This window comes from Haliotis cracherodii, unplaced genomic scaffold (assembly GCF_022045235.1).
Source record: "Haliotis cracherodii isolate W230 unplaced genomic scaffold, xgHalCrac1.p SCAF_6, whole genome shotgun sequence".
Classification (NCBI taxonomy): Eukaryota; Metazoa; Mollusca; class Gastropoda; order Lepetellida; family Haliotidae; genus Haliotis; species Haliotis cracherodii.
The window spans coordinates 36,129,241-36,273,419 of record NW_027266319.1 but is presented as its reverse complement, the minus strand read 5'-3'; the positions used below and the strand labels follow the sequence as shown (position 1 = coordinate 36,273,419).

Genomic DNA, 144,179 nt, shown 5'->3' with positions numbered 1-144,179 from the left:
TCACGCACACTGACGACGGTATTGGTCTGCCTTTCCATATAGTATCAAGGCGAGAATGGAAACATAAAAACAAACAGAACTTGTTGATTTCAGATTGATTACTTAACTTACATGACTCATTTATGTATGTATGCGATCCCAGCATCACGGTAAAACCTGCTCCAAACATTCCGCGTACTGCTATCAGTGAACTCGCTACGACGGGAGGTTACCGGTAGTGATGTCATATTAGTATACGTCAACATCAACATCGTTGTACATATTTGTTATTTCCTTTGAGGTGCGGGTGAACTAGTACACAACGCATTCAGTTCATGAAGTAGTTTACTGTTTCAATCTTCAATTATAATTTGAATATCTCTTCAATATCTTTTCACCCAGTAAAATATTGCACTGCTGCAAAATGGGTACATGTATGTAGTACTGTTACTAATATAATCTAAAATGCCATAGAATTTATGAAACTCATACTAATCAGCTGTTTTTTTATCACAGAAATTGAGATTCATCGTGTTATTCTTCCTATAAGATGCTTTGTGAATTTACCACACTGCAGCATATACATATTTCCTTTGGAGAATTGTGAAATATTCCTTGTGGCAAATTTATAAAGATAGGTTAAATAAAACATGCCCTTCATTTCTTAATTAAAGTAAATGTACACCTGAAGGAAATTCGTCACGTTATATTTTTATTAATGTATCACTCATGAGTGGACAACTATTTGTTTTACATTTGGATTTTATCGTCTAATTGGCGGAACATTGACAGCTAAGGCTTTTTTGTCAGAGATCTCGCGAGACCCGAGTTGTATGCAACTCACCGCCGTGTGAATGCCGAGTTGTATACAACTTCAGTTTGTGCAACTAATTGCATACAACAAGTTGTATACAACTAGTTGTACCGTGTCAGAGCTCCAGATAAGCTTTTGGTGTTGTGGGTATTTTACCCATACATTTTAAAATCATTGGGTATCAGTAATTCTACCTGCGTATTCAAATTTCTGTTACCCACTAGTTTTTACACATGTGGGTATTTAAGTTAAATATTTAAAAACACTATTCATGTAGTCCCTGCAAACTGGTGTCGTGTGGATTCGAGAGCTTTATAGGACTCAAAAATACCACGATACTTCCACAAGAAAGTGTGATGGCAAATGATCATGATGTGACTGTCATCGTGGAGTTTGGCAAGGTTGACAGAATGCTCGTTTATAATTTCAAAAATAAGTTGCTGATTTGCTAATCGAAAACGCAGGGTTACTTTACAATATTTTGATGATACGCACAAGTTTTATTTTTGTAGCGTATCTGTAATGTTCGTTGCGTATTTGATACGCTTGGATTATATTTTACTGTGTATTTCTGCATTTCTGATGCGTATTTCACGCAGATACGCAGCTTATCTGGAGCTCTGCGTGTGAATGCCCCTTTAGGGCTAACGGAGCCATGGCCGAATGTGCACAACTATCCTCCGGACAACTAGTTACAGTGCACGTAAAACAACGCTACACTGCAGAGGGTGGGGATGGGTCCAGAGGGTCTGGATCCCCCTTTTACCAATTGTTGTATGTTGTAGGCAGTAAAGCTAACTGAAAGGTCATTTTCATATTTTGGACCCCTCCCTTTTAACCACTTGCATTGATTATAATATCTGGCCCAACGCACACAAGATAATAAATATGCACATCGTTCTGTACTTATCTACGTGACCTGACATGGAGCGGCTCGCGACATGTGCGGGTTCTCATTCCACTGATAGTCTTGTACCCGACTGAACATGGCTGGTAAGTAAAAACACGACAACACCACCGCTGTTATTTATGCCGATCAACAAGCTCATATATAATAGTTTTCCTTTATATTTTATGTTTCAGTCCTTCCAAAAGACTTCATCAGTAGGTAGCCTATAGTAACCATCATTATCGTTTCCTCGAATTGCTTGATTCCACAGGCGTTATATGGCTGGTATATTTCCAAACAAAGGCATAAAACCAAATCCGCTCACCTGTAGACGAAGAATATAACAGAATCCATTTCTGCAGTATTACCTCTCCATGAAGACAAACTAGCAATACTCACTGAATGATGACATGCCCGTAAAAAAACCCCGATTAACCATAAGAATGGATTTAAAGCGATACATCCTCTGCCTGGTGAGGAGTGAGGTGAAATGGGGTTTAACGTCGCGTCCAAGATTATTGCACTTATATGGCGACGTGCATGCACGCATTTGGGTGTGGCTGCTTATACTAGTCCGGACTAATGCCGATTGTAAAGTGCTAGCCCACTGAGATACTATGCCCCAGTTTAACATGAATACCCCCCACTCATACACAGTAAACTGACTCCGAGCCGACCCGTCCTTCTTTTAGCCCCTCAATGCCGAGCACCAGGCAGGGTAACAACAAGTATCACGCATGGTGAGATGCTGTACATCCACAGATGGCGGACATATTCTGTACCTGCCCCCTTCCTTTGTGTTGCAGATCAGCTGAGACGACGTTTCCTTCTGTTGACAGTGGCGAGTGTTGTATCGATAGTAGTCCTACACTATCTAATGAACGCCCATCGTCGAGATAGCCTTCCCGATAATGGTTGGGATCAACTGTTTGAAAGGTACCTAAGTCTGACACCTGTCATGAAACTGTCCTACCTTTGTCATATGACCTTTGTACTGATGTGTTGATAGGTTGACAGCTGGGAAGTACATCTCTAGTAGGGTACACTTGTATTAATTATTAAACGCTTCGACGGATAGGAAGGAGCCTTGGGCGATCCAGGTTTATCTGAAATATTAGATAAATGACCCCCCCCCCCCCCCCCCCCTACACACACACACACACACACACACACACACACACACACACACACACACACACACACACACACACACACTCCACACACACACACACCGATCGACCGGTACGCACGCACGCACACACGCACACAAACACACACACCGACCGACCTACCGACTCACACACACAAACACACAAACACAGAGTGACACGCATACTATGGCACGGAGACACGGAGACCCAAGGGAATTGTCAGGCTTCCATATACATTGTTTGTGTGGTTTAAATTCATATTATCAGATTCGATTATTAACAGACCGTCGTTATATAGTGGGCATATTGCTGAGTTCGTCGTTAAACAACAAACAAAACCAAAAATCATATTGATACTTTCACAAACCTCTTCTTTAGGAGCCTCGCCAATACGTGGTTGGTACTGGTCGGCCGGACAGGGAACGCGACCAGGCCACTGAAACAACCGGGTGTTCACATCGTGTTTGTCGGCAGTGTGGAACTGTCTGGAGACATACCTTGGTGCCGGTGAGTCAAGGTCACCGTACCCACCACAATGTGACCCCTTAGTACCCACCTCAATGTGACCCCATCGTACCCACCACAATGTGACCATTCGTATTCACCACAATGTGACCCCTTCGCATCTACCACAATGTGACCTCTTCGTACCCATCAAATTGTGACCATTCGTATTCACCACAATGTGACCATTCGTACCCATCACAATGTGACCATTCGTACCCACCACAATGTGACCATTCGTACCCACCACAATGTGACCATTCGTACCCACCTCAATGTGACCATTCGTATTCACCACAATGTGACCATTCGTACCCACCTCAATGTGACCTCTTCGTACCAACCACAATGTGACCTCCTCGTACCCACCACAATGTGACCATTCGTACCCACCACAATGTGACCATTCGTACCCACCACAATGTGACCATTCGTATTCACCACAATGTGACCATTCGTACCAACCACAATGTGACCTCCTCGTACCCACCACAATGTGACCATTCGTACCCACCTCAATGTGACCACTTCGTACCCACCACAATGTGAACTCTTCGTACCCACCACAATGTGACCTCCTCGTTCCAACCACAATGTGACCTCCTCGTACCCACCACAATGTGACCATTCGTACCCACCACAATGTGACCATTCGTATTCACAACAATGTGACCATTCGTACCCACCACAATGTGACCGTTCGTATTCACCACAATGTGACCCCTTCGTACCCACCTCAATGTGACCTCTTCGTACCCACCACAATGTGACCATTCGTACCCACCTCAATGTGACCCCTTCGTACCCACAACTATGTGACCATTCGTATTCACCACAATGTGACCGTTCGTACCCACCACAATGTGACCTCTTCGTACCCACCTCAATGTGACCATTTGTACCCACCACAATGTGACCATTCGTACCACCACAATGTGATCGTTCGTATTCACCACAATGTGACCATTCGTACCCACCACAATGTGACCGTTTGCATTCACCACAATGTGACCATTCGTAACAACCATAATGTGACCGTTCCTATTCACCACAAGGTGACAACTTCGTGCCCACTACAATGTGACCTCTTCGGAACCATTCGTACCCATCACAATGCGACCCCATCTTACCCACCATAAGGTAACCCGCCTCCACCTACTTCGTACCCTCCACAATGTGACGTCTACCAACTAAATGAACGCCCTTCACAGAGGCGCACCCGTGTCACTTCAAGGCCAGTAACATATACATCCTTCTCGGTCATTAGTCAACGCCAGTGTAGCGTTAATCCAAACGAATGCCAAACCCGTTTGTTGAACTCGACGTCTGTACGCCATTGTGCCTATTCGGATCTTGCTGACACTGTAGGTCTAATCTTCACCATAAAAATATAGCAGATGTTTGCCAATGTCCAGATAGGACCTTCATATCAGGAAAACCGAATTCATGAAACATGACTGAACTGGTCATATATTTTGTAAAGGACGGAGCAATTGAACACTTCAGGTTTGTTTATAAGCCAGAAAAAACACTTCTCGGTTTTGAAAGACAAGTTATACAATCGGGGTCAGGAAAAGACCTGGGTCCTTGGGCCTTTATTATTACCCGTCGCCCTCGCGTTTACATTTTCAACCAAAATCTGGGAATCAGATTGGGTACCTCTTATCACACTACAAAACAGTCAAAAAGCGCTTCCCCTGCGTGGAAGATTATAAGGACGTTGTGTGAAACTGGAGTAATTAATTATACATGCATGCAATGATAGACAGCTGGCATCCTATCACAGCATAACCAGGGATGATTATGCTATTGCTATCTGTCCCCGTCCCTTAAATGTCCTGGCCCTGAAATGCATTGAACTTTAAGCAGAATTTCATTATCCTCTTTTTCGCAAGTTGGGCACAGGTACACAGGTATAATCTTAAATAACCATCACTGCCTGTAGGGTAGCCTCACGTCACGTCCAGATCAAGATGCAGGTCTGATTGCCCACATGATGTGTCGCCAATCCTTGGTGTCCCCCGCCGTGCTGTGGCTGGAATACTGCCGAAAGCTGCGTAAATCCAACTTCACTCATATCACGCACTTACCCCTAGACACGGCGCGCTTCCACAACGAAGGATGACGTTGCTGTTCTTTAGGGTATGGAGTTAAGGCTGACTAGCCTCCGGGAAAAAAAGGTGAGGTAATGTTGTATAGACACTAAGAAATATGATATTTCCGCCTAAACTTTACTATTGCATAGAATCCTGCTCACCAGTGCACTCAGGGTATAATTTACAATGTTCGTCCCATGTGTGAGTCTATCTCTACCTAAAATCGTTTCAGACCACCTGACTGCATTTACCTTGGAATCAGAAATAAAAGCACCTTCGCAAACAAGATAACCAGTCACCTTACACCCAGCACCTATTCAAAGAGACTACTCGGCTATCTTTATGCAGTTTCTAAAGGAGCAAATGTAATCTACACAAAGTACATTTACAACCGGAAGGAACACACCCCAAACCGCACTCTGACCACAGGAAACACGTACACCGTTATGGAGGTGATCTTGGATAGAGAAGTAACAAGCGACATGAAGCAGGTCTGGACAAAAGGGCGGTCTGACCTCGTGCCTTGGTTTATGTACGACAAATACACTCTACTGTGTCCCGACAGTTGTGTTAACGCGTCCTCGCTCAACACAGGCGGCAAGCGGACACAAAATCCTATTGGGTTCACGATGTTGTACTCGTCTATTGCTTCCTACAAATACTCAATGTTCTGGGGACTATTATTTCACAGTCTATACGGCGCCTTGGGCAAGATATTAATACAAAGGCTTTTATCAGAAATTAGGGGAGGAGATTCTATTCCGAGAGATTACACCGATCTGTTGTTCACAGAAGCCCCGTGGAAACATGAAGAAAATATGAAGGCGCGGAATTATTCGTGGGAAGATCTGACAAATTTACGTGATACACTATTGAAGTGGAAATGTGATAATACGAAGTCGTTTTTCGGCTGTGTGAGAGATATTGTCAATACATTGGTACATGGCCCATTATGGGCTCTGTCTGATGTGGAACTTGTACACGCATGGCTGAGTGATTTGGAAAGTGTTGGCTACAGTGAGCCTCACAGAAGCCTGCCAGCAGAGGGGATAAATACTGCGGGGTCCAATCTGACACAACGTACATACTCATCACGAAGACCTGGACAGAAATCCTTTTCTGAACAGTGCCCTGATGTTGTTCTTACAAACGCCGATCCGATAATTAAAGATATAGGTCTGATCATAGCTTTCAACAAGGCAACGTTTTACAATAATATACCTCTTCTTGAATCAATGTATAGAGGTTATTTCAAACACATTGTATACTGCGGGCCTGAAATTGGTTCATTCACATATCACGCAAGTCGCGGTTCGGATATCGTCCATCTTGTGTTTATTGAGGCTTATAGCAAGGGATGGTATTTCTTTTATGAGTGCTTAATGCTGGCGATGCAACTCAATTTAGATGTGAATGGATTTATACAGATTGGCGATGATACATTATTGAACCCATGGAATGTTGTTGATCTTCCTCGGAACACGATATGGCTTCATAAAGGAATGGACAAACTGAACTTGTCGCTTGATGAGATCGAACCGGAGTGGCAATGGTGGACCGATGAATACGGCAAACCTGCTATCTTGGAAACGTTCAATGATATCAATAACATGGGCGCTTCCGGTGAAGCAGACGACATTTTTCTTTCCTATATACAGACATTTGAAAGAAACTCAGAGAATTATAAGTACGTGTTTCGTCAAGGATGTGATTTCATTTATCTGCCCATGATCTTCAAGAGGCAGTATATACAGATTGCATCTGTGTTCCTGAAGTACGAGGTCATGGTCGAGTTGGCCCATGCCAATATTGTCATGGGCCTTCAGCCATCGGCTGACATCTTGAAGGTCGAAGATGGCAGTTTGTGGATGAGTGACCAAAGAACATTCTCCGTATTTTTCTACGACAAGACTAAATTATTTCTACACCCATTCAAACTAGGAACGGTTAAGAAAAATACAACGGCTTATTTTTTCTGTAATGTCTATTTTAGAGAGAGTGAAGGGTATCTGAGACACAGCATCGGATTACAATAGCAATTTAGAAATATAATGTTCGATGTTTTATGTTCCATGATCGATGCTGGCGTCACCACGTCATGGATACTGAGTGAGTGAGTGAGTGAGTGAGTGAGTGAGTTGGGTTTAAAGCCCCTTTTAACATTATTCCAGTTATATTACGGCGTGTCAGCTTAATGTTGGAGGAAAGCCCGAAGTGATGCAGGTCTCGGACGTTTACCACTTCGGTGAAACCCATGAGCACGGGTATGGTGCTGACAAACCTAGAAACATAATCGGGGCGAACCGGGATTCGAACCCACAATCACAGGTTTCTGGTGTGTCCAGGGGACGCAACTCTGCACAGCGAATCGTGGCGTCTTAGACGACTGGGCCACCCGTGCCCACCATGGATACTGAGATGCGACGACGACGAGCTTCGCGAAAATACGACATTGAAATACGACACGCTGTAACGGTGTAACGGTGTAACACGTCCCATTTTAATTCTGGAAACCCAATAGTCCAGAAACTCTACGGCCTTTGCCCAGTCTCGGTCAATGGTATTTACAAAACATGCTGTTAAACATGCTGTTTTCATGGGAACATACCAAGGAAGAAAACATGGGCGAAATATTTCAATATCGCTACAAAATAGTTGAATTAAGTAAAACTGAGTTACATTATGTGCCATGAAAATGGTAAGAACACCTGCATATATTTGCGAAACAAAAACATGAGTTTTGAGCGAAGGAAAATATTCTCGCCCATGGGCAAAACCTTTTTCTCGCCCATGGGCGAAACATTTCAATAACGCTATAAAATCGTTGAATTAAGTTAAAATGAGTTAAAGTTTGTGTCATGATACTTGAAAAAAAAATACATTTATGTATTTGCGAAACAAAAACATGAGTTTTAAGTAAAGGAACATATTCTCGCCCATGGGCCACTCTTCGGACATGGGCAGGCCATGGGCGACATAGTGTAAATATTGAGTTTTTGAAAAAAAAATCTTTTTTCATTTTGTCTTCCTTGGTAATTTTATGTTGCCATGAAAACAGCAGTGGTATGAAGGCGGTTGTATTTCTGTTTGTAGCAAATGTAGTGACCACTCCGAACAGTGACTGTTTTATAAGCCAATGAAACCACTTCAGACAACCGTCATATAGCTGGAATATTTCTGATTGCGGCGTTAAACAATAAATAAACAAATAGTGTCAGCTTGATGTGGGAGAAAAGATCGAAGTGATGCAGACGTTTAAAACATCAGCAACAAAACAGGCCATCTACTTCTATCCGTTACACGAGGGTTAACATTTCGGTAGTTTCTCAGTGAGAAAGTTAACTTTCTAGCAATGTGATTAATTCAGTAATAAATTACGAAATCTGATTAGTTGAGAAGTTAAGTTAACATCACTACTTACCATTCATTCACAAATGTACAACCAGGCACACAATCCCCCTAGCCCAGTTATGACCAGAGTAACGTACTGACACAAAAGACACACTCGCTTATTGTAACTGGTCAGTTTAAGTTTTACCGATAAATTGCCTGTAAGGGTGATTTATTCCTTATAGTTGATGATCAAACAGTTCTTCCCTTTGATCATTTGCTATTACATACTAGTTATTTAGAGGACTATTTGCTCATCAGCAAAAACGTAAGTGAGAAGGCATTGCATGCATAAATGATGACTTTTTACAAGCGGATGGATACCTGTAATGGCGATACATGGGATGGTATCTTCAACAGTTGATGAAATCTGATACGATTTATAAATAAAAGCGACAAAGTCCATTCCACCATCCTATGGACTCTCAGGTAAAAGCTTGATCACACAAGTTCCTGTAGACACAACATCAATTTGGCAAGCATTTTATTTTAATTTTGATTTAAAATTGAGTTTAATGAATGGGATTTAGTTATATGCACTCTGCATGCATATAAATAAAATAATCTTGATAATCTTGAACGTGACGTTTTAACCCCACTTGATCTCACCTCACATGGTAGCTTTATTTTGTAGTAATTCTCAGAGAGATTCTGGGATTTGAATCCCAATCAGAGAAATGTTATACGCTTGTGGGATGCATTTCTTCACAGCCAATTGAAACGCCCTGAGCCACTTTTAACTCCCTATCCCTTATGTGTATGAATAAGTCCTGAAATATATGGCAACAGAATAGAGGCTGGACCCCATAATGCCCCCATAATGCTCCCATAATGCCCCATCTGATCCTTGCACTGTGGCCACTGATACCCTGTGTTTACACTTGGCGAAATGGTCCAATTAAGGTACCCAAATAGAACAATTACTCTGAATATGTTTGACGGAGATTACAAGGGCAAAGAAATATCGGGAGATTCAACTAATGGAAATATCTTATTAGTAGCTATAACGAAAACGTCACAGATACAACATCTTTACCAGCCTCGTTCTCATGCTCGGCAACCATACGTATCCGAGCTTTAACGTGGTGGTCCCACCTTCTGGTAATTGAACAACCCTTGGTCTTGGGATTTGACTGATTGAAAACAACACGTATTTCATTATAACCAGGAGCCAGGAAATTGCTTTATCATAGTGTTTCCTGGAGACAACATAATCATGTTGGCAGTCAAATTGTTGCAATTTGTATTTCAAGTTGAATTAACACATTTGCAACTGTCAAAGGTACAGAACGTAGTGCATGATACATAACGTAGTGCATGATACAGATTGTAGTGCATGATACATAACGTAGTGCGTGATACAGAACGTAGTGCATGATACAGGACAACGTGCATGATACATAACGTAGTGCGTGATACAGAACGTAGTGCATGATACAGAACAAAGTGCATGATACATAACGTAGTGCGTGATACAGAACGTAGTGCATGATACATAACCTAGTGCATGATACAGATCGTAGTGCATGATACATAACGTAGTGCATGATACAGATCGAAGTGCATGATATATAACGTAGTGCGTGATACAGAACGTACTGCATGATACATATCGTAGTGCATGATACATAACGTAGTGCATGATACAGAACGTAGTGCATGATACAGAACAAAGTGCATGATACATAACGCAGTGCGTGATACAGAACGTAGTGCAAGAGACAGATTGTAGTGCATGATACATAACGTAGTGCGTGATACAGAACGTAGTGCATGATACAGAACAAAGTGCATGATACATAACGTAGTGCATGATACAGATCGTAGTGCATGATACATAACGTAGTGCATGATATATAACGTAGTGCATGATACAGATCGTAGTGCATGATACATAACGTAGTGCATGATACATAACGTAGTGCATGATACATAACGTAGTGCGTGATACAGAACGTAGTGCATGATACATAACGTAGTGGATGATACAGATCGTAGTTCGTGATACAGATCGTAGTGAATGATACATAACGTAGTGCGTGATACAGAACGTAGTGCATGATACAGAACAAAGTGCTTGATACATATCGTAGTGCGTGATACATAACGTAGTGGATGATACAGATCGTAGTTCGTGATACAGATTGTAGTGAATGATACATAACGTAGTGCGTGATACAGAACGTAGTGCATGATAAAGAACAAAGTGCTCGATACATATCGTAGTGCATGATACATAACGTAGTGGATGATACAGATCGTAGTTCGTGATACAGATCGTAGTGCATGATACATAACGTAGTGCGTGATACATAACGTAGTGCGTGATACATAACGTAGCACATGATACAGAACAAAGTGCATGATACATAGCGTAGTGCGTGATACAGATCGTAGTGCATGATGCAGATCGTAGTGCATGATACATAATGTAGTGCGTGATACATAACGTAGTGCGTGATACATAACGTGGTGCATGATTCATAACGTAGTGCGTGATACATAACGTAATGCGTGATACAGATCGTAGCGCATGATACATAACGTAGTGCGTGATACAGATCGTAGCGCATGATATAGAAGACAGTGCATGATACATAACGCAGTGCGTGACACATAATAGCAAGTATAGGTTGCTGAAGGAGTATTCTACTCCGGATCTTCACGGGTCCCATAATAACGTAGTGCATGATACAGAAAGCAGCACATGATACAAAAGCCTTTGTAGAAACTGTAACCCTTTGAAGAGACTTTCTGGTATCTGAATGTCATAACAGTTGTCACTTCATATGTGTTCACATACTAATATCCTAGATGGCTTTAGTGAGGGATGTTTTTCCGAACTAGGGCTTCACCTCGTGTGTCTTTTGTCTTATCCTATCTTTTTCACCAAACGGTTTGATTTTCGTTCCTAGAACGATTATATTGCCTGCTCTCTTCTTAGTTTCAATGTGAGTTCTCCTGTTTCTACTTGTAGTGCTTCTAGAGAAGTAGCTGTTGTTGACTGGAGTGTATTTTTTATTTGTGAAATATCTCTGTGTTTTACCCATATTGCTCCGATATCAGCGAATTTAGAAGGTTTTTTTGTTGGAGAGTTGACGTGATGTACAACCCATGCTGGCCGTGTGTATGTGTGTGTGTGTGTGTGTGTGTGTGTGTGTGTGTGTGTGTGTGTGTGTGTGTGTGTGTGTGTGTGTGTGTGTGTGTGTGTGTGTGTGTGTGTTCATTAGTAGCATGTTATTATCTCTCATAAAATCGTCGGTTGGGCATGATCAACCTGAAATTATAGATCTTTTACTTTTTATTATATACCTGTTGTATCGTCAGTGAGACGATAATAAACGTCTGTGTGTCAGTCTTATCTACACACCCCTTGTACCTGTTGTTACCCTGTCTGACGTTCGGCATTAAGGGGCTAAAACGGTATACTGTGTCTGAGTGGGGTATTCGTGTTAAACTGCGGCATGGTATCTCAGTGTGCTAGCACTATAAATCGGCATCAGTCCGGACTAGTACAAGCAGCCACAACACGTGCATGCACGTCTCTTTATAAGTGGAATAACCTTGGACGCGAAGTTAAACCCCATTCCACCTTGTAAGGAAGGTGTGGGCGAAGCTCATGTAAATATTTTAATGAAAGGATTATGTTTTATGAAGAAAAGTGAGAAAATAAGACATCCTAACGTTGTTATTTAAAAACCTTATTGACTTGTTTACACTAAAAATACCCTGCGAGACGCATGCACCAAATTGATCATACGGTACACGTGGTTCGTATCAAGTTAATCACAGTTCTTTGGGTTTAATTTGCTATGTAGTATCTCTCACTTTTGAACATCCTATCCACAAGGATCGATAAAACGGAAGTGTTACATCTTCCCAGTTAACGACCGATACCCATAACGCTGCAGGAATATTAGCTACGCTTTGAAATCACGATAATCAAGATGAGTATTAGCATTACTTTCCTATGCTTTGAAAGTACCTTTAAGTACCTGTAATGGCTACGTGGTGGTGTTGTGAGTATGGTTTAACACCGCTTTTAGCAATATTCCAGCGGCGGGGGGCACCAAAAGTGAGCTTCACAAATTGTACCCCTGTCGGGAATCGAACCCGGTTCTTCGGCGTGACGTGCGAACGCTTGAACCACTAGGCTACCTGACCGCCCTTTACAATGCATGGATAATACTATACTCGTTCTCGTTAGATACCATTTTCACGAAACTTGTAGACTGTCTGTGGCGTCTGACCTCTCTTTCACTCGGTCAGATACATGTACCATACAACGTCCACTCTTGTTGTGTGGTGATATCTAACGAAACTAAGTATGGCATTTGTTTTATTTGTTTGTTGTTTAACGCCGCGCTCAGCAATATTCCAGCTATATGATGACGGACTGTAAATAATCGAGTCTGGACCAGACAATCCTATGATTGAAATCATGAGCATCGATCCACGCAATTGGGATCGATGACATGTATCAACCAAGTTAGGGAGCCTGACCACCCGATCCCGCTAGTCGCCTCTTACGACAAGCATAGTCGCCTTAGTCGCAATATTCCAGCTACATGACGGCGGTCTGGACATAATCGAGTCTGATGATATGATTTTAAACCACACAAACAATGTATATGGAAGCCTGACACCTTCCCTTGGGTCTCCGTGTCTCCGATGCCATAGTATGCGTGTCACTCTGTGTTTGTGTGTGTCGGTGTGTGTGTGTTTGCGTGTGTGAGTCGGTAGGTCGGTCGGTGTGTGTGTTTGGGTGGACCAGACAATCCACTGGGATACGACTACCATGTCAGCGAATCCGACCATCCGATCCTGTTAGTCGCCTCTTACGACAAGCATAGTCGCCTTTTACGGCAAGCATAGGCTGCTGAAGACCTATCAACACGGAATGTTATTGTTCGCGGGTGTTTTGTATGGCACACCAAACACGTAATTATGAAGCTCGCTAGATATTTTTAAGTTCGCAAAATCTTTTTAACCTTCGCAAGACATGAAATGTTTATACTTCGCAAGAGATGTTCAAATTTCGTAAGATCTTTATTGAATTTGAATAATTCGAATTTTGAAATTCGCTAGATGTGTCTAAACTGTGCATTATAGTTTTCAACGTTGCAAGATAGTTCTAAATATCTAAATTTTAGATAAAACTTCTCAAGCTAATGGTGTACTTATCGGTAATTAAAAATTTTGCAATATATTATGTATTTCACACGAAACTATTAAATCTCTGAATGTTTTTTTTTTTAAATTTGCAGATGTTTATAAGTTTTGCAAGATCTTTTTAAACATGGAAAGAGATATTCAAATTTCTCAATTCTTTTAAATTTTGCAACACTTATCTTGAATTCACAGGAACCACAGGTCGGTCGAATAACGACATAACATTCGACCAGATTGATATTTCACGTGAAACTGGCACGTCATCGCAACGAAAGGCTATGTTTCCTGGAGAAAGAATTTCTACATCATATAGGAGACGACGTGATCGCCATCGCAACGAAAGGCTATGTTTCCTGGAGAAAGAATTTCTACATCATATAGGAGACGACGTGATCGCCATGTGCCTGCTGGGTTTTTAGATATAAACGATGCCTACTGCGCCATCCAAGATATATGTAATAACGCCATGGCGCTGGTGAAACGTACGCCCTAGGAGGCCTAAGGAGCGGAGGTCTGCACATTCCGAGGGGACGTGTCCGGGAACACCTGAATGGACCCTGTAAATAGAAACTTGCGGCCACGAACATGCATTCGGCGCAGTGTATACAACGTGCAAGGATCCAATCAGTTGTGGCATGTGGACATTAACCACAAGTGGATCCACGGACCATAGTTTTGCATGGATATGTTGATGGTTACAGTAGGCTTGTTACACATTTGAACGTTGTTACCGGCAACAAATTTATCAACTTCGTGGAGTCGGTAAGAATCCTAGCAAGTCCTGTGCGAGGTGACAGACGTGTCGAAAACTACGACAGTGTCCGATTTATTGCCAGATTTAGGATACGACACATTAATCCTGAAATAGAAGCGACAAAAGCCAAAATAGGGAATTGCATCGGACATCATTTTTGTCACTAAATATACTCAGCAAAAAAACCCGGCAAAAGTGATTTTAGACATACATTTTATATATCATATAAATAATCAACAGTTGGTAATCGATTGATAAAAATTGGCACACATCATTTTCTTTAACCCAGTCTCACACACATGGAACAGTAGTTTTCAAGATGAAGGTCATCTGTTCTCAATATCTTGTATGGTCACCATTAGAGTCCTAAACTGACTGGTATCGTCGTCCCATGGAAGCAAATCAATGTGGCCTGGGGAATGTTCACCCACTCTACCTACAGTGCTTGTGCCAACTGTCGGGGGTTCTGTTGTTGTTGCAGACGTCATCGCAATCATTGATCTAGTGCCGTTCATAAATATTCGATTGGGTTTTGAATCTTAAGACCTGGGAGACATGGCAGAATCTGGATGTTGTGATTCCTGAAAAAGGCTGTTGTCAGTCTTACCGCGTTGTCTTGTTGGAAAATGACGGTCGTGTGCTGCATAATGGAAGGACGACGAATCTCATCCGTGTAACGTTGTACCGTGACAGTCCCCAGAATCTGCACCAAGTCTGTTCTACCAGTGTAGGAGATGGCTGCCCACATCATCACTCTACCACCACCAAAGCTGTAAACTTCCTGTATGCAGTTTTATGCATAACGTTCCCTGCGACGCCTGTAAACAGGACGTCTACCATCTGCACGACAAAGTCTATAACGTGACTCGTCACAAGAACAAACTTGTCTCCATCGCAGTTGTGGTCATAATCTATGATCTAGACACCATACAGTCACCATTTGGGATGCACATGTATACCTTGTCTTCCAACACCACACTTGTGCCGAGGCCCGGGGTCATAAAACTAATCGGTCCCATAAAAGGAGCAACTAGTTTCGCAGATATTCCGCTGTACTTGCTATGGTTCACTCCCGATTGCCAGATGACCTAATCATCAGACAGACCAGTCAAGTGTGACCAGTACTAGTGTACCTGCCTGGTCTTATCAGCTAATTATCGAGGTGCCCAATACTGTCATACTGTGGGCAGAATAAGCTACTCCAACTCGTTGAGTGATACAGATAAACCAGATTATGATTGTGTTTGTAAGTTGCATTTGATCTTTGTCGGGTTGCAGGTGTTTTATTAGGCAAGACCAGGAGTTGTTTTTTCAATAAAACCTTTTACCCGTTGAGTTTGTTTTGTATTAAATACATTGTTAGGTAGAATAATAACACAAATCTCCCTTACCTGAGTATAATCTCATATGTACTCTAAGTACCGTACTATATTACTTTGAGGAGACATTGAGTATCATTTTTGAGTTGACATTGTTAGACAGAACAGATCTTCAGCAACCCATTCATGGCGTAAAAGGGCGACTGCGCTTGTCGTAAGAGGCGATTAACGGGATCGGGTGGTCAGACTCGCTGAGTTGGTTGATGCATGTCATCGTATCCCAATTGCGTGCATCGATGCTCATGATGTCAATCACTGAATTGTCTGGTCAAGACTCGATTATTTACAGACCACCCTACGCGTCATATAGCTGGAATGTTGCTGAGTGCGGCGTTAAACAACTAACAAACAAACAAAACTTGGAGGAATTCACAACAATCACTATTACGCGGTATACCTATCTTCCAATCAACGTGATTCCAGTTACTGGAATGTCAAGCCCGGGCTTGGTTAAAACAAGAATTGCAGTTATATCCGCTATCTGTTGTAGATCTCCTGTAGTCAAGAGATGCAATAGCGAGGCAGAACTATATCAATTTATGAGGGACAGACAGCTACTCGAACATATATAAACAGAGCAGCCAAACATAAAAATAAAGTCATATCATGTACGAAAATAGAAATCATATCAACGCAAAAAGAGAAAGTGCACGAATACTAAAACTCGCAATAGATAGTGTACCCTACGCACACACATGTGTCCCATTCGACAGTCTACAACACACTTAAACTTTCAAACAAGTTTGGGTATCGCTTGTGGTTAGGCAAGCTGTTTAGTTCAATAATTTTGTATTAAAATCCTTTTCAATATGTTTTCACCATTTTCCCTATTCCATTCCATACATGTTTATGTTGCTACAACTTATTGTTCATGTTCCCAAGTATTATAAAACACTTTAATGTTTCTTCTTCTTAATCTAACGTTATAACATTTCAGATCATTACAATCATCTAATACACGAGAGATGATACCAAGACATATTTTATTCGTTTTTATGGTCTATGCGGTCTTAAAATTGATTTTAGTAGTCTTTCAATTTCAAATGTCTAGTGCATATTTTCACAAACAGGGCCGTTAGCTGATATAAGGAATGTAACATCAAGTTGAGGACTGTATACGACATACGTTAGTCTGTTAAAGAACTTTTTACAATTAATATTTTGAATAAGCAGTTTATACGCCAATTGGGACAGGGATGATGGTATGGTAGCTGTAGCAAGCAGATTGACGGTCGTTGTTACGTGCGTCACGGGGTTATTAGTACGGCATTGACCTTGTTGATTGTTACTATACTTTGAGGCTTTCCGTGGCCAGTGGCGGAAGGAATTCAAACTCCTTCCACACTGACACCGCATCAAAGATAATTGTGTACCGATTACATAAGTCTTACTGACAGGGATGGGTGGTAGTTCACGCGAAACGGACGACACCGTGTATATTAGGCGCCTTAGGTATCGCCTCACAACATACTTTTAATGAATGACTAATTAAACGATGACACACATCAGGATCGCGGAGAAAATACAAGATGTATCCACAATATATATATATATAAGCAAGGTATTTGCCAACAGCAACACCTGCATAACTGTTTATTCACGCGTGGTGTGCTAGATTGTAATTGACCGAGAGCAGGTATTGTAGAATCACCTGTAAATAAGTCCGACACTGTAATTAGATACAACGTACTAATGAGAATATGAGAATTATCATAAGAAGGCTGTCTTTTTCTGAACTGTTCCCATTTTCATACCAATGCATTTAAGAGTTGCTTTAGTGTCATAATATTCACTCAAGTTTTACAAAATTCCCATTTATCAGTTCGACACCGTATATAATTAAATAATTATTTCGAGATTTCGTTAGAATGTGAGATATTCAACCAGACGTTATGCAATGAAAGACGGATCGTTTTTTCCCATTACAATACGCGCGCGTGTACCTGTATATTGCATACCTAGTGTCACTTACTTTCCCAGTGTTATGTAACCAAGAGACATAACATGGGAAATGAAAAGGAAATAAACTAATTTTTAATGTTGTGGAAAATAACACGCATGAATTCGTATGATATATTATCAAAACGATTTGAGAGGTAAGGCCGGAATCATTAAAGATCGTTACAATAGGTAAAAAAGGTGAAATTTGTTAAACTTCTATAAAAAAAACCAACCAACCAAAGGCCCTATTTAAATAGTAATGTAATGATATAATGTTAAGTATATTTCACATGATACAATACACTTTGCACACAATTAGTTAATGCTTTAAAGGGACTGACGAACACATGGGCGAGCTATTTTAATGACACCACAAATTAGTTGAATTAAGTTAAAATTAGTTGAATCATGTGTCATGCTTGTAGACACACCTTTATGTAATTTCGAAACTAAAACTCTTGAGCATAGGAAAATATTCTCGCCCATGGGTCAAACTTTCTCGTATTTCAATAACGCTATAAAATAGTTGAATTAAGTTAAAATGAGTACCGAAAGGTGACATGAAACTTCTCACCTTTATGTATTTGCGACACTACACCACGAGTTTTGAGCAAAGGAAAATATTCTCGCTCATGGGCCTGCCCATGGGCCAGACCTTTTCTCGCCCATAGGCGAAATATTTCAGTAACGCTGTAAAATGGTTGAATTAAGTTGAAATGAGTTATATTTTGTATCATGAAATTTGTAAGAACACCTGTATGTATTTGCGAAACAAAACCACTAGTTTTGACCAAAGGAAAATATTCTCGCCCATGGGCGAAATATTTCAATAACGCTATAAAATAGTTGAATTGAGTTAAAATGAGTTACATTATGTGTCATGAAACTTGTAAGAACACCTGTGTGTATTTGCGAGACAAAAACATGAGTTTTGAGCAAAGGAAAATATTCTCGCCCATGGGCGAAATATGTCAATATCACTATAAAATCATTGAATTAAGTTAAAATGAGTTGAATTTTGTGTCATGATACTTGAAAGAAATACATTTTACATGAGTAACATGAGTTTTAAGTAAAGGAACACATTCTCGCCCATGGGCTTGCTCATTGGCCTTCCCATGGGTCCCTCTTCGCCCAAAATGAAAATATTGAGTTTTTGAACATTTTTTTTCATTTTTCCTTGCTTAGTATGTTCCCATGAAAGCAGCATGTTTAATTTTGTACACACTTTTGACCGAGACTAGGCAAAGACCGTAGAGTTTCTGGACTATTTGGTTTCCAGAATTAAAATGGGACGTGTTGTATTGAATGATCTACTAATTCTGGCTCTAGCTTCGTTACTTTATACGGTATTATATTGAGTTGACTGTTATTCCGTGACCTGATAGGCAAGTCCAAGTGTAGGTGCAGATCGTTAAGTAGCCTCATCAGACCGCCCTGATTCCACGATCCCGATGGTGTTTGTCGTCCCTGAGTTCGCCCCAGGGAGATCACTGGCTACCACCGGAAGTGCTTCCGCTCTACGCACCGCATGGCATTATTGGTAAATTTCATGGAACTTCAGAAGCTTCTAATCTTTATGGATAAATTCTTGTAGTGTTTCCCCTTCCTGTAATCCGGGCCGCACATTCGATTCATGTAAGATACAATTTCCTCTCTGATCTATTCGGTACTTCCATTGCTGGCTTGGTTTGGCTTCGCTTGATGTAACACTGTGCTTCTAATTCGTCAACTGCACTGAGACAGCTACTTGGACATACTTTCTATGATCGGAAGAGATTAGCCCCGCTCTGTCGCCACGAGCGAGGGAACCTTATCCTTAAAACCATACACAGAAACGTTGTCAATGAATACGTGTGGTAACAGCAGCTATTCACGAATACAATATTCGATGTCAGTTATGGTATGCTTATAGTCTAGACAGTGAGACCTAATTTAGAATACAGTCTGATACTTTAAATGAAGTACTCTTTTCTGTGTTATCTGGATAGAAGGTGGGGTGAAATTGGGTTTAACGTCGCGTCCAAGATTATTGCAGTTATTTATACCCCTTTCACATACACGGACTTTCTTACGAGTCCTTACGGATCGCCAACTCGTAGTCAATCGCAAGCATCCGTAAATAACTCGCTGATATCCGCAAATAACTCGTCACTACTCGCAACAACTCGCAGACACTCTTAACGATTAGTGGAAGGAGAGGCAATGTTTTTGACATGTCAAATATCATCTTACGATTGTCTACGGATTGATTTTTTCGTAAATAACTCGTAACAATCCGTAAGTATCGTAAACCGCTCGCAACAACACGTAACCATCCGTAAACTGCTCGCAAGAATCCGTAAAAATGACTCGTAACAATTGTTTTTACGATTTGTTACGATTAGTTTAGTATTTGTTTACGGATTATTTACGGATTATTACGCGTGCTTACGTGTTGTTTACGATTTCATTCGGGTCGTGTTACGATGGCTTTACGGATTATTACGAGTTATTACGAGCACTTTACATGTAGTTACGAGTACTTTACGAATAGATACGTATACTTTATGTATTCTTACGTATTGTTTACAATTTGGGGAAAGGTATAAAAGCTGCAAAATTGAACCCTTCATTTCCAGTTGTTATTAAGAAGTCATAGATGTCACATTTCTGCATATCTGCTCTACAATATCTACAAGCATTGCTCCAAAGAAGAAGCAGTCAACAAGAAGTCTCCTGCTCTTCGAAAATCTCCGCGGAAGAAGAGGACACGCTCGCCTTCCACAGAACCACCACCGCAGCTAGACCCTGTTGATGTAGAAGACACTGAAGACACTGAAATTGTCTCTCTGGATGTCAGTTGTCGAATGATGATACATTGAGAATTGCAGGATTCATACATTTTTTTGGCAAAACATCGACCGTAAGGACTCGTAAATACTCGTTACTAACTCGTAACTATTCGTAACAACACGTAAACAGGTCGTAACTAACACGTAAAAGCTTCGATGAATAGTAACATTCCGTAATATACTCGTAACAATCCGTAAAAAGCTCGTAAAATGCACGTAAGTTGCTCGTAGTTATCCGTGATAACTCGTAACAAATCGTGGAATTTTGCCGTAAATACATCGTAATAACTCGTAATAATCCGTAGTAACCCGTAAATAGCTCGTAATAACTCGTAACAACTCTTAAATCGGTCGTAAAAGTGGCCAAACGTTAAGGATTCGTGATTTTGGGCCATCCGTAAGGACTCATAAGAAAAATCCGTGTATGTGGAGGGGGCATTACAGACATGCTTCCCACTCGCTCGCCCGTCCAACCGCCCGACCGCCCACCTACCAACTCACTCACCCACTTACTCACTCACTCAGCCACTCACTCTACCAGTTAATCATTCTTCTCAGAACAACGCATGGTACTTGTCACCTCGACCTGCACGTCGTGACTCCGAGTAGTGTTAGAAGTATCTCTTGGAGTAATACATAAATATGGTTTGTTTGTTTCTTGTTTAACGCCGCACTCAGCAATATTCCAGCTATATGGCGGCGGACTGTAAATAATCGAGTCTGGACCAGACAGTCCAGTGATTGACCTCATGAGCATCGATCCACACAATTGGGGTACGATGACGTGCATCAGCTAAGTCAGCAAGCCTGACCACCCGATCGAGTTAGTCGCCTCTTGCGACAAAAATAGTCGCCTGTTAGGGGGTTGCTGAAGACCTATTCTAAAGGGCGGTCGGGTAGCCTAGTGGTTAAAGCGTTTGCTCTTCACGCCAAAGACCCGGGTTCGATTCCCGACATGGGTACAATGTGTGAAGTCCATTTCTGGTGTCCCCCGCCGTGATATTGCTGGAATATTGCTAAAAGCGGCGTAAAACCATACTCACTCACTCATAGTAAACAATGACACAGTTGCACAGCTAGTTTAGAATTGCTCAAAGAGATTCTATATAGAGTCGTACACACGAGGACTAACAGTTAAACGGACAAGACAGTGGCAGTTACGTCAATAAATCGTAGCTTAGATTCTACATGGCATGGTTATAGGAAAATTTAACCTTTTGGATTAAAAGTCCGATTAGACATAACGAATATTACACGAAGGTAGCGATGGCTTTACTCGTTGGTATTACGTTATAGTTAAAACACGACACCCAGGTTGAAAATGTAAAACTTCAATCCAGGAAAGGGTCCGAGGGTCAAAGTTCGATTCACGTCATAAAATATTCATACAAATAAATGATGACTTTTAAGCTTTCAAACATCAACAATGGTGCATATTAAAAGGAAGTTTATAAATGTTTGGTGATGTAACACTCTTCAGTGAAGTTTGTAAGTCGAGGCATTCTCAAGGAATGGGGCGGTCGGGTAGCCTAGTGGGTTAAGCGTTCGTTCGTCACGCCGAAGACCCGGGGTCGATTTCCCACATGGGTACAAACCAATTTCTGGTGTCCCGCGGCGTGATTTTGCTGGAATACTGCTAAGAGCGGCGTAATCCATACTCACTCACTCACTCACTCACTCACTCGGAATGTCCTGCACAAATCCCTGCAAGACCAGTAGGACCAGTACGTATATAGAAAAGGCAAGGCTCGCAGTATCTGTGTTGTTGACGGGAACCTATCTCTTTCGCGACCTGTCGCCACCAGAGAGCGACTACTGCTCACGTTACACCTGCCCTAAATGCTCTGATTTCCCAACGGGCTGCAGTATTTGCTCTACGAGGAATTTAAAATAGTAGAGCTACAAACTGAGGACAACGAAATTGTAATTTGGTGTTAGATTTGAATTATATAAGTGATTACACTCACAAAGTATCTGTAATAACGTTCCTTCTCTGAATATGTTCCGTGGATTAAAGATGTTTGCCCTTTGTAAAATTCATTTAAAGACAAATAACGTAAGCAATTCAAGCGAAATAGACTCTTTATTAACCAGTTACTCCTCGGGAGACAATGAATACAAGTATAACGTCTTTATCCGTTCAAAGACATTTAAAGTTGGAGAACCTAATCTACTGGTTGTGCTCGTATAACCGGTAACTTATTTGCTGCACTGAATCAGAATAGCCTAATGTAATTAGAAATATTGGAAATGCAATACGCCGAAACAAAGTTTGACGTTATAAATATTTTAGGGTCTGTTTGCATATTCCCTGAAAAAAACTTACAACGAATGTTGCCTCCACTTTTTCAAATAAAACAAAGCCGTGATATTGACGATGCCTTATAAAGGGGACTGTCCATAATTGCATGACTATTAGCTGTTATGATTCGAACGACAAAATCGTACATTATCTCCCTTTGGTATAACCAATTGGTCCTCTATATGTATGGTTATGTATGCTAAATTATACAAAACAAAATATAATCATAAGAATGATAGTTACAGATCTGATAAAGATTTACTCTCCATCAAAGGACCTAAAGCACGCAGATTGCAATTGCTTGTTTTCTAGGTAGTGTTCTTCAAAGGACGTACATCACGTAAGTTGCTTGTTTACTAGGTAGTGTTCTTCAAAGGACGTAAATCACGTAAGTTGCTTGTTTGCTAGGTAGTGTTCTTCAAAGGACGTACATCACGTAAGTTGCTTGTTTACTAGGTAGTGTTCTTCAAAGGACGTACATCACGTAAGTTGCTTGTTTTCTAGGTGGTGTTCTAGTGGTGGCCCGTGAAGATTCTTTAGGTCTTCAGCAACCCATGCTTGCCGTAAAAGGCGACTATGCTTGTCGTAAAAGGCGACTAACGTGATCGGGTGGTTAGGCTCGCTGACTTGGTTGATGCTCATGTTGTCATTCACTGGACTGACTGGTCCAGACTCGATTTTTTACAGAGCCCCGTCATATAGCTGGAATATTGCTGAGTGCGGCGTTAAACAACAAACCAAAGTTGAAACCAAACCAAAAGCCAATGGTGGTCAAACCCGATACTGACTTGTGAACTGACAATTGACCCCCCACCCCACCCCACCCCACCCCACCCCACCCCCGCGCCACTTTCAGCCAGGGATGAGGTTTACAGAGGACAATGTCATGATATTTCATGTTTCATGGACATCAATATATTGTTCTGTGCAAAGTCGTACTTATTTTTTATTTTATTTATTTATCAGTTTCCATGATACCCAGGGATGTACAGAAACCTTTCCCGCTGTTATATGAATGTACGTTGTAATTATCATATTGGAAAAGACAGTTCAAGTTGTAATAGCTTAACCTGATCCATGTTACATTGAACTAAATTGATAAAACAACAACAACAACAACAACAACAACAACAACAACAACAACATCTACAATAACGCCACCATCAAAAACAACAATAACAATAAATGCATGGCTGTAGTGGAGGTTCTGTGATATTCTGTCGCCTCAAAACGTTTTGTATGAATTTGAAATGACCGTGTATTGCGACCTCTTAAACACCCCGAAATAAATGTTATGGTAATGTTGTCATTTATACCTGCCCCATATACCCGAATGAACATTACGGCAAGAACGAATAAATCAACATGTCAAACAAAACCAACATCGGTGTCTAATCTCGGTGATCAGTGAAAAAACGTGTATGTTTCTTAACGTTTCAACGATCAATTCATTACATAATTTATCAAAAGGCGCCGTTTCCTGGATTAGGATGACAGTTCCGGCGTCTCGTTGCCCGGATATTAGAATAACTGTCATATTTAATTCGTCATGTTTAAAATGCATAAGTAAAAAGTTGCACATGTTTTATTGTGTATTGTGATAAATTTGAATAAATTCCAGGCAGAGTCTCTGTTGTCTGTAGAATACTCAGTGTAGCGGCATTACATACATGTATGAACGTGTAGGACAACACAATCCCACAATCACAAAGTATTATCCCATGGCCATGATGCCTTTGTCGTTGCCTGCGTGCATATATAATATAAAACGTCCACATCAGAGAATGACCCATCAGATGCTGAAACAGATTCCACTAGGCCTAAAAGGCAAAATTGTATGAATGGATCACTGAAAATCGTTGAAGACGCCAGGTGTTCGCAAAAAAGGGCAAGCATGTCCTGTCCAAAGGTAGCACCCACCACTTTCACACAAATTGGATAAAGGAGCGGCCTTTAAACAATCGAATCTTCGCCATGTAATCCTGTGACAGACACTCCAGTGACACGATAGCGTTTACCGACTTTGTTGAAACCAGAAACGATATGTTAACTTTGACATCCTTCTGCTGCCCACAAGTGCAGAGACCCCACTGGCCACAAGTGAAGAGAAACACCCCCATGAACATGCTGGTATATAATGCATGTGAGAATATTTATCATACATGAGGCTACAACTAAGTTGACGTCATCAGCACGCCAGAACTCATTTCGACTCGAACGATGCCGTAAAAGCAGCGACGGAGATCTTTTTGAACAACAGGATGTGAGTGAGTATGGTTTTACACCGTCTAGCAATATTCCAACAATATCACGGCGGGGACACCAGTAATGGGCTTCACACATTGTACCCATGTCGTAATCGAACCCGGGTCTTCGGCGTGATGAGCGAACGCTTAAACCACTAGGCTATCCGACCGCCCCTTTTGAACAACAAACAGAAAGACTTCTACTAAACTGGAATAAAATCCCTCCAACATCTTTGGCAAAAGTGTATCAATATGGAAGAATGATGCTGGAAAATATATCCTTTGAATGTGTTTCGGTCAAGTCTTTCTATGTAGGACACATGTGTTATGAATCATCCTTGCACACAGAGAGTGTCGTTTCCATAGCTTGCTTCAGACCTACACTCATGTATAACATATATATTCGAGATTATCAATTTGGAAAGGAAAGCTGTCCTGTTGATCCTGTAGATTGATATGCTCGGATGTGTAATCAGGTTTATTCTATTTAGGACATTGTCACTTTAGGTATATAGAAAAGGCAAGGCTCGCAGTATCTGTGTTGATGCTCGGTGATACACAAGACGGATATCATGACGGGAACCTATCTCTTTCGCGACCTGTCGCCACCAGAGAGCGACTACTGCTCACGTTACACCTGCCCTAAATGCTCTGATTTCCCAACGGGCTGCAGTATTTGCTCTACGAGGAATTTAAAATAGTAGAGCTACATACTGAGGACAACGAAATTGTAATTTGGTGTTAGATTTGAATTATATAAGTGATTACACTCACAAAGTATCTGTAATAACGTTCCTTCTCTGAATATGTTCCGTGGATTAAAGATGTTTGCCCTTTGTAAAATTCATTTAAAGACAAATAACGTAAGCAATTCAAGCGAAATAGACTCTTCATTAGCCAGTTACTCCTCGGGAGACAATGAATACAAGTATAACGTCTTTATCCGTTCAAAGACATTTAAAGTTGGAGAACCTAATCTACTGGTTGTGCTCGTATAACCGGTAACTTATTTGCTGCACTGAATCAGAAGAGCCTAATGTAATCAGAAATATTGGAAATGCCATTCGCCGAAACAAAGTTTGACGTTATAAATATTTTAGGGTCTGTTTGCATATTCCCTGAAAAAAACTTACAACGAATGTTGCCTCCACTTTTTCAAATAAAACAAAGCCGTGATATTGACGATGCCTTATAAAGGGGACTGTCCATAATTGCATGACTATTAGCTGTTATGATTCGAACGACAAAATCGTACATTATCTCCCTTTGGTTATAATCAATTGGTCCTCTGTATGTATGGTTATGAAATGACCCTGTATTGCGACCTCTTAAACACCCCGAAATAAATGTTATGGTAATGTTGTCATTTATACCTGCCCCATATACCCGAATGAACATTACGGCAAGAACGAATAAATCAACATGTCAAACAAAACCAACATCGGTGTCTAATCTCGGTGATCAGTGAAAAAACGTGTATGTTTCTTAACGTTTCAACGATCAATTCATTACATAATTTATCAAAAGGCGCCGTTTCCTGGATTAGGATGACAGTTCCGGCGTCTCGTTGCCCGGATATTAGAATAACTGTCATATTTAATTCGTCATGTTTAAAATGCATAAGTAAAAAGTTGCACATGTTTTATTGTGTATTGTGATAAATTTGAATAAATTCCAGGCAGAGTCTCTGTTGTCTGTAGAATACTCAGTGTAGCGGCATTACATACATGTATGAACGTGTAGGACAACACAATCCCACAATCACAAAGTATTATCCCATGGCCATGATGCCTTTGTCGTTGCCTGCGTGCATATATAATATAAAACGTTCACATCAGAGAATGACCCATCAGATGCTGAAACAGATTCCACTAGGCCTAAAAGGCAAAATTGTATGAATGGATCACTGAAAATCGTTGAAGACGCCCGGTGTTCGCAAAAAGGGCAAGCATATCCTGTCCAAAGGTAGCACCCACCACTTTCACACAATTTGCATAAAGGAGCGGCCTTTAAACAATCGAATCTTCGCCATATAATCCTGTGACAGACACTCCAGTGACACGATAGCATTTACCGACTTTGTTGAAACCACAAACGATATGTTAACTTTGACATCCTTCTGCTGCCCACAAGTGCAGAGACCCCACTGGCCACAAGTGAAGAGAAACACCCCCATGAACATGCTGGTATATAATGCATGTGAGAATATTTATCATACATGAGGCTACAACTAAGTTGACGTCATCAGCACGCCAGAACTCATTTCGACTCGAACGATGCCGTAAAAGCAGCGACGGAGATCCTTTTGAACAACAGGATGTGAGTGAGTATGGTTTTACACCGTCTAGCAATTTGTATTCCAACAATATCACGGCGGGGACACCAGTAATGGGCTTCACACATTGTACCCATGTCGGGAATCGAACCCGGGTCTTCGGCGTGATGAGCGAACGCTTAAACCACTAGGCTATCCGACCGTCCCTTTTGAACAACAAACAGAAAGACTTCTACTAAACTGGAATAAAATCTCTCTAACATCTTTGGCAAAAGTGTATCAATATGGAAGAATGATGCTGGAAAATATATCCTTTGAATGTGTTTCGATCAAGTCTTTCTATGTAGGACACATGTGTTATGAATCATCCTTGCACACAGAGAGTGTCGTTTCCATAGCTTGCTTCAGACCTACGCTCGTGTATAACATATATATTCGAGATTATCAATTTGGAAAGGAAAGCTGTTCTGTTGATCCTGTAGATTGATATGCTCGGATGTGTAATCAGGTTTATTCTATTTGCCCAGACAAGAAACACGATTCCACCAGTAATCATATCCTCTCTGTAGGTGTCAATTACTTTTCCTGATTCCACTTAAGTGGTTTCCCCTGCTACTTGGGCTGTCGCTGTGAGACAATCACGGCGACCATTATGTGAACAATATCGACTACCTGTTGTCTCACTCATGTCGTGATGTCATCTCCTTATCTCTATCTCAGACAGGAACACAGTGGTGGAGTGGGTGTATTATTGCGGTGTTTCACAGTGTTTAAGCTGTATCAGCGCTTGTCGGCTTTAGACCGCCACCGTGGTCTAGTGGTAGAGCGTCTGCCCGGAGAGCGGAAGGTCCGGGGTTCGATTAAGGGGCTAAAACAAGGATTGTGTCTGAGTGGGGTATTCATGTTAAACCGCGGCATGGTATCTCAGTGAGCTGGCATTATAAATCGGCATCAGTCCGGACTATTACAAGCAGCCACTCTCACACACGTGCATGCACACAGTACACTGTCTCCAATCCGACCAGTCCTTGTTTTAGCCCCTTAATGCTGAGCGCCAGACGTCTTATTGTATGACGCTCTCCGGGCGGACGCTCTACCACAAGACCACGGAGGCGGTCCTGTAGGCAAGGCAAGGAACTGGCGTGGGAATCGAAATCGAACCCACTATACATGATCGCACCTTAAAGCATTCCTACCCGACGAGGTTGAATACGTTAGTCCATGGGTATGGTTATGTGTTAAATGGGCGGTCAAGGATAGTAGTGTGTGAGTATGGTTTTACGCCGCTTTTAGCAATATTCCAGCAATATCACGGCGGTGCGAAGATAGTAGTGAGGAGACAAACATACTGAGTTTTTAATGCAGAGGTAGCTTACCGGTAGTTTTAACCGAGCTAAATTGAATTTGGAAACGCACGTCATAAAACTAAACGCGAACGAGATGATACCGAGTGACACGGTATCATTGAGTTCAGCGTTTTGAGTGGGATTTCGATCTGAATGAAAGAAACACCGATACTAGCCATTAAACTAAATATGACCTTGTATGCGCTCAGTTTTACAGCATTATGACACACATACGAGGGCCATTCAACATATAACCAGCCTAACCTATTTGCTACTGCTCCTCACTTGTTCTTTTTCCACATAATCACCATTGAGGTCTATACACTTTGTCCAGCGATGTGTGAGAGCTAAAAGCCCGTTGTGATAGAAACCATGGGGTTGTTCGTGTAACCACCCCTCCATTGCTGTCGTGCGTTCATCATCGGACCGGAAATGACGTCCACGCAGTTCTTTCTTCAAGTTTGGGAAGAGAAAGTAGTCGCTTGGTGCCAGGTCTGGTGAGTAAGGTGGATGAGGCAATACTTTGAGCCCGTTCCGCTTCACTGCGGCAACCGCAAGTCGACAGGTGTGCACTCTGGCATTATCATGTTGGAGCAGCACACCTTTTGTCATCTTTCCACGACGTTTGGCAAGAATAGCAGTCCGCAAACGGTCCAGGAGATCGGAGTAGTACTCTCCAGTAAAAGTCCGGCCCTGTGGCAAGTAGTCAATGAGCAAGACCCCTTTGGTATCCCAAAAGATGGTTGCCATGACTTTGTCAGCCGATGGTTGAGTCTTAAACTTTTTGGGACGGGGTGAAGCAAAGTCAGTCCACTGCTTACTCTATTTCTGGGTCATAGTGGTGTACCCAGGTTTCATCACCAGTAACAATTCTCTCCATAAAGATGTCTGCATCCCGACTGCATTGCGTCAAAAGTGCCTGACACATTGACGCACGTACAGCCTTCTGATCATCACTCAGACATTTCGGGACCCATCGGGCAGACAGCTACCTCATACCCGGACGATCATGCAAAATGGTATGGACACTTCCCTCTGAAATGTCCAAGGCCTTGGCCATTTCTGACACCTTCATTCGCCTGTCTTTGACAACCAGTTAGTCTCACAGCTTCACTGGTTTGGTCATTGGTCACCTCTACAGGCCTTCCAGGGCGTGGCTCATCTTCCAGGTTCACCCGACCCCTCTTAAATTCTGCAACCCAGAATTTGACCTGTGCATACGATGGTGCACTGTCACCATAAACATCTGACAATTCATCATGTATCTCCTTTCCCGGTTTCCCTTTTAAGTAGAGGTACCTAATAACAGCCCTGTATTCAACCTTTGGCGAAAATTTGGCAGAATCTACCCTTGCCATCTTTATAGATCACGTGTGTGACTTCAAATACAATTTCCTCAGTGAAACTTTGTCTATGCACGTGACATACATCGGTGCACAGCACGTGACAAACATGCAACCGTTAAGATCTGATAAATAGCTTAGGCTGGTTATATATTGAATGGCCCTCGTACCACGTATCTCTTCTGGCATATGGTGCAAGTGTGTGGCATGGATACTTGGTAAGCTAACATATAGTTGGCACGCCAATGAAGCAAGCCTAGAAACGTTTAGTTCTACGCCGGATTTCACTATTATGACGTCATACCGTTCATTGTGATGCATAGAAGATGACGTCATAGTCTGATATAGAATCGCGCTCACTAAGGCGACTTATATCGTGTTTCCCTTCCAATCGATATTGTCACAAATACTTTGAATATTGTAGTGAGAGAAACCCTGCATTTTGTAACCTATAATTGCCTGTCGATAACGATTGAGAAAGAAATCTGCTGTTTCAATCACAAGTGGTTATTGCCATTTGAAACCCCCGACTGCCCAATCAGTATCTCGTACTTAAATTAAATGAAGGAAAACCAAGCATTGCTTGTTCAGAATGGTGCAAATCGATATCGTCTTCTGGAGACAAGCATCTAAATTAATATTTCAAGCATCCCATTCTCCAGCAGTGTCAATAACGTAGGATCGCAGCAAGTCTCAGAGTTGACAATGTGCAGTGATGTCAGATCCACCTGTAAGACATGTAACTTCCACCTCGGGAACGTCAAAAACATTCGCAACTCCCCTGCAACAATGCAACTCATGTGCTATTAGATTGGTGCTGTCAGAGCTTGACCATTGCAACGGAGTTCGGTTAGTCAGAAACACTCCCTATCCAAACTCCATGTCTTCAGAACGCTGCAGCTCGTAGTATTGTGCCAAAGTCACATTCCTCCTCACCTCCAAGTCCTGCATCGGTTGCCTGTTAGAACAAGGGCAGACAATAATGTCGGACGTTTGGCTTACTTGTGTTATCACCAGACTACGCTTAAGCTACTGCCAAGACACTCTCCATCTGGTGCCTTAAGTTTATGATCTACTGACTAATATCGTCTAACCATTCCAAGGCGAAACCTGAAATCTAATGGACAAAGATCCCTCAGCTATGGTGCTGTGTTTCTTTGGAACCGTTTGCCACACAACATGAGATTCTCTACTTCCATGAAGTCCCTGGTTCAGCTGAAGTCCTTTCTGTTCACAATCTACTTCTGCCTAAAATCTTATTGCAAACCCTTGATCTGTATACTTGTATATATCTTTGTCTATTGTAGCGCTTTGGGGAAGAAAAACTGTATGGAATTTATCGCGGCACAAACACACTTGGAAATGGTGTACAAAGATCAGGTTTATCCAACTTATTTATCAACGTCAGAAACTATTTAATGTCGTATCGGCCCCAACTAATGCAAAATAATTCTAAACTGGTTTATATTGTATACAAAATGTTATTGTCAGACAATGAATCTGAACATTACAAACATGAATGGATTAACTTTGTAGATTATTTGGGTTTCAGTTATGTATGACAATCCTAAAATGGTTTTACTACCTTCTCGCCAAGAAACGTTATTTCCACAACATAGCCTGATCAATGTGAGATTATGGAGAAATGAAATAGAAAATACAAATACATATAAGATATTTAAATCTGATTTATGTTTTGAAACATATCAAACTTTTGGATGATAAAATCAGAATATCAATATGTCATTTTCGGACTTCAAATCATCGACTTCCAGTTGAAAAACACAGATGGAACAAAGTACCATTAACGCATGGACTACGTCCATAATGTGATACGAGTGACTTCGGGGATGAGTTTTATTATCTGTTAATCTGTTCATTAACAGAGACATATTTGTAGCCCTTATATGTTCTCGTAAATATCTCAACATTCCGAAGTCTGTCTTGTTTTTTTCCAATAGAAAATAGCATTGTTAAAAACATTAAATAACCTTTGGAAAGTTTTTATGCAAACCTGCAGATGACACGTTAACTTCATATATTGTATGAACTATTATTTGCAAAGTTGCAAAACTGCCTGTCCTCAGAACGACATCGCACGTTGTCAATGTAGTGTATGTGTATGCGTTCTTTTAATGCCGTGGACCAGGACCTGACACTACTAAAGTTCAGGTCAGTACAAATGTGTGGAATCGAACCTGGGTCTTCGACGTGGCGAGCGAACGCATTAATCACTAGGCTAACCCGCCACCCTATCCCATATAAGTGAGTGAGTGAGTTGGGTTTAATGCCGCTTTTAACAGTATTCCAGTTATATCGCGGCGTGTCAGCTTAATGCGGGAGGAAAGCCCGAAGTGATGAAGGCCTCAGACGTTTACCACTTCGGTTAAACCCACGAGCACGGGTATGGTGCTGACAAACTTAGAAACATAATTGGGGCGAACCGGGATTCGAACCCACAATCATAGGATTCTGGCATGCCCAAAGGACGCAGCTCTGCACAGCGTTGGAGCAGTTACATTACAACGTATCAGCTTAATGTGGTTTGTTTGTTGTTTAACGCCGCACTCAGCAATATTCCAGCTATATGACAGCGGACTGTAAATAATCGAGTCTGCACCAGACAATCCAGTGATTGACAACATGAGCATCGATCCACCCAATAAGGATACGAAGACATGCATCAACCAAGTCAGCAAGCCTGACCACCCGATCCCGTTAGTCGCCTCTTACGACAAGCATGGTCGCCTTTTACGGCAAGCATGGGTTGGTTAAGGCCTATTAGACCCCGGATCTTCAGGGGTCCAGTTTAATGTGGGAGGAATGTGGAACGTGATGCCGTTGTGGGGGGTTACCGGCGACCTTGAGCACCATACTTATATACCAATATGAATATGAAATTGACCCCCCACCCCTCTCCAATGCCAATAATTTTCACATTACACAGATTCAACTCATGTGGCACCTTGATCATTGACCATTAATCTTGGCTACATCAACACTTGTCAAAAGAATAGGGATTTCAATAATTGTAGGTTACAGTAATAGTATTCGTTATTTGCAAGCATGGGGTATTGATTTTTGTTCAAATCATTTTATTCATTTGACACAGCGACGAAATTGCGGTCTTTTTTAACGATTCCGACATTTTGTCTGTATACGTCACAATACAGTATCAATTACATTTGATTAACATCTTAATCCTATACATTATGAACAGAAAAACGTCATTTTCGTCGTGATGTTTGACAGACATTCTACCTATCAATATTTGCGAATTCAATTAAAATAACCATTATCTCATTTCGCGCCAGAAGAGACAGAACGGAGATTCGAGACAAACATTACAAATAGATTAATAATTCATCAAATGTGAAACAAACATTGATTTAAGCATCAAGAAACTCCATTTAGAATTTCGAAACGTTTAATCATGCAGATTTATTAAAAGCCTGTCTGCGTTGTATGTGAATTACAAAGCCTTGAGGTTGCGTGGGACGTACGAGGTCGACATCAGTGTTTCACCCAAGTGATGCCCTGTCGTATACGTAATGCATGGCTCCATTAGGGCTAACACAAGATTGTAGCTGGCGTTGGTGCATCTCTTTCCCCAATGTTGAGCTTGCGATATTCTTTAAATCATTTCTTTTGATACTGCAACATTTGCCTGATAGTTATTCTGGTCGTATATAATTAGCTTACATTCACCCAAAGTGTAAAATAGAAAAAAGTATCTTATTTTAACTAAGTGATTAATGGCTTTCTTACCCCTGGACTAGATAGCCTTTCCCCCACTCCCATGGTAACCAAGATTAGGGTCCAGTCCAGCCTCACCGTGTATACTGTTGTACCTGGGGTTAAAACAGGAAGCGTGTGTGCAAATGGGGCAACGTGTTTTTTTCAATCGTTTTTGAAGCCGTTTTGGTAAAATTTGATTGTCCCTATTACAAACCATAATTTGTGAAGCGATAGCTAACACCATGCCAAGCTTCGTGCTTTTAACAAAGTGCCAAATACATCCAATCTTGTCAGGAAACAGTTGAACTTGTCATCACGGGCGAGAGGACGTGATGAGTGTTTTTGCCCATCAGTCGTCACATGAGAAATGATGAGATACACGTACTATTTGTTTGCTTGTTGTTTAGACCCGTGAAGATCCGCGAAGATCCGGGGTGGAATAGGTCTTCAGCAACCCTTGCTTGCCGTAAAAGGCGACCCGTGAAGACCCGGGGTAGAATAGGTCTTCAGCAACCCATGCTTGCCGTAAAAGGTGACTATGCTTGTCGTAAAAGGCGACTATGCTTGTCGTAAAAGGTGACTATGCTTGTCGTAAAAGGCGAATATGCTTGTCGTAAAAGGCGACTATGCTTGTCGAAAAAAGGCGACTATGGTTGTCGTAAAAGGTGACTGTGCTTGTCGTAAAAGGCGACTATGCTTGTCGTAAAAGGTGACTATGCTTGTCGTAAAAGGCGACTATGGTTGTCGTAAAAGGTGACTATGCTTGTCGTAAAAGGTGACTATGCTTGTCGTAAAAGGTGACTATGCTTGTCATAAAAGACGACTATGGTTGTCGTAAAAGGTGACTATGCTTGTCGTAAAAGGTGACTATGCTTGTCGTAAAAGGTGACTATGCTTGTCGTAAAAGACGACTATGGTTGTCGTAAAAGGTGACTATGCTTGTCGTGAAAGGCGACTAACGGGATCGGGTGGTCAGGCTCGCTGACTTGGTTGATGCATGTCATCGATCCCTAATGCGTGGATCGATGCTCATGACATTAATCACTGGATTGTCTGGTCCAGACTCGATTATTTACAGACCGCCGTCATATAGCTGGAATAATACTGAGTGCGGCGTTAAACAACAAACCAACCAACCAAGCTTGTTGTTTAACGCAATATTCCAACTATGTGACGGCGGTCTGTTAATAATCGAGTCTGGACCAGACAATGTAGTGATTGGCATCATGAGCGTCGATCTACGCAGGGTACGATAACATGCACCAACCAAGTCAGCGAGCCTGACCACCTGATCCCGTTAGTCGCCTTTTACGACAAGCATGGATTGCTGAAGATCAAACCCGGAATCTTCACGTGACAGATACACGTACTAAAACCAGTGCCATCTTTGTATCTTTTACTGACGTACGTATATAACGACACGTTTAACACTGATCACACAATCAGCTTTAATGTCTCGGCATCAGTTTTCTGATATATGTGCAAAAAAACACATAAACTGATGACCGTTTATTTTTATTTTATGCTGTGAATACACAAACAATTAAACAGATGCATGGTTCATATAAACTGAAACACGGACATACTGATTAATGCCACACATAAACATAAATTCAATGTACATGATCATACACTTTAATCGACGCAAGTGAATAAAACACACCTGAACTGATGGTCACATTTTAATTGATGCTAGCGTCAAAATAACACTTAACATGATCTACGTAATTTTATACTGAGATTGGGGCCCATCAACACAATTCATTTACCGTGTATGACAAGAAGTAGAGAGTGCAGGGTAAACTTGATCCTGTTCGTTCCAGATCGTTCCAATGGCTAAACTTCCTTTCTGTCTTGCATTGATTGCTTGATGATTAGGAGCGTCTGTTGAGCCAGTCTCCATCTGCAATCAATATGCCTGACACCTGAAAGTCGACCCACCGCTAATTGCCATGTCACCGGTACCACGGTCGTGTGATCTAGTCTCTCACCCCCTGGCGCTGACTTTTACACGTGTTACAACTTTTCTTGTTGAAACAATTGGACTGCTGTGTTTTCTTTTTGTTTTGTTGTTGTATTTTCTGATTTTTTAATATATTTTTTTTATTGTTTTTTTTGGGTTTTTTTTGGGGTGGGTGGGGGTGGGGGGATCTTACTCCAAAGCCATTCGACATAAACGTATGTGATTATTTGATTAACCGTCAGATGAACACACACTCCATAAGATCTATAGGTGTTCAACAAACTCATACTGCGAGTATTTGTACCACGTGGACCAGGTACTGCTGCTCCATACACGCTGCAAAAGAGTCTCTTAAAGCGAAGAGCCTGTCACCCATTGACGGAAATGAACTCAAACTGTCCGCTTTATTGGCTGAACAAGTTGTACATATTCATTACTGTCCAAATCAAACAATAGATTCATGGTGAGAAGACATAGACGTGCCGGCCGGAAGTACCTGTCTGGGAGCCAAGACTACCTCCACGACGCAGTCTGTCACTACAGGGCGTTAATACACCTGCATTGGGAAACATATCACAGGAAGAGAAGCGAGGTTACCTGTGTCATTAGTCCGGGTCTGGTTTCCAGCGTCAATGTACTTTGCACGCCCAGCTGCGTGGCGGAGAACTTAAAGCGACAAGGGGCGGTCGGGTAGCCTAGTGGTTAAAGCGTTCGCTCGTCACGCCGAAGAACCGGGTTCGATTCCCGACATGGGTATTATGTGTGAGGCCCATTCCTGGTGTCCCCCGCCGTGATATTGCTGGAATATTGCTACAAACTCACTTACTCGCTTAAAGCGACAAAACCCTAAAAAAACCATAAAAGCAGAGTCCAATATAGATTACGACTACATGATAAGCATGTGCTTATGAATCACTATCATATAGTGATGATACCAGGAGTGCAAAGACACGCCAATAATTCACCTAAAAAAACCAGGAACATATGGTCCTCGGCAAAAACGGCATTAAAGAACTTTACAAGACTCCTTGTTATGAAAATGTCATTCTGTATTACGCCAATAGTTCACCTCAAAACCCCAGAACATATGGTCCTCGGCAAAAACGGCATTAAACAACTTTACAAGACTCCTTGTTTTGAAAATGTCATTCTGTATTACAAGAAACTCTGGTAAATACTGACTGTAGAAATCATCTGGCATATATTATTAGGCGGTATAACGATGGAATGTTGGATAACTTGGAAATTGTGTCCAAGCTTTACATTCAGTGGGAACACAGCGGGAACTAGTAACCTGCAATATGTCCATGTGTTCACGGAGCACGGAGGGGCGGTCGGGTAGCCTTGTGGTAAAAGCGTTTGCTCGTCACGTCGAAGACCCGGGTTCGATTCCCGACATGGGTACAATGTGTGAAGTCCATTTCTGGTGATATTGCTGGAATATTGCTAAAAGCGGCGTAAAACCAAACTCACTCACTCACTCACTCACGGAGCACGGGTGGTCCTGATCAAGTTGTTTAAGGTGCCACAGTTCGATGTGCTGAATGATTCTTGGCTTGTCAGCACAATGTCTACAAAACTACACCAACATTAAGCTGACACACTGTGATGTAAGGATGACTCTGAGTGTGTATGTGGTACATCTCACCCAAAAGAAAAGTATTTGTGCTTTTCAAGAGGCTAATTCTGTGACTAACAACAACAGAGTTCATCAACCTGTTACGGATAAATCTTTGCATGTGCCTGTTGCATCCCTGCCCTATCTGAAGCATGGTCGTCGGAAAGCCAAGTACCGCCTGTGTCTTCAGTTACCCTGAATGGCTACACGACACCTCCTTCCCCATGGAACCAAGAAGCCAGCGGAAGTCTCCTTATAAAGTGGAAGCCCATTCTTCTTGAAGAGCTTGGTGTAATTACTGCATACTCTGTGGCCCTAGTTGACGCGAATATCTCACAGTTGCTCAATTGGGTTGAGATCCGGTGACCTTGACGGCCAGGGTATTACGCTTATATTCCAAGCTCTCGGGAAATCATTACAGACCCGTGCTGTGTCCTCGAGGACGAGCATTGACATGCTGGAAACATGGCGTATTGTGTCTACAGAGCCGGGCATCGCGAGGATTACATTACGTGTGTTATGTTGCCCAGGATATGAATCAGATCTGTTCTCGCCCATTAGATATGGTTCCAACAAAATGACACTTCCTCTACCGAAATTGTCGAGTTCCTGTCCTCAATGTCCGGTACAACTAATTCTATGGCAGATACACACGGATCGTCCACCTTTACTTTAAAGAAGGAAACGGGATTCGTCACAAAACCTAACGGAACTTCAACGTTGGGAAAGTCACTGATGATGCAATCGACACCACTGCAGTTGAAGACGATTGCGTTGAGGTATGTTCAAGCCAACGCATAGCCTTCACACTCAGAGTCTGGTACCCCGTAAACTGTTACGGACAGTCTGTGCAGATATAGGAGGTAGAGTGAGTGAGTATGGTTTTACGCAGCTTTAAGCAATATTCCAGCAATATCATGGCGGCGGACAACACAAATGGACTTCACACAGTGCATCCATGTCAGGAATCGAACCCGGGTCTTCGGCGTGACGAGCAAACGCTTTAACCACTAGGCTACCCGACTGCCCCTATAGGAGTTTGTGTTCCAGCGTTCCTTGCAGTGAGTGTCCTGATTCGAAGGCGAAGGCCCCGGGTGCACCGAACCTTGGCGGCGTGGTGGAACGAGGTCTCCCTAAACCTGGACGATCTCAGATTGTGTCATCTGGCCGATATCGTGCCCAAAGACGAGATATTGTGAGCCACGTTGAAATGCCTTGCCACTGATGTATGTGATTTAACAGCTATAGGTCTACCAACAGAGTTATTTCTCGCATTAGAACTGAGTCTTGGCATGACAAGTTTTAAAATACTTTTCTATAACCGAAAGACGTGTCAAAACGAGATTTTCGTGACAACTTGCATGACTTGCATGCAAAAACGGTTCTTAATTTCCAAAAATACGAATCATGTCAATGGCAAATGTCATCGGTATTAACACTAGCAAAGATAATACATCCGTTTTGTGACACTTTATCAATACAAAACAGGAAGACCTTATTTGCAAGTGGCAGTGCAACATACAAGGGCGAACATGCAAGGATGGATATCAAGGGTCCAAAATATCGAAATCCTCTCTCAGATTATTTTACTGCCTACAACACACCGAGGGGTTCGGACGCACTTGACCACACACACACACGCACATACACACGCACGCAAGCACGCACGCACGCACGCACAAACACACACACACTTGGTTCATGTGCTTGAAATTCAACCACTAATTTGCAGAAGGATATATTCAACAAGAACACTCTCTGTAAGCGTTATATCGTGCTCTGATCATTTTCATCTAAAATAAGGGGCGGTCGGGTAGCCTAGTGGTTAAAGCGTTCGCTCGTCACGCCGAAGACCCGGGTTCGATTCCCGACATGGGTACAATGTGTGAAGCCCATTTCTGGTGTCCCCCGTCGTGATATTGCTGGAATATTGCTAAAAGCGGCGTAAAAAACCCCTCACTCACACTCGTCTAAAATAATGATGCCTCTGGACCAATTAATGAACATTAATATCTTAAACTGATACCCAACATTTGACTTATGAATGATAATTTCTACACATCCGTGAAGATCCGGGGTAGAATAGGTCTTCAGCAAATCATGCTTGCCGAAAAGGCGAATCTGCTTGTCGTAAGGGGCGACTAACAGGTTCGGGTGGTCAGGCTCGCTGACTTCGTTGATGCATGTCATCGTCTCCCAATTTACGTGGAGCGATGCTCATGATGTCACTCAATAGATTGTCTGGTCCAGACTCGATTTTTTACCGACTGCCGTCGAACAGCTGGAATATTATTGAGTGTGGCGTTAAACAACAAACAAACAAATAAACTACCTCCAAAGCTAACACTCATTCGCATTTACAATCTGTTTAATGCAACCTTTAGAACTCAAGATACATTTTGTCTCAGACGGTGTCAACAATTGTTTAAGTGACCTCACACTTGAATCTTGACGTGTAGGATGTATTGGTTCATACGAGACCGAGTTTATTTTCAAAGTATAGTATTTACTCCCACGGTGATCTGTACCACACGCAGTCGTATGGTACGTGGGTGGTACGTGTTAACATTAAAAGGGTATAGAGCCTAGCACTTAGATACATTACCAGGACATCCCCATAGCACATCATCACTCCAGAACATCCCTTAATGCTACAACAGAGTGTGCAGGTCAGATTTAATGATGTTCTGGACATTCCCTGACACAATTAAATTATATGTTGTCGCTAAGACACAGCGAAAGTGCTTAAATATGGCCGCTGTGAATTTACGATCCAATTCATTGTCACTCGCAGGACAATTTTATGCGGCATTTCATGGTTTTCACGATGTTTTTGGTGGCAAGGCAAATGAATATATTAAATATGACACGTCGCTTATCAAGATGATGCACCATGCCATGGTTCTGTACATATTTCACTTGCACTTTCTTAATGAAAATTGTGCCAGTGACATGCTCTCGTAGAGAAAGACTTCATATAAGCTGAATTCCCACTGCGACCAACTTCATGCGTTGCGTAACAGGTGACGTGAAATTGGCTTTGAAGTCGCGTTCAAGATTATGGCGAGTAATCGAGTCTGCACCAGACAATCCAGTGATTGACAACATGAGCATCGATCCACACAATTTGGATCGATGACATGCATCAATTAAATCAGCGAGCCTGACCACCCGATCCCGTTAGTCGCCTCTTACGACAAGCAGATTCGCCTTTTACGTCAAGCATGGGTTGCTGAAGACCTATTTTAACCCGGATCTTCACGGGCTCTATCTATGTAGGTATATTTACGGTTCTGCATAATATAGATAGCTGTTAATTTTGATTGATTCCATTGATAATTACGCTGTGCATGTATTTTTCTCGTGCACACAGTCTTAATGTCATGCCATTCTTGATATATTATTCGTCTGAACATGTATTTATTGTTTTAAGACCAACATATTGTTGTTTCCGTATGGCTGTTTTTTCATCGCATATTTTCAGTAATCTATTCATATAATTTTCATCACAATTGTGACTCTTATGCCCAACGATACCTGTCTCGGCGGATAATCGAGACGAATTATTGTTTGGCGTCGACGTTTTGTATATGGTTTGTTTCGATTATTAAATTTATTGAAACATTTTTAAGTATCGTATTCTAGTTCAGTTTAGTTTCCTGGTATACGAAATATTTCTGTTCCTGGGTTATAGGAGCAGGAAATGTTATTTCACATGAATAGAAATATTTGTTACATTCTCATAAACTCCATTATGACAAAAACTATATTAAGGATGCATCGATGTGTTGGTGCTTTAACATGTCTATCGAGGTAACGATAAAAATTCATTTTTTATTTTATTTTATGAATGTTAATTCGTTTTAGCGTTGATGAAAGAGTTTACAACTATCTCCAGTTACGTTTGTACAATACTTCCGTGACAAGACAGACACAATTTTATGGATAACAACTTCTTTAATACTGTGAAAAGCGACGTTTCGGTATCGATCCTTATACCGTTGTCAAGCAAGACTGAATGAGGAACATAGTACAGAATATATATAGTAGGTGGAGGATTAACAGTAGAGGATTAACAGTAACTACAATTGCATATATGAGTGGGATAACATTTTAACATTGGTAGGGAAGGGGGAAAAAATAATTCCGTGCTGATTTAGTTATTCCGTTTAATTTTACACATCGCCCTTACATCTCAAGTACCTATCTCTTTGTGTGGCAGTATGTTTATGATACGTAGCGTACTGTTACCGTGTGTACGTTTACGGGACGAGAAATAACGTTATTGATCAACGTATTTCCAGAGTGCATCCTGCAATAACACAAGGGTTTCCTACTCAAAGCCATCCGAGATGACAGTGCTGATTGAGCATCTAGTCCTTAAGAGAACGCCCTTGCCATAACACCCCAGTCGTTAGCTGCGGGCGGCGACAAACTCTACACTGACCCGTCGTCACTGTCATTGATCGTCTCTTCCTCCACCACGTAGGACTCGCTACTACCAGACTACGACAGCACGGCGACAACACACGACTTTGAACCCTCATGTATGAGGTGGACTTGGTGCGGTGTAGCTGTGACGGGTGAGCTAGGGTGTGAAGAAATGTAGAGGGGTGCGGACAGACACGCCCTCAAGTAACTCGGTCCGGGACAAACAAGATTCAACCGCCAAGGGGTGGAACTTTCTCACAGGTCGGTCGTTTTATTTCAAATAAATTTTCAAATAAATAAGTTTTGCATGTAATTGTGATAGAAACAGTGTTCTAAGTTCTTTTTATGGACGTCTGAGTGAAGTAGAAAACTTCTCAGCTGGATGTCGCATTGTATCATTCTGTTAACTATTTGTTTTGTAGTTGATTTTTCTGGTTGGTAGGTTTCTTACGGCAAGCGCATGTGTCATTGTGTTAATTTTAAAATCAGATGTTAAGGTTTGAAGCATCTTAAACAAGCGTGGGTGCAGCGTTTACGCAAAGGGAGTGGTACCTGTTGTGATGTTGTTTCTAAATGATTGCAAAGCATCCGCGAAGCCGTTTCTGTTTATCCCGCGATATGCCAAGAGAGGCACGGGCCACCGAGCCGTGGATGCCCGTGCCTATAATAAAAACAGAAGATGAGATTGGGTTAAATGGCCGAGGGTGTGCAGGTACCAGTGGGCTACTAAGCTGGTAGTTGTGTAAATTGTTGAAACCATGTAAGCAAATAGTTCCCTCCAGAGTTGTAAGATGTTCATCTTGTGTGTGTTCCACTGTTGATTGGGTGGATGTGGTGTGTGTGTGTGTGTGTGTGTGTGTGTGTGTGTGTGTGTGTGTGTGTGTGTGTGTGTGTGTGTGTGTGTGTGATGTTTAACCTGGGCATCTCTCTTGCCAGAAATTCCTATCCTTCGAAGACAGACGCGTGTCGTTACGTACATACCCAAACTACATTTTTAGGACATGCAAGTATGTCAGGATCTTATGAGACCAAGATGAGGTTCGTGTTTTGGTGTTAAACAATCAATGTTCCGAACCGACCTTAACAAATATATAATGGTACGGCGATGGTATTGTTGATTGGATGCTCGTGTACACACGGTGTTCGACAACCGTGAATACATCTTGTATATCCTCCATTCATATGACCGTGAATACACTATGTATCCCACATTCATACCACCTTTAATGCATCATGTATCCTCCACTCACACTACCTTGAATACATTATATACCCCACATTCATACCACCACGAATACATCATGTATCCTTCATTCATACCAACTTGAATACATCATGTATCTCACATTCATACCATCTTGAATACATCATGTATCTCACATTCATACCATCTTGAATACATCATGTATCTCACATTCATACCATCTTGAATACATTGTATATACCACATTCATACCACCTTGAATACATTAACATCCTCCATTCATACCACCTTGAATACATCATGTATCTCACATTCATACCATCTTGAATACATTATGCATCTCACGTCCATACCATCTTGAATACATCATGTATCTCACATTCATGCCATCTAGAATACATTATATATACCACATTCACACCACCTTGAATACATTAAAATCCTCCATTCATACCACCTTGAATACATCATGTATCTCGCATTCATACCATCTTGAATACATTATGTATCTCACATTCATACCATCTTGAATACATGATGTATCTCATATTCATACCACCTTGAATACATTATGTATCTCACATTCATACCATCTTGAATACATCATGTATCTCACATTCATTCCACCTTGGATACATCATGTATCTCACATTCATACCATCTTGAATACATCATGTATCTCGCATTCATACCATCTTAAATGCATCATGCATCCAACTTTCATACCACCTTGAATACATTATATATCCCACATTCATACCACCTTGAATACGTCATGCATCCCACATTCATACCACCTTGAATACATTATATATCCCACATTCATACCACCTTGAATACATTATATACCCCACATTCATACCATCTTGAATACATCATGTATCTCACATTCATACCACCTTGAATACATCATGCATCCCACATTCATACCATCTTGAATACGTCATGCATCCCACATTCATACCACCTTGAATACATTATATATCCCACATTCATACCACCTTGAATACATTACATATCCCACATTCATACCATCTTGAATACATCATGTATCTCACATTCATACCACCTTGAATACATCATGTATCTCACATTCATACCATCTTGAATACATTACATATACCACATTCATACCACCTTGAATACATTATGTATCCCACATTCATACCACCTTGAATACATCATGTATCTCCAATCATACCATCTTAAATACATCATGCATCCCACATTCATACCACATTGAATGCATCATGTATCCTCCATTCATACCACCTTGAATACATCATGTATCTCGCATTCATACCATCTTGAATACATCATGCATCCCACATTCATACCACCTTGAATACATTATGTATCCTCCATTCATACCATCTTGAATACATAATGCATACCACATTCATACAACCTTGAATACATCTTGTATACCTCATTCATACCACCTTGAATATATCATGCATCCCACATTCATACCATCTTGAATACATTAACATCCTTGATTCATACCACATTAAATATATTGTGTATCTCACATTCATACCACCTTGAATACATTATGTATCCCACATTCATACCACCTTGAATACATTAACATCCTCCATTCATACTATCTTGAATACATCACGTATCCCACATTCATGCATACCACCTTGAATACATCATGTATCTCACATTCATACCACCTCGAATGTATCATGCATCCCACATTCATACCACCTTGAATACATCATGCATCCCACATTCATACCACTATGAATACATTGTGCATCACACATTCATACCACCTTGAATACATTGTGCATCCCACATTCATGCATACCACCTTGAATACATCATGCATCCCACATTCGTACTGTTTTGAGTTAGTTAAGGCATGCTCATATCCGATGTGCGAGAGGCCATTGATTGTTAACGTGTTTAACATAGGGCAGGAGAATACTTAAAGAACCAAATAGACGCTTAAATACAAGATGCCCAAAATAACGCCTCTCTCATTTAAGACACACACACACACACGCACACACACGCACACACACGCACACACACGCGCACACACTCAAAAAAACTATATTAATGAATAACAGTGAATATGTACGTTGTGTATATAAGACATGGACAACATCCCACTCAGACATTACCCCAAAATAACAGGTCCTCAGAGGGACATTTTCCACACTGAATATAAATATGATATATAACAACCATATAATTTAAATCATAGTTTTATTTATGATTGGCCAAACTACTAGTATAATAATATGAATATCAAAATTCATCCTCACTTGTCAAGTTCAATAAAACGCCAACATCGAGAAGGTGTCACAGATAAACACGGATTCTAACCAATCTAACCAGTCTGATCTTCTTTGACATGGAATGCATGAACTTGTTGAGTGACTTCCTTCCATCAGCGTGAAAAGACGACCCACAAAGAATGAAAGGATTAAGAATCCTAAAGATATCCTATTTACATGGCATTAAGCATTCACTACCAATTTCCTCCAATGATAGACTGTTGCCTTTGGTATCCTCAAGCACCAACACTCAGCATGCTTAATGGGTCATTGTCAAAAGGGAGAATTGTCCATGGGGGAAAATGTCTGGCCGATCATGTATATAGTCCGAATTGAGATATTTCTCAAGTACAAATATTTCGCCAGTTTGTAAAGACAAATAAATATGAAGCAATACGTATCCACGAAGACGTGACTACATGTACAGGACGGTTGAGGATGAATATGTCTGAAAAAAATTAAAGAATATCATTTATAGCACAGCAATATACGTCTGATGATACACAATATATATAATACTGCCGGGGCAGTGATGTGGGCCTACTAAGGTGGAATGCCCTGAGCCTTGGCCCAAGTCACACTAGAGTGATCTCAGTCTAGGCTTGTGTCACTATGTGACAACGATTCTTGGGGGATGCAGACAGAGTATAACTGTAAATGTCCCTGGGTCAGTACCACAGACGATCTGGAAAGCTAAAAGCGCAGAGAAGACAAAGACAATGATGATGATGACGATGATGGTGAGAGTAGAACGGTTCATTCGTAGCATAATCGAATCGACAGAGCGGGGAAAGACACCTTGCATGACAACGTATTAATATATCCCCACATGTAGATTCGTGAACTAATTGTTTAGTGTGTCAGAAAAAGTTTTCAAAATCCTAGATTCGCCACTGCAGGAGGTGCTTGCTGGACCTTCTCATCGACATTGACGAGGCATCAGAGGTATTTGTAAACGTCAATCAAGGAGCTGGTGATGGAAAGTATACTGAACCACATACGAAACATCACTCCAACGCAAGATATCAGAGTCTTTAACTTCAAAATATGATGAACACAGATTGAGAAGCAGGATTGACATGAAACTTCATTGTTCTGATCACCACATGTCCAAGAGTTATGCCAACCGTTCTCAATAAATAAATCACCAGATAAGAATATGAGAAGTGAAAGTCAGTATCTTGTGTGACCACCTCGGGCGTTTATAACAGCCAGGCGTCTTCTGTACAATTTGGTTGGTTGGTTGGTTTTTTAACGCCGCACTCTAATCGAGTCTGGACCAGACAATCCAGTGATTAACATTATGAGCATCGATCCACGCAATTGGGATCGATGACATGCATCAACCAAGTCAGCGAGCCTGACCACCCGATCCCGTTAGTCGCCTTTTACGACAAGCATAGTCGCCTTTTACGACAAGAATGGGTTGCTGATGACATATTCTACCCCGGATCTTCACGGGTCTCTTCTGTACAAAGAGTGAATAAGTCGAGTGATGAAGAACAATGACTGAGTCCATCTGCAATTGTCGGCCTTGATTGCACGTCATTCGGTCTTCTTTGAACCTCGTCCCACACGTGTTCCCTGGGGTTTAAATCTGGGCTGAGTGCAGGCCACTGCGTGTTTCGGAGGCCAGGTTGTTGCAGGAAGTCCCCTGTTGCGTTTGCAGCATGAGCACGGGCGCTGTCGTTCTGGAAGACGTGGTGCAAGCGACGTCCAATCTGTGGCTTGACGTGAGGTTTGATGATGTAACGGGCAGCTGTGACACGACTGCCTCTTCCTGGGCCAACATGCTGGAACACCACAGGACAAAACTTCTGATTGGGAGCAATAGCCCAACATACCATGATGCTTGGGCCATCCCAGGAGTCCCTTTCCATCACAAGGGACGTTAGGGTAGCCTAGTGGTTAACGCCGAAGACCCGGCTTCGATTCCCCACATGGAAACAATGTGTGAAGCCCATTTCTGGTGTACCCCGCCGTGGTATTGCTGGAATATTGCTAAAAGGGGCATAACATCATACTCACTCACTCTTTCCATCACACAGCAATCTGAACGTTCCCCACGTTAGTGCCAAACTCTCACTCTGCCATCTACTCCGAGAAAATAACGTTTCCTCTCTGCCGACAATTTTGATGCTGTGTGGCCTACTGTAGTCGGTGATGGCGGCGATGAGCTATGATACTGGAGCAATAGTACGATTGACAGCGGATATTCCTGCTGCCAAACGTCGACGCACTGTATCAGCACTGATGCGTCTGTGGTGGGATCCCCAGTTTGCGGGCGGTCATTGGCGCTATTGGTGGTCTGGTGTCGTTGCAGGTGGTTCCCACGTGGATACTGAAAGCTTTGGCAACCATTCGTGCGGTCTGACCAGCATGCAGTCTTCCTAAAGCTAGATTTCTCTGATTCCTCGTAAGTCTTGACAGAGCGCTAGTATCCATACATGAATGTTGAATCCATCTATTGGGGTGCATTTTTTTCAGAAAGGCACACGAAAACGCACATACATTTTGATTTTCATGGAAAGCATGAACTTGTACCATGGTTGTGTAATAAGCTGCGTTTTGGCGACCAATTATATTCATATTTGTGTCCCTTTTTATCAGATAAGATTTAATTTGGATACAAACTAATGTCAAAAACGAGATACCCCAAAATGCATTGATACTTCATCGAAGTGGTAAACGTCTGCAGAGACCTGCATCACTTCGGGCTTTCCTCCACATTAAACTGCCACGCCGTGATATAACTGGAATACTGTCAACTCCCTCACTCTTTTTCGATTTAGTAACGAGGGGTCGGAAATGAAATTCATAAGGTACCCATGATAACGATGATGTTCTCTACATATTTGATTGAGCAAACACTCAGGGGGTATGTTCTCTTTAGTGTAACTGCTGAAATAAGTTGGATGCCAAACATGTGAAACATTGTCCGACTACAGAGATTCGTTCTTAAGGCGGGCGGTCGGGTAGCCTAGTGGTTAAAGCGTTCGCTCGTCACGCCGAAGACCCGGGCTCGATTCCCGACATGGGTACAATGTGTGAAGCCCATTTCTGGTGTCCCCCGCCCTGATATTGCTGGAATATTGTTAAAAGCGGCGTAAAACCATACTCAGTCACTCATAGTAAACAATGACACAGTTGCACAGCTAGTTTAGAATTGCTCACAGAGATTCTATATAGAGACGTACACACGAGGACTAACAGTTAAACGGACAAGACAGTGGCAGTTAAGTCAGTGAATCGTAGCTTAGATTCGACATGGCATGGTTATAGGGAAATTTAACCTTTTCTTAAGGCTGATACAGGATGTGGCTCCCACCGCCTTCTATTGCCAAGTTTATTTGCTGTTCACAAAAAGTAGGAAGTATTTTATTATCCCGCTTAACCTCGTGTGCTCCTTCCCCTGCAATCAAAGGCAAGTGGTCAATCTTCCACCCAACATAGTGACATTACTATAATCAAGTCCCACAAATACCAGATTTTGAAGGAAGTAGGTCATTAGACCGTGGAACAAGCTGAAAATTGATTCTCACTCTTCCCCCGCCTGTTTGCTACAGAGATGAGGTCCATATGGCCAACCGAACATCCTGAATCACTTGCCCACGAGTGTATATATCATGTCGAGTATATATCAATGCACGAAACATTGTTACAGATTCTCCTTCACACAAAATAAATTTCAAGGCATAGGCCAAAATTTCCAAAATTGTTATGGTAGACATGTGGAAGACATTTCAAAATCTGACGCATCAGGGACACAATTTATGTTCGATGCAATGTTCTGTTTTGATGAGTACCATTTGTGCCCGTGTTTTTTAGGTGAACAATTGGCTTGCCTTTGCATGTGTTTGTGACGGATGGCACCGGTGGGGCAGTGAACGCACCTGTATCATCACTATCTGATAGTTATTTCTAAACAGTGATCATTATTTGGTCGGAATCGTACTACAATCGACTCTGCTTTTGGCAGAAGTGTCGCAAGAACATTAGAAGGGTTTTGTCGCGTTTATTTATTACAAGGTCGCCTCATGTTAACTAGGGAGGACCGTTTAGATATTGCTTATAGGCTGAGTATCTACACTATAGGGTTTAATTTTCTCAAGCTAAAACTGTTAGGCTTTAAGAGGAACTTAAGATTATGTAGCGGATGACGACATGCATGCGCGAAATAAAAACTATCGCCATTGATTCCTGCATTCGACATCACTGACCGCATCAGCGTTTACGAAATTATTAGCGTTTATTCTCTCTCTTTATCATGGCAGAATGGAGATAAACCTGAAATGTTTTCAATTAAGAAGTTTCGAATTCTCATTTGTACACACATGATTTGTATGTTTTACTATAAAACGTCAACGCCTGGGAATATCAGCCCCGATTACCTGCTGAAGCAGATTCCATTGGGCGTTAAGGGCAAAGGATGGATCAGAAAGGAGAAATCGGAAATTATAACAAATGAGAAAAAACTTTTTGTAGTTGTTACGACAGTCATTAGATTTGTGCACATGAATGACAACTGGGCCTCCTTTCAACACGTTGGAAACATAACAACGCTAATCAGTATGCAAAGCTATAAATGTGTTGAAAAGGTAGATTTTAGTGGTATTTTTTCAAATATAATCGTGAACAACTATTTGACCCAAAATGATTTTGTTACGACATGTCCATAAAAACAGTACGAACATATGGCCAAAACAATCGTCTTAGGTCATGGATTAGCTCTTACTTTGATTTTCCCCTTAAGTTAGAAAAACATATCCTTATTAGATCAGTTAACCTCAATGATGTACTTGAAGATGCCTGAAGTAAAAAAATTGCAAGTGTAAGAAAAGCAAAAGACTAGTACATGTATCTACCAGTTGAAGTTGTTTAATAATACTCATACTACTACAAAGTTGTCCGCAAATGTCCAGTGGGCAGAATACGGCCCTTATCTCACGTCGTCCTTTGTCAAATTCGAACCTCACGCTAACATGTATGACAGTGTTTCTGTTACAAATACCTTAATCGTTGCTTGTAATTTGGATATTTGCTATGGAACTGGATCATGTGGCGAATACATTTATGTAAAGTCGTATTGTAATAGAATATAGTATAAGTCAGCCTTTCTTAGTAAATATAGTATTTATATCCTTTGTAATGATGTCGTCTTGCTCTCGGTAGTATGATTAGATTGGCCATCCTGGCCAACCTCGTCACGACCACATTGTAAATGATAGGCAAACGCCTGCATGAGTGCACAGCGCTGTAAGAAGTGGGTCAGGACCTGATGTTCTCGCCAAACATAATTATAGCCTAGATTTGCTTTCTTGGTAGCGATGATCAAAGGCATAAGAGATGGACAACGTTAACAAACAAGGTTACTTCCAAAGTCAAGCTTGATAACCATAACTTTCTCCTATGTAGTGTGTTCAGGTGGGATGGCGACTCTCGTCAACCATCTGACACAATAAAAAGGTTCTGTTTGCTTTCCTTAAAGTCTAGACTCGACGAAACGACAGAATAACAACGCTTCGTTAGGCTGCATAACAAAAATGATTCTCCAATTTTCTCGAAAGCATGGAGGAGTAGGTCCATGATCTGATATGGTTCGTATTGTTATTCAGCCAATTCTCTTCCACTGATCTACCCACGGGAACTGAAAAAGAGACCAGTATAATCGCCTCATCTGTTTGATATCTCTTTAGATATAAGCACAAGGATTCGTTGCAATAAAATATCAACAAGACTGTGTGTCAAGACGGATGAGGTGAGGTGAGGTGAGGTGAGGTGAGGTGAGGTGAGGTGAGGTGAGGTGAGGTGAGGTGAGGTGAGATGGGGTTTAACGTCGCGTCCAAGATTATTGCACTTATATAGCGACGTGCATGTACATGTGTGTGTTTGTGTGGCTGCTTGTACTAGTCCGGACTGATGCCGATTTATAGTGCTAGCTCACTGAGATACCATGACGCAGTTTAACATGAATACCCCACTCAGACACAGTATACTGACTCCGAGCCGACCAGTCCTTGTTTTAGCCCCTTAATGCCGAGCGGAAGACAGGGTAACAACAAGTACCATCTTTTAATGTCTTTTGGTATGACGCGGTCGGGGATCGAACCCCGGACCTTCCGCTCTCTAGGCGGACGCTCTACCACAAGACCACGGAGGCGGTCTCAAGACGGATGACTTCACTTTCAGTTTGGGCAAGAACACCTGTCATCATCACTATTTGACTGTGTTTCATAACGCGAAAGTGATGATGCAGAAACACTATAGATTTGTACCCACCAAGTATACCAGCAAACCGAATTGGGAACACATAGAACTTTGCCCTTTAATTCAATGTCAGGTGCCTAGCATTGATATAAGAGTAAAAGAAGCGACAAAACCCTAATCCATATCCACAAGAAATCTCTTCCAAAAACAGTCGATTGTATGTATGATTTATTGTCAATAAATATTAGTGACGCGCAGGATTTAGAGTGACGCGCCTATGTACGACACACAGTTTCTTTTTTAACCCTAACATATATTCCACACTCGAGGAACTAAAACCTTCAGCTCAAAGCTGGTCCTGTGTTTGAATCCCTTGGTAGCCCTAATTTTGATCCATTATTTGTGAGCATCCCACCCCTGGCCATTGCTTTACGACGTATGTTACCCTTCCGGCTCTCCACCCACATTACAGACACACCATATATACTCACCACCAAAAGAAACGCAAACCAGACAAACATATAAAGACGTATGACGTAAGATTAAGAACACGTGTTTCCAATGTGTACCAATTAATGACAAAACTAACAACCAGTCAAGAAATTACAGTGTTTTATTCTTATCACGATATGCCGCACGTGATTTCCAAACTTTACACGCTAATCCTGCACAAGACAAATGGTGCATCTCGAGTCATGGATTTATGACGTCACATGTGATGCGTTCATGAGCCTCGTGGGGCGGTCGGGTAGCCTAGTGGTTAAAGCGTTCGCTCGTCACGCCGAAGACCCGGGTTCGATTCCCGACATGGGTACAATGTGTGAAGCCCATTCTGGTGTCCCCCTGCCGTGATATTGCTGGAATATTGCTAAAAGCGGCGTAAAACCATACTCACTCACTCACTCACTCACTCACTCATGAGCCTCGTGAATACTTCTTAAATATGAGTTAGTCTTCATTTATTGACCAACATGTATTGTACTCGCGGTGAGTATATAACTCACTCCCACAGTGAGTTGAGGCCGTGTCATGAACAACAATATACGTATAACAGTTGAGGTATAGTTTATTAAAGCTTATTTCATCTCACACGTGGCACTGTATTCAGTAGGTGGGCGGATGATAGCTTCTCTTCTTTTGATGATACGCGGTTGCCCTGTCATCTTAGCCTTAATGTACACAGTTCTATAAACCCTTGATCTTTCACAATAGCTACAAGATGTAGCGTTTACTTGTCAAGTAGACAAAAGGTCATCTGGCAATTATTTAAACTCTGTATATTCTTTCTGAGCCTATGAACAATGAACTTCTTTTGACGTACAATAAACACCGATGGAACTATAATTTAAACATCAACGCCAGAGAATAATCAGTGTCGATTATCTGTCAAAACAGATTCCTTTGGGCGTAATTTCTTTGAAAATGTGGTGAATATTATTAAAAGAATAACTGAAAATCATTGAGACACTAGATGTTTGTCTCGTGGCCCCAGCAACCCCATAGCCATGTTACAGCAGAGCAGAAAGGTATCTATGGGAGCGTACCTTTGCTGAGACATTCGCTTGTGAATATATATGGAAATATAGATTTGGAGATCTTACTATTTTGTCTCATAATTGGTTGGCGACTAAACACAAAACCTGGTATGGCGTTTGAAGTTCAGAGCAGTAAACTGTATTCAGACGGGCAAATTTATTTACGAATCATTAAAAGCATTTTCAGTTTTGCAGCTGATCATTATTGTTACTATGAAAGAGGCGCAAAAAGTACTTCGTGTGATAGGCACACCGGCGAAAACGAGTTTCATTTGGAAACGCGCAAATAATAATGATAGGTTGGTTGGTTGGTTGGTTCGTTGTTTAACGCCGCACTCAGCAATATTCCAGCTAATCGAATAATCGAATAAACCAGAGCGTCGATCCACGCAATTTGGATTGATGACATGCATCAATTAAGTCGGCGAGCCTGACCACCCGATCCCGTTAGTCGCCTCTCACGACAAGCATAGTCGCCTTTTACGACAAGCATATATGTTGCTGAAGACCTGTTCTAACCCGGATCTTCTCGGGTCAAATAATAATAATAGGGAACACACCGGTCTACGTACAAGGAACGAGAAGTGAGGGAGTGTATGACTGACTTCAGGTCATTTCATTTGTATGTCTTCTAATCGTAATATGAAAAAGAGTGTCGTTCATCTGCCATATAGCATGGGTTTTCGACTTCAGTTTCGACGTCAAATACAAATATGTGTATGTGCACATTCACGTGCTCCGTTCTAACTGTCAATGTCGTATGCACATGTACGTGCTGTGTCCACGTGTGTACATATTCAGATGCTGTATCCCTACTGATCGACGTTAAGGTATGTGCGCGTCCCTTTGCTGTTTTGTAACTGATCGACGTCAATGTATGTGCACGCCCTTGGGCTGTTTTGTAACTGATCGACGTCAATGTATGTGCACGCCCTTGGGCTGTTTTGTAACTGATCGACGTCAATGTATGTGCACGTCCTTTTACTGTTTTGTAACTGATTGACGTCAATGTATGCGCACGTCCTTTTACTGTTTTATAACTGATCGACGTCAATGTATGTGCACGTCCTTTTACTGTTTTGTAACTGATCGACGTCAATGTATGCGCACGTCCTTTTACTGTTTTATAACTGATCGACGTCAATGTATGTGCACGTCCTTTTACTGTTTTGTAACTGATTGACGTCAATGTATGCGCACGTCCTTTTACTGTTTTATAACTGATCGACGTCAATGTATGTGCACGTCCTTTTACTGTTTTGTAACTGATCGACGTCAATGTATGTGCGCGCCCTTTTACTGTTTTGTAACTGATCGACGTCAATGTATGTGCGCGCCCTTTTACTGTTTTGTAACTGATCGACGTCAATGTATGTGCTCGTCCCTTTGCTGTTTTGTAACTGATCGACGTAAATAAATGTGGACACACACACACACACACACACACACACACACACACACACACACACACACACACACACACACACACACACACACACACACACACACACGAATGAATGTAATTAGCGAAATCAGAAGTCCAAATGTTCCGTGATAATCGTGCAATGTGTAATCGCATTTTACCACATACCGGCTAACCGTAAGGCATCGTTCAAACCAACCAGTTTTAAAACGAGCAGTGTGTATTCTGTCTGATGATGTGGGTTTAGTTAAATGGCGGTGTGAAGTATCAAAGACGACCAGTGTGAGCCATCTCCATCTGTATACAAGACTTTAGAGACTGCATATGCCTTGTAGTAATAAATTGGCACCGAGGGAATACGTCTATTATCCGAATGGCCCTGAACGAGATACAATCAGTCATTCGGTCATCACGCCGAGACAGTTTCCATGCATATGGTATCGTTGGGCTTACATCATTTCCACAGAATGGCAATTGTTGTTCTGAAGTTACAACTAGCATGTTTATTCAATGAAGAAACTCTACGCCTTTCGGCTTCAGGCGGATTGCGTTTTCTATTATGTCACATACATCGTTGACGTATATATCAATAAGATGCATGTAGAATACATATATCTTGGACTGATGCGTGTATAATACATGTATATTGAACCGAACAACCACGCTTGTCTTGGTGCATGGTGTCATTCCCGTCCATCACGTAGCTTCCCCTTTAGATTGCAATGTGCTTGTAATGAGAGCCATGGGAAACGCTTTGAACAGGACATAAATACATGATAATAAAATAATTGCATTTATGTAATCATATAGCATTATTCATCATGTGTCAGCATACAAGAAGTCACATGGATTTTCTATGTTTAAACAAAGATGGGTTATTTGTGAAAAAATCTGATTCAATTTTCAATCTTTTTATGAATCACGTTCCTGTGATGACACGAGTCTTTGGCCTAGGGCCTTTTCCGTATTCCGTAGTGTCATTTTGTTTTTTCAAGAAGGAGTCCTGTCTAACAAGACCCCTTCAACTCCTGTACGAGCAAGGTATCCTTTAGATACCCTACAGAAACGTCAGTTTTCTTAATAACATTGTTTTTACACGCGTGCTATGTAATTTGCCAAACTTTATTCGATCTATTAAGTCACGGGACTTTCGCTGCTCAGAGGGGCGCATTAATATCACGGAGTGGTGTAATTTCTTCCGCGTGGATGGCAGTCAACAGGCGAATTAGTTCCTTAAATACACAAACTAATCTCCCACACATCTCTCATTGATGAATAGCTCCCGGCAGTTGCTGCTGTTAGCTCTATACTGCGCTTGTTGCTGACGATGTCATGTTTTCTGACCCAGAGAGACTTAGGAATGAGTGATAATCAACAGAAGTTGTCGGTCAAATGAGGGAGCAGTACATAGTGGTTGTACCACTCGCCATCAACATTTAATCTAAAAAAGTGAAGCCTTTCCGCACAGCCAATAATTTGACATTTATCCGAACACCGGTTGAATATATAATTTTCGGGAACTCTTCAAATGTATTAAGATGATTGCGTTGGCGGTGACTCTGTGTGCGCCTGCATTAGCAGATCCTGGAATCGTCTGTTAACAACATTCAAACTGACGATGGCGGAAAGAAAATACCCCTTGTTATAGTTGATATATAAATGTTGTGGGGGCACAGGTGGCCCAGTCGTCTAAGGCGCCGCAATTCGTTGTGAGTCGCGTCCCTTGGGCACGCCAGAAACCTATGATTGTGGGTTCGAATCCCGGTTCGCCCCGATTATGTTTCTAGGTTTGTCAGCACCATACCCGTGCTCGTGGGTTTCACCGAAGTGGTAAACGTCCGAGACCTGCATCACTTCGGGCTTTCCTCCCACATTAAGCTGACACGCCGTAATATAACTGTGTTAAAAGCGGCGTTAAACCCAACTCACTCACTTATACATGTTGTTATATTGCCGTATAATACCATACAGAAAAGGGGTTTGGGGGAATATAAATTAGAAATTAGTTTTTCATTTAGCTTAATGAGCCAATTTCACATTTCGGATGATAGAGCTGGGGATTCAATGTCTTACAGTGTCAGTATTCCCTTCCTATGATTCCTTGAGGACGTCACAATACAGTGAAGGTGACAATACCTGTATGTTTCACTGAACATTATGAGTGTTTGTTGTAATGGAATACTAAAATATCTTATAGTATTGGCAGTGGTTTAAAGGGTCCATGGTGTTTGTGGGCTCAATAGTGTAGAAAGAGGTGAGATGAAATGGGGTTTAACGTCGCGTTCAAGATTATTGCGCTTACACAGCGACGTGCATGCACGTGTGTGTAAGGCTGCCGATTTAAAAAGCTGACATGAATATCCCACTCAGACACAGTATACTGACTTCGAGCCGACAGTCCTTGTTTAAGTTGCTTAATGCCGATCGCCAGACAGGGTAACAACAAGTACCATATTTTACCGTATATTGATATGACGCGGCCGGGGATCAAACCCCGGACCTTCCGCTCTCAGTATGTATGTATGTGTGTGTGTGTGTGTGTGTGTGTGTGTGTGTGCGCGCGTGCATGCGTGCGTGCGTGCGTGCGTGCGTGCGTGCGTGCATTTAAGTGACTATGTGTTCCTATAAATATTCTTCTGCCCTATGTTAAACACGTTAACATCTGACTTCAACCACCAATGGCCTCTCGCACATCGGATATGAGAATCCCCTAACTTAATCAAAACAGTACGAAAACAATCCGTTCATTTCATTTCATGTTCAAGTTACAAGGATTTGTACGAAAGCTCAACAGTGTCATCACCCAAGCAGCGACAAAACACCCTAATGTTGGACAGATTCATAAAGGTCATATTCTACACAAAAGGCATGTAAATGTAACACACTTATCGTTGACGCCGTCTTGAAACCACCGCGACCTTGGCGACATAAACATATTTGTTTGTGTTATGTGATTAGCTCTAGTGTGAAATATCAGTCCCCGAATACAGCCAATGCCCCACTGTCACAGAAATCTCTAAGATGTATGTCATGTAAAAGTCCTTCTTATAAAAAGGTCAACCTCACCAAGTGCTACCTACCACAATAGCACAGCAATGATTACGGTGGTGTGCATTTCGTCTGGCGGTCATAGTTAATCTACATCTTGTCCTCGACGCCCCCCTCCCCACCCCCACCCCCACCCCCTGTCTCTGTTTGTGTGGGTTATATAATGACACCTTTTGGGGCGCGGGGAGCTGAATCCATGTTTCACTTCTTGAAAACATTAATTTATTTAGAGCTAAACTAATAACATCATCCTGTAATGTTTACGGAAAGGTTATCGAGGGAAAAAGGACAAATGAAATTAAAAAAACATAATCAAAGTTCCGGCGACTCTTGAGATGCCACGCACAACTACGCCGATGTAATCATAAAAGAATCGGTTTGGCATTTTCCATAATTAGTCCTTTTCCAGGATGTAAATCATGTTGAATTAAGCTCCATCCGAATAAAGTGTTCACGCCTGTCAAACTGCAAACCACTCCAAGTTAGATTCGTCTGTAGTAGGACAGTAACCCTGAACCCCGTATCCTCAATCAATTACACGCCATTAAAGTTCCCTTCTGAAAAAAAAGCATTAGTGGAAAGCTTGAACAATTAACAAATAAATGGCAAACTTCTACATAGCATACTACACAGAATTGAGCCAATCAACAGCAATAGTAAAGTCATGGCCAGAATTCTCATTATGAGACAGAGGAAAGCTTTCAGTGGTTGGCAGCATTGATCGTCACTAGTACGACATTGTAGGGTGAGCTTACAGCCTTGTGCTCTATTATGTCTGATATCATTAGCAGGCTTCCCAGAGGTAGTGAATCACATCATTCAACATACAATATTTACATATACGCACAAGTGAGTTCAAGGGGACTTGTTCCATGGGCTTAATGAGATATTAATATGGTTTCATGATGGAAAATGTCGTTGTTTAGCTATTTAATTAGTCGCCAAAGTGCAGTTTTATAAATAATATAGGCCTTAATTGTGTAAAGAAGATTGGATAACGTCGGGGAGGAGCTTTATGATGATATCATTAGCTCATATACCGTAGTTGTTTAGGGTGCAACGATGCAGTACGAGATAAACAAGTTGTCCCGAGAATAGAAATTCAAACAAATTTGCAGAATATGAACGACGTAATTATACAACACAACACTACACTACACAACTCGGCACAGCACAGCACAACATAACTTAACACAACTCAACTCAACTCAACACAGCACAACACAAAATACGGTTACATATACTACTCAAAATAAGTAAAAGAACACCCGATTGTTTCTTAATCATTTACTGTTATTGTTTGGTTACTCTGTCATTGCATGGCACTCGATTCTTTCATATTATTATAGTGAGTCATGGCATGGCCGATAAACTATAGTAATATGCAAGAATCAGGTGTCCATTAACGTCTTTTAAGTAGTATATATATAAAGATTACAACACTAGCTCCCGTTATGTAACAGTGAGAAAGGTATTCCAGTTATATGGCGGCGTGTCGTTGGGGGAAAGCCAGAAATTATGCTCGTCTTAGACATTTACCACTTTGGTTAAACCCACCAACACGGGTATGGTACTGATAAACCTAGGCACACAATCGAGGTGAACCGGGATTCGAACCACGACTGTAGATACTGGCACGCCAAAGGGACGCAACTCTGCACAGCTTGTCTGGGCCACCCCTGCCCCCGAGTATGACTAAGAACGTCGCAAAAATGGCCAGGTATACTTTTTTGTAATAAGAATTGCAGTATAAACAGTATTAAACGGGAACGAGTGTACAGGTATGTTTGGGAATATTTCCCTGATAAACAACTAACCCTAAACATATTCCGTGACGTTACTCTTCTGCGGCAGCTTTATAATTGTGCTCGTAATAATTCACATTTTCACGAGGGAAAACCGCTATCAAACACAATGACGTGACGTCAAGTTGAAAGTTGTCATTTCTTAAGCCTCGCAAGGCCGTTTGTTTCAACACGGGTCTTCTGTATACAAGTTAAAGCTAATAGTACAACCTGAGAGGCAGTGATTCACGTCACAACTAGGTATTAATTAACATATACAGCTAATGAAATACATGTGAAACCCCGAACTGCTCGCTGGTGCCACATCTAACACATACTGGGATTTCAGATACTTACATACTTTTTTATTATGTGTCTCAAACGTGTGTGATAAATTACATGCGACTAACTGGATCAGGTGGTAATGCTTAGTCACTAGATTGATTGTGTTTGTATCACGGCGGTCTGTAAATAATCGAGTCTGGACCAGACAATCCAGTGACTGACATCATGAGCATCGATCCACGCAATCGGGATACGATGATATGCATCAACTAAGTCAGTGAGTCTGATTTTGAGACAGATTGATTGTGAGACAGGTTAATAATATCTATCTCTGTTTTGTTTTGGTCCAGACTCAATGAATACGGGCCTCTGTCTTACAGCTATAATTGTCTCCTATATCACATGGAGACAGATACGGTATTGCGTCATATATAGCAGACCGCCTCCGTGGTCTAGTGGTAGAGCGTCCGCCCGCAGAGCGGAAGGTCCGGGGTTCGATCCCCGACCGCGTCATACCAAAAGACGTTAAAAGATGGTACTTGTTGTTACCCTGTCTGGCGCTCGGCATTAAGGGGCTAAAACAAGGACTGGTCGGCTCGGAGTCAGTATATTGTGTCTGAGTGGGGTATTCATGTTAAACTGCGGCATGGTATCTCAGTGAGCTAGCACTATAAATCGGCATCAGTCTGGACTAGTACAAGCAGCCACACAAACACACACACGTATATGCACGTCGCTATATAAGTGCAATAATCTTTGACACGACGTTGGACCTCGTATATAGCAACGAATGTTATACACATGTCAGAACGTATCCAATTGGTGACGCTCGAGTACGAACTTCCTTCTATAACCAGTCCGTGTACCTGGTACAGACTGGTTGGAGGTAAATGAGTAGGATAGGGTTCTAACAGAGTTAATAAAATCCATAAGCAATAATTCAATACGGTGTATTAATCGCATTCACAACTCCCAGTAAAATCGGTTTTTATAGTTTTGGTATCAAGTCAGAGGAACGTGTAGAAAGTCGCCATCAGCGCTGCTCGTGCAGGTGCAATCATTGTTCAATTATTCCCCGACATTTTGTTCGTCGTTCAGCCCAAGTGTCAACACATAACATTCATTGAAGATAGAATATTCAGACACGAGCCTTGTGTATTATGTACACATGGTTGTTTAGTTTAGACTGTTCAATACTTGTGCAGCCGTGTTGGCTCTTGCATGTTCCCACCGTAACGGAGTGGAATGAAGACGGGAGGGGAATTGTGAGGGGATAGTGAAGGCTGAAACTCGATTGTAGGAAAGGGATTGTGAGGGGATAGTGAAGGCTGAAACTCCATTGTGGGAAAAGGATTGTGAGGGGATAGTGAAGGCTGAAACTTGATTGTGAGAAAGGGATTGTGAGGGGATAGTGAAGGCTGAAACTCGATTGTGAGAAAGGGATTGTGAGGGAATAGTGAAGGCTGAAACTTGATTGTGAGAAAGGGATTGTGAGGGGATAGTGAAGGCTGAAACTCGATTGTGAGAAAGGGATTGTGAGGGGATAGTGAAGGCTGAAACTTGATTGTGAGAAAGGGATTGTGAGGGGATAGTGAAGGCTGAAACTCGATTGTGAGAAAGGGATTGTGAGGGAATAGTGAAGGCTGAAACTCCATTGTGGGAAAAGGATTGTGAGGGGATAGTGAAGGCTGAAACTTGATTGTGAGAAAGGGATTGTGATGGTGATAGTGAAGGCTGAAATGTGATTTTGGCGGTGGGATGGGGAAAGTGATTGTGGGAGAGGAAGTGGGAGCGGAATTATGATCGTGATGATGTTGAGGGTGGTTGTGGGAGCGGATTTATGATCGTGATGACGTTGGGCTGGTTGTGGGAGCGGAATTATGATCATGATGACGTTGGGCTGGTTGTGGGAGCGGAATTATGATTGCGATTGACGTTGGGCTGGTTGTGGGAGCGGAATTATGATTGTGATGACGTTGAGGCTGGTTGTGGGTGCGGAATTATAATCGTAGTGCCGTTGAGTTTGGTTGTGGGAGCGGAATTATGATCGTGAGGACGTTTAGGGTGTTTGTGGGAGCGGAATTATGTTTGTGATGGCGTTGAGGCTGGTAGTGGGAGCTGAATTATGGTCGTAATGACGTTGAGTGTGGTTATGTCAGGGATGGAAATGATGACTCAGAGAGCAGTGGAGTTGGAACGATGAATGAAGGAATGGGGAATATGGGACTGAGAGGAATGGTCATTGTAAGCACTGACTGATGTTGATATGTATAATGGTATCAGGGATGGGGAGATGAGCCAGGGAGTGGGTTGATGTTTTATAGGGATAATATTCAGCTTCAGCTGCAAAACCAGATATTTTGTTACAAAAGGAAAAAAATGAAAACACCTTCCAACAATGTATGTTTGGTAGAAAACAATGTGGGAACAATTAAGTATTTTCTATAAAATCCCAGGCCATTCTCTGCACTTCTCGTGCCACTTTAAGAAATGACTGGTATGCAATTACCACTTAAACAAATACTACTCAATAAACTTAACAAATACCTCTTAGCTAGTTGTTGGGCTTCCAAACCTTATAACCCAATCAGCATTGAGAAGATGTATTGAGACGTATCTACAGTAGATGCCTTAAGAAGTTTATCTTGCAATCAAAAGCTGCCGAATGCCACTATCTGATTATCGATGGTGCTGGAACTCACATCACTATGTTTGAATGGGATTTGCGTGTAGTCAAAATCATTTGTCTGTCCTGTCAGTTAGGTTGCCCCTTCATTGTAGCATGTACATCTCAGAAGGAAATCCTTGTATTTGGTGGGATCCCTATAATACGACACTGCTTTCGGGGGGAAAAGGCGAAAGGATGTCATGGCAGCAGTGACGGTTTGTGTAAGGTGTAAGAGGAAGGGTACTTGCATCTAGAGCATAGCTGATGCGGACAAATGGATTCTGTAGTAACGAAATCAGTATGTTTCCCGGAGGTTCATCAATTGACTAACTCGATAAGTACTGAAGGGGTGGATACGTTCGATCAATCTTGTAGCCAGTCGACACTTTAATGGCAACTCAAGACGCAGACAACGGAACAACCTTTGTCACAGTATATAAATAGATTAGCTATCGACAGACATGTCTATTCAAATGCGCTGAAAGGAAAATGATATCACAAGTACTACTTGTCATTATCAGCAGCAGTGGTGAATGAGTGGATGGAACAACTTTATTATGATGTCGTAGATTACGAGTTTGCTTTGTGGTAGAGGCGGTTTGTCGTACAGGGTTGGTGTGGTAGAGCCAGTGTGTCGTAGAGCCGGTGTGTCGTACACGGCTGGTGTAGTAGAGGCGGTGTGTAGTAGAGGAGGTGTGGTAGAGGCCGTGTATGGTAGAAGCGGTGTGTCGTAAAGGTGGTGCGGTAGAGGCAAAGTGAGGGAGAGGCGATGTGTGGTAGAGGCGGTGTGTGGTAGAGGCGGTGTGTGGTAGAGGCGGTGTGTCGTAGAGGCAGTGTGGTAGAGGCCGAGTATGGTAGAGGCAGTGTGTCGTAAAGGTGGTGTAGTAGAGGCGGAGTGTGGTACAGGCGGAGTGTGGTACAGGTGGAGTGTGGTAGAGGCGGAGTGTGGTAGAGGCTGTGTGTGGTAGAGGCGGAGTGTGGTAGAGGCTGTGTGTGGTAGAGGCGGAGTGTGGTAGAGGCTGTGTGTGGTAGAGGCGGAGTGTGGTAGAGGCTGTGTGTGGTAGAGGCGGAGTGTGGTAGAGTCGGAGTGTGGTAGAGGCGGAGTGTGGTAGAGGCGAAGTGTTGTAGAGTCGGAGTGTGGTAGAGGCGGAGTGTGGTAGAGGCTGTGTGTGGTAGAGGCGGAGTGTGGTAGAGGCGAAGTGTTGTAGAGGCGGAGTGTGGTAGAGGAGAAGTGTTGTAGAGGCTGTGTGTGTTAGAGGCGGAGTGTGGTAGAGGCTGTGTGTGGTAGAGGCGGAGTGTGGTAGAGGCTGTGTGTGGTAGAGGCGGAGTGTGGTAGAGGCTGTGTGTGGTAGAGGCGGAGTGTGGTAGAGTCGGAGTGTGGTAGAGGCGGAGTGTGGTAGAGGCGGAGTGTGGTACAGGCGGTGTGTGGTAGAGGCGGTGTGTGGTAGAGGAGAAGTGTTGTAGAGGCTGTGTGTGTTAGAGGCGGAGTGTGGTAGAGGCGGAGTGTCGTACAGGGTTGGTGTGGTAGAGGCAGTGTGTCGTAGAGCCGGTGTGTCGTACACGGCTGGTGTAGTAGAGGCGGTGTGTAGTAGAGGAGGTGTGGTAGAGGCCGTGTATGGTAGAAGCGGTGTGTCGTAAAGGTGGTGCGGTAGAGGCAAAGTGAGGGAGAGGCGATGTGTGGTAGAGGCGGTGTGTGGTAGAGGCGGTGTGTGGTAGAGGCGGTGTGTCGTAGAGGCAGTGTGGTAGAGGCCGAGTATGGTAGAAGCAGTGTGTCGTAAAGGTGGTGTAGTAGAGGCGGAGTGTGGTACAGGCGGAGTGTGGTACAGGTGGAGTGTGGTAGAGGCGGAGTGTGGTAGAGGCGGAGTGTGGTAGAGGCGGAGTGTGGTAGAGGCGGAGTTTGGTAGAGGCGGAGTGTGGTAGAGGCGGTGTGTGTTAGAGGCGGAGTGTGGTAGAGGCGGAGTGTGGTAGAGGCGGAGTGTGGTAGAGGCTGTGTGTGGTAGAGGCGGAGTGTGGTAGAGGCTGTGTGTGGTAGAGGCGGAGTGTGGTAGAGGCTGTGTGTGGTAGAGGCGGAGTGTGGTAGAGGCGGAGTGTGGTAGAGGCGAAGTGTTGTAGAGGCGGAGTGTGGTAGAGGCGGAGTGTGGTAGAGGCTGTGTGTGGTAGAGGCGGAGTGTGGTAGAGGCGGAGTGTGGTTAAAGGCGAAGTGTTGTAGAGGCGGAGTGTGGTACAGGCGGAGTGTGGTAGAGGCTGTGTGTGGTAGAGGCGGAGTGTGGTAGAGGCGAAGTGTTGTAGAGGCGGAGTGTGGTAGAGGCGGAGTGTGGTAGAGGCGGAGTGTGGTACAGGCGGTGTGTTGTAGAGGCGGAGTGTAGTAGAGGCGGTGTGTGGTACAGGCGGTGTGTTGTAGAGGCGGAGTGTTGTAGAGGCGGAGTGTGGTAGAGGCGAAGTGTTGTAGAGGCGGAGTGTGGTACAGGCGGAGTGTGGTAGAGGCGGAGTGTGGTACAGGCGGTGTGTTGTAGAGGCGGAGTGTAGTAGAGGCGGTGTGTGGTACAGGCGGTGTGTTGTAGAGGCGGTGTGTGGTACAGGCGGTGTGTTGTAGAGGCGGAGTGTGGTACAGGCGGAGTGTGGTAGAGGCGGAGTGTGGTACAGGAGGAGTGTGGTAGAGGCGGTGTGTGTTAGAGGTGGAGTGTGGTACAGGCGGTGTGTGGTAGAGGCGGAGTGTGGTACAGGCGGAGTCTGGTAGAGGCGGAGTGTGGTAGAGGCGGAGTGTGGTAGAGGCGGTGTGTGGTACAGGCGGAGTGTGGTAGAGGTGGAGTGTGGTAGAGGCGGTGTGTGGTACAGGCGGAGTGTGGTACAGGCGGAGTGTGGTAGAGGCGGAGTGTGGTAGAGGCGGTGTGTGGTAGAGGCGGAGTGTGGTAGAGGCGGAGTGTGGTAGAGGCGGAGTGTGGTAGAGGCGGAGTGTGGTACAGGCGGTGTGTGGTAGAGGCGGAGTGTGGTAGAGGCTGTGTGTGGTAGAGGCGGTGTGTGGTAGAGGCTGTGTGTGGTACAGGCGGAGTGTGGTAGAGGCGGAGTGTGGTAGAGGCGGAGTGTGGTAGAGGCGGAGTGTGGTAGAGGCGGAGTGTGGTAGAGGCGGAGTGTGGTAGAGGCGGAGTGTGGTACAGGCGGTGTGTGGTAGAGGCGGAGTGTGGTAGAGGCGGAGTGTGGTACAGGCGGAGTGTGGTAGAGGCTGTGTGTGGTAGAGGCTGTGTGTGGTACAGGCGGAGTGTGGTAGAGGCGGAGTGTGGTAGAGGCGGAGTGTGGTAGAGGCGGAGTGTGGTAGAGGCGGAGTGTGGTACAGGCGGTGTGTGGTAGAGGCGGTGTGTGGTAGAGGCGGAGTGTGGTACAGGCGGTGTGTGGTAGAGGCGGTGTGTGGTAGAGGCTGTGTGTGGTACAGGCGGAGTGTGGTAGGGGCGGTGTGTGGTAGAGGCGGAGTGTGGTAGAGGCGGAGTGTGGTAGAGGCGGAGTGTGGTAGAGGCGGAGTGTGGTACAGGCGGTGTGTGGTAGAGGCGGTGTGTGGTACAGGCGGAGTGTGGTACAGGCGGAGTGTGGTACAGGCGGAGTGTGGTACAGGCGGAGTGTGGTAGAGGTGGAGTGTGGTAGACGCGGAGTGTGGTAGAGGCGGAGTGTGGTACAGGCGGAGTGTGGTAGAGGCGGAGTGTGGTAGAGGTGGAGTGTGGTAGACGCGGAGTGTGGTAGAGGCGGAGTGTGGTAGGGGCGGAGTGTGGTAGAGGCGGAGAGTGGTAGAGGCGGAGTGTGGTAGACGCGGAGTGTGGTAGAGGCGGAGAGTGGTAGAGGCGGAGAGTGGTAGAGGCGGAGTGTGGTAGACGCGGAGTGTGGTAGAGGCGGAGTGTGGTAGAGGCGGAGTGTGGTAGAGGCGGAGTGTGGTACAGGCGGAGTGTGGTAGAGGCGGTGTGTGGTACAGGCGGAGTGTGGAACAGGCGGAATGTGGAACAGGCAGTGTATCGTACACGGTTGGATGAACTTACCGAAATTATTAGTTAAAATGTAACAGGCTCTAACAATTGTGCAATTAATCGAGTACGTGTAGGACAAATAAAGGAAGGGATACTGTGCCACTTGCTTGTAGAGCCGAGTGAAAGATACCTGCAGACTCCCTGTCTGGCACTGCTGCATTCATCACCATCTCATCCATGTTAACCCGATGCAGGATGCTGCTGCCAGACTGACCTTTCCTACAGACATGTCTCCAAATGCCAACTTCCAACAAAAGAGAAATGCTCATAGCACCATTATGACATTCTTAACGTGTGGCGGCGATCACTGACAAATGAACCTATGAAAACCTACTCCTTCCCAAGGAAGAAGTGTCTTTGATTAAATAAATAAAATCGAGATTTTGGGAGATGTTTTGGTATACTAGTATTTTCAAATGATTATCTTCCAGTATTCATCAAACCAACTGACTACTTCGTGTGTATTTCATCATAAACGGAAAGTGATTATTAACAGCTCCCATGTATTTTTCATGTAAAAGTATATCACATTTCTCAGCGTATTTGATTAGTTTATCAGGAAAAGAGTTAAACTGGCCGAAATCACGAAACTCTTCCGTTCTGGTTAACCTCGTGTTTCGTATTAATGCTATAGTCTTCACATTATCAGAGGTAACGGTTCTGTACTCATACTATAGTCTTCACATTATCAGAGGTAACGGTTCTGTGTTATTACTATAGTCTTCACATTATCAGAGGTAACGTTTCCGTATTAATACTATAGTCTTCACATTATCAGAGGTAACGTTTCCGTATTAATACTATAGTCTTCACATTATCAGAGGTAACGATTCTGTATTAATACTATAGTCTTCACATTATCAGAGGTAACGGTTCTGTGTTAATACTATAGTCTTCACGTTATCAGAGGTAACGGTTCTGTATTAAGACTATAGTCTTCACATTATCAGAGGTAACAGTTCTGTATTAATACTATAGTCTTCACATTATCAGAGGTAACGGTTCTGTACTCATACTATAGTCTTCACATTATCAGAGGTAACGGTTCTGTACTCATACTATAGTCTTCACATTATCAGAGGTAACGGTTCTGTACTCATACTATAGTCTTCACATTATCAGAGGTAACGGTTCTGTACTCATACTATAGTCTTCACATTATCAGAGGTAACGGTTCTGTACTCATACTATAGTCTTCACATTATCAGAGGTAACGGTTCTGTACTCATACTATAGTCTTCACATTATCAGAGGTAACGGTTCTGTACTCATACTATAGTCTTCACATTATCAGAGGTAGCGGTTCTGTACTCATACTATAGTCTTCACATTATCAGAGGTAGCGGTTCTGTATTAATACTATAGTCTTCACATTATCAGAGGTAACGGTTCTGTATTAATACTATAGTCTTCACATTATCAAAGGTAACGGTTCCTTATTAATACTACAGTCTTTATATTATCAGAGGTAACGGTTCCTTATTAATACTATTGTCTTCATATTGTTAGCGTAAACGGTTCCTTATTAATACTACAGCCTTTATATTCACATTATCAGGAGTAACGGTTCCTTATTGATACTACAGTCTTTATATTATCAGAGGTGTCGGTTCCTTATTAATACTATTGTCTTCACATTATCAGAGGTAACGGTTCTGTATTATTACTATAGTCTTCACATTATCAGAGGTAACGGTTCCGTATTAATACTATAGTCTTCACATTATCAGAGGTAACGGTTCTGTGTTAATACTATAGTCTTAACATTATCAGAGGTAACGGTTCTGTATTATTACTATAGTCTTCACGTTATCAAAGGTAACGTTTCCGTATTAATACTATAGTCTTCACATTATCAGAGGTAACGGTTCCGTATTAATACTATAGTCTTCACATTATCAGCGGTAACGGTTCTGTATTAATACTTTTGTCTTCACATTATCAGAGGTAACGGTTCCGTATTAATACTATAGTCTTCACATTATCAGCGGTAACGGTTCCTTATTAATACTACAGTCTTTATATTATCAGAGGTAACGGTTCCTTATTAATACTATTGTCTTCATATTGTTAGCGTAAACGGTTCCTTATTAATACTACAGCCTTTATATTCACATTATCAGGAGTAACGGTTCCTTATTGATACTACATTTTTTATATTATCAGAGGTGTCGGTTCCTTATTAATACTATAGCCTTCACATTATCAGAGGTAATGGTTCCGTATTAATATTATAGTCTTAATAGTATCAGCGTAAACGGTTCCTTATTAATGCTACAGTCTTTATATTAACATCAGTAACGGTTTCGTATTAATACTATGGTCTCCGTATTAACAGCGGTAACGGTTCCTTATTAATACTACAATCTTAATATTAACAGCGGTAACGGTGTCGTATTAATAGTATGGTCTCCGAATTAACAGCGGTAACGGTTCCTTATTAATACTACAATCTTTATATTAACAGCGGTAACGGTGTCGTATTAGTACTATAGTCGTAATATTATCAGCGGTAACGGTTCTTATTAACACCATGGTCTTTATATTAACAGCGGTAACGGTTCCGTTTCTCAAAGCCTCCTTTAAACAGTGCTGCGCCACGATGGTCTCTCGGATCCACTGCATCAACGCACACTGATGATTTCATCTCTGTGGACTGTGTAGTCTCATTAACAAAACCCGCACGCTCAGGGAGGATCAATTTCGCACCTTAATGAAGACAAGATACTTCACCTTTGAAATGGATATGAAGTCGGCCTTGTTCATGCGTATACCGAAATTATTCTTACATATACAATGGTCATACAATGCACTCACCAGTGAGTGGACCACGCAGTATTTGCCGTTACGGTAAAATCAGATTTCAAGTTTATGTTTGGAAAATGCCTAAGTGTAAAATTCCATTCCGTGCTGTGCACAAAATGAAATAACAAATACATTTCCTATAAATCGATAAAGGATTACGTCTCATGAAGCATCACAAATACAGGAACAAGAGTGTGTGAATATAACACGTATTTGCAAGAAAATGCCCAGTCTCGATTAGCCCACGAACCAGATTCCACTGTGCGTGAAAGGTAATTAAGCTGTAAAAATAAGTGATGACACCAGGTGTTCGCGAAAGGGGTGTAGACCCGCCAATCAAAATTTGCATAAAAACGTAAGCGTTTGTTTCCTAGGGCAGCACAGCAGTACTCCCGCCATACGACAGTGGCCTCTAAACAATCGAATCTTTTCCAGACAGTCAAGTGATAGCATTCATCATCATGTATGAAAAAGCAAGTGTGTGTTTGTTACCTGACGTCGCACAGCAGTACTGTCATGCCATGATGGTCGTAAAACAACCAGACGCGGAGGACCAGTGACACGTTAGCGCATTTACCGATTTCTTGGAACTTAAAACGATGTCACAGTGTTAAATCTGAGTTACGTCTTCTGTTCACAAGTACAGTGATCCTGCTGCTTATAAATAGTGAAAACACGTTTAAGAAATAAGTTCGTTTTGCAACACAGTGGATTTTGTTACAGTGTGTGCTGCATTCTCGACAGAGAACACAATATTGTGCAGTGAATATTGTAAATTAAAACAATGATAAAAATTATCATAAAAAAGTGTTCCGAGGTAAATAATGGCGTGTAAATAAACGCTATGGCCGTCAAGTAGGGCGAAACTGCGTCTCCGTCGAATCTGCAATTAACTGGACCTGAGTGAATGAGTATGCTTTTACGCCGCTTTTAGCAATATTCCAGCAATATTATGGCGGGGACTCGACATGAATTTGACTATGGTCATGCATCTTAAATATACAACCATGGCTGAGAAAGAGCGTGCATGAGCACTGATGGACAATCGTTTAAAGCGCTGCAATACGCTTTGCTGACTTACCTCCCTTTTGCGTGACAGGATCACTCATTCACCCTCCCTCACTTGGTGTCTTGACTAGTTTCGAAAAGATGATAACTTTGCGGATATGTTACATGTGTCTCGAAACCAATTAATGCATATTTCTTATCAATAACAAAATGGGAGAGAGATAGGGTTGATTAAGCAATTTGATTGGTGAAACGTTGCGACCGAACTACTCTTTCATTTATTCCCAAATCTACAACCTTCAACGCGATTAATACACTGTAAGAAATGTATTTTTTTTCCAAAACACAAACCTAAGCGCGTTGCTTGTCCTGTATTTGTTATAGACATCATGAACATAAGCTCAAATAGATTCTCATTGATTACATGATGTAGAAGACTATTTTACCATCGATATACACACACACGGATTGATATTGGCAATGGGGTGGTCTCACAAACCTGACATGATTAGTAACAGATGACCATGTACATTGTTTTGGAGAAATATTGTCCACACGACACTCGGACATACGGGTTAATTGTCCAGAGTAGCATTAACGTTTAATGTCCCCTGCAAAGACTTCACTCGGACCATACCATCTGTAATGACACGCTCCTTATACATTATTCTGTTAATGCGACGGCTCATATAGCATTGCGACAATGTCCCTGCTGTGTTCTGAACATCTTTATCCAGGTAGCGCGGCTTTCGTCCAGCAGTCGATCCCTCTGATAGGCAAGTGGTGGAACGTGTCTGATAGAGGTTGCACCTTCACTAATAACGCAAAACTGGTTCTATACATACACTTGAGATAACAACTCCACTGATGTCATTTTAGAAAGTCATTATTAACAGGAAAGCGAGATCCTGACATAAAACATAAATCGTTTCTTTTAGTCCCCGGGGAGTGAGACAGAGACGTTTGAGTGAGTGAGTGAGTGCGTATGGCTTTACGACGCTATTAGCATTATTCCAGCAATATCACGGCGGGGGACACCAGAAATGGGCTTCACACACAGTACCCATGGTTCTATGTTGACAATACAGGTATATCAAGATAGAGAGTGGAGTTTGAAAGACAGGTACTATGTTAACAATACTGTAACGTCAAGATAGAGAGGGACGTTTGAAAGACAGGTACTATGTTGGCAATACAGGTACGTCAAGATAAAGAGTGGCGTTTGAAAGACAGGTAATATGTTAACAATCCTGTTACGTCAAGATAGGGAGAGAGGCGTTTGAAAGACAGGTAATATGTTAACAATACTGTTACGTCAAGATAGAGCTACGTTTGAAGACAGGTAATATGCCAACAATACAGTAACGTCAAGATAGAGCTACGTTTGAAGACAGGTACTATGTCAACAATACAGTAACGTCAAGACAGAGAGGGACGTTTGAAGACAGGTACTATGTCATCAATACAGTAACGTCAAGATAGAGCTACGTTTGAAGATAGGTAATATGTCAACAATACTGTTACCTCAAGACAGAGAGGGGCGTTTGAAAGACAGGTTCTATGTTAACAATACTGTTACGTCAAGATAGAGAGTGGCATTTGAAAGAAAGTTTCTATGTTAACAATACAGGTACGTCAAGATAGAGAGAGAGACGTTTGAAAGACAGGTAATATGTTAACAATACTGTTACGTCAAGATAGAGAGGGACGTTTGAAAGACAGGTAATATGTTAACAATCCTGTTACGTCGAGATAGAGCAACGCATAAAGATAGGTAATATGTTAACAATACTGTTACGTCAAGATAGAGCTACGTTTGAAGACAGATACTAGTGGCAAGCTAGAATGAGCGGTTATAAGCAATTGCTGTGGAGAACGTTAATGCAATCGATCTCCAGGAATATAAACGCTGACACATCATTTGTAACCGAAACCTCCCCATCGAGCTATATGATAAACTAGGTATAGCGAAAAACCGGATTCCCTTTATTTATAACATGGATGAAGTTAATTGCTTGATCTCAAAATAACTCGCGTTGTTAGTACTACATTTACTGGATTTAATGACGAATACCAATTCCGACTGGGACAGCATAATACAAGAAACGATGTGAAGCCGCTGTTTGAGTGAGGACATGGCTTTCTCGTCTATGTTTTTTTTCTGCTCTTATGCTTCCCTTTAAAGAAAACCCCATTCTCTTACAAATGTGTGCATTAATGATTTTTTATCTAGTGATAGTTTCTTATCTTTACATACTGTCTTATCCTGTGTTTTTTCCTTTGGCTATATTTTTCACGAAACATCAACTGACATCATGTCTGGAGAAGTTGTACATTTTTTGGTTCTGACAACAGAAGGAACATCAAAGCTTGAGCAGATTTATGTGACTGGTGCATATTGAGAAATGTGTAATCTGATACGAGTCTGTACGGAAATTCATTTCGTATGTGATGTCTGACCTAGTGGGGACACATTCTTCTTCAGCCAATGAGAATCTGACCATATACACTACTGTTGTGAGATGAATTAGGCCGTTCCTCTCCATAATCTTTAAACATTATTCCAAGACAGAATTAGCACTCTGAAGCGACAATGTCACATTCGACGTACGTTATTAATGCACTTGGGATAATTTATGTATCCCAGACACCATTCATGTAATTTAGTAATACATTGTCTCTTTAAGTTTGTAGCAATAATTAAATTATTAAATAATTGGCCTTAAGTGTATGACCACTTATTGTATCATGCGCCATGGTCGGTTCATGGTTATTGCTTTAAGCGACTCCTGCTGACATATTTACACTTAGACACTAGGGGAATACAATCCATATCGATAGAGGAGTCCATTGTGTCATGTCTATCTAATTTAGGAAAATCACTAGAATTGTACATAAGCAGTGATGAAAACCATTGCAAACATAATGTACCAACCATGGCGCATGATACAATTAGTGGCCATACACTTAAGGCCAATTATTCAATAATTTACTTATTGCTACAAACCCGTACCTTTCTAACCTTGCCGTTCCCGCTATTAGACTAGATCACCACCACTTTATACATCGTAAGTGGCACCTTGTGGTTTACCATTGTAAGAATAGATCAACACCACTTTATACATCGTAACAGGCACCTTGCGGTTTACCACTGTTAGAATAGATCAACACCACTTTATACATAGTACGAGGCAACTTGTGGTTTACCACTGTTAGAATAGATCAACACCACTTTATACATCGTAACAGGCACCTTGTGGTTTACCACTGTTAGAATAGATCAACACCACTTTATACATAGTACGAGGCAACTTGTGGTTTACCACTGTTAGAATAGATCAACACCACTTTATACACAGTACGAGGCACCTTGTGGTTTACCACTGTTAGAATAGATCAACACCACTTTATACACAGTAAGAGGCAACTTGTGGTTTACCACTGTTAGAATAGATCAACACCACTTTATACATCGTAACAGGCACCTTGTGGTTTACCACTGTTAGAATAGATCAACACCACTTTATACATAGTACGAGGCACCTTGTGGTTTACCACTGTTAGAACAGATCACCACCACTTTATACACAGTAAGAGGCAACTTGTGGTTTACCATTGTTAGAATAGATCAACACCACTTTATACACAGTAAGAGGCAACTTGTGGTTTACCACTGTTAGAATAGATCAACACCACTTTATACATAGTAAGAGGCACCTTGTGGTTTACCACTGTTAGAACAGATCACCACCACTTTATACATCGTAACAGGCACCTTGTGGTTTACCACTGTTAGAACAGATCAACACCACTTTATACATCGTAACAGGCACCTTGTGGTTTACCACTGTTAGAAGAGATCACCACCACTTTATACATCGTAACAGGCACCTAGTGGTTTACCACTGTTAGAATAGATCAACACCACTTTATACATCGTAACAGGCACCTAGTGGTTTACCACTGTTAGAATAGATCAACACCACTTTATACATCGTAAGAGGCTACCGATTTAGGTCGGGTGGTTAGGCTCGGCGACTGGGATGGTTGTGTGACGTCATGCCCCAGTACCCCGGGCTCATCTCCCCCACCGGTGTCTCCTCCCCCGGGGTACTTACAGGTCGCTGTGATATAACCGGAACAATTCTAACAGAACAAAACTACAAGCACGCAATAACTATGTGATTCAATTTAGGAAACAAGAAAGCCAAGTTAATATGGAAGAATTGTTTTTTAATTCCGCCATATTTAGTATGTCGAAGGACGTTTAGAATCATAATGAGGGCAATCTGCGGTGGTCACGTCAATATACGCCATTATATTAAATACCAGAGTGGGAAATGTGGTCTGCCAATACAGTGGTAGGCGTTGTATCCCTAACTTATTTCATCTGCTCTCCTTAATGTTACAGACATATGACAATTGATCAATTTTAGGGCAGAAATAACCCTATTAATGCTGTCTACTCTTAAATAACCGAAAGCTATACCCTGTGGCGCCGTGTGAATGTACTGATGTTGTCCCATCCCCTAGCAACTGAATCAAACCTCCACAAGACGAAATGAGTACATATGCACATGATATATGAGTGAGTGAGTTGGGTTTATAGCCCAACAATCTTCCAGTTATGTCACGGCGTGTCAGCTTAATGTGGAAGGAAAGCCCGAAGTGATGCAGGTCTCGGACGTTTACCACTTCGGTGAAACCAACGAGCACGGTATGGTGCTGACAAACCTAGATACATAATCGGGGCGAACCGCGATTCGAACCCACAATCATAGGTTTCAAGGGACGCAAATCTGCGCAGCGGCGGCTTAGACGACTGGGCCACCCGTGCCCCCTACATGATATATGAACATAGGTAGAAATAAACGTCCTTAGTCCGGTTTCCGATGTAAGCTTGACTTGTATTTGTATGTGGTTGTTCTGGTCAGCACTTGCCTTGTACCATCAACTTTTGACATGTAGCAAATGGTATATTTGGGATAACACTTTCTGAGTAAAGTACAGATTCTCGTACTTGTTTGGCTTGAGTCCCGTCCGGGATTAGAACCCACACTGCCAGAGTGAGTCATCTAGTCGCAAGCACACAAAGTCAGCTATCTAACCAACTCAGCCACCATGAGAATCTGTACTTTCCTCAGAAAGTTTTATCCAAAATATAACTTATGTTACATTTGACCTCTTTCTAAAATAAATGGCATTGTGTGTTCATAACTTTTGGGTTGACTCTAAAACCTGAAGACATGTCCATCCCTCTTTTGTACTGGATTCCAAAGCTCCATAAAAATTGTACAAAGAGTGAAAAATTGCTGAGTTAAGCAAATGTACCATCAAATCCCTGTCTCAAAGTTAAATTATGTCAAAAACATTTGATTTTTCAACTTTATACACTGCAATCCCACATGACAAACTTAAGGAAAACAGTTTTTCAAATCCTACAAAGTCTATGTTATCTTGCAATACCAACACATCTGTCAGTTGTAATGAATTGATCATGTGAGAAATCGAGAAAGAGCTGTTCTAAACTTATGTGTGTTTGTTAGTTGTTTAACGCCACACTCAGCAATATTCCAGCTGTATGACGGCGATCTGTAAATAATCGAGTCTGGACCAGACAATCCCGAGATTGACATCATGAACATCTATCCACGATTGGGATCGATGACATGCATCAACCAAGTCAGCGAGCCTGACTACCCGATCCCGTTAGTCGCCTTTTACGACAAGCATAGTCGTCTTTTACGGCAAGCATAGGTTACTCAAGTCCTATTCTATCCCGGATCTTCACGGGTCTGTAAACTTACGTAAATTTACACTTTAAGGTTCTAATGTTGTATTAGTCTTATATCTAGTGTAGTAATTTGCTTTTCTAGAACTTGACAAGGAACCATGCCATTTTGGGATGTACATATATTTTAATGTCTGTATCAAACGGGAGAAGAAATGCTGTGGCATATCTACATGTCGCTGTAACCAAACATAACCATATCCTCATTCGTGTAACATGTTTTTAACTTTGATGCCCAGTTTAGTTTCCTATGGCTGTCGTAGAGAAACATCATATTATAACATTTTCTTGGGTAACTTGAAGATGGCAGATTCAATAACTTAATTAACTATAGATAGACTTGGGAAACCTTCCGCGTTCACCATATCCCTTGCGTTTTCTGTGCAAGATTTTACACCCAAGAACTTTTTACGTACATAAAGTGTATCTTTTCCATAACAATCAAGGTTTCTAGGTCCCAAATTTCTGATCCATACTGTAAAGTCAGGATTATTTTTGTATCAAATATTTTAAAGTAAACATCAAATATGATATTGTCCAAAACTCTAAGACTTTTTAATATGCCAACAAAACTTTCATGGCTTGCAATGAAATGTAATTAATGTGCATTCTTTGACCAAGTTAATCTACTTGTAAAACACACATCCAAGTATTTATAAAATGGAGCAACTCTCTGATGCCATTTTTCTTTGCTAGACACCGTTACCACCATTTCTAAAAACTACAACTTTAGTTTTATCCATATTTACCTTTAGTTTCGACCCGTCACAATATCTCTCTAATACATGTATTTGCTTTTGGATGCCAGGTATTGTGCACTGCCACCCGTGTTTGAGAATCCCCACCCCCCGATCTGCTGAGATACAAATTAACACATTCAAAAAGCGCATGATGATTATTCAGATAAACTATCGAGGCATGTGTCTGTTCATTTTAAGATTTTTGTCCGAAGTTGGATTCATATTTTAGTCTAGTTGAAGGGGAACTGTTCTAACTTGTTATCACCTTTTTTAGCCAGAATTCTGCAGTGTGTTTACCTATCAAACAACGCGTAGACATACATTTAAAATAGATAGGTTACAATGTGGTGGAAGATAGCGATAGTTTCGTAGCCGTTCATGTTTTGAAATTGCAGTAGACCAGGTCTAAAAAGTTGTGTTAGAAATAGGCAACAAAATCCTGAACTTTCGTGTTGTTAACAGGATATCGCACAGCAAAAGAAGTGTAGGTTTCCGTTCTCCGGAAACCTTCCGGAAACCTTCCCACTTTGCATCCGGCCCGGATACCTTCCGGATACCTTCCGGAAACCTTAAAAAAAATGTCAAAATTTGGGGGGTGCATTTTGTTCAATTAAGTGTGAAACATATAAAATAAATATCTGAAAATTACGAAGAAAATTGAAGGGTACTGAAGGTTTCCGGAACGTTTCCGGAAGGTATCCTGGCCGGATCCAAAGTGGAAAGGTATCCGGTAGGTTTCCGGAAGGTTTCCGGAGAACGGAAACCTACACTTTTTTTGCTGTGTCGATTAATGGTTTCACCAGATGGTGCCAAATGGTGCCTTACGACCGCTCAGGTTTCTGGAGTTAGGACGAGACAAGGTTGCTATGTGAGACAAGTGTGACTTTAGATTAAGGTTGACTTAATTCTAACCTTAGTGGTTAAGGTTAGCCTTGGCTAAGGTTGTTTTGTCGAACGGGGCCATGTCTGTGTGCAATCTGTATTCGCTAACACAGGTCAAGGTTATCATTCTCATGTCGCCTATATTTAGATGTTGTCAGAATGCAGAAGCATTATCACGGAGTGAGTGAGTGAGTGAGTGAGTGAGTGAGTGAGTGAGTGAGTTGGGTTTAACGCCGCTTTTAACATTATTCCAGTTATATCACAGCGTGTCAGCTTAATGTGGGAGGAAAGCCCGAAGTGATGCAGGTCTAAGACGTTTTCCACTTCGGTGAAACCCACTAGCACGGGTATGGTGCTGACAAACATAATTGGGGCGAACAGGGATTCGAACCCACAATCATAGGTTTCTGGAGTGCCCAAGGGACGCAACTCCGCACAGCGAATCGCGGCACTTTAGACGACTGGGCCACCTGTGCCCCATCGTTACGGAGAGTACCTAACCTGATTATAAAGGAGTTTTTAACTAATGCAAGATTATGGTAAAATTGCAGATTTTGCAAATATTAAGTTTGAAATATGGGAATCTTGTTTGATGAATATTCGTTCATGACCAGCGAAAGAAAAAGCAAATAAGAGAGCTTGAACGTTTTGTTTCGGTGCCGTTATAATGGAATGGCAGGATGATTAGCTGGTACATGTATATGCGGACAACGCTGCCGGGGTATGTTTTCTGTGTGCTGTGTGCTCCCGGGCCTCAACTAGAAAAGGACAGTTGGTCACCCAATAGCCATCAGCATTATTTTGATGACCTCGCATTTAAGTATTCTTCTACGGAAAGACTGCCTCAAGAGATAACTCGTACACCCCGTGCGGGGCCTAGTTTCCACAAGCATTAACCATTTCAGCGAAAACGTGCTACAAGCCGAAATTGTTTTGTTATTAAATCGAAGAATGACACCAGAGAAGTTTTGTTTCTTCATAAATTAAGAAACACTTCGGGCTTTCAAGTTTCAGTTATATTGCTTCTTAACGAAGCATGATCAAGTATAAACATCCAAATATTGTCACATAATATGTCTTAATACAGTCTGGAAATGGCTTTGTGAGACTCGAATTGGTTTTCCATATATGTGAAAGATGTTAAATCCTACAGAACGTGTAACATCCTACCTACGCGATCATACACATGCTGTGCTGTTGTTTCATAAATCAATTGGCTGAAACGCATCTTAAAAGGGTGATTAAATATTTAAATCCAAGCCTGAGGATATGTCTCTTCTCAATGTCGAAAATGTCTCAGATAACGATTTACTATCACATTCATCAACATTTTGACACGACCTTTGAAACAAAATAAATACTTTCATAACTTGGGAATTATCAAGATATTGCAAGCAAAATAAAACGTGTGGATTGAATCGCGATTGTGAGCGTTAATATTGTTATCTTGTTTTCCATCCACTGTAAATGTAACTGTGTAAATATATTCTGCATCCGAATGGCTGATGTATAACTGTAGGTGATGAATTAAGCACGCCTCCCTCTCGGTAACTCTGTAGCCAACGTCAAAGGCCCCATCCCATCACGGACAGCGAGCGACCATATCAAGGTTCTCCTGTAGCACAAACCAATAGAACTCGGGACAACATTTCATTCTTAAACAAACAGGTTATCGACTGTTAATGTAGTTTCTCAAAAGTAATAATTAATGGGGCTTAACCCAATATTTTCCGATGCTATTGGATTGATTTTCACGTGGGGTATCGCCTACGAGTTTATCGGCAACAACTGCAAGAAAAGAGATCGAAGCACAGTAGCTGTTGAGCCGTGGTACACGACAGTCGTCGAGAAGGTGAAGTGACATCAGGATAAGAAACAGGTATGACTTTGTGAGCACTCTTTGTATTCTTTACTATACAATAGGAAGGTTTTATTATTATTTCATTAATAGCCAGTACCTATTAATCGAGTAATTAATATAGATAAATACATGTGAAGTTGTTAATCACATATGTTATCTTTGATGTTATGATTGTTAATATCAAAACGGAAACGTTGGAGTTGTTGGATATTTTTATTTCATCTCTTTAGATATTGACGTTGTTGATCTATGTCTGTTCAAGAATGAAGTTACAATAACTGTACATGTGTTTCTTCTTCGACGCAAAACTATACTGTATATATATTTGTACTTTGGGGGAGTTTAGAATTGTTATTGTCAATAGTTTTGATAATGAAACATATGATTGCCTGACTTGCTCCTGTCTGTCAACACTTTTTGTACCTGTCTCCTATTCTCCCTGTGTGTGTGTGTGTGTGTATGTGTGTGTGTGTCTGTCTGTGTGTGTGTGTGTGTCTGTGTCTCTGTGTGTGTATGTGTGTGTGTCTGTCTGTGTGTGTGTCTGTCTCTGTGTGTGTATGTGTGTGTATGTCTCTGTGCGTGTATGTGTGTGTGTATGTGTGTGTGTGTGTGTGTGTGTGTCTGTATCTGTGTCTCTGTGTGTGTATGAGTGTGTCTGAAACATTCTTTATACAGCAACTACAATAATGTCTAGACATTTACCAACTTTAATTCCGAGCTCTGCCAACCTCATATTTGCTAACTTAAATCTGTATAATAGTGGGGTACGAACCCTATACGTGGGTTCTTCGAATATAAGAAAGGTCTTCATAAAGAACTGTAATTTGTTGGGCAGTTCGGATTCCCATGATCTTGTCTGAGTATCCCCAGCTATCAGAGCAGGCTAAGACTATTACTGGCCCACGGGTCATCTTTCCATCTAAAACCGGAACGCAGTGCATTGGTCTAATGAGGTGCGTATTATCACTCGATTGCATCGCCCCTGCGCTAGCTAACGCCTCCAAAATACGGATATACTGGCACAAATCCTACTTCAGAATGTGCTTTTGTACACCCCTCGGGGCTGAAACACTATCGCAAGACGGTTTTACTTAGTAGGTAATACATGGCATCATCACCGCGAGAAAGGGGGATTATATGGAGTTTGTATGTAGTTGGACTGCTATTGATGTGGTCAGAGTTGGGATGGGTGTTATTTCGTTATCGTGTTTAGTTAGGTATCGTGTCACATGTGTCACATTGAGAGCGTCACATATGTAAGGCCTTCCTTGACAGATTGTCACATACGAAAGGCCTTCCTTGACAGATCGCCACATATATAAGGTCTTTCTTGACAGATCGTCACATATGTAAGGTCTTCCTTGACAGATTGTCACATATGTAAGGATGCAAGGCCTCCCTTGACAACTTGTCACATATGTAAGGCCTTCCATGACAGATTGTCACATATGTAAGGCCTTCCATGACAGATTGTCACATATGTAAGGCCTTCCATGACAGATTGTCACATATGTAAGGCCTTCCACGACAGATTGCCACATATGTAAGGCCTTCCATGACAGATTGGCACATATGTAAGGCCTTCCTTGACAATTCGTTACATATGGAACGCCTTCCTTGACATATCGCCACATATGTAAGGATGCAAGGCCTCCCTTGACAACTTGTCACATATGTAAGGCCTTCCATGACAGATTGTCACATATGTAAGGCCTTCCATGACAGATTGTCACATATGTAAGGCCTTCCATGACAGAATGTCACATATGTAAGGCCTTCCATGACAGATTGTCACATATGTAAGGCCTTCCATGACAGATTGTCACATATGTAAGGCCTTCCATGACAGATTGCCACATATGTAAGGCCTTCCTTCACAGATTGTCACTTGAAATAATGAGACATTCCTTCTGTCGAGATCGTCAAAGTGAGTGAATATGGTTTTGCGCCGCTTTTAGCAATATTCCAGCAATATTCCGGCAGGAAACACCAGAAATTAGCTTCAGACATTCTACCCATGTGAGGAATCGAACGGGTCATCGACATGACGAGCGAACGCTTTAACCATCAGGCTACCCCATCGCCCCAGAGATCATAATACATGTCAGTCATCCCTTTACACATTGGGCAGGAAAGTGGGTATTGTCAGGTAATCAGTGTTCCATCCTACATAATTAACTTTCGGGATTTGCAGTTCAAGTAGTTAAATAAAAGTTATTACCATCTCAAATAGTTCAATCGAATGAGGCATCACTATCTTCATTTTCGTGGGTAACATGAAATACAGGGAAGATTGTACCCGTTCAAAAACATCCAGTTGAAAACCATTCCTTGATGTGCGATGTGTTGATTAAATAGGTAAGGTATTGATTTATCAAGGATCAGACCCCGGCACATTTACACAGTATTTTCTCATAAGATCTTAAAAAGTCAGGCAGTTATCTGTGCGTTCTTTGAAGTCACTGCTATAGAACAAGTTTACCAGACATGTCGGAAATTACTCTATAATTTGTTTCCCAACTGTAGTTATCATAAAACTACTGTTTGTTTGACTTGTACTTCGCAGAGGCTTTTGGGTGCGGTCGGGTAGCCTAGGGGTAAAAGCGTTCGCTCGTCACGCCGAAGACCGAAAAGTTGTTTTACCGACATGGGTAAAATGTGTGTACCCAGCGTGATATTGCTGGAATGTTGCTAAAAGCGACGTAAAAGCATACTGACTCACTCACAGAGACATTTAGAGGGAAGAGTCAGTTAGGCTTTGAGACAGTGTTCGTTTTACATTGCATTGAATGCAAATTTATGAATACGACTGAAAAAGACGAAAAATATGGCACTTCGGCACGAAATCTATGGAATAGATACCTGCACCATTAAGTAATCACCATGCATGGCATACCATTATAAAGATAAAGCGACAAGACCCATTTCATAATCACAAGAAATCTCCATTATCCGATCAAATAGAGGTGACACTAGGTGTTTGCGATAGTGTAAACTTATCCTGCTCCACTGGCCCACCTGTCACAAACACATGCAAAGGCGTGTAAACTGTTCACCAGAAAACACATTGGAACATATGGCACAAGTCAAAATAGAGAATTGCGTCGGACTTAATTCTTTTCACTGATACGTCAAATTTAAAATGTCATTCACATGTCTCTACAATATTACTTTTTGAAAACTGTACCAAGGGTTTGAATAGTGTCACCCTGATCAAACAAACCACGAGCAAGAACCATTTGACGCTCGTTGAAATGCAGAAAAAAACATGCTCGGGCGTACCTCAACACATAGACTCCAAAGGCTGGAGCTGCTAGAATATTGCTCCACATGAAAAGGAGAGTTGACTGTTGCAAAGTTGAAATAATTCCTCTTGTTTTGTCACTAAAACAAATAAAGCAAACTGATCCCCATGTATGTTATATCATTTTCAAAAGTAATCCACATGTATGGCATACCATTATTAAAGGTATTCAACATGTATGGCATACCACTACCAAAGGTAATCCACGTGTATGGCATGCCATCATAAAAAGTAATCCACGTATGTGGCATACCATCATAGTAAGTAATCCTAATATATCATGGCATACCATTATTAAAGGTATTCAACATGTATGGCATGCCACTACCAAAGGTAATCCACGTGTATGGCATGCCATCATAAAAAGTAATCAACGTGTGTGGCATACCATCATAGTAAGTAATCCTAATATATCATGGCATACCATTATTAAAGGTATTCAACATGTATGGCATGCCACTACCAAAGGTAATCCACGTGTATGGCATACCATCATAAAATGTAATCCACGTGTGTGGCATATCATCATAAAAGGAATCCACGTGTGTTGCATACCATCATAAAAAGTAATCCACGTGTGTGGCCTACCGTCATAAAAATTAATCCACATGTGTGGCATACCGTCATAAAAAGTAATCCACGTGTATGGCATGCCATCATAAAACGTAATCCACTTGTATGGCATGCCATCATAAAAATAATCCACGTGTGTGGCATACCATCATAGAAAGTAATCCCAATATATGGTATACCATTATCAAAGGTAATCCACGTGTATGGCATGTCATCATAAAAAGTAATCCACGTGTATGGCATCCCATCATAAAAAATAATCCACGTGTGTGGCATACCATCATAGAAAGTCATCCACATACACAAATAATCCGTGTGCATGGTATTCCATTATAAAAGGTAATACATGTGTATGGCATACCCTTATCAAAAATAATCCACAAGTGTGGCATACCATTTTAAAAGGTCTAGTAATCCACATGTATGGCAATCCATTTAAAAAAGTAATCCACAAAACCTATTGTTCCTGATGATCTTCATGGTGTGTTATGGTATAATTATGTCACACTATCCCTTAGGTCCCATGTTTCTGAAACGATAATTGCCTTCTGTGATGGTCCTCCAGAGCGTCATATCAATAGTGGGTCCGATTGTACAAAGTAATCCACACGTATGTCACACCATTACAGAATGTAAATATATAACGTCAAAGACAAATTCCTTTAGGGCACACACGCACGTTAATGTAATGATTTCTTTATGTCATCATGGCGGGGACTATTATTTATTTACATACAATGTTTGTTTAGCAAACACGCGCATTCTTGTTCTCAGTGACCATTCTTAAATTCATTGAATTGTTATTCGAACAGATGAACTTACATGTTGCTTCCTGCTCGGTGGAGTGGATGCCGGGAATGAGGCTGCTAATGGAGGTGCTCAACGTATGTTCCATTGGTCTCCGTTTACAATTTGACCTCTTGAACTCAGCATGGTGTCACGTGATATAGTTATTACCCAGATGGCCCGTGCTGGTTTTGTCCCCACTATAACAAGATCTAAGCGTTTCCCGACGTTCAAGATGTCAAATTGTACACACCATAACATGATAGTTTCTTAAACAACTTTTTTTCCAGTAAAGGGAATAAGAATTACAAATAGCAGATATTGTTGGGTACAGGGTATTCATTGCCGTGTTCCGTATTGACATTTGATAGACTATTCCTAATTTTGAGTTATTTTGCAATTTATCATTCTCAATTGGAACCAATCGGAATGTAAGTCTTGGTCTTAAAGCTATAGCACTGCTTCAAGGGTGCTACTAGTACCACGGCTACAACAGGTCATTATTCCAGTCGTATTTTATGTGTCTCTCAGTTGAGTGGAGTCAAGTCTCGTTAATCCGACATCGTTGGTTGCACATGATTGTGTCGGATTAACGAGTATGTCGGATTAACGATATTAAGTGATTTGTGATCGAAAATCGGACATCTTCACGATAGATAATAACCGTGTGTACCTTGTAATAAAATCATTAAAAACGAAATATTTATATTGTTATGTTGTTTATTCATTCATTCCTTAATTTATGTACAAAGCTATGAATGACTGCATGTTTGATAGCCCTGATTAGTCCGCTTGCAGTAGACCACCACCACGTGACGTTTAGCTTATTTCCAAACTTATCTGGGTGAGTTAGTGAGTGAATGGAGGATGTTTAACGTCATCGCCAACACTAATCCAGGTGTAACACCAGGCACGTTTGTAATGGAGTAACCAGTGGTTGATTGGATGGACACACTTTGTAACCATCCGATCCTCATTGTCAGTTAGTTCACACCAGCATGGTGTACTGCGGACCTATTCCACCCCAAAATTCCAACTAAAGATCCGTTAATGATATAATTCTCTCAGCAAAGACTAATCTGTCGTACGTTATTGCAAGTTAACGTGACCTTAAAAGCTGTTGTGGTTGCTCACCATACGGTGTACACGTTTTGTTCATCTTAACTTAATTTATGGTGCGCTTACATGTTAGTGAAGAAAATAAAGGTAATTAGTGAGAGGACTAACTTTTGTTTATTCATCAACAGCTAACAGAACAGCATAATTGCTTAAAGTTGGCGATCGATAGGTTGTCATGAACATTTTACTTTTTGTTTGTTTGTTGCACGACTGGTCACGACTTTCTGCAGCGTTGTTCACACATTGGACACTCGGTAAAAGTGAATAATGCATACAATTACGCATGACAATTTTTTATTTTTAAGTTTGGCTTTTCATGTTCGAGGGAACTTTGCCCTAATTCCATTCATGTAGCGTTTTATACTCTCTCCCACAGCGGGAACAAAGTAGAAATATCATTGTCCTCGCATCTGTGTAACAAAAGATATTGCAGAAGAAAAAAGAAAGAAAACGTCTAATTTGAGTACCTGCAGCTGCACTTGCGAGGCACGTGGAGCTCAGTTGTATAAGGCGACGCAAACCATTGTGCAGAGTTGCGCCCCTTAGGCGTGTCAGAGACGTGGTTTGCTAAATTTACCGGTTTCGACAAATATCCAGTGGAAGTCACACAGTGACGTCACTACACCTAAGCGTCACTTTTATAAAAGAAATAGCGACAAAACTCTTTTTATGAGTATAGAAATCTGTGTTAACAGTCTATTGTAATTCCAACTTTATCATAAGCATATCTGAATCACTATCAAACAGTGATGGTACCAGGTGTTCGCGACAAGGTGATTGTACCCATCACCACCGATGGTACCCATCACAAACACTTGCAAAGGCATGTCAATTATTCGCTTGAACACGTGAAGAGTATGCAAGACTTGCATCGAAGCGTCGGTGAATGAGCAAAGCTCGTTTCGGCAGAACTGAAGCTGTATCCGCGGTATCAGGTTGAAGTTGAACCGGTTCTTCTGCCAACCACGGTTGCCATGGTGCTAACCATTGCCTCCAAAACCAATCGTGGGGTGAGGAGACGGTTGTACAAATGACATGTCGTATCGAAATGCATACAAAAGACAGTATCGACTTGTTCATATAAGTTCCATACTTATGGATGTGCTGAGTTGCGTCCCTTTGATGTACCAGAATCCTGTGGTTGGTTCCCAGTACGTTCTGATAACGATACATATTGTCAGCACCACAGCTCGTAGGTTTGACCGACATGGTAAACGTCTAGACCTGCATTACTTCGGGCTTCCCTCCCTCATAAGGTTGACATGCTCTGGTATAACTGTTAAAAAAACTGTTAGGAGCGGTTTTCAAACCCAGCGCATTCATTCACTCGACATCCGTGCTCATTTGTGTCACTTTAATTCTTCCGATATCGGATTGAAATTACAGGTTTACAGAAACTAACCACAATGAATTGTAGAAATAGAAGCAGTAAATGGAAATGCCAACATTTGTCAGTTTGATACAAGAGTGTTTTTGCATTGTTTTCAAAGCTTTAAACTGTAACCGCCATGAAGTGCTCTACTGCAATCATTCAGTTGAGAGCGTCCAGCTGAAGGGGGCGCATTATCTCATTTTCCTTTTGCTGCAGCGAGCGGCTGTCAGCTGTGAGAACTGCAACACTGGAAGTATCAGCAAACAGATGCACTCAACAATGTTATCATCAGTTTTTTAAATGATACTACGTGGCATGTTGTAAAAAGTAAGAGTTGAAAATAATGTAATTAGTGAATGAAGTCGTTTCTGAAGCTGGGACGGAAATACGTGAAAGTGAGTGTTGGAATTAGATGTATGATGATCCCCTTTGTGTTGGTATAGAGTCAATGTTTGAATATCCACAATGAAACCCTTTCCATCGGGGTTAATAAATCCCTGTAGACGTAGTAATCTTGTATTTCAACATGACGTCTGTTCTGACACTGACGTGCTCATTGACAAGGTCACCGTACCTCCAGCCGTGAACCAGATACAAGGAGACACGGACAAATCGTTCATCAAAAGGGCGTATTGGTGAGGGTGGGGTGGGGTGGGGTGGGGTGGGGTTTTCAAAACATACAATGTTTTCTCTGAGCGGAGAAGACATATAAATATTTTTACAATAATACTATTTTGCAGAGCTTCGCGAACAATTACGACTTTTTGGTAGAACAAATTATTAGATGACAAATTATTTTTTCAGCATTTTTTTGAACAGATATTTTTTTTTCAACAAAATCACATCTCCCACTCTGCACACCACCCATCGCCCCGGACAACAAGATTCTCACCTGGTAAGCCCCTAATAAGCCCTTCCATGTAGCTAACATGTCACATGAGTACTACTGAACACATCACATTACTTTTCATCTAAACATGAGCACTACTGCACAGTTAACACATCATATGAACACTATTGAACAGCTAACGCGTCACATTAGCACTATTGAACAGCTAACACGTCACATTAGCACTATTGAACAGCTAACACGTCACATTAGCACTATTAAACAGCTAACACGTTATATTAGCACCATTGAACAGCTAACACGTCACCTTAGCACTATTGAACAGCTAACACGTCACCTTAGCACTACTGAACAGCTTACACGTCACATTAGCACTACTGTGGAGTTAACACGCTATATAAGCACTACTTTGCACCTAACACGCCACATAAGCACGACTGTGGAGTTAACACGCTATATAAGCACTACTTCGCAGCTAACACGTCAAATAAGCACTTCTGTAGAGTTAATTCGCTACATAAGCACTACTTCGCAGCTAACACGTCAAATAAGCACTTCTGTGGAGTTAACACGCTGAGCGCCATATTTCTATTTCTGTATGCACTTCACAGGGGTGAGTACATTCCATTATAACAGAAACTTTAGAAGAATATATCAGATCTTTGGATTCCAAAGCTTCTGACATCTGATCAAAAGCGCAGCAGGCACAATATGTCACGTGATAATTTAGCTCTGGCCTCTGTGTTCTTGGATGCCGAGGGTGTCATCATGGCGGTCTTTTGTCCAGCTGTCCAGACAATAACCAGATCATATCATATGCACTTTTGAGAATATTACGGGGTGAAATTAAGACTGAGAGACATTTAGAAAAGGTTTGCTTTTCCGCCGGGGCAATGCGTTAATGCGTTAATGCAAACATCAGTAATTGCCAAGGCCACAATCCACGGGTGTGGCTTTAAACTTCTTCAGTTCCCACGTTATTCTCCCGATCGGCTCCGTCAGACTACTATCTGGTCCAAAGCATGAAGAAAGCTGTAGCCGGAACCCATTTTGACTCGAACGATGACATCATAGCATCTGTTGAGAACTTTTTGAAGAGCTAAGAAAAGGATTTCTACGAATCTAAGATAAAATACCTATAACATCGTCGGCAAAAGTGTATCGATGTGGGAAGGGATTACTTCGAAACATATATCATTTTAATGTCTTTATGTCAAGTCTCCCTATGTGAGACTCAGAACATCTGAATCACGCCTTGTGACATCACCATCAATATGTTGTTTTTTCTACTAAACGTTATATTAGTTTGCAGTCAAAAAGGTCACATGAGCACCAGTCTTATTGAGCATCTTAACCAGGAACAAAATGCTAAATAGGTCCTTTCAGATTGCCCGGCTTGTCTTCAAGAATGTAAGCAAATTTTAACATTATTTCCTAAGTGAGTGAGTGAGTGAGTGAGTGAGTATGGTTTTACGCCGCTTTTAGCAATATTCCAGCAAAATCACGGCGGGGGACACCAGAAATGGGCTTCACACATTGTACCCATGTCGGGAATCGAACCCGGGTCTTCGGCGCGACGAGCGAACGCTTTAACCACCAGGCTACCCGACCGCCCCTATTTCCTAAGTAGTAAATCTGGGTGTTGCATTGTATTGACTCGAACTCTATAGGATTTTTATCTCTTTCCAGCTACAGAAGGAACCGCCACACCAACTTGTAAACATGGATATATATCAACACACCTGGTCCCAGCTAGGACTGTGTATTATGCTACAACTTTTATACCTAGAAATATCCACGGTGACGTGCTTTGCATGGCATAGTCCCAGCCAGACTCGTTCACAGACTGCCCCCGTCGAAAGCCATATGGTGTCCCAAAGGTGGCACCAGTCAGTCCCAAAATGGTACCCGTACAATATGTGGAAGCGACGGAAGCGGAAGGAGGGAGAAGGAAGTCGCGTGACATTGGATATTTCTAATGTACTTGGCAGGAGCAGGAATTTGTTTAGCGGAAAAAGGAGTGCCTATGTGTCTAAATACCGCAAACTGCTGGACAAGTATAATAAGAAAAAGCAGATGAACAGCATATTAAGCAAAAATGTTTGGAAAACTAACGCCCCCTCTACAACGTACGGTTCATCGTTGTCAGTGAACGCGATGGACAACAGGCTGTTCTCCGCTGAGAAGTTCAGAAAAGTAAGTACGTTACAGACTCGGAAACACAAGTCTCATTTTGGAGGTATCGGCTCAGTACAGGATTCGTTCGGAATGGTTCACACACCCAAGAAACCATCCACTTCTCAAAAGAAAAAGGTCAAGGAATTAACAAAATCCGGATTTGATAACATCGGAATTGGAACAATAGCCGAGGATGGATTTGATTTACAGCCAGCCGGTGGATTTTCAAATGATTTTTTACCAATACGTCAAGCAGGATCCGAAACTCTTAAAAACGAGGCTGACACAGCGGCAAAGACATCGACTGGGTTTGGGACAGGCTCCTTCTCTTCTGACGCTGGGTCCATGGGGGACAGTTCCTGGTCCGACTCTGGGACCTGGGGAGGTGATGGGTTCGGAGCAGTGGGGGCCTCTTCGGCGGCCCAGTCGTCATCCGGGACTTGGGGAAATCCGGCAACTGGCAGTGATGGCTTCGGAACGATCGGGGGAGGTTCATTCTCAGCAGAAACGGTACGTAAGCACGGTGATATAGATTCCATCGTAATGAATGTTACAAAAAAGAAAGAACAACATACACATTCTTTCAACCCCTTGTGAGGATTCAGGGTTAGAATGGGTCCCTTATCATCGATACTGGTCATAAGAGGCGCCCAAATAGGTCAGGTGGTCAGATTTGGTCCAGACTAGATTATTTACATGCCGCCGTCAAATAGCTGGAGTGCGGCATTAAAGAACAAACAAACAAACATTCTTCTTAAATACGATGTATTTATTATAAGACTTACAATTTTAAAATGTGTGGTAGAACAACTAGCCAGTTCAGTGGAAGCATGAATGGTCAAATGACGAACCTGTCTCTGGTGCATTGAGTGTGACGTGAGACATCTATATACCTGTTAACCAAAACTTCGCTAAGTTGATGGAATTCAACAATCAACAAGAAAACACTGAATATGCAGGTCACTGAAAATGGATGGACATTCCATCAACACTGAGGTCACGGTCTTGGGTCACGGTCAGAAGCAGTGCGGCCAGGAACGGCAGCCTGCAGATATTGATACAGAACATTGGCAATCTGAACACTGAATTATGTCGCAGTCCAAACATGAATCCCTGTCTCTGATCCATTTAAATGGCAATCGGAGCAATGATCCTGTCAATGAGCCATTTCAATGGCAATCTGAACACTGACTTTTGTCATTAGTCCATTTCAATGGCAATCTGAACATTGATCTTGTCACTGAGCCATTTCAATGGCAATCTGAACATTGGTTTTTGTCATTGGTCCATTTCAATGGCATCCCGAACATTGATTTTGCCACTGAGCCATTCCAATGGCAATCGGAACATTGATCTTGTCTCTGATCCATCTCGATGGTAACCTGAACATAGATCTTGTCACTGATCCACTTCAATCCCACCTGAACATAGATCTTGTCACTGATCCATTTCAATGGCAACCTGAACATTGATCTTGTCGCTGATCCATTTCAGTGGCAATCGGAACATTGATCTTTTAACTAATTCGAGACATTGATAACCTGAACATTGATCTTGTCACTGACCCGAATTATTGGAAATCTGACCATTGGTCTTGGACATTGATAATCTGAGCATTGATCCATGTCACTGATCCGTGACATTGGCAATCTGAACATTGGTTCATGTCGTGCTGAGATTGTCGGGTCACGTCTCCCAGGCTACCACCAATTAAGGTCGTGTCAACTTTTATGGAACCCAAATTCAGTCAAGTGGCAAACAACAAGCCTATCAAGATGAAATACATGACCTCATGATGGTGTCTTCTTAACCGTTTGTGGGGACGCTGAGATAGCCCAGTGGATAATGCGTTCGCCTGTTGTGGAAGGTATGACGTGTGATCCATCGGAGGTGTATCCATAGCGTTCCGATGCAGGTTGTAGAGTGAGTAAGTGAGTAAGAATTTAACGTTGCATCGGCAGTATTTCAGCCATATGGCGACGAGATCAAGTTTTATACATCTAAAAGCCTGTTATCATTAAAAAGTTAAATTAAAAAGCAATGTCAAACATATTTTGGCATAACAATGCGTAGGTCGAAGACGTTTAATACTTTAGTATAAAACACAGACTGAGGATCATATTCTGAACTAACACGAGAGTTGAACCCACGACAAGCGGATCCTGGCATGGTTAATGGAGGCAACTCTGCATTGCATTCTTCGTGATCGTTTACGGGCATGGGTTAGATTTGGTCCATGTGTACACATAGCTCTAAAAAATCAATACCGCTGTTGCTATTCTTTGAGGTACAATATCACAGGGCACTTTTTTCAGTCTTTTATATGATACGTTTGGGTATTTGATAAGTCGTGTTGGAGGCAACAAATTAAATAAAGATTAATTAAACTGAATGTGTTACAAAGACGTTCGCATCCTCGCCTAATTGGTCCTGTGTCTTATTGGACAGTAATTGAATTGTCTGGGGGAAATGTTAATGTGTGGTTAAGACTCCAATCAATACGACACGGAACACATGTACCCTATCGAAAAGACCAACAATTGCCAACGCGAGAAGTTACAGAGCAAAATAAAGCCAATCATGCCCCGCTCGTTCTATCTCTGTCCTCCTTCGATTGGAATGAATGGTTCCGCTAATTTGAAATGCAGGCTTGTTAGCGAAACGGCAATGGTTCGTAAGTCATTGGAATGGGTAAACATGCCTCCCCCACCTAAATAAGTGCGTGATTAGTGGTATCGATCTTTACAGTTAAGATGTGACAAACTTACAAACGAGTCTCACCTATCAAAACGCAAGTACCAGTGTGTGGTAGTGGAGTCTCTCTTATAAGCGTACCTTTGGAAGACATGTCTTGTAGACATGTGTATGTTTCATGGTGGAGCTGTAGGACCGCCTCCGTGGTCTAGTGGTAGAGCGTCCGCCCGCAGAGCGGAAGGTCCAGGGTTCGATCCCCGGCCGCGTCATACCAAAAGACGTTAAAAGATGGTACTTCTTGTTACCCTGTCTGGCGCTCGGCATAAAGGTGCTGAAACAAGGACTGGTCGGCTCGGAGTCAGTATACTGTGTCTGAGTGGGGTATTCATGTTAAACTGCGGCATAGTATCTCAGTGAGCTAGCACTATAAATCAGCATCAGTCCGGACTAGTACAAGCAGCCACACAAACACACACACGTAAATGCACGTCGCTATATAAGTTTGGACGCGACGTTAAACCCCATTTCACCTCACCTCACCACCTCTCCTGTAGACACACTTCTGTGTGGTAGCGGAGTCTCTCCCATAGGTGAGGTGCAATGGGGTTTAGCGTCGCCTTCAAGATTATTGATCTTATATAGCGACGTGCATGTACGTGTGTGTTTGTATGCTTGTACTAGTCTGGATTGATCCCGATGTTATAGTGCTAGCCCACGGAGATACCATGCCGCGGTTTAACATGAATACCACACTATGACACAGTATACTAACTCCAGGCCTTGTTTTTATTCCCTTAATGCCGAGCGTCCACCCGGAGAGCGGAATGGCGGGGGTTTAAGTCTCGGCCTCGTCATACCAAAGGGACTAAAAGCATTAAGGGACTAAAACAAGACCTGGTCGACTTGGTGACAGTCTACGTGTCTGAGTGGGGTATGCATGTAAACTGCGGCATGGTATCTCAGTGGGCTAGCACTATAAAACCGGCATTATTCCAGACTAGTACACGCAGCCACGACATACTACTACATAACATCATCTACGATATTACACAATCTTCGACATAAAACCATCTACGATATTACAACATCGGCGACATGACAATATCTACGACATAACCTACGATATAAAACTATCTACGACATAAACCAAACGGCGACATCACACCATCTACGGCATAAGACCATCTACGATATAACACTATCTTCGACATAACATCATCTACGACATTACACCATCTACGACATAACACCATCTACGACATTACACCATCTACGACATAACATCATCTACGACATTACACCATCTACGACATAACACCATCTACGACATTACACCATCTACGACATAACACCATCTACGATATAACACTATCTACGACATAACATCATCTACGACATTACACCATCTACGACATTACACCATCTACGACATAACACCATCTACGATATAACACTATCTACGACATAACATCATCTACGACATAACACCATCTACGACATTACACCATCTACGACATAACACCATCTACGATATAACACTATCTACGACATAACATCATCTACGACATTACCCCATCTACGACATAACACCATCTACGATATAACACTATCTACGACATTACATCATCTACGCATCTACGACATTACACCATCTACGACATAACACCATCTACGACATAACACTATCTACGACACAATATCATCTACGACATAACTACATCTACGACATAAAACCACCAACTATACTGAACTGCAAAAAAACGTCACCATGGATAGATATATGAGAAACCTTATTTGTCCAAACACTGTAAACATACTTTGAGACATATTAAAAAGATGAAACTTGGCAAAATTGATCATCAAGGTTGAAATTAAAGTGTCATGTTCTTAAAGTAAAATACAACACTAGTCTCTGAGAAAATGGCATCACAAGTCAGTATCGCGTGTGTCCGCCATGTGCATTGATGACTGCCGTGCAACGTCGATACATGGAAAGAATGAGGCGGTTGATGAAGGCTATAGGCACTTGAGCCCACACTCTGAGGAACGCCGGACGCAGTTCAGCTGCAGTTGTCGGCCTCGGTCGGACTTCATTCAGCCGTCTTTGAATCGTATCCCAGAAGTGCTCAATGGGATTTAAATCGGGACTGAGGGCAGGTCACTGCACGGTTCTGATGCCATTCAGCTGGAGGAAGTCTCTTGTTGCTCTCGCAGTATGGGCACGGCATTATCATGCTGAAACTCGTGGTTGCGGCGACGTGCCAAATGAGGTAAGGCGTGTGGTCTCAATGTACCCAGCTGCTGTAAGACATTGCCTCTCACTGGACCGATGTTATGGAAGACCACAGGGTCGACCCTCTGTGCAAGTCCAGTTCCACCCCCCGAGTCTCTCTCAACAACAAAAGCATCCGAATAATGTTCCCCGCGGCGTCGCCAGACTCTCTCTCTGCCATCTGCGGTTGGGATACAGTAACGGCTCTCGTCTGAGAAGAGGACTCTTCTCCACTGCTGGTGGCGCCAGTGCTGGTGCTGTGTTGCCCATTGAAGACAGTGGAGGTGTCTGCTCGTCAATCGTCGACACACGGTGTCCACACTAATGTGTTGCTGGTGTGTCCCCATGGTCTGTCGTGCAGTTTTCGCAGCAGTAACAAAGCGATTTTGAAGATGCTGTCCCACAATCCGACGATCCTGACGTCGGGTGGTGACCCTTGGTCTTCCACAACGTGGTCGGTCATCTGTAGTGTTGGTGGTCTGGTACCGATGCTGGAGCCTGTATATGGTCCTTACGTGGACTTGAAATGCATTGGCTACCTGCCGGGTGGTTTGTCCAGCTTGCAATCGTCCAAGGGCTTGGTGTCGCTGATTTCTTGTCAATCTTGGCATGTGGTAGCAATTCAATAACGAATGAATGTGGGGGGATTTTTATAGGGCAAGAAATGGGGGAACGCATATGCATCTCAATTTGCACGGAATTTACGTGCATCGGGTTACCATGGCCGTTGCCGTAATGCGTTTGGGCGATCGGTATTATTGTCTTCTGCTTTGTCTTTCTATCACCAAATTTCATTTTTCCGAACAAGGTAATGTTAAATTACTGTGACAAAAATTACCCAGATATTTAAATGACAACTTTTCATGAAATGTTACTTGGGGGGACGTTTCTTTTGCGGTTCAGTATATATTGGGGTATTTGGAGGAATCAAACCGTTTAGCTTGGGGATGGGTTGTTTGAACAGCTCGAGTCATGCATAATTTCAAAGTGACACTCTACCATAAACCTGCTGTTCTGTTTACAGAAGGACTGCGACACCATCCTGACAAAGTCCTGCTCAGACAACAGCGAGTGCTCGTGTTATGGCTTCTACACGTGCGTCGACCACAGATGTGCGGCTGTGCAGTCTGCCTCAGGTAACTTCCGTCTGTTCATACACAACAACATTTGGCACATCCAAGGGAAACGTTACCGCCTCGGATCCAAACAGGAGGAGTACATGTTGGAAATACCGTTTTCCTCATTGGAGCTTTTGACATCTTCCGTATTTTTCTTACGAAATTGCTATTTTCGAAACGTGTTCAGATAATCCGATATTGATATTATATTATCGCTGGATGAGCTTCTATTTGTCATATTTTAGAAGCCCTCCCATCTTCAAGAACATTGTATCAATCGAAAACATACACAGATGATTACTCTCGCGTGAAGGGTTTTCTTATATTGCAAACTATGTATGCTGTTAAAGCCTTGTCAATATTCCTAGTGAATTACTGTAAATCTTGAAATTAACGCGAGCATGAATTTAATGCGAAAAGTGCGCGTGGTCTTTGCTCGAATTATTAAATATCGCATTTTAAATATTGTATTTACAGTTTGACCGTAAGGATGGGTCACCTAAAACATGACAGGGGAGGTTAATAAAAGATGTTCCTCCTAATTGGGGAGGGACATTGAGCTTTTCAAAAGTGCACTTACTACTTGTCTGTATCAGGAAACTATGACAAACATTAGGGGAGGGGCATTATATGCAGTACATTAGTGCGTCAAAAATATCTCTCCCCCCCTAGCTAACAAGTTTACGTGAGATCCTGTTCGACCACAAGGGCTAGTTATCGTGTCTTTGCTCTCCGATAGGAAAATTATGCAAGGCCATGTAACACCTATTTCTATGTGGCATGTCTCTCTGTCTTGTTGGGCACCGCTGGCACTATGGTATTACTTCTTGAGGTAACTCTTCACTCTCGGTGTCAGCACACCAAACATTCGGTTGAAGATGCATGACCCTACAGGGCAAACCGGCTGTTAAATGTCATGTAGACCACAATCTGAGCTCACTTATTCTCATTTGTTTTTGTTGTTGTTGTCTGAAGCCACACACAGCAATAGCCTAGCTATATTACGGCGGTCTATAAATAATCAAGTTCGGACCAGACAATCCATTGATTGACATCATAAGCATCGTTCCACACAATTAGGAAACGATGACATTCATCGACCAAGTCAGCGAGTCTGACCACCCGATCACGTTAGTCGCCTCTTACGACAAGCATAGTCGCCTTTTTCGGCAAGTATGGGTTACTGAAGACCTGTTCTACCCCGGATCTTCACGTGTGTGTAGACGTTATCATTCATAACTCAAGAGTCCATGCATCAACCAAGTCAGGGAGCCTGACCACCCGATCCCGTTAGTCGTCACTTATGACAAACATGGGTTTGCTGAAGAGCAGTTCTAACGCGAATCTTCACGGGTTATTCCCATTTTTCTTCTATTTTCTCATTTGAGGCGATATAATGGTGTGGTCCTTTATAGTATTTGCCCTGACCTTTTGCTTTGGTTTTATGAGACTCCCTAATTAGGTAATCTTCAGAGCACAGAATTTGGACGTACAAAGGCTACATTCAAATCAAGTCTCGTGTCCTCATCGCTTATTAACTATCAGCAGTCTGGTTTTGACATTTATCAAGTTGTGAACCAAGTAATACTTGTTTTTAGCGTCTTTCGAAAAGTTGTTGTCAAAAAAATAATTGTTTAACCCCGATGATGAGGAAAGGAGATGTTTACTCCCCTCCACCGAGGTAGCATGTTCCTGATGGAATTACTGACGCTTGAAAGGAGCTGCTGGTTGTTGAATGGAATTACAAGTGCTCATGAGATCTCGAGGGCCGGTTGTGTCCGCATTGTGCCCCTCGAAATATCAAGGGTACGCGAGTAATTCCATTCAACAACCTGCTTGTGGCAAGGACTCGTCCATCAAATTTGAGAACGCGTCACCACAGCACATGGTGTGACACCTTCCTGTTTTGCACGTGAAACACGGACGACTTGGTGGAAGGTCAAGGGACCATCTGTCGCGGTGTGTTGTCTGTCGTCCGATTGTCCGTCGTCCGTCCGTCAATCTTTCACCTTTCCCTTTTAACATCTGTGAAAGATAGAACTGAAAATTTGTATGAATGTGTGTCTGAAAAGAGCTAACAGACTTCTATCCGACTATAAACCTCGCCGTCAATATTACTCAGCCATGTCTGCATGTAATATTTTTTTTTATCCGTAGTAAGTATGTTGTTTGTTTGTTTGTTGTTTAACGCCACACTCAGCAATATGTCAGCTATATGACGACGGCCTGTGAATAATCTAGTCCGGACCAGACAATCCGGTGATTGACATCATAAGCATGGCTCTTCGTAATTGGGATATGATGACATGCATCAACCAAGTCAGCGAGTCTGACCACCCGATCCCGTTAGTCGCCTCTTAGGACAAGCAAATGCGCCTTTTACGGCAAGCCTGGGTTGCTGAAGATCTATTCTAACCCATGTGATGTGTAGAAAAATATATAATATTATTTTGGCATACAAGCATTTTGATATTTCATCAATCTCGGACCTTCACTTATCAAGTGTGTCTAGTGTGTAATACATCTCCTCTAAAACCACAAGGCCTTTTGAGCTGAAACTTGTTTGAATTATCCCAGCTATGGCCGCAATTATTTCTTCATAATACATGTTCGGTTCAGAGCCTAGAGGTTATTTTATAATTGTTTATCAAAGATGCAGATTGCTTTAAGGCGTACTGCTAATTGACATGGAAACAAGATCGATTACATGGGCGAGTGAAAGAGGTGAGGTGAAATGTGGTTTAACGTTGCGTCCAAGAATATTGCACTTATATAGCGACGTGCATGGACATGTGTGTGTGGCTGCTTGTACTAGTCCGGATTGATGCTGATTTATAGTGCTAGCTCACGGAGAAACCATGCCGCAGTTTAACATGAATACCCCACCCCACAATACCCACACTCCGAGACGACCAGTCTTTGTTTTAGCCCCTCAATGCCGAGCGCCAGACAGGGTAACAACAAGCACCATATTTTAACGTCTTTTGGTATGACGCGGTCGGGGATCGAACCCCGGACCTTCCGCTCTCCGGGCGGACGCTCTACCACTAGACCACGGAGGCGGTCGAGCGAGTAAAAGAACATAGCCAGAAAATGAAGACATTTATCTTGGCCGAATGTCCGGCTGCACCGAGAGACAGTACTGTGTAAGTGCGCGAGAATCGCACCTGTTTTGTGGTAGCTCTGCCTATCAAATTGGAGACTCCATCCGTAGGGTTTGGGGAGTCTTTGTTCAAGTTATATCAAAGAAAATGATACACCCACTCTGAAGGGCTGATTTACATTGCCCCTGTAGGATAGATTAAACCTGGTACGAATGATAAATATCATCTTAAACTGAGCATGTATATCCCTCGGCTAATCTTGATACAACATCGATCAGTCTTAATAAAACGATAAATACTGTACACCAGTCACGTGTTGTATGTCTACCAATTACATATTCTTGTCTACACTATTTCAAGCCTCGTCGGAAGTTTCCCACGACATACGTCTGTGTGTTCAGCACTGTCGATAGACGATAGACAGTATTTGTCAATGCCTAATACTCGATTCATTAAGAGTGATTTGTAGTGTCGTGTCCGACAATACGGTCCGTCGTTTCTCCTTGTGTCGCAATATTGAGTTGGGGGAATTGTCTGTGAGAGGCTGTTCCGGGGCAATGTTACACGATGTTTTACCGTTACACTAAAGGGTAAACACCGTTAGATGACTACTGGACCATTATGCTCCTTGTTTAATGCTAAAAGCACAGTTAAGACTGACTATAAAATGAGTCGCTTTAAATTCTTACAAATGGAAAAGAAATACAAGACACCATATGTTCGGCTGCACATGGCATTGTGAAGGAGCGTTGTCACTTTAATCGCTTCCGGTTGTATGCTGATTTAGGACTCACAATGACTGCTCTCGCACTTCACACTTGTATCATATCAGGTATTACCGTAAAGATGTCTAAAGAATCAACAACTCTAAAAGTAGGTGAAGCAACCATTGGCCATCATCCCGAGTCCAGGGGGTTAACTGACTATAAAAGTCAAGTTTCCATCCTTGCCGAACGAGGCTGGAATTATGGAATTATTTTTTGGCTGGATTAACGAGGTTATGCCTTGTTCAATCAAAATCGCGTAACGAAATCGTGGAACGAAATAAACTGCCGTGCTGATTTCGGTCCATTGCAGGATTTGTGAAGTATGAGTACCGCCAACAGATATTTTCCATGATTTGATGCACTTCGCGTTGTAAGACCCATTTTATTACAAAAAAAAGAATATAGATCTTGATTATAGATCAGATCTTCTTGACTGGGTGTCAACATTTTATTCGTTTGAAGCAAATGCAAGTCATATGATAGGTGGAATCTCATTGGTCAATAGTAGGTATATAGAAGGGACATAACTCGCAATAGCCACTGGTGGCGCTACGAACGAGCCCAGAAAATCCAACTTGGTTTGGCAAGGGTAGAAACTGGACGTGGAAATTTACAATCAGTTAACTCCCTTGCCTCGGGAAGATGCCATTGCCGTGCATAATGGTGAATGTATTACGAGCAATGATAGAAGCTTTGGGACTCACTAAGTGATCTCAGGACTCCGACGATCCAAAGTCAATGTTGATGTGTCGTAGTAACGATGGTCGTAGCCATCTTTCTGTTCATTATGAAGAGTTGAGATACTACAAGTTGGCTCAGCTCTGATGCCACTTGCAGAAAGCCGCCTTAGTACAACGGCTCTTCGTGGGTCAGTGATGGGAAACGTGACCCGGATTCTGACACTGATGTCCATACAACTACGTATGGTGATGATGGAACTCATCATGATTCTTGGTTTGTGACATGGGACAGGCCTACTTTTTAACTGCGTTGATGGTTCCGTTTTGTGATTGTGCAGGGATGAAGCCCAATGGACGTCTACTAATGCATTTCTTGGTGGAGACAAGACCAGATTCACTCAATGCATATGGTTGCCATGCAACCCGCAACAAGACCAATCACCAGTCCTTTCATTCAACAGGACGTTACAAACCGGTTAGAACTATGTCGTAAATCTATTAAAGTATCATAGCAAACATCACAGATAAAATGACTGCAATAAAAAAAAATTCTAGAATGTAAATATAATCTCACAAAAACCAAAAATGTTTATTTCACCAAAATGGCTTCACACATGTTGAAATATGCCATGGATCATCTGCGTACACGGAGTATTTGGTATACGAAGTTGCGCCATTTTTTGTTGAAATTTTCATTTTGGGTGCGTTGTTCACAAATGTCTAAAACATGTCGCCCAAACGCCAAATTTTACGTTTCTCACGTGCCAATTATGGAAAATGTATAGGCTTTACTTGGCTACAAAATGAAAACATCTGTTTAGAGATTTGTTATATGGATTAGAACTAACTTTACCATGCCACGACTTTACTCTACAACATGCATTATCGCCATAGGCCGACTTCAAACTGGAGAGTCTCAGACATCCGTTGGCCGTCGTCTTAATGTCAACCAGAGCACAATTTAATGTCTTCAATATCTCGTTGAGCGATTTCAACATTCTGGGACAAACAATAATGGTCCACGTTCCGGTTGACCACGAGTCACTACAGCCGCCCCAAGTCGGTACATCCGGGTGCTGTATTTACGTGATCGGACTGTCATGGGCGAACACACAGCTGCCAATGTGCCAGGACGACTACGAAGGATACGCGCCCAGACTGTACGGAATCGTCTTCGCCAGGTTGGATTGAAAACCAGGAGACCTTAGTTTGGCTGCGTCTTACGACGTCTTCAATGCGCCTTCAATGCGTTCGTACTAACGTTATGTTCTAGAATCTGCGACATTGGAGACGAATATGGTTTAGTGATGAATCACGTTTACCCTGACAAAGACTGGTTGGCCGAATTCGTGTGTACAGACGTGTCAACGAACGTTTTTTGCCCGTAACTGCCCGTACGTTAAACGGACAGATTTGGTGGAGGAAGTGTCATGATGTGGGGGGTAATATCCTACACACAAAGTACGAGTCTTGTTAACGTACAGGGTAATCTGACGGCTTTACGTTACAGGAACGCCTCCTTCCTGTCATTGACGTCAGATATAGAGGGGGTTATTGTTACTGTGCTATTTTGTGATATTGCAGTAATGTCAAACATGGGACCAGGCTTTGACCTGACTGTTAATATATAGAACACGGGGATCACTTTTATGTGTATAAAGTGAGTGAGTGAGTTTGGTTTAACGTCGCTTTTAACATTATTCCAGTTATATCGCGGCGTGTCAGCTTAATGTGGGAGGAAGGCCCGAAGTGATGCAGGTCTCAGATGTTTATCACTTCACGAGCACGGGTATGGTGCTGACAAACCTAGAAACATAATTGGGGCGAACCTGGATTCGAACCCTTATGTGTATAAAGAACAAATGACACATTCCTGTTGATTAATGTTGATTCCTGTTTAGTAATTACACACTGAGTTCCCATTTTATGCTATCGGAGTAGAAACACTTCTCTTTCCAGTCACGTGGTATGTAGGGTCACATGGTTACAGGAAGTTCATGAACGTAATGATGGACAACTATCTCTCTGATTGGTCAACCAGTGCCTTCGCGAATACTGACGACAAACATATTGAGGCATTTTCTGATTGAGAGGAGCCAAACCTCAGATTGCTTGTAGCCTAATTTGGAAAACATGGTTTGCAACATGCAGTCGTTAAACTCCCCCAGCTTTAACGTTAGTCCAGTCAAACATTGGCTGCATTGAATCCAGAATCGGATAAGCTTGGATTGTAAGTTGATATTTAAAATTTTCAATAAATAATTACTAAAAATTGCCAGCGGCGGTGCACTATTTCACAAGCACCGGATCAATACGTACCTTTTTTGTCACTGCTTTCGTCTGTTTTTCTGTGGAAAAACTATATAGAGTGCATTATTATACTTTAAGCATGTTATGTATTCCTATTATTTGATATTTGATATTTAATTTTAAATTAAAAAAATTTCATTCTCACAATTTTCTTTCACAAAGGTGACATTGAATTGAGCTCGGAATGTATGATTTGTATCCGTCTGGTTCTTCTGTCACACAAATGCCATATATGAGGAAGGGATCATGAAATATTATTAGATGCCGTTAACATTTAAAGAAAGTCACTCTTCTTGACAAAAAACATTTTTTTCCCAAACCATTCACGATCCCTAATTTTGTTTGCGCAGTATGCTTATAATCGTAATGAATTTATGCAAAACAAAACATTCAACAAAACTTATAGAATTTGCACTTGGTGGCTCTCGGTGGGGTTTAAGGTACCTTTATATGGGCGTTTGTGGAATAGGGTATTTCAAGACGACATTTGGCTTAGCGTCTGTTTAATTAAGGCTCCGTTCAAACAAAACACTTCCTATGATGTGAATCTTCTGAAATTGTAACAAAATTATATCAGTCCACACAAACTTCTTCTTTAAATCACCCTGTTAATGTTATGCATGATATAAAGTTTGAAAAGGAAATATTTGAACTTAATCACTCTGTAATACATGTAATTATTTGGATTATATTTTCTTCGGCAATGGTAATACCATCTTATATACTTTCAATGTTGATGTTGTTAGGACATAAATACCTCAACTATTGAAAAGGTCCACAGGTTATCGCAATATCTGGCTTCTATTACTACGGTTACCAAGACAAAATATGTACGTGTTTGTGTACACACTGTAAATACAGTAAACTACGGTTATAACGAACTGGAAGGGACCACTAATTTTAGTCCGTAATAACCGTAGTTCGTTATAAGCATATATACGACATTTATACAACAAATGGTCGGTACTGAAAAATAAGTTCGTTATATCAGTCAGTTCGTGATATGCGTGTTCGTTATAACCGTAGTTTACTGTACATATGTTGTGCAAGTGTAGTACGACTGACACTAGAACACTAGGAAATAACACCAGCAATAAAAAAGGTTTCTCTATTATCTTTGTCCGATGTATTTGCTTCAAAACAGCAGGAATCTGGGGGAAAAAAAGATAAATAAAAACTGAATAAATTCCAGTTCTCCAGACACAGTGAAGCTTAATTAATCCTATCACATCTTCCACTACCCCGCTGTCCACTGCTGTTTCCGAGTTCCCTTTTTCCGTGATCGTAAAAAAAATAATGATAAAATATATTTGAATATATTTTGCGCAATCATCAATTAATTTTGAATGGCTCTGTTACAACCCTTAATGTAAAAATTATTCTTAATGTAAAACTATTTTACATTAAGGGTCTCGGGTTAACTCTTTTTACAACCCTTAATGTAAAAAAAACACTTAATGTAAAAATATTTTACATTAAGAGTAATTTTTACATTAAGGGTTGTAACGTAACTCTGTATTACTGACCTACTAGAGCCACATTGACATTCACTATTTCATGTTTGTCAGTTGCTCATAAATCTAGACTAAATCAAGTTGCACAGTTAGGCAAATACTTTACCTGAGATACTCGTGATAAACCTCCACGTTCCACGTGACGGCAGAAAAATGGGAGTCAGCGCTTCTGCATATCGACGCGGCCATATCGACATTATTCCGTCTTAATGTCTATTCGATGTTGAAAGTAAACGCTAAAATATAAAAAAAAAAGATTATGATAGTTTTATGATAGTTGTAATTTACGAAAGAACTGATTTATCCAGAATGGAATATCGAAATGAAATCTTTTGTGAAGCATTTCCTAGGAGAATGTGTCGCTACAGATATATCAATATATAGCGGAATCTAACCTGCGTACATTGCCTTTTACAATGCAATAGTATTGATGTAAATAGCTTTCATACAGCTATTTTCGTAGTGGGTGGCACAATGGTTCGAATGCCTATTGAAGGAGGATATCAAAACCTTTATTCATCAAACCAAGTTATATATGTCCATACGTCATTTTATTTAATCGAAAGAGGCCAAACAAATGTGTTTTTGATTACAACGTGATATACTTATATTGAAATACAGAAACCGAAATAGATTGGGTAATGTCATACTGTGCAACGAATGAGTGAGTGAGTGAGTGAGTGAGCGAATGAGTGAGTGAGTGAGTGAGGGAGTGAGTGAGTGAGGGAGTGAGGGAGGGAGTGAGTGTGTCGATGGTATCGGGGACAGTCATTACATAACAATGACGTCAATGTCATATTAGATATTTCCAAAAGACATAGTTCGGAATATTTAAGAACTGACATCAATATTTTTTTTGTTTTTATGCATGTAAAGTCATTAACATAAAATCTATAGACAACGATACGAAATTAGTGGCATCGCTCAAGTCAAAATTTTAACAACAATTATCCAATCAGAAGAGAGTACGCGAGTGGGAGTGGACTAATTTGTTTAGGTTTAGGATTCAACAGAAACACTTGGTTCTTCTTCCATGTTCGAGGTGAAATCCTGAAGGAATGTAAACATCTGCCGGTTACATGTCGTGTTTGGTAGGAGCTTGGTGAGTGAGTGAGTGAGTGAGTATGGTTTTACGCCGCTTTTAGCAATATTCCAGCAATATCACGGCGGGGGACACCAGAAATGGGCTTCACACGTTGTACCCATGTCGGGAATCGAACCCGGGTCTTCGGCGTGACGAGCGAACGCTTTAACCGCTAGGCTACCCGACCGCCCCCGACCGCAGGGTGAGAGGCATGTTGGCCTGAAACTCCTCCGACGAATCAGATATAACGGCTGCCTCCTGAAGTCTCCAATTCTGGGTCCTGGATTCTGGTTCCTGGATTCTGGGTCCAATTCCGGGTCCAATTCCGGGTCCAATTCCGGGTCCAATTCCGGGTCCAATTCGGGGTCCTGGATTCGGGGTCCAATTCCGGGTCCTTGTCCTGTAGACGGCCCTTCCCCTCTTGCGGCTGCCTCAGTCTGTGTCCGCCCCTGGTCCTTGGGTCCACTGCTGTATAATATCTTTCTGGTTGGCTGTCCACTTGTCCGGACTGAATCTCGAAGGATGTAGTTATCCTCTGTTTGGTCCTTCTGTGCTCAAGTGTGTCGCATCCTCGTACACCCAACAGGGCTTTCACGCATCCGGCGCTATTATAAGTGTGGCTGTAACAGGCGAAACAGGATCCACTTCGTTGAACTCGATCTGCCTTGTCGGCATGCGTCGGTGCGGGTCCCAGACTGACACGGCATATTCCGGCCGGATCAAGATGGTGAGCACCGATGCTTTCCGATGCCGGGTTTACTCCCTCTCAGATTCCTGCGCTGGAAACCTGGTGTTGTTGCTGACTGTCAGCTGGTTTATATGTCTCGTCCACGTAAGATCCTCAAAGATGGCGACTCCGAGGTATATACTGCTCCAGATTGACTCCAGTGTCTGCCCATGCAGAGTATGATGTCTCCATCGGCCTTCTCTTGCTTGTGATCCGAATGACATTTCTCCGGATGAAATCCATCTGACATCTCCTTTCCCGATGCGACAATGCTGCCAGGTCCTTCTGAAGTATCGCTACGTCCTTCTCGTGTCTGCCTGCTTGTTGTTTAACGCCGCACCCGGCTACATGGAAATAATTACGTCTGGACCAGACAATCCAGTGACTGGCATCGTGAGCATCCATCTAAGCATTTCGTATATGATGACATGTATCAACTTTCTCGTTGTGAATCAGGCGCTAAACCATGCTGTGATTAACGAAAACTCGGGTGTCTAATCAAATGCCATGTATCACTTGGCATTGATGAAAAGGAAAATAAAGAAAGTGTCGTGCTGAGCTGTTTTCCAAGGGTATACTTAAAGCTTAAAGCGATGCATTCCAGGACTATCTGAAAATATTATCAAAGAATTTTTATACCTTCCCCATTGCCCATTCAACCATATATGGTCATTTAAGTCGGTCATTTTGCTCGTTTTCGCAGCCAATGCAAAGTGTAGGCATAATTCAATGTTCCTGAGACATGTCTAGATACGGCTTTCCGGCGTAACTGCTATATATTGCACTAAACCTGGCATTGGTTGTTTCCGGAGGTAAAAAATAATTTATCCCGATCGGAAGTTTTGTCGACTAATAGCTGTGTTGCTGACAGTCAGTCGTGTGTTCTATTGTATGGATCCAATACCTGGTCAATAACGCCTTCAGTCGAGGAGAGGCACATCTATCGAGGTGATGGAGCAACAATGGTCTCTTGTGGAAACTCTCAACTCCGGTAATCTGCGGCTTGACAGTGGTACACATGTTCTACTTAGAATGTCTAGTGGGAGTCTAGTGGGAATTAACAATCCGTGCACTAAATAGATAATTGATTAAAGTAGTCTACAAGATCACCCCGTAAATAGGCGCATCGCACCACTTACATGGAGCTGTCCATCATGTCTACTCAGAAATACTGAACTACATTTACAGTGTCTAGGGCATAATACGCAAGTGTAAACTATAATGATAAACTAAATTATACTGACAGTGTATGACAACTGCAGTGATATACTGAAGAACATGCGCAGTGTCTAGGAAGTGAACTTCAGTGATAATACTGAAGTACATTGACAGTGTATGGCAAAATGTGCAACTGCAGTGCAACAACATTTACAGTGTCTAGGGCATAATGCGCAAGTGTAACTGCAGTGACATACTGAATTACATTTGCAGTGTCAAGGGCACAATGCGCAAGTGTAACTGCGGTGATATGCTGGAGTACATTTACAGTGTCTAGGGCATAATGCGCAAGTGTAACTGCGGTGATATTCTGGAGTACATTTACAGTGTCTAGGGCACAATGCGCAAGTGTAACTGCGGTGATATTCTGGAGTACATTTACAGTGTCTAGGGCATAATGCGCAAATGTAACTGCGGTGATATTCTGGAGTACATTTACAGTGTCTAGGGCATAATGCGCAAGTGTAACTGCGGTGATATTCTGGAGTACATTTACAGTGTCTAGGGCACAATGCGCAAGTGTAACTGCGGTGATATGCTGGAGTACATTTACAGTGTCTAGGGCATAATGCGCAAGTGTAACTGCGGTGATATGCTGGAGTACATTTACAGTGTCTAGGGCATAATGCGCAAGTGTAACTGCGGTGATATTCTGGAGTACATTTACAGTGTCTAGGGCACAATGCGCAAGTGTAACTGCGGTGATATTCTGGAGTACATTTACAGTGTCTAGGGCACAATGCGCAAGTGTAACTGCGGTGATATGCTGGAGTACATTTACAGTGTCTAGGGCATAATGCGCAAGTGTAACTGCGGTGATATTCTGGAGTACATTTACAGTGTCTAGGGCACAATGCGCAAGTGTAACTGCGGTGATATTCTGGAGTACATTTACAGTGTCTAGGGCATAATGCGCAAATGTAACTGCGGTGATATTCTGGAGTACATTTACAGTGTCTAGGGCATAATGCGCAAGTGTAACTGCGGTGATATTCTGGAGTACATTTACAGTGTCTAGGGCATAATGCGCAAGTGTAACTGCGGTGATATTCTGGAGTACATTTACAGTGTCTAGGGCACAATGCGCAAGTGTAACTGCGGTGATATTCTGGAGTACATTTACAGTGTCTAGGGCATAATGCGCAAATGTAACTGCGGTGATATTCTGGAGTACATTTACAGTGTCTAGGGCACAATGCGCAAGTGTAACTGCGGTGATATTCTGGAGTACATTTACAGTGTCTAGGGCATAATGCGGAAGTGTAACTGCGGTGATATTCTGGAGTACATTTACAGTGTCTAGGGCATAATGCGCAAATGTAACTGCGGTGATATTCTGGAGTACATTTACAGTGTCTAGGGCACAATGCGCAAGTGTAACTGCGGTGATATTCTGGAGTACATTTACAGTGTCTAGGGCATAATGCGCAAATGTAACTGCGGTGATATTCTGGAGTACATTTACAGTGTCTAGGGCACAATGCGCAAGTGTAACTGCGGTGATATTCTGGAGTACATTTACAGTGTCTAGGGCATAATGCGGAAGTGTTACTGCTGGGTAAGCTGGGAATTGGAGGGGGTTCGCGAAGAGCCAGAGGAGATCGGGGGAGGGTTATTAAAACACATATGCCAGGGAATTTGTTTTATTGTCCGTGCATACATTCTACAATACAAACATTTGGTTTTAGTTCGAATATATGGGATGTTTTACGTGCATCAGTGAAAAAATGATGTCCGTTGCATTTCGTATTATGACTTGTACTGTATGCTGCCTTGACTTGACTTTGCATGTGTTTGTGACGAGTGCCACCGGTCAAGGTGCGACAGGATACACTAACCTTTTCGTGCAAACATCTGGAATCATTTACTATTTGATAGTGGTTCATAAACACGATGAAAAAGAATCGTACAATGAACTCTGCTTTTAACAGAGATTTCTTACGGTTATGGAACGGGTTTTGTCGCTTGTTATGTTTATACCATGGGACACCTTTGTCATAGTATTTCTCAGTCAGAATAATCCTGGATGACAATGTTTACAGTGACAATCGTGAACTTGTGATTATGAAAAGTAAAACTTGGGGAGGGTCAAGATATAAGTGGACAATTACATCTGTATTTAAGTGTCTGATTTATTCTAGTTAGAGAGTAATTAACAAAGCGTACAATGTTGTGGAAAACAAGGTCTGATTTATTGCATGTAGCGACGTTTCGATGTAGATTCTTCAACTGGTGCCTTCACTGATTTTCAGTGGTCCATTCGTATAACTTTCACAGCTGTATGCTCTTTGCGCCAAATGGAATCTGTTTCGGCGGATAATCTAGACTGGTTGTTCTCTTGCCGTGACAATATTTCATAACAAACAGCTGTCATTTTTGTTGCAGATTCGACCGATTCTGCAATGGGTGGGAGCTGGCACCAGACCCCTCTAGACTTCGGTAGCTTCTCGAAACGGAACGACCCGACTAAGGTCATCCAAGTCTTCATGTTGCCATGGCAATCGGAAAAGTGAATGTCGGCGAGATGATGACAAGCTGAGCTTTGATTGGTCAAAAGAGACACATGACCCGTTCCCCAGACATGGACCGTCTTTGAAAATGAGAAAACCTTTGCGGCGTTGCTTACAACTGAACGGTTGGGTGTATTAGCGGGGTAGCGAATACTTCAAACTTTATTCCTGGAGGTGACGACACACACTACAGGGCGCTGTCCTTTGCCTACGGGATGAAATACAATGTGTTAAAAGTGTTCTCAAAATAATGTTCACGATACTATCAGCAACAAAATAATCCTTACGTCATGAAACAGGTGCTCAGTCAAGGGGCCATCGTTTAATTATTGATACCTATGAGTTTGTTTACACCATGTAAAACCTAGAACAGTGTTTAGACAACGTGTAATCTCGTCTACGTCTAGTGGTTAGGTTAACTTCATGCCAGGGGTCACGACATATAAACAAGAGGCACTATTGTTTCTGTTGTACGTAACGTATAGCACGCCAGCTGAAAGTGGATGAACAAATTACATTTTTTATTTATTTTATTATCTCATTGTAATATTACTAGTAATAGAAAAACCTTAACTGTCATTAAAAAATAATTTGAAGCCCAATATCAATATTTGTCAGTGAATGTCATATGGTTGGAGTAGAAATGTTGTTGTTTTTTAATTCTTAATGTATTCATGTGTTGTTTTGATTTATCATATTACGAAGAGTTTTAATTAAATCTTCTACTTTCAACATTAACAGCAGTCATTGATGTCTGCTTGATTTAAGCTTCATGACAAAATAGCGAGGTCGCGTGGACCCAAATATTAAAGTGTGTTATACTTGGGAGAATTCGTCAAAATTAATCTTTGTCGGGTTATATATATTGTTGTCAGGGGAACTGTACCGGTTTCGGCTACATTTGAAAACTAAACATGTTCACATCTAGGAAATGTGACACGGCATGTTCATGGAATGTGTGAGCCCATGTTATAAATACATCTATATTTCTAAACACTTGGTTTCCAATGTTATGCAGCAGAAATGTAATAAAGGTCTATTCTTATTGCACAGAGTGTTTTGATCTCGATCATTGTACATCCCTACCTGTGTTGAACCATCTGCAATGGGAAAGACGCGGATCAAGATATTATTCGGCACATTGTACTACAAAAAATGAGAAAAGAAATGTTATTTCTGGTTTCTGGTATTTATTAGCAGACAAACCGATGAGGGCCGTTTTGGAGCCCTGGTTCTGTATAATTTGAGAAAATTATTTTCATATAAATGAGAACTAGAATAGAACTCTGACAGCAATAAATTAGCATACGTGATGCTTAAATGTGGCATAAAAGCTGATTGGAAGGGTTTCAAGAAGCATCAACTGAACATGAGCGAATATTTGACTCAAATTAATTTTCTCAAACATGTAGTGAAATCATCTTGGGTCAAGGAGTTGGTCATGCGTGTAGAGTGGGACTTAAAGGTTCTCTCATGACCGTTCTTGTGCATACAAATGCAGAGTGTGACAACAAATATCCACAATTACAGTAAACTACCGTTATAACGAACACGCTTTTAACGAACTGACGGATATAACGAGCTTACTGTTTTGGTCCCGACTATTTGCTGTAGTCATGCTGTATATATGCTTATAACGAACTACGGTTATAACGAACTAAAATTAGAAGTCCCTTTGAGATCGTTATAAGCGTACTTTACTGTACTTTGAAAGGCATCTAGAAGTTGGAATACTAAGGATAAGAATTTATGGATGAACAACTTCTTACTACAATTAAGAGCGACGTTTCGGTGTAGGTTCTAACACCGTTATCAAGCAAGTGATGTCAAGCGTCGGTCTTATTTGTAATAAGAAGTTGTCCATCCATAAATTCTTATCCTTACTAAACATCCACAAGACTGTATGACACATTTCCAATAGTCAACGTTCAGTTTATGTCGAGCAATATTCCAGCAGCTCCAGCCTTTGGTGTCTTCATCTCGCAACTGTTGAGGTACAAACGAACATGGTCTTTCTACGAAGATTTCAAAGAGCGTCATACTGCTCTTACAACATTTAAGGTTTTTCTAAAGCTTTCTGTGGTTACAGCTTTCTCTCACCACGCCGTATGACTGGGTTTGATGCTACAGATGGATGCAATGTATTAATCCCACTTCCTCTGTCATGTGTGGTGATGTAGCTGGATTTGTGCTTAAAGCAGATAAAACCATCTTTACTCACTCACTCACTCACTCACAACTTCAAACATCCACAACCACATCCTTTTTTATACACTGGAGGTTTTCACCAGATGTCGTTTTATAACTAAGTGAGTGAGTGAGTGAGTGAGTGAGTGAGTAGGGTTTAACGCCGCTTATAACAGTATTCCAGTCATATCGCGGCGTCTCAGCTTAATGTGGGAGGAAAGCCCGAAGTCATGCAGATTTCAGACGTTCACCACTTCGGTGAAACCCACGAGCAAGGGTATGGTGCTGACAAACCTAGAAACATAATCGGGGCGAACCGGAATTCGAACCCACAATCATAGGTTTCTAGCGTGTCCAAGGGACGCAACTCTGCACAGCGAATCGCGGTGCCTTAGACGACTGGGTCACCCGTGCCCCCTTTATAACTAAGAATGTCCTTTCAAAGTTTATAATGTAAACACGTGGACGATATTTCCAAATTTGTACATCAATTCCGTGTTTTGACCATATGTTCCCGTGTTCTTTTCAGAACAATTGACCTGCATGTGTTTGCGACGGGCGCCACGGGGGATGGCAGGATGTCGTCTTAGAGTTTGTTTGTTCGTTTGTTTGTTTAATTGAGCAGGCAATCCAGACTGGATTGTTTTACAGACCGCTGTGATTTCACTGGAATATTGCTGAGTGCGGCTTTAAGCACAAAACAAACAAACTTTAAGATGCTTCGCTAAAAGATCAGAGGCGCCGACATCGCTTTTTCCTGCGGAAAAGTACACTGTTTGAATTACGTCATAATAGGCTGACCTCACTGCGCTGTTCAAATTACCTCCCCGCGATCTAGCGTATCCATGGTAATATTCTTGTATCACTACTTAAGTCACATCTTGTATAATCAAACTGAGAAACAGAATTTATTTTGATGGAAAATTAGAAGATAATTCTATGGGTTCCTCTCAGCAGTATAAAATACTAGATATTCATTTGTATTTCAGTGCAGCAGCATTTGTCTGATATGCTTTACACTCGCGCTAACGGCAACGCTGACGGAGGAAAAACACTGGCACGAACAGCTCCGAGCTAGTTCTCTTCATTCGACCATTATGGGGAAACACGTTCTTGTTTCTACATCCGTCGGATTCCGACTTTCTTGTTGTTATGCCCCTACTGTCTCGGTTTGCCGACAAGTTCGCGGTGTCTCTGTGTGTGACAAGTCAACGATATTCTTCTTACCATCTACAGTTTCGTGGGGGCACGATTGGCCCAGCGGTCTAAGGCGCCGCGATTCACTGTGCAGAGTTGCGTCCCTTGGGCACGACAGAAACCTATGATTGTGGGTTCGAAACCCGGTTCGCCCCGATTATGTAGCACCATACCAGTGCTTTTCAGTGTGGGTTTCACCGAAGCGGTAAACGTCTGAGACCTGCATCACTTCAGGCTTTCATCCCACATTAAGCTGACACGCGATATAACTGGAATATTGTTAAAAGCTGCGTTAAACCCAACTCACTCACTCACTCAAACATGTTTAGGTTTTAACCCAAACAACGAACCGTAATTCGATTTCCACCTATGTAGTGCAGATAGCTTGTCAGTGAGTATCGTTTTGTCTTAACTTCTCATGGTACATGTCCTTGCCTGTCATTAGCTATACCGATTTTACCTATTGCCTTCCAAAAGACACGTCTGAAACAGAATGTAAGGCAGCTTAGAATCACCCTTGTTTAACGATGTTAATCACCGCAATACTCAATACAGGTATTTCAGTTATGCGAGCTGTGTGTATATTGAATCCTACAATTCCTCTACTCTGCTAATTTTGTTCGTAAATCAATCTAATCAAGGCTCATCCTTGCGTCCGTTTGCAGTTCATCAATCTCATCACGAGATGGCAGCTGCGCAAGTCAGAATTACTTTCATTGAGAAATGGGGTTTACGTTGCGTCCAAGATTATTGCACTTATATAGCGACGTACATGCACGTGTGTGTTTGTGTGTTTGTACTAGTCCGCACTGTTGCCGATTTAAAGTGCTAGTTCACTGAGATACCATGCCGCAGTTTAACATGAATACCCCACTCAGACACAATATACTGACTCCGAGCCGACCAGTCCTTGTTTCAACCCCTTAATACCGAGCGCCAGACAGGGTAACAACAAGTACCATCTTTAAACGTCTTTTGGTATGACGCGGCCGGGGATCGAACCCGGGCGGACACTCTACCACTCTACCACTAGACCACGAAGGATGTCCATCACTCCTGAGCAGGGATTCCTCATTGAGATCACTACTCGTATTTTGAAGGCTGCAAGTAAAGAGTGAACAGGAAGGGAGACGTTGTTTGACCACCTGTACAACGTCCACGTGACGTTCCAGGGACACGCGTTCTTTCATGTTTGGCTTCTGAACTCCGCAGAGGCCACCTACGACAGGCATTCCCGAGCATCATCCAGATTGCGGAAGGACTAGGATCTGCATTGTCTGCTCGGTCGATAACAACATCAGAAGTGGAAGTTTTTCCTTTTTTAGAGTTTGTTATTTCTTTGGCTTCCGAAGACAATTTCTATATATTGGTAATATCAAAAGTTAAACACAGCTAATCTTTTGCCATCCATTTACAAATGTATGAGTCGCAATTTTCTGTCACAGCTAATTCGGCGGAAATTGTGTTGAATTAACAATAAGGAATGTTCTGCCCTCATGTCTTTGCGAAAAGTTTAATCCGTACAATGGGATATATATATGGGATCCTAACATTGACTTTGTCGTATTGTCACCTTGACAAAAAACAAGCATAAAGGACAAAATTAATCAAAGTCCCGACAACGGAACATTTTGACCAATTCTTGCAATGTCCTTTGCCTCGCTAAAAGCATTTTCCTATAAAATGATACGCATATGTGATAATGACTTCTTCAAAAGTAAATTTCGTGAATGGAAAGTATTTCTTGTTCATGTTCTTTTCATTGATAAAGTGTCATAAAATTGTTTTTTTCAAATGACCTTTGACATTTGAATGATTCGTTTTCTTGGAAAAATTAAAAGCAGTTCTCATGAGCAAGTCAAGGAATTTTTGTCACGGGCTCCTGGGCAAGTCTATGACACGTGTTTTGCCAAAGAACAGAATTTTGAAATTCGTCAAGCCAAGACCCATTAATATTGCGAGAAGTAACACTTGTGGTCGCAATAACAATCGTCACTTCAACTTTGCCCAGAGCCCAATTTCCCGAACCGATCGTTCAAGATCGGAGAGACCCCCACATTACCAAAGCATCCCCGGATCACTACATCTGTCCCCTTAACCTTCGAAACAAGACACTCACTGCACCGCGGCCAGCAAAACAATTGTTTGTTTCTTTGTTGTTTAACTCGCACTTAATAGTCCAGCTGCGGTCTGTAAATAATCAATAATCCAGAGATTGACATCATGAGCATCTATCTACGCAATTGGGATAAGATGACAATGCATAAAGTCAGTGAGCCTGAAAACCCGATCGCCTCCAACGATCTTCACGAGGCACATTTTTGTAGAAAACGTCACAGGCGCGCGTATCGTGGATCTATTGTCTTGACAACATCTACCGATATATAACCTAAGACTCTGTAGGTAGATGCTATTAATACCACATCGCGCTTATACGCGGATCTGTGGTTTACTTAAGAATTGACTTTTCACTCTGTGTGAGTTCATTGGAGTATGAAACTGTATGAGTGAGTGAGTACGGTTTTACGCCGATTTTAGCAATATTCAAGCAATATCACGGCGGGGGACACCAGAAATGGGCTTCACACGAAATTGTATGAACAAAGTGAAAGTCAATTCTAATAATTGTTATCACAATTTTTTACCTAAAAAATGATGCAGCTCTATGAGTTTAGCTCTATACCCAATTTTATTAAGTACGTGTGACTTCGTGTTTACACTGACAGCCATCTGTATTGCGGAATTAAATAGTGCCTCAAAAAGAGTGGTGACATGGGCGTGTGTTTCACAACTTGCTCTTCGGAAACGTCTGACACAACACGTGTATTCAAATAATATCACCATTAGACGAGAATGGTCTGTAAAGAATTACCTCAGTGAGGCAGTCACAATAACGGCGCGTCGTAATACTTTTACACAAAATACAAGATGTTTAAATGACACGACTGTCACTGTTAGCCTAGACACGGATCGAGTCGATTCTTTGATAGTTTATATGTGTATTTCTTCGTCGTGTTCACTAGGATGGGTCGTAGCGAGCATATTCGTGAACGATCATGCAGTCACACTCTCTGACCTTTCTCAATGTATACCAAAACACTGAGCTCAAGACAAAGGGTCTAAAAGTTTAGAAAGAACGCTTTTGAATATATTCGTGCTAGGGAATTCCCAGAGGTTCCCCCAGGAATGGGGATGTAGTCCGTGATTGTTTACGTCATTTCATGAAAACGGCCTCGTAAAAAACGTATGAACGTAAACGTGTGTCGTTCATTAACTTATGAACGTCAATTTCGCGGTCACGTGACCGACCTCTCGTCCAATGCATAAGCCGTATATTGTGTAAACTTCAAAAAAAGAAAGAAATTTCCATATCGACCCGTGAATATCCGGGTTAGAATAGGTCTGCCGTTTGGTGGTATTGTGCCTCTACGTAAATGACTTCGGAGGCTGCAGTGGTGTCGGTTACGTCATCAGTGGCTTTCTCAACGTTAGTGTAGCGTTTGGTTTAGTGACGAACCCCGTTTCTTTCTTCAATGGGGGACACGGGTGGCCCCGTCGTCCAAGGCGCAGCGATTCGCTATGCTGAGTTGCGTCCCTTGGGCACACAAGAAACCTATGATTGTGGGTTCGAATCCCGGTTCGCCCTGATTATGTTTCTAGGTTTGTCAGCACCAACACCCGTGCTCATGGGTTTCACCGAAGTGGTAAACGTCTGAGACCTGCATCACTTCGGGCTTTCCTCCCACATTAAGCTGACACGCCGGGATATAACTGGAATACTGTTAAAAGCGGTGTTAAACCCAACTCACTCACTCACTCACTTTCTTCAATGGGGCGATAAGAGGATCCGTGTGTTTGGCGAAGGAATAAACGTTGAAACGGGTGTTGCGACCAAACAGGGACACTCAAAGCACAGGCAACTACGTTGGAGGTGGTATATGTATTCATATCAACATTAGGAATCTGACACAAGTATACGTTATTCCATCTTCCCGAGGCGAGAGAGTTAGCTGGCTTTAAAAGTCCAGTTTCCATCCTTACCGAACTAAAGTACTCATGGAAATGAATAAAAAACTGTTTTGCTGGATTTAATAATCGACACAAAGTATTATGTATAAAAAAATATTTTTTTTATTATGTAAATACGAAATAACAAAACAACTGGAAAAGTACTAGTCTGGATTTGCTAGTTTTATCTCAGTACTCAATACAAAATGTACTTTACAGGAGGTAATTTGTAGGCACTGTCAACATTCAAAAATAAAACTAAGTCCAAATTGACATGGCAGAAACAGGCTATGGACATTATGCAAATTAGCCTGAAAAAAAAGTTATCAAAACAACAATAAAAATAACAGCTATGTTTATGTACATAATAATAATGACATGTAAGTTGTTGTTTGAGAAGGGAATATGTTACGTTCTGATATTTTGACGATGATTCACTATCCCACAATGCCACTCACAAATCACTAACCACTGACAAATCACATGCACGTGGGTTGCAAGCACCTGTTTTCACCTGTCGTCAAGGTGCCATAGGTCATGGACATTCACCTTGATCTACTAACACCTGGTTATGCTCAGTTTCACAATAGTCTGTTTTGTTCATATTTTTACACACTTTTACGTGTAAAAAGACATAAAAACCTTTGATACACTGTATTTGTGCCAAGGCCCAATTAGTACTAATTGAGTTGTTTGAATATTTATATATTTTGTATAACAACTGCATTTATTTAAAATCTGAGATCGAAAAAACAGGGTTTTTTCATTTCCGTGAGTACTTTAGGCTGAAATTACTGGCCTCGATCGTAGCGCCTCCAGTGTCTATTATAAGTTATGTCCCCTCTAAGATAATCAAGATCTATATTGTGATAAAACGTGTCTTACATTGCGAAATGCATCATATCACGTGAGCACCTACATTAAAATCATGAAAGAATTTGGAAAATATCTGTTTACAACGAGTTGGCGCTGCACTTGCTTTGCAAATCGACCGACAGTTTACGAACCGGATTTCGATTTCGGTGCGCGATTTTTATTGGACTACGCATAGACACGTTAGTCCAACTAACTCGATAATACCAGCCTAGTTCGGCAAGGGTGGATACTGGACTTTTATAGCCAGTTAACCCTCTTGCCTCGGGAAGATGAAGCATTATTCACGTTAAACCAGTTTTCAGAGCTTGTCGGGGGCACGGGTGGCCCAGTCGTCTAAGGCGCCGCGATTCGCTGTGCAGAGTTGCGTCCCTTGGGCACGCCAGAAACCTATGATTGTGGGTTCGAATTCCGGTTCGCCCCAATTATGTTTCTAGGTTTGTCAGCACTATACCCGTGCTCGTGGGTTTCACCGAAGTGGTAAACGTCTAAGACCTGCATCACTTCGGGCTTTCCTCCCACATTAAGCTGACACGCCGCGATATAACTGGAATACTGTTAAAAGCGGCGTTAAACCCAACTCACTCACTCACTCAGAGCTTGTCTCGTGTCATATCGGCAGGGAATACCCATGTATTGTTGTATGCCGCATTCAACAATATTCTGTCTGACTCGGCATACGCGGTCTCCAGGGATGAAAAATAAAACCCTACTTTACAAGTCGTAATAGGTGCAATTACGTTGCATTTGCATCATCAATATTTCAGTATTTACGAGATAATGGGATTTGTTGCACTCTTCATTTAAACCATATAAGATAGCGTACGAAAACGCACATTTCACATAAATACGTTATATGATCATAGCTGCAAGAGCATCAATGACACTGAATTATCGTATCTCCCACACAGTACATTCAGATATGACAGGGAATAAAACACGTGCAGTGCCTCTGGGCGGCCCGCTCCCCATTGACCAATCAAGATATGCAAACTGAACGATTTCTGTCGTTCTGACCTATAAGGGTATTACGCATTATTTGTCCCGAGTGACTTTGTCTGTGAAAGGCCGATCTATTATGACGACCAACAGATAAATCATAATTCGTTATTCCAATATTTTTACCCGTTGTCGATGGTGTGAAGAAATTGATGAAAATTAATGTCTGTAAAGTCAGACTATAAAGGTCAGACTGTAAAGGTCATTGTACATTTAGTATTCACATTACTGCATTATTTGTATAAATATTACACTGATATTACTTCCTCGATAATAGGACATAGTCGACAGGGGCGGTCGGGTAGCCTAGTGGTTAAAGCCTTCGCTCGTTACGCCGAAGACCCGGGTTCGATTCTCGACATGGGTACAACGTGTGAAGCCCATATTGCTAAAAGCGGCGTAAAACCACACTAACTCACTCACATACAGCCGACAACATTGCTCCGCATGTTACAGGCCTAAATGCACAGTGAGTGAGTGAGTGAATGAGTGAGTGAGGTTTTACGCCGCTTTCAGCAATATTCGAGCAATATCACGGCGGGGGACACCAGAAATGGGCTTCACACATTGTATCCATGTCGAGAATCGAACCCGGATGTTCGGCGTGACGAGCTAACGCTTTAACCACTAGGCTACCCGACCGCCCCCTAAATGCACAGAGGACCGACCTGGTCACACAATAATGAGACAATTCATGGGGCAAGAACGGTTTGACCACGAGATTCACAGCTTCAAGGACTTATATTTCTAACCCTGACAAAGAAAATGAAGACGGAATTACCCTCACACAACAATTTATCAGCAACGCAATGGAAAATTTGATGGGGCAGAAATGGCCCCCAAGGTTATATCTCTTAGGCAGGTTTAACCCCACTAGCCCCCGTCCATGAAATTGGCTCCGCCAGAAATGGACGCAAAAACCTAAATGATGATGATGATGATGATGATGATTTGACGTATATCGTCACTGCAAATCACTGACTCATTGCACATGGAATTACACATGACATTACACATGGCATTACTCATGGCATTTTATTACACACGATATACACGTGGTATTACACATGATATATGTCATTACACATGACACATGACCTTACACATGACATTACTCATGACATTACACATGGCATTACACATGACATTACACATGATATAAACATAGTCACACATGATATAAACATGGCATTACACATGACATTACGCATGATATACACATGACATTACACATGACATTACGCATTATATACACATGACATTACACATGACATTACACATGACATATGACATTACTCATGATATTAGACATGACATTACACAAGATATACACATGGCATTATGAATGACATTACACATGATATACACATCACATTAAACATGGTATTACACATGACACATGACCTTACACATGACATTACTCATGAAATTAGACATGACATTACACAAGATATACACATGATATACACATGACATTATAAATGACATTACACATGATATACACATCACAATAAACATGGTATTACACATGACACATGACCTTACACATGACATTACTCATGACATTAGAGCCGCCTCCGTGGTCTAGTGGTAGAGTGTCCGCCCGGAGAGCGGAAGGTCCGGGGTTCGATGCCCGGCCGCGTCATACCAAAAGACGTTAAAAGATGGTACTTGTTGTTACCCTGTCTGGCGTTCGACATAAAGGGTCTAAAACAAGGACTGGTCGGCTCGGAGTCAGGATACTGTTTCTGAGTGGGGTATTCATGTTAAACTGCGGCATGGTATCTCAGTGAGCTAGCACTATAAATCGGCATCAGTCCGGACTAGTACAAGCAGACACACACACACACACACACTATATATATATATATATATATATATAAGTGCAATAATCTTGGACGCGACGTTAAACCCAATTTCACCTCACCTCACATGGCATTAAACATGGCATTACACACTCGACAGCAAGTTCAACAGATCAGTTCGATTCATGCCTCTACAAAATATAGCATTGTTCCGCTTCTGTCAGTTAGAAGCCGACTGTGTACTGCAAGGATGATCTGGACGTTTCTTCGCCCAAAGATATCAAAGAACAAGTAAGGACGACCATTTATTTCAAACAAATATGGCGTCGCCCTTGTCATTCGGCGATCGAGTCAGAATTAACCATCGGGAACCTGGAGATACTAATGGGATACTTGCTATCATTGTCACAGGAATAGCCTACTATACTGAAAATCAGTGTCATAGCTAAGGCATTTTTAACGTTTTGGCAACTTTGGATAATTATATGAAGTGCGAAACAATTTAGCGAGGACTAAATCTGTGTTTGAAGACCTCATCGGCTTGGAATCCTTCTGTCAATTAGAAGCCGACTGTGTGCTGCAAGGATGATCTGGACGTTTCTTCGCCCACAGATACTTCACAGTCACTATCTCGTGCTCCGGAAATGAACTCAGCCTGTCTGTGTGTCTTTTTGACAGGTGCCTGTCGGGTATTGTCACAGAGGCAGATTGTGTCAGAGCACTGATGGTATGGAGCATCCATTGTACATAGTTTGGTAATTATGAACACTTTTCCCTCCATACATCAATGTCGACAATGTCGACGCTCTCTCCTCGCCTTTACTGTGTGCTGAATGTCAGGTCGCAATGGTGATGTTTTCGCCACGCATCTTCATATGTGACTGATGTGACACTTCTTATGTTTCCATTTCCTGTAGAAGATGTACAGTGTTGATATGGGTGGTGTCGGTGTTGAACTATCCGTTGCTGTGGTCGAATAAATGCTTTACGATTGTATCTATACCAAAGCTCATATGGGCAGGAGTACATGTATGTTATAATCAAGGGGCATTGTAGAAAGGGAGATGTGCTGACGTCTGGAGGACAATGGAGGTATCTGGGTTACAGACATTACTAGTATATGGACACAACTTTAAGCTAAGGAAACCTTCACTGTATTTAATGAGGGTAGAAACATCGTTTGTAAGAACTTTCCGATATTTGCATTTGTTTATTTTTGCGATTCTCTATGATGATTGGTCATCTTCAGTGACATCACAAATTTATTGTTGGGAACAATACGATATGACGTCACTATTATTTATGACGTCACATATTGATACTATTACGTCATTTGAACAATAGACTTGACTTCAAGCTTCCCTGCAGGTTTGGAAAGGGATATATTTGTACACCGTGGTGTTTCAATCAGCTCCTGAAGCGGTGGGAGGGAGGTGAGGTGAGGTGAAATTGGGTTTAACGTCGCGTCCAAGATTATTGCACTTATATAGCGACGTGCATGTACGTGTGTGTGTTTGTGTGGCTGCTTGTATCTAGTCCGGGCTAATGCCGATATATAGTGCTAGCTCACTGAGATACCATGCCGCAGTTTAACATGAATACCCCACTCAGACACAGTATACTGACTCCGAGCCGACCAGTCCTTGTTTTAGCACCTTAATGCCGAGCGCCAGACAGGGTTACAACAGGTACCATCTTTTAACGTCTTTTGGTATGTCGCGGCCGGGCATCGAACCCCGGACCTTCCGCTCTCCGGGCGGACGCTCTACCACTAGACCACGGAGGCGGTCCGGTGTGTGTGTGTGTGTGTGTGGGGGGGGGGGGGGGAGGGGGGGGGGCGAGAGTAACTGACACAATACGTGTGAATACGTCAACGCAATGAGCAAAGGCAATTCTGTTTGATGAAACGTTTTGGCCTGAAAACGTTAACTGTAGAGAATGGGTTCCAATGGGTTTTTTGGTATACATATGACACATCATGAGCCGAAAATGAGTATGTCCTGTGCTAGACAGGACAGATTGAACATTGGTTTAGTGAACAAAACGTATCTTGTCTTGAACACTACACATGATGACTCTAATGTTTACTTCAAAAGGAGCTTTACCTCAGCTTCTCAGCGAGGGTCAGGAACCTTCAAACGTAACTGCGATTGGTACAGGGACAAGGTCAAACTGTGATCGTTGTCTCCACATAGGTAGTAACACAGTTTATCACATAATGGGTAGGTTTCTCGGCAGGACAGCCAGCGGATAACAAACGATCTCCGTGGGGGTCGAATGCGGACAGAGATGCAAATGTCAAAGAAGAAGTAAGGACAACTTTCATTCATTTCAAACAAATATGGCGTCATCCTTGTCATTCGGCGATCGAGTCAGAATTAACCATCGGGAATCTGGAGAAACTACTGGGATTCTTGCTATCATTGTCACAGGAATAGGCTACTATACTGAAAATCAGTGTCATAGCTAAGGCATTTTTAACGTTTTGGCAACTTTGGATAATTATATAAAGTGCGAAACAATTTAGCGAGGACTCTAGCCCAACAGGATAGGTTTCCCATATCTGTGCTTGAAGACCTCTGCGGTCAATTTAAAACAGTTGGATTTGGTCGAAATATGTCCGAATTGTTATCTTGTTTTGTCGCAGTGTGTACATCTGATTGCAGTTCGTAATGTTATGACAGGACAGGAAGACTAAACAAACGTGACGTCTCATAGACTAGGGTTAGAGTATCTTCCCTTTGATAAAGGACAGTTACTGTAGTGGACAGACCGATGGATTGCTGCGTACGGCAAGTAGAAACAATCTGGCGGATGTTCTTTTGACTGTATTTAGTTAAGCCACTTAAGGTTTCAGTTGGAATTATATTGACTGTTGTCACTGTCTGACTGACACATCACTTACCTCCTGACGTTATATATATCAGTGGGAGCATTCCAGGAAAATTTGCAATGTACAGGTTCTACTACACCAAATCAGAACTGGTTGTGACAGTGCGGTTTTCGTAGGGAGCCTTCAGTGCAGATCAAGAGACATCTGCAGGCTGTGATTGGATGATATTATGTAAGATTTTTATGTCCTTTTAATGTACATCCATCCAGCAATTAAAACTGCCCATATTTTTCAATATTTGGTGCTGACTTTTTTAACAAGATGACTTGTGCTTTATGTGAGCATAGATATTTTCAAGTAGGCGACATTTGGTGCGGAACTGGGGTTGGTGTGTTCAGCTTCCTGTACTCGGAAAAGGAGCTGACTAATCTAGCCAAAATTTGTGTTTTTTATTGCAGCTTTAAGGCCAGACTGTGCATGTATGTAAATGTAATGGCTGTTGAATGCCTAGTTATTTTTTAAAAAGATATAACGTTACTATAGAAGTCTATGGGAAAACATTTGGTTGTGTGTAACCTGTAGGTAATGGCGTGCGCGATGGTAAGAGATTTTTCGAGCACAGAATTGAAGAATGACATAACATGATGAAAATGTCATCACGCTTGTGTGTTTTGGGACGGTTAATACCCTGTATTAGGATTAAACACTATGTTTTGAGCTCACCAAGGCTAGCGAAATACTCCTGTTTATTCTTAATACAGGATATTTAACAACTCCAAACACACTCCAATGATAACTTCTATATATGTGATGGGAACTGGACTACCTTCTTCTAACACGGTGTATATTTCGAACAGCTAGACTGTGTCAATTATTAACGAGCAGCCTTGTCTCCAAATATGATTTGTCGAAGTTAATGATTACATAATGTATCCAAACGTCATCAAGAAACGATTCTGGTCACATGTGGTGGCCGCAACGATACACCTCGACAAAGTGTTGTTAAACAATGCGCTTCTGAGCAGATTATCTCTACCGAGATATATAACAGTAAGATCTCGACGAGAACACAGATTACGGAGACTTGCTATTGATACGAAATACTCTTTTACTATAGCCGGACCTGTTCGCTTGGGTGAATACCAATGGAACCAAAAGTGGTTGTCCAACAGTTGCGAATAATGTCGTAAAACATTATGTCATGCCAAAATATTTTAGCAGAATTATACGGACCTACCTACCCGTCTAGCTGTCTACCTACCTACCTGTCTAGCTGTCTACCTACCTACCTGTCTACCTACCTACCTACCTACCTACCTACCTACCTACCTACCTACCTGTCTAGCTACCTGTCTACCTGTCTACCTACCTGTCTACCTACCTGTCTACCTACCTGTCTACCTACCTACTTACCTGTCTACTACCTGTCTACCTACCTGTCTACCTACCTACCTACCTGTCTACCTACCTACCTGTCTACCTACCTACCTACCTGTCTATCTACCTACCTACCTGTCTATCTACCTGTCTATCTACCTTCTTACCCATATGTCTACCTATCCGTCTTCATGTCTACCTACCTGTCTACCTACCCGTATACCTACCTATCTGCCAACCCAACAGTCTACCTACCCGTCTACATATCTGCCCACCTGTTTTCCTGTAATATGTAGACGTTTACAACAGTAAACGTCCGGAAGGCTGATCAACGATGTTCGACTAATTGTAATAGGAATTAACACTTCATTCTTTTTTCTTGGCCTATGTACAATTCAATATGCAAAAGTCACACGCCCACAAAGGCCACGGATGCATATTTACTTTAAATCAGTTACCGTCGTACGGAAAAGTTCGATTGTACTTGAATGTTTTCAACATGAATGATGTTTACTGCACAATTAGGCTGCCCTTTAATTGTATTGACTTACGAAGAACGTGTGTGCTCTCACCATGACAAGTACTTGGACACTCATTAAGGTTGGTAATTATCGTGTCCTTGAAAGGGTGTGACTTCCGGAGGCAAAGCACACAGCTGCGCTGCTCCCGTCCTCCCCTCTATCCGCTGGGGGGGGGGGGGGGGGGGGGGGGGGGGGGGGGGGTTGGGATTCGGTGTAATTTGAGGTGAAGATTTTACCAGATCACCGAATCATTTCAAGGTTAACAGATATGGTTTTCGGAAATTTCGAAAGAAATTTATAGCCATCGGTTTCTCCACATCTTAACGACAGAGGTACAAGCTATGGTGGCCGAGAGGGGACATCGCTTTCTTGCTCTATCGCTTTCTCGCTCTATCGCTTTCTCGCTCTATCGCTTTCTCGCTTTCTCGCTCTATCGCTTTCTCGCGGTTTTGCAATATTTCCTCTTGGTCACGATATGGGTAGCATGCGTTATGAAACAACATTAATGAATAGTCCTCAGTGTGTGTGTGTGTGTGTGTGTGTGTGTTGGGGGGGTGGGGGGGGGGGGAGCTGATGTGGGTTTTAATCATAAAAGATAGCTGATATTTTTCAAAAAGGTCGCAGTTCAAATTATACATATAGACGGAATGTTGAAATTGTCTTACTATCTACTTAAATATAATTTAACAGTACAGACATATGTGCTTTTATAACACATGCAATTCATGGCCCTATTTAGCTATTGGATCCCCCGCCCCCGGGCCAAGTTATCAAAACAACTAGCAAATAACACAGCTCCATAGCACTGAGTAGTACGTACTTCCTAAAAAGCAATAGTGTTTTCCTAAAAACAACTCTTTAATATGGTGGCCACCATATTAAAGCGTTGGTTTTAGGAAAACACTATTGGAAAACACCAGAGGGGACATAGTGTCTATAGCTTTCTCGCTCTATCGCTCTATCGCTTTCTCGCTCTATCGCTTTATCGCTTTATCGCTCTATCGCTTTCTCGCGGTTAAGCAATATCCCCTCTTGACCACTATAGGGGCTGCATGTGATATCTGCTGCAATTGGGAGGTAATGTTTAACTTTTCTCACTATTTGTTTAAAACATAATTTAACTGTAGAGACGTAGGTGATTTTAAAACAATCCACCGATTTTTGCGTGAAATGTAATTGATTTATTTATGGCCCTATTCAGTTGTATATGACCATCTCGCCGAAAGCGCTTGGCAGATCATGGCAATACGCTCTAAATAAATCAGGTTAAATTCTAAATATATACAATATATAAGTTAAGAAGACTGTGGTTAATAAGTCATGGCTGATTGTTTTGCAAAAATACAATTTTTATAATTATGGAAGTTCTATAACTAGTTTTCGGTAGTATATGATGTTACAGTGTGTCATATGGTTGTCCGTAAATGTTCTTTTTGACATTTGATGTATGTTTAACTTGAATTGTGTTTCTTGTCTTGTGCAAATCTACAAATATATGTACTTGCATATAGTATATAAACACCGCTGTGAGTGAGTGAGTGAGTGAGTGAGTGAGTGAGTGGGAATGGTTTTACGTCGCTTTTAACAATAATCCAGTAATATCACGGGGAACACCAGAAATGGGCTTCACACATTGTACCCATGTAGGTAATCGAACTGGGTCTTCGGGTTGACGATCGAACGCTTTAACCACTAGGCTACCCCACTGCCCCCATCGCTGTGGAGTTACCACAGTTGATATGTGTACTTGTGTTAACTACACATACGGAGAGACATAATCAGTGTGGCCACATAGTTAAGGTTGATAACAATATGAAATGCATTACTATGATTGTCTATAACATACATTAAATCAAGTATCATTATAATATGTTATGTATATCTTAAGTATAGTTTTGTCAAAATTATGTGTGTGTGTGTGTCCGACTCATTGTCTGTGTAAAAGGTAGTAGATAACTACATCAGAACGCACAATTGTTAACCATACAGTTTAAATGGATAGAGAATTGATACATAAATATGTATATTCCTGTCTGAGCCTATACTATAATTGGATATCTAGTCTCTCCTGGAGGGAAAGTTAAACTATATTTTACAAGCACTTTAGCATTAAATTTAATTCCCGAAGACAGTTTGGTCGAAAGTCATTATAAGAAACGAGTGGATTTAAAAAAAATATTTTGTACGCATTTCATTTCTGTTGTCCAAGAAATGGGGTTACGGTATAATGACGCTCCCGAAAGTCGTATATGTGACTTAAGGTAGAGACATATATCTAAATCATCTGTATTTTGTAAGGGAAACATAACTGTGTACATGTACATCTTTTGTTTGCATAATGTGCATGCAACTTAATGAACATAATTGTGATCCCGAAATCGGACGAGCACATATTCGGCTTCAATTCCAAATCTAATGACCGAAAAAAAATATTCTTTGGACGTTGTAAACAATACAAACTGGCTAATAAAACTGACAATTATTTCTCAATATATGATCTCCTTTTTATCAGTTTTAAGATTGATGGAGGAATGAGGGGAGGATACTATGAACAAAATGAAAATATGAACAGTGACTACCTGTATTCTGTGAATCTTGCTTATTTATTACACTACAAGAAAATATACAAGCTAAACGAGAAATAATTACGTGTGTATTTGATCTACTACAAGATGTTTAAAAAATCTAATCATAAGAGGCAAAATAGCGGTGAGATTTACAGAAATGGATCACTAAATGTCAGCAAAAACCGTTTTAATGTACGGCATTATGGGAAATATCGCTTTCTCGCTCTATCGCTTTCTCGCTTTATCGCTCTATCGCTTTCTCGCTCTATCGCTTTCTCGCTTTCTCGCTCTATCGTTTTCTCGCTTTATCGCTTTCTCGCTCTATCGCTTCCTCTAATCACTAACCAGAGTCATTTGAAGGAACGCCGTGATATAACTGGAATATTGTTAAAAGCGGCGTTAAACCCAACTCACTCACTCAATCATTTGAAGGAATCGGGTTTCTTTAACTTCTTTTGAATAGTATGTACTGTAAATCTTCAAATCAACGTTAGAGTTAATTATAAATGCAATCAAATTAGCGTAGACTTAATTACCGCATTCGACGTAATAAGCGCCCAGGGCGCTCTAGAAATTAGAATATTATTTTGGAGAAAAAAAAGTTGAGTTGAAAGATGAATTTCGTGGTTTATGCTGACAGCCTGAAATGTTTATGTACGACAGATATATTTTTCCCGAATTTGATTGCCAATAATGAAGTGTGCATATAACGAGTGCTTATTATACGCGAATAAATAAGTCTTGTGTACATTAATCAATCGGAAGGAGTGCTGGGATTGTTCACTAGCCATTATATTAGCAAATAACGCCGTGGGCGTTTATTAGAGCGGGGCGCTTATTACGTCGAATACGGCAATTATACTTTGCATTAATGTCTCAGAAATGACTGTTGATAAGACGGCCTCACTGAACACTTTGAATAGCGGAAATAACAACTTGAATATAAAACCAATCAACTATCTATTTCCACATTACGGTTACTGAGAACAATATGTCATCCAAAAACTAGAAATTACATAATGGACATCCAGTAGTATTACCATTGCTTGGGTGAGGACTTCCACTTTGATGACATCTACTCCGCAAACAGAATAAGCATTGATATAAGCGTTGTTTTTAGGAAAACACTATTGCCTTTTAGGAAGTACGTACTACTCAGCGCTATTGAGCGGTGTTATTTGCTAAGTGTTTCGATAACTTGGCCTGGGGGCGGGGGATCCAATAGCTAAATGGAGCCATAAATCAATCAAATTCTTTTTTACGCAGACATACGTGGATTGTTATAAAAGCACATATGTCTGTACTGTTAAATTATATTTGAGTAGATAGTGAGAAAATTTCAACATTTTCCGTCCATGTGTATAATTTGAAATGCGACTTGGAAAAATTTCAGCTCCCGAACACCCCCCCTCCCACATCAGCCCCCCCCCCCCCCCCCACACACACACATGAGCCGCCCCCCCCCCCTCCCCGACACTCCTTAACATCCCCCCCAACCCCCACCCCACCCCACCCCCCAACCCCCCGTCCCCCAAACACTGAGGACAATTCATTAATGTTGTTTTACGTATATACTTTTTATCGTATAGAAACACATGACGCATGCGACCCATATCATGGCCAAGAGGGAATATTGCTGTACCGCGAGAAAGCGATAGAGCGAGAAAGCGATAAAGCGAGAAAGCGATAGAGCGATAGAGCGATAGAGCGATAAAGCGATAGAGCGAGAAAGCGATAAAGCGATGTCCCCTCTCGGCCACCATACTAATGTCAATTATGTCTGTATAATACCGGTGAATACCGGTGGCTGACGAGTTGACAAGACTGCTGTGTGAATGTGATTTCTTCGATTGGCGGGTGATGGAAGCAAGTACCCCATGTGACAGGTGCGCGGTGTGGTGATCGCTCTGGGATTCGATAAGGAAGATGTCGTGATATGATTAACCTATTCGTTAAGTTCGCCACCATTGCCTACGTAAAACATTACCAAGAGGTCGTGGTTGTGTAACACGGTGTCACTATAGCTTGGTTTGTAACACAGTGTCACTATAGCTTGGTTTGTAATACAATGTCACTATAGCTTGGTTTGTAACACAGTGTCACTATAGCTTGGTTTGTAACAAGGTCTGACTATAGCTTAGTTTGTAATACAGTGTCACTATAGCTTGGTTTGTAACATGATGTCACTATAGCTTGGTTTGTAACATGGTGTCACTATAGCTTTGTTTGTAACACGGTCTGACTATAGCTTAGTTTGTAATACGATGTGACTGACTATAGCTTGGTTTGTAACATGGTGTCACTATAGCTTGGTTTGTAACACTGTGTGACTATAGCTTGGTTTGTAACACGATGTCTCTTTAGCTTGGATTGTAACACGGTGTGACTATAGCTTGGTTTGTAACACGATATCACTTTAGCTTGGTTTGTAACACGATGTCTCTATAGCTTGATTTGTAACACAGTGTCACTATAGCTTGGTTTGTAACACGATGTCACTATAACTTGGTTTGTAACACGGTGTCACTATAGCTTGGTTTGTAACACGGTGCCACTATAGCTTGGTTTGTAACACAGTGTCACTATATGTTGGTTTGTAACACAGTGTCACTATAGCTTGGTTTGTAACACGGTGTCACTATAGCTTGGTTTGTTACACAGTGTCACTATAGCTTGGTTTGTAACACGGTGTCACCATGGCTTGGTTTGTAACACGATGTCACTTTAGCTTATTTTTTAGTATGATGTCACTATAGCTTGGTTTGTAACACGATGTCACTATAGCTTAGTTTTTAGTATGATGCCACTATATCTTGGTTTGTAACACATTGGCTGTAACAACGTTGCTTGGTTTATAACACGCTGCCACTATAGCTTAGCACCGATGGCGTGGAAGGTTTCGCCTTGTGTCAACTACTGACTTAAGTGAGTTCGTGTCCTCGAGCACCGATGGCGTTGATGGTTTATCTTTGTGTCAACTACTGACTTAAGTGAGAGCATGTCCTCGAGCACCGACGGCGTGGATGGTTTCTCTTTGTGTCAACTACTGACTTAAGTGAGAGCGTTCCTCGAGCACCGACGGCGTGGATGGTTTCTCTTTGTGTCAACTACTGACTTAAGTGAGTTCATGTCCTCGAGCACCCATGGCGTTGATGGTTTCTCTTTGTGTCAACTACTGACTTAAGTGAGTTCGTGTCCTCGAGCACCGACGGCATGGATGGTTTCTCTTTGAGTCAACTACTGACTTAAGTGAGTTCATGTCCTCGAGCACCGATGGCGTGGATGGTTTCTCTTTGTGTCAACAACTGACCTAAGTGAGTTCGTGTCTTCGAGCACCGACGGCGTGGATGGTTTCTCTTTGTGTCAACTACTGACTTAAATGAGAGCATTTTCGAGCACCGATGCCGTGGATGGTTTCTCTTTGTGTCAACTACTGACTTAAGTGAGTTCGTGTCCTCGAGCACCGATGGCGTGGATGGTTTCTCTTTGTGTCAACAACTGATTTAAGTGAGTTCGTGTCTTCGAGCACCGACGGCGTGGATGGTTTCTCTTTGTGTCAACTACTGACTTATATGAGAGCGTTCTCGAGCACCGATCGCGTGGATGGTTTCTCTTTGTGTCAAGTACTGACTTAAGTGAGTTCGTGTCCTCGAGCACCGACGGCGTGGATGGTTTCTCTTTGTGTCAACTACTGACTTAAATGAGTTCATGTCTTCGAGCACCGACGGCGTGGATGGTTTCTCTTTGTGTCAACTACTGACTTGAGTGAGAGCGTGTCCTCGAGCACTGACGGCGTGGATGGTTTCTCTTTGTCTCAACTACTGACTTAAATGAGTTCATGTCCTCGAGCACCGATGGCGTGGATGGTTTCTCTTTGTGTCAACTACTGACTTAAGTGAGAGCGTTCTCGAGCACCGATGGCGTGGATGGTTTCTCTTTGTGTCAACTACTGACTTAAGTGAGAGCGTTCTCAAGCACCGATGGCGTGGATGGTTTCTCTTTGTGTCAACTACTGACTTTAGTGAGTTCGCGTCCTCGAGCACCCATGGCGTTGATGGTTTCTCTTTGTGTCAACTACTGACTTAAATGAGAGCGTTTCTCGAGCACCCATGGCGTGGATGGTTTCTTTTTGTGTCAACTACTGACTTATATGAGAGCGTTCTCGAGCACCGATGGCGTGGATGGTTTCTCTTTGTGTCAACTACTGACTTAAGTGAGTTCGTGTCCTCGAGCACTAACGGCGTGGATGGGTTCTCTTTGTGTCAACAACTGACTTAAGTGAGAGCGTTCCTCGAGCACCGACGGCGTGGATGGTTACTCTTTGTGTCAACTACTGACTTAAGTGAGTTCATGTCTTCGAGCACCGACGGCGTGGATGGTTTCTCTTTGTGTCAACTACTGACTTAAATGAGTTCATGTCTTCGAGCACTGACGGCGTGGATGGTTTCTCTTTGTGTCAACAACTGACTTAAATGAGTTCATGTCTTCGAGCACTGACGGCGTGGATGGTTTCTCTTTGTGTCAACTACTGACTTAAATGAGAGCGTTCTCGAGCACCGACGGCGTGGATGGTTTTTCTTTGTGTCAACTACTGACTTATATGAGAGCGTTCTCGAGCACCGATGGCGTGGATGGTTTCTCTTTGTGTCAACTACTGACTTTAGTGAGTTCGCGTCCTCGAGCACCCATGGCATGGATGGTTTCTCTTTGTGTCAACTACTGACTTAAATGAGAGCGTTTCTCGAGCACCCATGGCGTGGATGATTTCTCTTTGTGTCAACAACTGACTTATGTGAGTTCATGTCCTCGAGCACCGACGGCGTGGATGGTTTCTCTTTGTTTCAACTACTGACTTAAATGAGAGCGTTCCTCGAGCACCGACGGCGTGGATGGTTTCTCTTTGTGTCAACGTATCTGGTCCAGATCTGATTATTTACAGGCGACTGTGATATGGCTAGAATATTGTTCAATAAATTGTAAATTGTAAATAACCAAACGTTCAGATAACTATATTAATACATCAATAAAATACCTTCTAATGGCAACATAAAAATTCAGTTACATACAAAAATAGATCAATGAAATACCTTATAATTGCAACATAAAAATTCAGTTACGTACAAAAATAGATCAATAAAATACATTATATTGGCAACATAAACTATTAAAACATTTATTCTTATAACATTTGGCACTTGTAGGGTGGCTATGAGTGGAACCCATGTTTCCAGACCAGTTGACCAATACAGTAACATTTACTGTAGCCCTGATCGCGACCAGAACCGTCAACTTTTGGTACCTCATCTTACCGATTTGGCAGAATCGGTGTGCAGTTCTTCAATCGACAAAACATTCTGCTACAACGCTCCAGCTCGTTCATACAAAGTGCACCATACAATGTGAATGTGGACCAAATAAACTTTGATTGCCAACCAAGGAATTACGCAGATTAGTTGATTGCCCAAACGAGGAAAGGATAAGCAGCACTCGGACGAGACTTGGGTGGAGTGTCGCCCGTTCTCGGAGATTACGCAAAACGTTTGTCGTAATCCACCATTTGGGCAGTTTCTAAAATTACTCACGACACATACATCACAAGTTGTTGTAAATCATCCAATAAGCGCTCAGCGCTACGTGTGATACATTTATTAGTACAATGCTAATGCCCATATCGGCTGTTTTCAGCAGGTTACATAGCACAAATATGTTCGTGTCTCACAGGCCATGCGGCCAGATATTGCACTGTTTGCTTTTTATATGATTTATTGTATCGTGCAAAATGTGACACGTAAATAAAATATTTCATCTTCTTTTTTACTTCTTCTTCTTCTTCTTCTTCTTCTTCTTCTTCTTCTTCTTCATTATAATTAGTAATAAAATAGTTACGACGTGCGGATCATGTCACCGCTAAGGGGCGCAACCCAGGGTATAGCAGTGGCTCGCACCACCACAATCATGAACGAAGTAGAAAAACATTGCATATTTCATTACATGATCTTTTTTTCAGGGCACTGTCTAGCAGCATTTGTTCCGGGATATCTTTGAAAGATTCTCAAATTCCAAACATTAACTTTTCCTCTCTCTATTTTTATCTCTGTATTTGTGATGTATGTCTAAGAGATCGGAAAGTTGGTTGGTTGGGTTTTTTTGTTTAACGCCTCACTCAGCAATATTCCAGGTGTATGACGGCGGTCTGTAAATAATCGAGTCAGACAATCCAGTGATTGATATCATGAGCATCGACCCACGCAATTGGGATCGATGACATGCATCAACCAAGTCAGCGAGCCTGACCACCCGATCCCGTTAGTCCCCTTTTACGACAAGCATAGTCGCCTTTTACGGCAAACATGGGTTGCTTAAGATCTATTCTACCCCGGAATCTTCACGGGTCAGATCGGAAAGAACATCACAGGACGTTAGCAATTGGGAAACGTAACTACCTTTAAATTGAATAGCAGAGCAGGCAACATTTTTTTCCACATCACAAACTGAATAAACAATCTTTCTATTGTACGCTTTTAGGCCCTGAACATGCTAGGATTAATATCACCACCCACGATGTCGGTTCTCCGTCTTATTGCCTCTTGTAAACAACACGAAGGTTAAGTATTGAATGTGTCATGGTGTAGAGATTAACTCGACCGTCACAGATACAAATCCAATGAGAAAATCATGCCACTTAATCTCTTAAGATATCGGCTAAGGAATTATATGAACGTGAAAACGACCTTGTCTGATCAATAAACCCTTGTATTGTCTCCGTTGATAGGTATTACAGCTATCCTCGATGCTGAGAGATAATCTCCTACGCCATTCCATGTGACAGAGATGGAGCGAGAACCACTGGAGCGGTTCGTCGAGATCGTGGGAGTGGCACCCAATACTTTAGTGCCTCATTTAAAGATTCGTTGAAGGATTGACAAATAAACGTTGACACTAATGAAATACACCATCAATGAAACACCAGTATAAACAGTAGCGTGAGTGAGTTATTGTCGCCACACGTGTCTAATGCTGCGTTGAAGTATCTATCGATACTCATAGGCTGAAGACCTGATGTACCGCGTAAAGCAACGCCCGGTAGCATGCCCTAACATAACCGTAAGCAGATATGTTCACCAAAGTATGGTAATCAAACTTTATGGCCTACTGGAATTCAAATTCTGCAAATTACGGAAATGCTTTATGAAAGTGTACGGGAACATTATCCCTTTTTTTCCTTTCCCGCTTTGCAAGCTGACGATACAGTTTATACTTCTCGACGGCATCACTTTTAGAAATACATTGAAAAAGATAGTTTGTTGAAGGACTTCTGATTCACGACTGTTCGAATTGCGCATTGAACACTAGAACATATCGACAGTGAACACTAGAACAAATCGACAGAAGTCCTTCATATCCGAACATAAAAAATAAATATCAAGACAGTGAATAAACTAAGTCTTGCTATAAAAAAACAACATAAGTCGGCGTGCTACTACAACACTACCTACATATATACTACTCAAAAAAGTTAAAGAACTCGAAGTGCGAACACAGTCAATAGTAGCGTGAGAAGCAAGTGACGTCAAGCAGTATGACGTCATGCCACTCGTGCAGGCTTGACAGCCAGCTTGTATGTATATCTTTTGTTTGTTTGGTGTTTAACGCCGCACTCACAGTTCCAGCTAATCAAGCCTGGACCAGATAATCCAGTGATTGACATCATGAGCATTGGTCTACGCAACTGGGATACGATGACATACATCAACGAATTCAGCGAGCTTGACCGCCCGATCCTGTTAGTCGCCTCTTACGACAAGCATAGTCACCTTTTACGGCAGGCATGTGTTGCTGAATACCTGGTGAATTGGTGGATGAATTGAGAGACTGAGTGAGTGAAAGGGTGGTCCCGATCTTCACGGGTCTTGTATTTTTATGTAAGCACGTGTATGTATATGCACACATATATATATATAATCAATATCTGAGACGGAAAACACTCGGGAAAACGAAACAGAACTAACGATGACAATGATTTCTAGAATTTGGGTAGTATACTCCCCAGGGAGCTGAGAATGAAAATCGAGTGCTTACTGATCCAACGGGGGTAATAATAGTGTAGCACTATGAGCATCCACTTGGTGAAAGGAATCTGGCGCATCATAAATGCACTTATTATTATTATTAGGGCTCCAAGCCGAAAGGCTGTAGAGCCCTATTGTAATCGTTCGATTTATTATTATTATTATTATTATTATTATTATTATTTATTATTATTATTATTTATTATTCCGCCGATTTTTGTACCTGCCCTAGCAAAATAACCACTAGCTCGATTTTGTTCAAATTTTGTGTGTGTTTGTAGACCGTTGGGTACTAGTGCCCGCCAAAAAGCCAAGCCCATAGGCCCAAAGGCCAAGGGCAGATAACTGAAAAACAAGTATTTTTTGATGATATATTTTGCCCTGTTGCTCCACAACCGTTTGTCCGTTTACTTTCAAACCTTGCATGTATCTGATGCTTGAGCTGCTTGACATTTTTTGTTCTTTGACTTTGGTCATTGGACACGTGGTTAGGCAACCATATTGGATTCAAGGTTTCCAAAGGGTGTTTTGGGTACCTGTCTTCAAATACTATCTCCTCTGAATCCACTGCATGAAAAGCTTTCAAACTTTCTGAGAATTGTCTCCATACAGAACACAACAAATCAGCATAGCCGTTTTTCGATATCTTTTGTAGTTGCAGCCATATTGGATTTTGATTTTTATCATTTTTTTCACCGAAATTTTACCTTTAAGATCATATCTTGTAAGGTTCTTAACAGAAACTATTGAACGGTTGCATGAAGTTTTGAGACTATATGTAGCTCATTTTGTGCTGGGTTACATACTGAAAGCACCACTGCTTGGTGTGGTATTATTTGATTTAAGTAAAAAAATCAGACTTGAGTACAAATACTGAAGGAAGCGCCTCATAAATCTACCATACACCCCCATTCACTGGCTTTGCAGATATCCAAGCGTTCTCCACAGCCTTGTTCAATATTGTGTGTTCTACCCTTGACGACCAGGATCAAAATTGGCCTTTTTCAACCGATGCTTGCCTCAAGAGGCAACTATGCTTGTCACAGGAGGCGACAAATCCGATTGGGTGGTCAGACTCGCTGGCTTGATTCTTCATTTCTCAATTGCCAATTGCTAGGGTACCTTATTTTTGACGGCGTTGTTTATAGCAAACCATTTGCGGATTAGAATATGGTCGAGGTCGGAAATTGGTTTAGTACACTCTGGGAAACTGTGGCACACGCCAATTTGGTAATGTCCTGCAAACGGTGACTATCTTTTGACGGAGTTGGTACAAGCAAACTATATGCGGATTCGAACATGGTCGAAATCAAACATGAGTTAAGAACACACTGGGACACGTGTGGTGATGTCTCACAAGCGGTTCATTACATTTAATGGCGTTGGTACAAGCAAACCATATGCGGATTCGAACATGGTCGAAGTCAAACATGAGTTAAGAACACACTGGGACACGTGTGGTGATGTCTCACAAGCGGTTCATTACATTTGATGGCGTTGGTACAAGCAAACCATATGCGGATTCGAACATGGTCGAAGTCAAACATGGGTTAAGAACACCCTGGACACGTGTGGTGATGTCTCACAAGCAGTCTACTTCATTTGATGGCGTTGGTACAAGCAAACCATATGCGGATTCGAACATGGTCGAAATCAAACATGGGTTAAGAACACACTGGGACACATGTGGCGATGTCTTGCAAGTGGTTCCTTACATTTGATGGCGTTGGTACAAACAAACCATTTGAGGATTCGAACATGGTCGAAGTTGGAAATTGGTTAAAACATCCTGGGACACCGAGGTCAATTTAGTAGTGGTGATGTCTCACAAGAGGTTCTTTACATTTGATGGCGTTGGTACAAGCAAACCATTTGGGGATTCGAACATGGTCGAAGTCAAACATGGGTTAAGAACACACTGGGACACGTGTGGTGATGTCTCACAAGCGGTTCATTACATTTGATGGCGTTGGTACAAACAAACCATATGCTAATTCGAACATGGTCGAAGTCAAACATGGGTTAAGAACACACTGGGACACATGTGGCGATATCTCACAAGCGGTTCATTACATTTGATGGCGTTTGTACTAACAAACCATTTCAGGATTCGAACATGGTCGAAGTTGGAAATTGGTTAAAACATCCTGGGACACCCAGGTCAATTTAGTAGCGGTGATGTCTCACAAGAGGTTCTTTACATTTGACGGCGTTGGTACAGGTAAACCCTTTGAGGATTCGAATATATGAACGAGGTGGGAAACAGATTTATCACTTTATCTCAGCAATGCGACAGGAACCCGGGGCCCGGACGAACGCAGAACGCTAATCCGTTTGACTGGAGCCCAACTGACAAAGAAGTTACGGCCTGTTAAAGAGTCACCAAGCCGAAAGGCTGAAGAGTCCCAGTGTTAGCGTTTGATTTAATATTATTATTATTCCGCTGATGTTTGTACCAGAGCTAGAAAAATAACCACTGGCTCGATTTTGTTCACATTTTGTATGTGTATGTGGACCTTTGGGTACTAGTGCCCGCCAAAAACCCAAGGCCGTAGGCCCTAAAGCCAAGGGCAGATAACTAAAAGAACAGAATATTTTGAAGATGTATTTCGCCCTATTGCTCAGCAACCGCTTATCCGATTACTTTGAAACCTTGCATGTATCTGCTGCTTGTGCTGCTTGACATTTTTTGTTCTTTGACTTTGGTCATTGGTCTCGTGGTTTGGCAGCCATTATGGATTCAAGGTTTCCACAGTGTTTTTTGGGTACCTGTCTTTAAACGCAAAGAACTCCGAGTCCACTGCATGAAATGCTTTCAAACTTTTTGATAATTGTCTCCATACTTAACACATCAAACTTTAGTAGCCGATTTTGGAATTCTTTTTTAGTTACGGCCGCATTGAATTTTGATTTTGATCATTTTTTTTCATCGAAATTTTACTATAAATATCATATCTTGTAAGGTTCTCCACAGAAACTATTGATTGTTTTACAGGAAGTACGTGTGCTATATGTACCTCATTTTTTGTTCTTTGACTTTGGTCATTGGTCACGTGGTTTGGCAGCCATTTTGGATTCAAGGTTTCCGCAGTGTTTATTGGGTACCTGTCTTTAAACGACAAATAACTCCGAGTCCACTGCATGAAATGCTTTCAAACTTTTTGATAATTGTCTCCATACATAACACATCAAACTTTAAAAGCTGATTTTGGAATTCTGTTTTAGTTACGGACGTATTGAATTTTGATTTTGATCATGTTTTTCATCGAAATTTTGTAAGGTTCTCCACAGAAACTATTGCAAGTTTACATGAAGTTAGTGTGCAATATGCATCTCATTTATTGTTGTTGGTTGTATGCTAAAAGTAACACCGCTTGGTGGTAATATTTGATTTATATTTGGGACACCCCTGGAACACGCCAATTTCGTAGCGGCGATTTCCGGTGACTATCTTTTGACAGAGTTGGAACAAGCCAACCTTTTATGGATTCGAACATGTTCGAGGTCGGAAATGGTTTTAGAACAGACCTGGACACCCTGGCACACGCCATTTTCCTTGCGACAATACCCTGCAAGTGGTGCCTACATTTGACGGATTTGGTTCAAGGAAACCGTTTGAGGATTCGAACAGGGACGTTTGGGCACAGTGTTACTTGGAGCCCGCCATTGCTGCTTGCAGCTTTAATTATTATTATTATTATTATTATTATTAATTTTAAGTTTAGCATACCTATACCGTGTAACCGTTGAAAACCAGCGTACGATGTCCAAATGCATAACCACTATGTCGAGTAATGATAAACATCTCGATGACCTGCGTCACTTTGGGTGGTTCTCTGACTTTATTCGGGATGTTAACGACAAACCAAGAATCATAATTGGGGCGAGCTCTGGCGTTCGAGGTTACGACGTGCGGGTCATGTTACCGCTAAAGGGCGCAAGGGCTGTAAAGGGAATTGCGGTGGCTCGCACCAATGAGCTCCCGCCCCTAGTTGCGGGGAGAAAGCGGATTATATTCATGAAACACGAACGAAATAGAAAAATATGTCATATTTCATTACAGGATCTTTTTTCAGAGCATTGTTTAGCAGCATTTGGCCCGGGATATCTTTGAAAGGTTCTAAAATTCCAAACATTAACTTTTCCTCTCACTATTTTTATCTCTGTATTTGTGATGTATGACTAAGAGATCGGAAAGAACATCACAAGTCGTAAGAAAGTGGGAAACGTAACTACCTTTAAATTGAATAGCAGAGCAGACAACATCTTTTTCCATATCACAAACTGAACAAACAATCTTTTTATTGTACGCTTTTAGGCCCTGAACATGCTACGATGAATATCACACATCACTTAATTCAATCACCAACACCTCTTGGGAAATGCCTAACGTGGATCTTATTCGCAGAAAGAAATTAACAAGTTCATATCGCCACAAATAGTTTTTACTACCAACTAACATCTATCATACCTTGAAACCGTCACCAATAACCATCCATGCAGAATATGACCACTTTCCCTATCGGTGTGACATTTATTATAAATATAATAACAGAGGTTTCCACAATACACTGTTATTACTAACATCATCAATGAATAATTATTCTGTCTGCAAACCATTATCATGTTACACGTCTTGCTGCTGAAATGTCAAGCATACCAAGATGAAAGAAATGTTGTCTTTTCATCTGGGGTCGTTGAGGATTAGCTTAATACAAATATAATCTATTCTTATTTGAAAAAGACATTTTAGGTAATTTCTCTAATTTGGGAAGGTTCACTTGAATGTTACTTATATGTTATAGAAACCTAACCGTTATAGCACGTGTCAGTCATGGTGCTGTGTATACGTTAGCTATTCTTGGTGTGCGTGTGCACGTGTCAGTCATGGTGCTGTATATACGTCAGCCATGCTTGGTGTGCCCGTGTCAGTCATGGTGCTGTATATACGTCAGCCATGCTTGGTGTGCGTGTGCACGTGTCACTCATGGTGCTGCATACGTCAGCCATGCTTGGTGTGCACGTGTCAGTCATGGTATTGTATATATCAGCCATGCTTGGTGTGCGTGTGCACGTGTCACTCATGGTGCTACATACAGTCAGTCATGGTGCTGTGTACCATTCTTGGGGTGTGTGTGTGTGTGTGTGTGTGCGTGTGTGTGTGTGCGCGTGTGTGTGTGTGTGTGTGTGTGTGTGTGTGTGTGTGTGTGTGTGTGTGTGTGTGTGCGTGCGCGTGTGCGTGTGTGTGTGCGTGAGGGCGCGGGCGGGCGTCTGTGTATGTGTTTGTGCATGTCCAGGAGTCAGTCATTGTGCTGTGAACAAATCAGGCATGGCGGCGACAGTTATGATACTGAATACAAGTCAAGTCATGGTGCTGTTTTCAAGTCAGTCGTGATGCTCTATACAAATCAGACATACGTGGGTTGTTGTTGTTGTTTTTGTTGTGTGCGTGCGTGCGAGCGTGCGTGCGTGCGTGCGTATGTGTGTGTGTGCCTGCGTGTGCGTGTGCGAATTCGTATGTCGTGTGTGAGCGTGTACATCGATGATCGCGGTACATGGCTATGTCAATACCATCAATACGAATTGCAATGCTTCACCCCGAACACATGTCCCAGAGATCATTAACTTCACACCACTACGTATTTATGACTTCCGGACACCGCTGAAATGACAAGAGAAAGGACCATGGTTTGTGAGCTAAGTTCCTTTTACAAAGACTGACCAATGTTAATGACAGCACATCAAGAGCTTTACTACCCACAACGTCCGCTGATGAAAGCTAAAGCATTAAGTCGCAGCGTACATCGGTGTTGACAGTGACGCCGTGTGTTGGTGCCCACACCTGCTGGTCTGCGGGATCTACCACGAGTGGATTAGCACGGGGCAGTCCTCTACCTCTCCATCAAGTCCGATAAGGAAGATCGATGCAGGATGATAAGAGATGGTGGAGTGAGATTAAGTTACCTTGGGTATTGAACATACATCTGTATTTATATCTTTGATCCAGGATCTATGTTTTATTTCGCTTCTTTTATCAATATTCTAATTACCGTTTTGTTGGAACACTGGGCAAAGCACGTCCCTGGTTTCGAGATCAGTAAGATTGGAGAGGGGTTATCGATTTGGACAGAACATGATACATTAAAAAGTACATTTCTCATCATCACCTCACCTTGTTTGGTTACTACTGAGAGCGCCATCTCATCCCGGCTTTCGTTTATTGCGTTCGATCATTCTGGGTGTGGATTAGCTCGCGCTTTGTATACACAGGTGCCATGCATCTGCACCTGATGTTGTTAATAGGGATTGAACTGTTTCTGTTTTATGTTTTGGAATTGTAGTTCTCCCTCCAATGAAAACATCTGTTCTAATGATTTTCTCATTTGAGCATTTATGGGAGGCATATACGTTTCGAAATTATCCTCTCTATAATATTTGTTGAAGTGAGTGAGTGAGTGAGTATGCTTTTACGCCGCGTTTAGCAATATTCCAACAATATCACGGTGGGGGACACCATAAATGGGCGTGACACATTGAGACTACATGTTCCGCACTGTTATTTCTGAGTAAGAGATCCACAGTGTGACATATTTGTCTTGTATATTTCTGGGGAATAGATGCCCATTGCTTCTCTTCGTAACTTGTTGGACACTAAATTCACGATGTGTTATGCTTGTCACCGGGATTGTTGGACAATAAGTCCACAATATTTCATGTTGGTCACCGGGTTTGTTGGACAATAAGTCCACAATATTTCATGTTGGTCACCGGGTTTGTTGGACAATAAGTCCACAATATTTCATGATGGTCACCGGGATTGTTGGACAATAAGTCCACAATATTTCATGTTGGTCACCGGGTTTGTTGGACAATAAGTCCACAATATTTCATGTTGGTCACCGGGATTGTTGGACAATAAGTCCACAATATTTCATGTTGGTCACCGGGTTTGTTGGACAATAAGTCCACAATATTTCATGTTGGTCACCGGGTTTGTTGGACAATAAGTCCACAATATTTCATGTTGGTCACCGGGATTGTTGGACAATAAGTCCACAATATTTCATGTTGGTCAACGGGATTGTTGGACAATAAGTCCACAATATTTCATGTTTGTCACCGGGTTTGTTGGACAATAAGTCCACAATATTTCATGTTGGTCACCGGGATTGTTGGACAATAAGTCCACAACATTTCATGTTGGTCACCGGGATTGTTGGACAATAAGTCCACAACATTTCATGTTGGTCACCGGGATTGTTGGACAATAAGTCCACAATATTTCATGTTGGTCACCGGGATTGTTGGACAATAAGTCCACAATATTTCATGTTGGTCACCGGGTTTGTTGGACAATAAGTCCACAATATTTCGTGTTGGTCACCGGGATGGTTGGACAATAGGTCCACAATATTTCATGTTGGTCACCGGGTTTGTTGGACAATAAGTCCACAATATTTCATGATGGTCACCGGGATTGTTGGACAATAAGTCCACAATATTTCATGTTGGTCACCGGGTTTGTTGGACAATAAGTCCACAATATTTCATGTTGGTCACCGGGATTGTTGGACAATAAGTCCACAATATTTCATGTTGGTCACCGGGTTTGTTGGACAATAAGTCCACAATATTTCATGTTGGTCACCGGGTTTGTTGGACAATAAGTCCACAATATTTCATGTTGGTCACCGGGATTGTTGGACAATAAGTCCACAATATTTCATGTTGGTCACCGGGTTTGTTGGACAATAAGTCCACAATATTTCATGTTGGTCACCGGGATTGTTGGACAATAAGTCCACAATATTTCATGTTGGTCACCGGGATTGTTGGACAATAAGTCCACAACATTT

General features: G+C 41.9%; 4 protein-coding genes across 5 annotated transcripts; 2 read left to right on the top strand and 2 right to left on the bottom strand.

Moving 5' to 3' along the window:
* Positions 1-1,779: 1,779 nt before the first annotated feature.
* On the top strand, positions 1,780-7,469 carry LOC139446401 (uncharacterized). The gene is made up of 4 exons (XM_071227731.1): positions 1,780-1,786; positions 2,489-2,618; positions 3,212-3,340; positions 5,666-7,469. Exons 1-4 carry the CDS (start codon positions 1,780-1,782, stop codon positions 7,467-7,469), a joined length of 2,070 nt encoding a protein of 689 aa, XP_071083832.1.
* A 21,867-nt stretch (positions 7,470-29,336) lies between these two features.
* Positions 29,337-29,822, bottom strand: LOC139446400 (histone-lysine N-methyltransferase SETMAR-like). Its single transcript, XM_071227730.1, has one exon. It carries the CDS (start codon positions 29,820-29,822, stop codon positions 29,337-29,339), a length of 486 nt encoding a protein of 161 aa, XP_071083831.1.
* Positions 29,823-42,196: 12,374 nt separating this feature from the next.
* Positions 42,197-110,914, top strand: LOC139445197 (uncharacterized). 2 transcript variants are annotated; one of them, XM_071226326.1, is made up of 4 exons: positions 42,197-42,426; positions 89,401-90,399; positions 95,880-95,991; positions 109,763-110,914. In XM_071226326.1, exons 2-4 carry the CDS (start codon positions 89,434-89,436, stop codon positions 109,888-109,890), a joined length of 1,206 nt encoding a protein of 401 aa, XP_071082427.1. In that variant the 5' UTR covers positions 42,197-42,426; positions 89,401-89,433; the 3' UTR covers positions 109,891-110,914. The 2 variants fall into 2 exon arrangements, with proteins under 2 accessions (XP_071082427.1, XP_071082426.1); XM_071226325.1 differs by lacking the exon at positions 42,197-42,426 and adding an exon at positions 79,486-79,725.
* On the bottom strand, positions 47,255-66,799 carry LOC139446399 (mucin-4-like). The gene is made up of 3 exons (XM_071227729.1): positions 66,751-66,799; positions 64,422-66,627; positions 47,255-47,456 (listed from the first exon to the last, which is right to left on the bottom strand). Exons 1-3 carry the CDS (start codon positions 66,797-66,799, stop codon positions 47,255-47,257), a joined length of 2,457 nt encoding a protein of 818 aa, XP_071083830.1.
* Positions 110,915-144,179: the final 33,265 nt, after the last annotated feature.

Bases quoted from the DNA above. Each gene is read 5' to 3' on its own strand.
- LOC139446401 (XM_071227731.1), top strand. The intron at 2,619-3,211 runs GTACCTAAGTCT...CCTCTTCTTTAG, and splicing joins TGGGATCAACTGTTTGAAAG to GAGCCTCGCCAATACGTGGT. The intron at 3,341-5,665 runs GTGAGTCAAGGT...AAATCGTTTCAG, and splicing joins GGAGACATACCTTGGTGCCG to ACCACCTGACTGCATTTACC.
- LOC139446400 (XM_071227730.1), bottom strand. From the start codon at position 29,822: ATGGCAACCATCTTTTGGGATACCAAAGGGGTCTTGCTCATTGACTAC.
- LOC139446399 (XM_071227729.1), bottom strand. From the start codon at position 66,799: ATGGATGAGATGGTGATGAATGCAGCAGTGCCAGACAGGGAGTCTGCA. The intron at 66,628-66,750 runs GTATCTTTCACT...AATTTCGGTAAG, and splicing joins GCCAGACAGGGAGTCTGCAG to TTCATCCAACCGTGTACGAT. The intron at 47,457-64,421 runs GTACCACACTCC...GTGGTGTTCCAG, and splicing joins ACCTGTACCACACTCCGCCT to CATGTTGGCCCAGGAAGAGG.
- LOC139445197 (XM_071226326.1), top strand. From the start codon at position 89,434: ATGGATATATATCAACACACCTGGTCCCAGCTAGGACTGTGTATTATG. The intron at 90,400-95,879 runs GTACGTAAGCAC...TTCTGTTTACAG, and splicing joins GTTCATTCTCAGCAGAAACG to AAGGACTGCGACACCATCCT. The intron at 95,992-109,762 runs GTAACTTCCGTC...TTTTTGTTGCAG, and splicing joins GGCTGTGCAGTCTGCCTCAG to ATTCGACCGATTCTGCAATG.